The sequence below is a fragment of the Adiantum capillus-veneris genome, chromosome 28 (assembly GCF_014529385.1).
Source record: "Adiantum capillus-veneris isolate H3 chromosome 28, ASM1452938v2, whole genome shotgun sequence".
Taxonomy (NCBI): Eukaryota; Viridiplantae; Streptophyta; class Polypodiopsida; order Polypodiales; family Pteridaceae; genus Adiantum; species Adiantum capillus-veneris.
Window position 1 is genome coordinate 62,998,326 of NC_140958.1, and position 115,475 is coordinate 63,113,800.

The 115,475-nt window shown below is 43.9% G+C and overlaps 2 protein-coding genes across 4 annotated transcripts; one reads left to right on the plus strand and one right to left on the minus strand.

Moving 5' to 3' along the window:
* The first annotated feature begins 28,589 nt into the window (after positions 1-28,589).
* LOC147420560 (putative receptor-like protein kinase At1g49730) lies at positions 28,590-34,031 on the plus strand. Of its 3 annotated transcripts, none has more exons than XM_086504713.1 (8): positions 28,590-28,720; positions 29,426-29,857; positions 31,203-31,470; positions 31,612-31,667; positions 31,762-31,829; positions 32,416-32,505; positions 32,996-33,080; positions 33,279-34,031. In XM_086504713.1, exons 2-8 carry the CDS (start codon positions 29,452-29,454, stop codon positions 33,773-33,775), a joined length of 1,470 nt encoding a protein of 489 aa, XP_086360839.1. In that variant the 5' UTR covers positions 28,590-28,720; positions 29,426-29,451; the 3' UTR covers positions 33,776-34,031. The 3 variants fall into 3 exon arrangements, with proteins under 3 accessions (XP_086360839.1, XP_086360838.1, XP_086360837.1); XM_086504712.1 differs by lacking the exon at positions 28,590-28,720 and adding an exon at positions 28,731-28,875; XM_086504711.1 differs by lacking the exon at positions 28,590-28,720 and adding an exon at positions 28,743-28,875 and having other exon boundaries at positions 29,372-29,857.
* Positions 34,032-34,989: 958 nt separating this feature from the next.
* Positions 34,990-100,867, minus strand: LOC147420561 (postsynaptic protein-like protein). Its single transcript, XM_086504159.1, has 4 exons — positions 100,711-100,867; positions 35,844-35,961; positions 35,639-35,730; positions 34,990-35,444 (listed from the first exon to the last, which is right to left on the minus strand). The coding sequence occupies exons 1-4, from the start codon at positions 100,724-100,726 to the stop codon at positions 35,380-35,382; spliced, it is 291 nt and encodes a 96-aa protein (XP_086360285.1). The 5' UTR covers positions 100,727-100,867; the 3' UTR covers positions 34,990-35,379.
* Positions 100,868-115,475: the final 14,608 nt, after the last annotated feature.

The following is a 115,475-nucleotide window of genomic DNA, read 5'->3' on the forward strand; positions in this document are numbered from 1 at the left end:
ACCTCTTCCTCTAGTAAAGCTGCAAGACTTTGCTCTGTTGAAGCTAGAGGAAGTACTTAGTGTTAAAAAAGATGTGAAAGAGGTTTTGGGGGTGGTTAACGAGTTAGGTCTTTTAAGTGATGGAGAATCCACATCCTCAATACATGGCTTAACTAACACATTAATGATTTTGACTCACTTGTAATTGGCATAAGTAGTGAGGTATGTGTGAGGCTCCTCTGACTTGATTTCCCTAAGAATATCAAGCATTAGCCCCCAAAAGATATTAAAAGCAATTTGAGCAATAATTAGTTGCTTGGCTTGTCCTCGCAACCAGAAGCAAATGAGGGATAAATGAAATTCCACAGGTTTCTCAAGGAAGAGCTGATACGAGTGATTGAGAATATACGAGATAGCATGGTCAAACCACATGATGTTGGACTCATAAGAAGCTTTAGGGTCTAGAAATTTGCAGGCACATTTAAGATAAGGCCTAAACACATTCCAAATAGACTCAGTGTAAAATTCAGGATTGCTTTTTTGCGAACTCCATGTTGCCTTTTGTATGGATATATAGATGAGCACTTAGAATGGTCAACAAAGTTAAGGCTAAAGGGAGCCTTGATTAGTTCCCCTTTATCCAAGAATTGTCCTCCTTCCAAAACTTTTAGTCTGCAATCCTCTATTGTGGAAGCCGGTAGGTTGGCCAAATATACCGCCAAAAGGGCATTGTTGGGGAATACCCAAGGTTGATGTTCCACACCAAAAGACTCGACCTCAATTTGTCTAAGGTAAGAATGAGAAAACCTTAGACACTTTGGGTACCATCTCTAACAGGTTAGAGTCACTTAGGGAACATAGGTTATTTTGAAACTCCTTGACGGCTTCCAAAGTGGCATTATCCCTACAGAAGATACCACTAGATTGAGGATAGCGGGTGTAGTAGGGGTACTAATAAAAGTTGGGTTAAGGCCACATAATTTCTTAAGAAAGATAGATAGTCCAGCCCCTAAAGAAGAGAACTGAGCCACCTCTTGGTTGTAATGTAAAGAGAGTATAGGCTATTGTAAAGAGAGTATAGGCAATTGAGCAATGTATTGGGAAATCATAGATATACCATCCTTGTTGTCCTTGTCTAAAGTTGCCAAGATCTTGACCCAATCATTGAAAGAAAGCATGTGTAAGATAGAAGATCTTTTATCCGAAGCTAGAGCCGATTCATAAATAAGTTTTGAAGCCTTCAAGCTGCTAATACATTTCACGACGAGGGAAGTTGCCACAGAAAGTGGTTCAGAAGTTAATTCTAGGCCTTGAGAAAGAGCAAGGGCCTATACCAAACAAAATGATGTGTTAGAATGAAACTACTTAGGGTAGGAAGTTACAATGCTTTTGGCTTTTTGGGCCAAAAAGGGTCTAGTTCTAGGGGTAAGGGATTTTTCGAGGGATGGTCCTTTAAGTAAAGTCTAATTTTCTCTAAAATTCTTGCATGCTTTTCCAAATCCCGAATGACTCTCATGCGGCCAGTCAATTTATAATGTGTGTGATCATGAAAGGTCATAATAAAATCAGGGTTAGTACTATTGGATAAACCTGCAACCCTTAAACCCGCAACGTCAAAAGACTATGATAGCCGTGAGCATGTTTCCAACATTATTGTCTAAGAAGGACCATCTAACACCGGCCAACCTGAACAAGAATTATAGATAGTGGGTCCAACTTAGACCAATAATTCCAACCAAATCTCTAAAGCCAGCGTCCCAGATTTCCCAGAAGACTAGGAAAGCTTTGTGTGTAGGATGTGTATGTAGCTGTTTTATTCTAGTTTAAACACAAATGAACATATAAGTTCAAAAGACGTCTAGCTTTAGACAAATGACCAAGGTGACCAAGGGTAGCACAAAAACAACTCGGTCTTAGAATTATTTTTGTACATTGCTGTAAGAATGAGGCCTCATTCTAATATACAAGTATAAAGGAAGCTATGTGCAATCTGTTCCATAGAGTGATGAGAGTCTGACATATCAAAGGCGGACAACAGCTAAGCCAAAAAAAGCCCAAGAAAGGATAGAGTCCTCACCTGCATCCATTCAAACAAGACAACAAATATGTTAGCCTTGAATGTGTTTTACAAGTGTCAATGGACTTTATCAGTTGTTATCCATGTCCATCTTACAACCTTTTTAACTCAACACCATTGTCCAATCATTTTCTTTTGCGTTTGAAAAAAGTGTCAAGGTGTGAGTTATTTTTTGTTCTTTTTAAACTTGTAATAAAAAAGGTCATTACTCCTTAAAGATACAAGTGTGTTTAACATAGGTTATAGATAAGGTTATTACATACCCCCTTTTTTTAAGATAACTTATTTAGATATTTAAAATTTCTGATCAAAACCCTAAACCACCCCTTCCGATCCAAGTGTCATAGTGCCTATTTTGCCCCATAAAGTATTTTGTGTCTTTTATACCCAAAGTTTTTTAGTATGTAAAAGTCTTTGTCTGTGACAAACAACACCATTAATCATTTAAAAATGATGATCAATCCAACCCAACCTTATCATCCTCCTTATTAAAACCAGTAAAAAATCACGGCAGAGTGAAGATTGCCCAGGAGCAGAGATGACCCAAGTTAGGCCCCAACCAGCTATAGCATCCATGGTACCGATTGTGTTCGATGAAAAAAATCCCTCAAGTTTCACGGGGCTTAAGAGGAAGGGTTGTCCAAAAAGGCAAAAGAGCTAGGTACAGAGATCACTACCACATTCCTTAAGCTACAACAAATTTTCATATAGTAGATAGAGTTGCAACTCACCGCATCATCAATACCCAATCAAAACATGTGAACATCATTCTTTTTTAGATACAAAAAAAGGCATACCCCATTCTATTAAACCAATCCAACAAGCTCATTGTTAACCCTCGTGGCTCACGGACACCCTATCGCCTACGACGGACGTCGTATTATTTATTTAGTAGAGTCAGGCACCGGGCTTGTCGGTCCAATAGGAAAAGGGTAGAGTGATTGCCGTTGAGAGGCGCACTCTAACTGGAACACGCAAGGGTTAGTTGGCTAAGCATGGGCGCCCAAATGTGAATGGGGCGAGCTCATATAAAAGTCAAATAAACCTAAAATTGACCTATTCTCTCAGTGTGCAATAGAAGAAGTGCTCTTGCCCTATCTCCATCCCCATCTCCATTGTGTGCTCACAGGTGTGTGTGTGTGTGTGTGTGTGTGTGTGTGTGTGTGTGTGTGTGTGTGATCGAGCATTGCGACGGCACCTGCAGCGGCGAGGCGGTTGAGCGCAGTACGGCGGCGGCTCCCTCTTCTTCGCGGCGAGGAATCCTTCATGGCGACAAGCGCAGGGAGGTGAGTGACACACCCCTGCTCTTTGTGAGCTTGCTAGGCCTGCTAGTTGTGTGCTTGCAGCCTTCGTGGCTCGCACATGGTGCTCGGCAAGTCCCTAGCTCCGACACGTGCAGCAAACGCGCATATTTTTGGCATCGTTGCCGAGGAGTTGCCTTGTACCAAGCTCCGGGAATCACTTTGTGCTGCCCTGCGGATTTCGGTTTCTGCACAAAAACAAAGAATATTTGTTCATTTCGTTTTTTGCACAGCTAGTTCATTTCGTTCTCTGCACAGCTAGGCCATTTCGTTTTGTGCACAAAAACAGAGAATATTTTCTCATTACGTTTTCTGCACAGCTAAACCATTTCGATTTCGCAAAAAAACAGAGAATATTTCGTTTTGTGCACAGAAAAATAGAAAATAAAAAACAAAAATGACAGAAAACGTAAAAAATGCAATGGCTAAAAAATAAATTTGATTTATTGGCGGGGGGGATATTTTAAGTTTGTCCAAAAAGGTACATCGAGATCATTTGATGAGCTTGAGCTTGAGCTTGGACTTGGTCTTATGATATAAGGTAAATGCTATTCACTATATATAGGCTAGTGCTCAAGTGAAAGGAGAAAGCATGTAGGGCAAAGCCTTCACATTTCCCTCCACAAGTCACCCTTCAACTTTCTATTTTAAGCCATGTGCCCAAGTAGAAACTAGGAGAAATTGACTGTTTTAGGGACTTTGGGAGCTTCCGATAGTCAAACAGTGTTCTGTAAAGTGCGCCTAGATCTCCTAAGCGATACACTCGTTTTGAGCTATCACACATCCCAATCCGTTTTTCAAACCTCAAAAAACATCAAAAACAAGAAAAAATCAAGTAGAAAACGGGGTGCAAAACACCCACAAAACAAAGCAAGTAACCTTTGAGGGTACTTGCCGACACTTGTAGGGCGCCCAAAGCACATGTATCTACGCTCTGGTCGTGTGCTAGAGTCCGAACAACTAGCTAATGCTTCGATTTACGAGGGTACTCACTATCCTTTCACGCTAAGGTCTACGCCCTCAGCGGGGACCCAAGGTAGTGCAACCCAAGACCCAAATATAGCGGCTAGCAACTCTTCCTCTAACTATGATATTATGGAAGAGCATCTTACACAAAGCCCCGGGGGAACAAATGAAACCGTACCTAGCTGGGCCCAACAACCTGGAACTAGTGTTTTTAGCCGTGTGATGGAAACTTTTAGTAGAGCTACGCACTCTGAACCTACGGCTAGTGAAGTAAACGAAGGGGGTGGGGAAGTAGAATCACCATTCACATCTCCTGTAGACCCCACACTCCCTCAGAGTGTCCACGTGGACATTCTACCTACCTCATTTAATGAGCGCCCTACCGAGCTACCACCTTCCAAAGTCGCCTCTAAGGTGGCAGTGACTAAATGTCAAAACACGAGAAGCAACATTGCATCCACCTCACGGCAACCCTCTAGTACACCAAGTTTGGACGGGGTATTTCTCAATGAAAATTGGGAATATGACCTACACACGGAGACTTTGACCGACCTATACATGGGCTACACATACCATGTGGGTTGGTTAGAAGTTGTACAATCCACATCTAGTGCCACTAGTCTAGAGGAACAACAACACATGATCTGCAATGTCATCCATAGGATTATCCAGTCCGAGAGGCAAAATCGAGGAATGAATATACCTTCGACGGGTCCTATGCAATTTTTAGACACGGGCAAAGGGAAACAACCCACTCTATCACAAATGGAGACTCCCCCAGTGAGTCCTATCGATCCCCCATATGTTGTTTCGCCAGGGGTCTCAATGCAATCTGAGCCCACAAGTGATAGCTTTACTTTTCCAAGTCTAGATCATCTTTCCCTAGATGACACCACGGATACCATGCCTACCCCAATGATGGGCATGCCAAGAAACACACCATGGACCTTGTTTGTTAGTAAAGCACCGCTACATGGAAGCTCAATGCCTGCAATAGTACCTACAAGTGCGTACCAATCGTATGCACCTATGGGTCCACGTACTCGTGTAGTCCCTACCCCTCCCATTGTTTCAACCACCTATGCTCCACAACCACAATACACAAGTTCTTATTTCCATGGGACTATACCGGCTAGCATTAGCATGTCACATCCGACGTCTGCTATGCCTAGGGCCACTCATATGATCTATGGACCACCACACGGCACAACATCATACCCAACGTGGAACCCAAGGGCTTCCTATGCACCAATCCCAATGCCAATACCTACTCCACATGTAGTCTCTGGCGCGCCTTCACCCACGGTGCCTGCTCACTTAGGTGACTTGGCAACATTTGCTCAAGCTATTGGTCGATCTATTGCTGAGAATATGCGTAACACGCCTAATAGAGAGCCTAGAAGTAAGGCAGTACAAATAGCCAAGCTCACACAAAAATTTAGTGGAGATGGGGATGTGAGAAAGCATATAGAAGTGTTTGAACAGATATGCGATTCTCTAGGAGAACACAATGACCTACATAAGAGCAATGCTTTAAGCCTAACCTTAAGTGGAAAGGCTGGGGATTGGTATAGAACCCTAAGGGTGGAAGAAAAAATGATCTACCCTACTCTTAGGAGACTGTTCTTAAAAGAATACATACGAGAGGGAGTGCTTTGGGGTGTAGCCTCTCAGCTCCAGAAAGCCCAACGAGAGGAAGGAGAGTCGGTGAGAGACTTTATAAGTCGCTTGAGGCATTTGAATTCTCATTGTAATCCAAATGAGCGCTTCAACAATAACCAATTTCTTGATAGATTCATTAGGGGATTACGACATGAGGATATCTACAATGGTCTAGTCATTAGAGGTATCACCACTTGGGAAGCAGTCACCACCAATGTGATCCAATTGGAGGATAATTTAATGATTCAAGGAGAAAGAGTGTCTATTGAGACTAAATCTATTAGCTCGCAAGCATCAGGGCATCAGCCGATGACCCTAAAGCCTATTGCTAAGGAGCCAAAGATATATGAGATGACTTTAGCAGATCTCACCAAGGCTATTCAAGAGAGTCTTAGAGACAATCGTGCTCCGCAAAACACTCATATGTATCCAAGAAGGGAGCAACAATGGTGCTCAGTATGCTATGGACCGCATAGTACCAGTGAATGCCCTACTTTTAGAGTAAAATTCAATGGGAACTGCAATGCATGTGGGAGGTATGGTCATCAAGCTAAGGATTGCATAGTATTTAAGCGTGCGATGGCCAATAGACCAACCTTAGCATGGACAGACACACCTCGAGTGCCTGCATTGATACCGGCCCCACCTCTTGAAAAAACATCACAACATATGGTCCCTAGGGCCCAAAATGTTGTTCAAACAATACCCTTACCACCTCCAGTGCTAGGACCACAACCACCACATCCGAGAATCACTTATGCGAATCAAGTGGGTTGTGAGTCATCTATTTCTTGTTTGGAAGGCTATGAGGAAGTTATAGATCCTAATATCGCCTATGGGATGGATGTGCTTGAAGAAAGTCCACAATACTACATGGAGAACTATTGGGGACAAGTCAAACCTGTATATCAAGTAGCTGCTCTTGCGGCAAGAGGCCAAAATATCAACTACACTGCTAAGAGACCACCTCTTGCTCTTGCGGCAAAAGGCAAAAATATCAACTACACTGCTAAGAGACCACCTCTTCAATGCTATGAGTGTGGAGGTCCACATCGTGTAGCCGAGTGTCCTATTAGGCTACAAAAGAACGCCACACTAATGCAAACCAATCAAGCGAGCACGTCTACAATGCCGATACTCATGTGTAATCGATGTGGCATAGATCATTTGATTGCCCAATGTCCAAATAATCCAAATGCACCGAAGATCACGCCATTAAACTTGATTGAAGTTACCGAGGAGCCATCACCAAGTACACTCGTGGTACCAGTAAACGTACTCACACGATCGATGCTCCAAAAACAAAATTATATTCTTGAGGAAAGAGACACGACATCAATTGCCCAATCTCAAAAAAAGAAGAAAACACGAAGAAAGAGATCGCAAAAAGCAGCGAAGTCAGACCCCAGTTCAAAGACCAACATAGGGACTGGTGATGACCCCGTATATATAAACGATGCTGAAGAAGATTCTGATTCAGGTAAAACCATGGAGACCAAAACGACCACTAACAGAGAAACCAACAAGGAAGATCTTCATGAGCCACAATGGCCAGGATCCAAAAAGAAGATAGGAACTTACTCAAACCCTACAGAGGAGATTGAGCGAGTCAAGCAATTAAGGAGTTTGGTAGAAGATACCCAAAGGGATCTAGAACCAGCACCTAGGAAGATCCAGATTACAGACACCGTGTTCCCTACGCAACAACAACCTCACCAAGTCCATAGACCCTTGGACATACCTAGTGTCATCCAAGAAGAAAGTGACTTAAAGTCATGGGAAAGTGGGCGTACTCACTTCTTGATGGAAAGAATGTTTACAGAGGGACTACTTGATCCTATCGAAGAAATGGAGATCCCATCTTCCCCACGTCAAGGGACTCAAGGCCAAAAGGTGCCGTTAAACATTTCCAAATTGATGGATTTCATGTCTTCAGAAGTTAGAACCACCATCATGTCCAAACTATATAAAGACCCCGAGCTAGTCTCAGCTCTTCGAGCCTTCCTCAATGGAGAACTGAAGTTTGGGCTACCACAATTTTCACAGATGGATGGAGCTGGGGAGATGCCAATAGAGGAGGAACACTTAGATCCACAACCCAACCTAGATGAGAACCTTGTTATAGAAATACCTGTTAACAAGTTGGGACAATACTTTGAGGGTGATGAATCCAATGCGACCATACCAATCACTACTAAGGGATTAACTGTGAAGGGAATCCTTGATGGTGGCGCTGGGGTTAGCATTGTGACTAAAAATTGCTGGGAAACTATGGGAAGACCTCACCTTGCGACCACAACCACAGTAGTGAAGATGGCCAATAAGTCTATTGTTAAACCTATTGGGATGCTAGAAGATCTCAAGATCAAGGTCTTTGAACATAAAATAAGGATTACCTTTATTGTTATGGATTTCTCCAAACACACTATGGCATCGGAGATGATCTTAGGACATCCTTTCATGAGGGAAGCAAAAATGGTGCATGACTGGTCTAAAAACCATGTCTACTTGCAGTTCCAAGATTCTGTCATTCGAGTGGATCTTGTGACGGGTCAAGCACATCCTCTAGGAAACAGGTTTATAATTGATCATAGATCTGACATCACAGTTCACTCGGCCCCATTGCAGTATTGTTACACGTGTAAAGCGGACACTGATGTTGGGGAAGATTCTCCTTATATGGATGTACTACCTGGGATGATTGAGTCGGACAATGTGGATTGGGTCCACCTAGCAGCAACCATAGACACTTGGGGAAATAGGGGGACGACCTAGGTAACACCTGAGGGGGATGAAATACCACCACTTGTACCCTTAAACATGCTAGAAGCAAGACATATAGCTTCTGATGATCTACAAGATGAAAGTTTGACTCGCATTGAAACCAGTAGCGCCTCACAAGACTATAGCCCACACGATTTGGGGTCAAGAATCATCAGTTGAAATTGACTCTGAGGACGAAGAATCTGAGTTAAATCTTAGTGCAAATGTGGGGATAAACCATTCAGGGCCCAGTGGTAACCTAGATGATAATCTATCCAAGGGAGCAGAAGACACAAGTAGTGATTCATCTAGTGAGTCTTCACTAGAAATCGACCGTAATCGAGAATTAAACAAGAAGAGTAAGAGATATAAGAGGCGACGATATCGAGCAAATGTGCATGCTAGAATAAATGAAAAGAAATCTATTGCAGAATGGCTTAATTATATAGGGGCATGTGATGCTCATCAAAAGTTGGTAGATAAATGGGGTGAATACCTTCAAAGCGTTATGTGGTGTAGTCCACAACCCATTGACATCGCACAACTAGAGGCTACAGAGAAGCCAAGGTTGAGCCGTACCGTAAGGAGACGACAAAATCGAGAGTTAGCTCAACAACGAAAGGAATCAGAAGTTAAATCACAGTCCACAGAACAACAGGACCCCACAGACTTACACCCTACACCTGAACATTTCAAATCCTATACCACAAAGGAACGTAAGGTTGTGTATACAAAGGCCCAAAGAAAACCTATTGATGGGAGCAATGGAGTCTATGATGGTCCAGCGATAGTTAAGGAAATAGAGTTAGCAGACCCAGGAGAAGAGTCTAAACCTGTCTTCATTGCCCAAGATCTGACAGCGAATGAGGAGTGTGTACTTAAAGAACTTCTCAAGGAATTCAGGGATATATTTGCTTGGACATATCATGATATGAAAGGTGTTCCACCTTCCGTGGTGCAGCACACAATCCCCATGAATAGCATGGCTAAACCAGTTCAGCAACGACCCTACCCAATGAATCCTAAATATGCAAAGATCGTTCAAGAAGAGATTGAAAAGCTTGTGGAATGCGGGTTCATATACCCTATTGAGCACTCAGAATGGGTGTCTCCAATAGTGATTGTGCCAAAAAAGAATGGGAAACTCAGAGTGTGCGTAGATCTCAAGAAGGTCAATTCCGCCACTAGGAGGGACCATTACCCCTTGCCATATTCGGAACATGTGCTTGAAAGAGTTGCAGGGAAGGAAGCTTATAGCTTTTTAGATGGGTACTCTGGCTACAATCAAATCACAATTGCGCTAGAGGACCAAGCTAAAAAAACCTTTATAACCGAATTTGGAGTGTTTGCATTCCGTGTTATGGCCTTTGGCTTAACCAATGCCCCTGCTACCTTTCAAAGATTAATAAACACTGCTTTTAGAGAATATTTGAGGGAGTTTTGCGAAGCTTTCTTAGATGAACTTTGTGTTTATTCCTCTTGAAAAGAACATCTATCATGCTTACGAAAAGTGTTTGAGAAGTGCAGATTGTATCACATCTCCTTAAATCCTTTCAAATGTCAATTTTGGGTTAAACATGGAGTCATTTTAGGGCATATAGTGTCCAAAAATGGGATTTCCACAGATGAGAGCAAAATTAAAGCCATTGCTGAATTGCCACCACCTACAAACTATAAGGGAGTTCAAAGATTCATGGGCATTTCTATTGGGTGTGTTCTAGCTCAACCAGGAGAACATAAATTGGACTACCCCATCAGCTTTGCAAGTCGTTAATTGAATGATGCCGAGAGAAACTACACCACTACAGAGCCAGAAGGTTTAGGTATGATTTATGCAGTGAAGAAATTTCGCTACTACCTTCTGGCCAACAAGTTTGTTTTCTATGTTGATCATCAAGCCTTGTTGTATCTTGTAAATAAACCTTGTTCCACGGGAAGAATTACACGATGGTTGCTAATTCTCCTTGAGTTTGATTTTACCATTGTGGTGAGACCTGGTAAAAGACATGTCATGGCGGATCATTTGTCTCGCATACCCAATGGTGAAGCCCCTCTTGGAGTCGATGATGAATTACCCGATACTTCTCTATTCCTAGTCGAAACCATACCTGAATGGAGTGAGAAGATTGTGAACTTTCTAATTAATGGTTTTCCACCCAAAGAGATTCGTAAGGACATAGCTTGAAAACTGTTAAAAGAATGTGAACCTTACTCTCTCATTGCAGGAACTCTCTACAGGCTAGGGAAGGACGATATTCTGAGACGTTGTGCCCGTGAGGATGAGTATTTGTACATACTGTAAGAAGCCCACACGGGTATAGCCGGAGGACATTTCTCGGGGGGACTAACAGCTAGGAAGGTGTTGCAATCAGGCTATTGGTGGCCAACCTTATTTAAGGATGCATCACTTTTTGCAAAAGGATGTGATGAATGCCAATGTTACAAGATCACTCAACGAAAGGATAGGATGCCCTTACATCCTGTTAAAGTGACTCAACCATTTGAAAAATGGGGTTTGGACTTTGTAGGCCCAATTAGTCCGGCAGCTCGTAGCACTCAATCTCGATATATTATCGTTGCCACCGACTATGTAACAAAGTGGGCGGAAGCCAGGGCAACACGAAGGCTGATGCGAGGTCAACTGCCAAGTTTCTCTTTGAGAACATTATTACAAGATTTGGTTGTCCCTTTGATATTGTGAGTGACAATGGTACTCATTTTATAAATGGAGTAATCAAATAACTCACTACTAACTTCATGATAGCTCACCATAAGTCCACACCTTATTATCCGCAAGCAAATGGCTAAGCTGAGAGCACCAATAAAACCTTAATCTCTATCTTGACCAAAACGGTGGAAGCTCATCGCACAGATTGGGATTTAAACTTAACTTCAGCTTTATGGGCTTATCGTACTGTGTACAAAGTTGCCATTAATTGCACACCGTTTAAGATGGTGTATGGCCAAGAAGCGGTTATGCCATGGGAGTTTGTCGTTCCTAGTCTTCGAGTAGCTTCTCAAGAATGTTGGGATGGTAACCCTTTAGTTGAGTGATTATATATCCTTGAAAGGCTAGATGAAGAAAGGCAATTAGTTGTGCAAAATGCAATTGTGGAGAAAGATAGGAGGAAGAAATGGTTTGACCATCATCTAAAGAACAAAGATATCAATGTTGGTGATAAAGTCCTTATGTATGGAGTGCGTAACGAAAAGAAAAAGTTGAAATATGTAGGAAAAGGACCATATAGAGTATGTGAGATCACCCCACAAGGAACCATTCTTGTGGAGACTCTTGATGGAGTTGAAACCATTGGATTCCTCAATGGGAGCAAATTTAAAAGATACTATGATCCTTTAAGCCAAGAGGAGCTACGTGCCATCCATACAAAAAAGACAGCCAAGGCTCAAACAGAATTGAAAAAGATACAAGCTCAAGCTGAGGCAAAAGAGCGCCAACAACGCATAAGACGCCAGCGAGAGGCTAACCTTGGAGTTACACATGCATTCCACGTTGAAACAAAGGATGATTGGTTGGACTCTGACACGCCTCTATGATACCCTATTGAGTTAAATAGTGCCTATGGAAAAGTGCTATATAACGCCTTATTGGACACGGGTGCTAAATATAATCTGCTATCATATGGGGTGTGGTGTCAGTTAGGGAAGCCACCTCTATCTAAGAGTATTATCCAAGTCAAGGGTGTCAACAAGAAAAAAAACTACGGTTTTTGGAATCTGGCACACTTCTGTCAGTTATGACAATGGAGTTGTAGCTCAAGACTTTTTGGTCATGCCTACTGGAACTATGGAGGGTAATATAAACCTAGGACGCACGTGGATGATAGCCACCAAATGCACTATTGATTGGGGGACTGGGGGTGTCACAACGCAAAAACCAACTCTTATCCCTACCACTCAAGCCATAGTCCCTGAGATATTGCCTAAGGAAATAAAACCCAAGACATTGCATGTCAGGAGGTTGAACCATGCGTCCCCATAGCCCAACTCTCTAAAGCTTCAACTGATGTAGTTGAAAGAAAGCTTGAGACACACAAGAACCATCCTAATATAACAAAGAAAACATACAAGTGGGTCCCTAAAGATTCTTTAGTGACCATGGCTGATGCTAAAAAACGGAAGCCTCGTAAGAAACGTCCCACTCACTCCAAGAAATGTAAAGAAACATTGCGTTGGATTCCTAAACGACTATTGGAAGCCCAAGGATACGATGAAGGAAATGATCAAATCTGGGTGCCCAAACGTAAATTGTACTCTTACCTGTCACCTGGCCCATGTAAACCCAATCCTGTGGCTCCAAAACAAATTGAAAATCGTGGAAAGAAAAAAATCACGGAATGTTACACACCCGCTCTAGAGCTAGTTTGGGTACCAAAGAAAGAACGATTTGTTCCACCTAGCTCAGGAACAGGGAAAAAATCACGGAATGTTACACACCCGCTCTAGAGCTAGTTTGGGTACCAAAGAAAGAACGATTTGTTCCACCTAGCTCAGGAACAGGGAAATCAAATGAAGCTTCTTGCTCTTCATGTAGTTCATATACGCAAATAGAAGCTTTGACACAACCTCCACCTACCATTGTACATATCCATACAAGCAAGAAAGAGTTTGCACCTCCCGTTGTAGGTTCACCACCTACAACAATGTTGCAAATAAAATCATGGGAGAGTACCTTACCACCCTTGCAACTAGATGAAACACATAGGGCGATCGAAAACTATTGGTTAAAGCGTTCACCCATAACAACTTAGAACAATTGGTTTCAAAAGGTGATGACATCATTCCAAAAGGTATGATCTACCCAAGGAAGGGGGGAGTGTTTGCTGACATCGATCATTCACTTGCTTTCCTCTCAACCTTCCTCCCTGACCTCTCAATCTCCAATCCTAGGGAATGTATATATAAAGCCTTATACTAGTTCTAGCAAACAAACAAAAAAAAGATTGAAAAAAAAAGTAAAAGAGCAAGAGCGACTAGCAACGAGAGAGCACCCTATCATATCCTACACATAAGTCTAAATTCACAATGTCACATCAAGCAGCACACAAAAACAACTCATGTTTTAAAGACCTAACCAAATCTATCTGTATTCTCAGAGATGGCTAGTTCACCAGAGGCATGCGCTTCTATTTTTTATGAAAGGTACCCTTTTTCTTTTTCTCAAGTGTTTCACATCTGCTACCCTGTACTTTCTTGCGAATGGAATTTGGTAGAGAGACTTGCGTGTGAGCGAAATTTTAAGGAGTTAGAATGGCTGATACGTCTATTGATAACTAGTGATCCCTACCCAGTAGCGAATGTTTCTTCGGTGGCACATGCTTATTCTTTTGCACAAGATGAGTATCCACGCATCGCGAGGTTCTTGATTAACACGCTTGCGCAAGAGGATGATGAAGAAGAAACAATAGAGACCGAGGAAGACTATGGCCTCACGAAAAATGATTTCGTTTATCTAGATGATGAGGATAGAGGCCTAGCCTTAGGGTGGCCACCCGGTTTATATAATATCCTCTTTCCTTGATTCTAAAAGGGATGACAGATAGGTAGGTTAGGGGTCTGGATTGTGTTTTGAGTTTGTTTTCTAGGAGTTTTAATTTTTTCACACTGACATGCCTCCTAGAGATATAGTGCTTGTTTTTTGGATGTGTTAGGTAGGACTTATATGGATTTCCATCCACATAGCTGAGGATATCTGCTTCGACGAAATGAGCAACTCCATACCTCCAGGTGTACTACTTTCCATGATTCATGTTGGTGGATATGTATAATTGCTAATAATGATTTTTCATGGTTTGTTTGAGTGCAATAGTTATGTTTGTTATCTGCCATTATAAATGTATAAATTTGTCTTTGCTTAAGTTGATGGAACTAGAGTTTAATCTTATGGATGAACCTTGAGATTAGGAGACCGTGACTTTAGGTTAACTCATTTACTTGACCACTAGGCCTAGCTGATAAAATTATCTGAGTATTTGAGACTTTAGGAATGTTTAAAGCATAGAGAAGCTTGCTCACTTAAACAACAAAAACACTAGTGAGAATACAAAGGAAATGGAAGCAAAAAACATAAGTTCCACAAATGAAAAATCTAATGCTGGAAGAGAAATCTTGGCTTGATTTGGTACTTCACTCACATGTATTGTCTATGGTACTAGAGCCCTAGAGGTTCCCAGTGTGGGCGCTTTTCTTTGAGAAGCAAAAAGCCCCGGACATACAAAATAAGCACACACGTCAAATGATTGTGAACCAAAGTAAAAAAGAAAAAAAGAAAAAAATGAATGATATTTAAAAGACTTCCATCGAGCTTATAGTTAACATTTCAAGCTTTTGTTTGCAGTTGTGAGAGCTAGTTGGCTAATCAAAGCTGAAAAACACAATTAGGAAATCTTGCATTTAGATAATCTTCTTAGCTTAGCTAGTACTAGAGTAGTTGTTTTAACCTTAGTCATAGCTAACTAATTGATAGACTCACCCATAAGCCCAAAACTCTTGATTAATTAATTTACTCAAAGTACGATTTATTTGTCCTTAATGGCAGTTTAACATTTCATAAATCTTGCATTTACTCATTTCCACATGTACTTTACATTCCCCTCATGATTTATGGGCATATAATTCCGCTTGCTGAAACAATGACTTTGCCTTGCAGATTCAAATCCAGATGCTCTACAACATGGACATAACAAGCTTCAACTCAATAGCTTCCGAGGACGGAATCTACATCAGGAAGGGGGGCATGTTAACCCTCGTGGCTCACGGACACCCTATCGCCTACGACGGACGCCGTATTATTTATTTAGTAGAGTCAGGCACCGGGCTTGTCGGTCCAATAGAAAAAGGGTAGAGTGATCGCCGATGAGAGGCGCACTCTAATTGGAACACGCAAGGGTTAGTTGGCTAAGCATGGGCGCCCAAATGTGAATGGGGCGAGCTCATATAAAAGTCACCTAAACCTAAAATTGACCTATTCTCTCAGTGTGCAATAGAAGAAGTGCTCTTGCCCTATCTCCATCCCCATCTCCATTGTGTGCTCACAGGTGTGTGTGTGTGTGTGTGTGTGTGCTTGAGGGAGAGAGGAAGAGTGTGTGTGTGTGTGTGTGTGTGTGTGTGTGTGTGTGTGTGTGATCGAGCATTGCGACGGCACCTGCGGCGGCGACGAGGCGATTGAGCGCAGTACGGCGGCGGCTCCCTCTTCTTCGCGGCGAGAAATCCTTCACGGCGACAAGCGCAGGGAGGTGAGTGACACACCCCTGCTCTTTGTGAGCTTGCTAGGCCTGCTAGTTGTTTGCTTGCAGCCTTCGTGGCTCGCACACGATGCTCGGCAAGTCCCTAGCTCCGACACGTGCGGCAGACGCGCACACTCATCTTGGGAATCATAAGCCACGACTGTCCTAACAAAAATAAACCTTAAGACTAACGAACAAAAATGGGTCAATACAACGTTGTTTGTATCCCCTTATTAGGCGCCACCTAATTCTAGGAGGTAAACGCGATGTGAAACCAATGAAATAAAAATTATGATCAGAAAGTGTTCAAGGCAGGATACCTTGCCAGCTTGTGGTGCCTCCCCAAGTCATGTTTAACGAGGCCAGGTGGTAACCTATAAATTGTGAAGACTACTCTAAAGCAAACCAATCAGCAAGGAGTGCAATTATCTACTTACCATATCCATAGTAATGTATATGCCCCATTTTTATGTTGTGGTATGTTTATGCAAAGCTCACATGCCAAAATCAACAATTGATAAAGTAATCAGACCATTAAATCAAGAACCATACACCAAAAAAAATTTAGAACAATAGTATGTCAACCAGATGTATGAGTTAATCAAACAGTGAATACTGACCTGAGAGGGTTGTTCAGACGACTACATAACTGCATAGCAAGCGGCTACGCACTCAGTCCTCCCTTTCACATACGCACTCAGAAAGACATACACCCAAGGTTAAGTGAGGGGCCAAAGCACCCTCACCTTTTATATAGCATTGTTGCAAGGTTTTGTCCTTCAGTCTTTGCCCAAGGTGGTAAAAACACCCAAGATCTCTGTACTCAATAGGTGCAAGTTTCCAAAAAGATAATACGGCCGTCCCTGCGTGTATAGCGCGCGTTTAGAGTGAGAAAAAAGGTAGGATTTAGCAAGGGGTTGCCTTGAGCACGGTGTATGTTGTAGTAGGGACAAGGGGGAGAGGGCGTGAAAGGTCGGGGCGATCTTAAGAGGCATGAATGCCACATTTCTTAAGCATTGTATTACGGGTGGTTCCCATAAGAGGAAGAAAGGACATAAATTTCATTGTTATTAGGTAAGAAATGCCGAGCCAAGGATGGGTAGAGCAAGCCTAGGGAAGATTTTTTTGGGGCATGAGGTGTATTTCTCATGTGAAGGCATGCGTCAACTGATCAAAAGTCGGTGCAATACCACATTCTGTGTGCGCGCACACGTGTGTGTGTGTGTGTGTGTGTGTGTGTGTGTGTGTGTGGACACACTTGCACACAAGCTTCAAAAATTGCCATGCCTACTGTTTGACTTCAAAAATCCACTTCTCTCTCTGCCACTTGATTCTCTAACCTATAGTGCTACTTGCTGCTCACATTGGGCTCCCTTGGTTTTCCCTTGCCTACCTTGTCAAACGGATTCCATCTCTGCTACTCTATCCACTTAGTGCCTAATTCTCGATTGTGGTTCCCAGCCTTGGATTGCCTAAAAGGCTTCGAACTTTGCCCAATTCAAGCATGCTACATGCTGCAATTGCAGTGCTACCTTGCTTGTGTTGCTTCTGAGATCTACTCAATTTCCTTATTGGCTGCCCGATTTGATACAGCTCGTGAGCTCCAATTGCATTGTTCGTGTGTGTGTGTGTGTGTGTGTGTGCGCGCGCACGCGCACCACCACAAAATCAAAAAACTTCTGTTGCTCGAACTTGTTACACCTGAATCTCTACTGAGCTACCGATTCCCAAGCTTGGCTCAATTTGTTGATCTGGCTATAGGATGACGAGTTGCCAAAGCTTTTGCATTCCCTTGCTCGATTTTCACTCCCTACGAGTTCAACAGCTGCTCGAATTTCCACCGATTCCAAGCTTAATATCTTTGCTCTTCAAGTGTGTGTGTGTGTGTGTGTGTGTGTGTACATACCACTTCCTTATGTTTGATTGTTGTCCAAAAGTCTGAAGATCGCCTTTAAGATTTTAAGCTCACCTTCAAGATTTCAAGCTCACAAGCTCTTCCTCATCTAATTAGTCAATTCCACAGCAGATGCTCTGATTCTCCTCAAGATTCCATGCCACTCAAGAGGAGCTACATACGTGATAAGAGATCCACCCCTGGTTGCGTCGGATCTCCTCATGCGATCAATCCGGTTCCGCCATGCCAGATCTACCACCACCAAACTATGTCACTTTCATGTTGATCACTGGGAAGCCGTCGAATGCGTGTCGATCACCAAGCTATAGGTCTGATACCAATCAAAAGAGTGATGTGCGCAGATGCGTGTGTGCACGGTGCGATGTGAGAGAGGGAAGAGGAGAAGCGTGTTGTGTGGGTGGAGCAATCCTCAAGAATGGGGAGCCTCTTATTCATTATGTATATACATGAATAAGGAAAAGATATGGTCAATGGTCAACGGCACACTAGATGTCCACCCCATACAAAGACCAATAAAGTTGGTTATCTTATATCTATATTAAAAAGGCAGACATGCTCATCCACGTGGTAGCATTTCCCTTATTTTCCCCTTAGAATCTCTACTTTAATGTGTAGATGTAACATGCCTGCAGCCAGTGTGGCATGGTCCATAGGAGGCCAGATTGCCACGGAGATTCCATGTGAATGCGCTGGCAAGGCACCCGCACACACACACAGAGAGAGAGAGAGAGAGAGAGATTACTCCCCAAAGATCGAGGGCCAATCCGCACTTTGAGGGCGAGGAACCCAAAGGTCGAGAGTCAAAGCGCGGGTGAGAGAGGGAGAGAAAGCAGTTATGTAGGAAGTGGTCGTGCTATTCCAACTAACACTGCGTAGACGTGCCAGCCATGGTGCATCTAGGCACAGCAACAGCGAGCCTCAGAAGCTGGGCACCACTGGTAGCACGTTACTACAGGAGTGCTTGGAGCGCATATAGCAATGTGGTTGAAGCATAGATAGCGAAGCTAATGTCACTCATCTAGATGCTAAGCTGTGTCCAACGTGCTGCTGCTTAATGGTGCAACGGCCCCCACTGCCGCCAATCGTCTCGACGTTTGCAGCACCCTACCCACAAAGCCTGGTGCTACTGCCTGTGGCCAGAGCTCAACCCCTTCATCTCCTTCTCTACTACCTCTTAGATCTGGGCGAGCACATGCTAAGAAGAAAAGCCTGTATAGCAACTATCACAAAAACACGATATGGTACACTGTCTCACTCTCTCTCGCTCCCTCTCTCCCAATTTCAAAAGGTGGGGTTGTAAGTTGGTTTCCTGTGAGCCCTCATTTGTGCGGACCGAATGGCACAGGCTTCTCTCTCTCTATCTCTCTCTCTCTCTCTCTCTCTCTCTCTCTCTCTCTGTGTGTGTGTGTGTGTGTGTGTGTGTGTGTGTGTGTGTGTGTGTGTGTGAGTGTGCAAAGTTCATCAATAAATTAAATGGAAGTGCAAGAGAGATTTAATGCAGCTACAGTACAACTGCATGACCAAACCACAACTACTTTATTCTTGCTGAGCGGGAGGCCCCTGTCCATTTATGAGGGATGTTGCTTGCCAGCTTGATAGCCCTCTGCATGATTTGCCAATGTTTTGCATGAACAGTTAGAGGCATCTAACTACCCTGCACCTGCTCGAATGCATGCGGTGTTGTGAGAGGCGACCATGGAGGACTTCGAAGGGGAGTTCCCATCCTTACCTCACCATCATCGACGGCAATAGACAAGGCTGCATGAAATGGTGTTGGGACTGCCCACGACGCACATCCTGCTGAAGGGGAGCCCGTTTGCCAAGCCAGAGGTATAGGCATTCATGAAACACCATGCCTGCACTTTGGGAATCCTTGGAGAGACGTGGCTCAACATGCAGATCTCCTGCTTGCCCTCCTTGCCTCTCAGCCCTCTTCCACCCCTCTCTGACAGTTCTTCCTCTACAAGCGCTTTGCAGAGCTACGGTGAAACGACTTTGGGAATGATCTTCCCTGCATCTGTGGATCTTTTGATCTCAAAAGATCAAAAGTGCCCCCGCCTGCTCTTCTATCTTTTGGATTGTTTTTTATGCTTCTAGATCTCGACAACACGTCAACTTACCTGCAGATCCATGATTTTGACCAAAGGGGTCTCTCTCTCTCTCTCTCTCTCTCTCTCTCTCTCTCTCTCTCTCTCTCTTTCTTTGTGCTTAGTAAATTGTTTGGTATATATCAAGATGATGAGATAAAAGGAAAAGATTTTATGAGAGACATCTCTCTCTCTCGCCCTCCCTTCCTGTAGTGCCTTTCGTACTTCCTCTTTCAACGTGCTTGACACCATTTTGGCCTTTTGAAGACGGTGAAGCTCCACCAAGTTTGTATCAATTTGCTCTCATCAGTCATTTTGGCCCTTTGCTTGCTCTGGCCAGTGTGCCCTGTCGCCATGACGACATTGAGCACTGCACGAGAGAGAGAGAGAGAGAGAGAGGCCGTCGGAGGCAGCCGGTCATACTAGTTTATTTAACAATAAATGCTATTGCAATTTGTAAAAACTATTTCTTTTTTTTCGTCAACCAATTTTGTATTACTACCAAAACTTCTCTCGGGAAAAAAAAAAACATGTGAGATTTTTCCTGAAAAGTTGAAGGCAAAAATACATGCAAAACCGAAAATGTCAATTGCTTTTAGGATTACGGCTTGACGAACCAAAATTCTTGAAGAAGAAGCCAGTTTGCTTGGGCAAAGTAAGTAATATTAATTGTGATCTACAAAAGATCCTTGCAGACATATATTGAAATGTTACCCGTGAGCAAAAGGGGCGCTAAAATCAAGTATCAAGCTTAAGTGGAACAGAGGAGGGAAAGTAATTTGCATACTCCAAGAATTCAAAAGTTGGACCATTGGAAACAACATATTGACCATAATCCTCAAGGCCCAAGGGGAAGAGTCATACTCTCCTTGGTATTCTCTATGAAGGGGACACCCACGTGTGGGCTAAAAGATACCCTCATAGGATAGGGGTTACCCTCCATTTTCTTGTTTCTTGTGAGGCTTAGAGAATCATGGATGCTTACGAGTGTATCAGGACTGGAAAAATACTTTTTTTCTAACTGAAAAAAATAAGGGCAAATTTGAAATTCTACCGGTTTTTAGGTCAAAATTTGAAGCTTTTGCCCTGGTATTTACACTTAAACTTGTGTAAATTTGTCGGTTTTCTTCAAGGCAAGCTCAAAATATAACCGGGATTTTATGATTTTAGCCTGTTAAAATACACTATATCCCGGTTTTTTTAAAACACTAGAGTGTATTGCTTAGCCTATGGTTTTTGAGACTGCAATATACATGCACTCAAGGAGTGGCCTTGCCTCGTGACTAAATGGCACGGGGTCTTGAATGAAGACCCGGCCATGGGATCGACGACGGATGACAAACGGCGAGGATCTCGAGGAGATCCGATGGTGAAAAAAAAGCCGATGCTTCTCCCATCGCGACTCGAATCCAGACGGGCGTTGTGGCAATCCAATGTCCATAACCGAATACTAAAACCATAACCAAATTCTGAAACCATAACCATAACCAAATTTTAAAACTATGACTGTAAACGAATTTTGAAGCCATAACCATAACCATCGTATAAATTGCAAAACATACCCTAATTGAATTTTGAAACCATAAGTATAAGCTCAAACCATATTTCTAACCGAATTGTGAAACCATAACCATCATGTAAATCGCAAAACATAACCTTAATTGAATTTCAAAACCATAACCATAACTAAATTCTGAAACCATGACCATAACCAAATTTTAAAACCATAACCATAACCTTCAGCATAACCATAATCAAAACTGACATAGCCATAAACATAATCAAAACTAACCATAACCAAATGTTGAAACCATAATCATAACCTAAACATAATTATAATCAAAACATGCATAACCATAAACATAATAGCTACCATTTAAAAGTATATATGAACCAAAACATAAGTAGCTATACATCAACATATACAAATGAAAATATATACATCGACCAAGACTAATCAAGGTAAGGCCTACCAGTCAACGTCCTCTCCCTCACCTTGAAGTTGCAGATGAAGAGCTGATAGTCCATGCTTGAATCCATATTTCTCCTCTCTACCCATCGGAGGATGCTTTGTGGCAAGCTCCTATAATATAAACACTTAACCATAAGGTAAACAATTAAAAAACATATGTACATACGCTATTTAAATAGTGTATGACACTTACAAACTCATGTCATAGAGTCTCGTAGTCTCCACTCCCAAGATGAGAAGATCCAACAAATCTCCAGGTGTACTCTGGGTACGTCTCGTTTTGTTGTTGGAACCTGTCTGGATGCTCTTGTTGCTCTCGAGCAATCCCTGTCCACTCCTCTGCGTCCAACCATGATGGCTTTGGCTCACCGGCTTTGTATTTGTCTCGTGCTTTAGATCAACGATGTGACATTGTTGCAATAGCCCCCGTGATCCAGTCATTAGAGACTGGATTGTATCCCTCTGCTAGTATGTACTCTCTGTGAATGGCATCAATGATGTAATTCTTCCTCTTCGCATCTTGAGCAACCCATTGCTTCATCCCAGAGTGCCCAAACTGCACTATACAAAGCTGGCAAACCCTCTAACGCATGGCCTTTCCGACCCTACCCATAACCAGTGCCCCATCCCTGGTCTTGTACACCTTGCTAGGATCAAACTCATGTGATCCCCAAGGTGTACGTGGTGTACTCGTCGGTGTACTATCTATTGAATAGAGAGGTGGACGCTCTGTCGGAGGTGTGGATACATCGGTAGCACCACTACCACAACAGTCACCGCCACCACTTGAACGATGATATCTGTGTTGTCTCAAAGAGGAACGAGAAAGCATAATATTTGGTGTAGATTGACCAGTCGATGTAACCGGGACGTTCGTCTGAAGTGTGATTCCACCAGTCGGTGTGATTGGAACGCTGGCCTGAGGGGTTGGAGCAGCTGTAGATGGTCTAGAAGGACCTGCTTCCCAAAATTGTTGTGCATACACATACTGCTCTAGAAAAAACTGTGAGAAGAAAGTCTGCATCTGCTCCGGTGACATGCTGACTAGAGTAATTAGGAAACTGAAAGGCGGCAAGTATGGATTCTCATCTCTGTCATGGCTGGAAAAACTAATTTAAAAACATATATATATTACCTTAGTTCACTTAACCACAAATAAACATCTCAATCAACACAAATAAGCCACAAATCACTAAGAATTCATTGTTGGAAAGTAATTGAAATCCATCAATCAAAAGTAAATATTACAAGAGAGTTCTTAACAAAAATCACTAGTCAATCTCTCATCTTCTATGAGACCGAATACACCAAAGACATGTATCTCTATGTGACTGTTGCATCTTCATCATCAAACTCCACGGCTCCATCCATCTATGCATCTATCTCAGTATCTAATCGCTCATCTTCAAATTTAGGCATTGTTTTGAGAAGAGCACCAGCTTCAAGCTCAAACTCCTCATCCCGATCATCAACAATCCCTACATGAAGCTCAAGTGTCTCTTTGTTCTCAATCTCCAATTCTTCGTAGACTTGTTTACTACATGAAGCAACTTGGACAATAAAGAGCCAATGTAGTTTACTCAAATCTATTCACAAAAGTGTTGGATGCACCTTGTGCATAGAGCCAACGATGTAAAGTGCCTACTGCTCTACGCATATACAACGATCCCCCCCAATCTAATAGCCTCAAGTTTTCTTGAGCAAAGTAGTTGATGTTATAGTGGAAGTGTAAATAATCCAGTGGAATGAATCCCACTGTACTGGCATGCCATGATTGCATATCAAAAAATAGTGTGATAAGACCTTGGTTGTGATGGCGGTCTCAATAGTTTGAGCCGATGCCATACGTGCCTTGTAGGATTGCACTGGCACGGATACAGCACACTGGACCGTGCAAATCTCCACCCAATCTTGCTATATATAGACTCATAGCCTGCTAAAATGTAGCACCCCTTGATCGCATGTCCGTTCTGGCCCTTGGTCTGCCCAATCTTACCCTAGGCATGACAATGTCTCTTATCGAATCAAGGGAATTGGAAAGATTATGCTAGCTGTTGCGAATGGTAATTATTTCACACTTGTTGATGCACTTTATGTACTGAGGATAAAAAAGAACCTTTTGTCTATATCTGCACTTGCAAGACTTGGTCTTGTTGTAAATTTGTGGATGACAGATGTACAATTCATGATCTCAATTTTGGTGATTAAATTGTTGCATCTAGCATTTTGCGTCATGGGATGTATTAGCTCACTTCGTATGACAAATGTTTTTTTTTTTTGCAAATGCAATTGTGGATTCAAAGGCTTTTTGAGATTCTAGTCACTCTTACATTTGGTGTACTAAAGCTCTCTTTTGTGTTTTTAAGCATTAGTGTATGTCAATACACCTAAATGGATTCTCATTCCATTAATTAATTAAGCCTCTAGATTCTCACGAAATCTACCAACTCTAAAGGAAAGTACCTATCACTACTGCCATCATCCAGTCTGCGCACCCCCCCACCATCGCCCTTGCTCAGTTCCGTCCCTACCACACCATTCGGTCTGTGCACCCACCCCCGCCCCCACACCCCCCACACACACTATATCCCCTACTCGCCTCCCTCCCTAGCAATGAACTGTGCATCCCATCTCTTTGTCTCTCTCTTCCCCCTCCTTCTCTGCTGCACGACCTCGTGATTGGTAGTTCTCTCTATGGTTATGCCTTAGCCACACAGAAAACGGCTATTTGTCCGTCTCTCTCTCTTTGGCACCATCCTTGGTACAACAAGGCTCCCATTCCCTATATGCATGATCCCTCGTCACCTTGACATAGACGCATCTCTCCTCTCTCTCTTTCCTACCTCAAGTGCGCCCATGCCCCGCCCTTGTCTACCATGGCCTCGCTGCCATGACGAACCTACAGAGCATCTCTCTCTCTCTCTCTCTCTCTCTCTCTCTCTCTCTCTCTCTCTCTCTCTCTCTCCTGCCTCGAGTGCGCCCAATCCCCGTCCCCTCATTTGTGTGTGCACGCGGACACCTACCCTATTCTTGTTGTCATGAAGAGCTTGCTACTCAACCCACGTTCCCCACATATGCTGCTACCAGCGGCGCCATGGGTCAATGCCCAACCCTCATACGACATTGTCTGGCTACACTCTCATGCATAGCATGTTCGTTCCTCTGTCAAGCTTAGCAGTACGATGCACTCTACCCTGTAGCTATCAAATGAAACCCTCACGAGCTCCAAGTGTTGCTATGCACTCTTAGCTGCATCTCGTTGCTTATCTCCTTCATTGAGACAACATGGCTTGTCCATCTACCTCTCACATGGTTTACGTCGTGGGTCACCGCCTTGCTTCTATTAAAAATATAAGAGAGAGAGAGAGAGAGAGAGAGAGAGAGAGAGAGAGAAAGAATAGACACGTGGTTTTCCTTTCCTCCACGTGTTATTGCTCTTATTTCCCCTCAAAGTCAATGCAACTTCTGCTTAGATGCCATTTAATTCAACCCAAAACCAAAATTAGGTGTACCTACTAGGGTTCTCATTATTCAATATAAGCCTCAAATAATCCCAAAACCATAAGAGAGGACAAAAATCAAGAAGTACCAAAGTCTGACTTTAATTTGATAACCCTTGAAGTACTCATTAGGCAATCCTTGATGGCATTGTGTGAGTACTTATAAAGTTCAAGTGATTTATATGAAAAGGCTTTACGTTTTGTAATATCAAAAATTGACTTTTAATAATATCATACGAGAATTACAAAGATTGTGTTAGAAATATTCATCAAACTCTCTATGTATATATGTATTTGACAAAGTGTGTTATTGATAGACTTATCTAGAGAGAAGGTATGTGTCTCTTCTTTCCATACATGTCTATCTTTTCTCCTTTAGCTTCTTGAATCCCCCTCAAGTGATATGTTTCTCTTCTTTCAATACATAGCTATCTCTTCTCCTTCTCCTTCTCCTTCTCCTTTTCCCTTCCCCCGGAGCGAGATTTATATACTTATCAGTTTAGAAGGAAAATTATTGGGGCTCTACCCTTAACTTATATGCTTATCTAGCTTTATGAAAAACCTCCTCCCTTGCACTTACTTGGTAAGGTAATTTTCTGCAGTTGATCCCTTAGGCATTCATTGGCCATTGATGAATTTTAGAACTTTGAACAAAAAGATCACATCGAGTAGTAGCTAGATCACTTATTTACTTGGGGCATGGTTCACCTTGAGTTTACTTTACATGAAGAATGGGAAGGACAAGAGATAAACATGCACACAACAAGAGAGATATTTAGGTTTTGTGTCTTTTAAAGGCTTTTATGTGTTGTTCACACCTTACTGACCACCCACGTTGGGTTAACCTCAACAATGGCCCCCTTCAAGCAAATTTGGCGTATTCAAAGCTATCATCATGTACTCTCTTGAATTGAAATCACCACTCTCATGATGCATAGAGTTCTAGGTTCACTTTAAATCGTGAGTTTGAGGTTTTCTCACAAAAAGGGCTTTAGGTATACCCATAACCTGGTGCTACCATGTAGAGACAGCCCGCCCCCCCCCCCCGCCCGAACACACACAATGTAAGTCAATGTAGCTACCATCACATGTGGGGTTTTTGGTTTACTTCCAAACCTTGGGTTTATGTTTACCCAATAACAATGTAGCTCAATCTTCACATGTGGAGTTTTTGATCTACTCCCAACCTTGGGTTTAAGTTTATCCAAACTTGGCCTATTCAGAGCTATCATCATGCTCCTCCTCGAATTGAAATCGCCACTCTCATGATACATAGAGTTTTAGGTTCACTCCAAACCATGATTTTAGGTTTTCTCAAACCCAAGGGCTTTAGGTATACCCATAATCTGGTGCTACAACCCTAAACCCCCCCCCTGAACACACAGAGTGTAGATCAATGTAGCTACTATCGCATGTAGGGTTTTTGATTTACTCCCAAACCTTGGGTTTAGGTTTACCCAATTACTTCATAAGATGTGGTATACAAAAGTAAAGCTTTCATTGGGAAGGTCTTACCTTCTATATGCCATCAAAGGTAGTGTCTATTTCTATTTACAACTTGGTGATAGATATAGGCTTTGGTATGCATTGTAATGGAGGATTAGGATTTTTCAGACAAAACTAAAGTTTGGGCGAGCATTTACCCAATAACTTCATAAGATATGGTATACAAAAGTAAAGCTTTCATTGGAAAGGCCTTACCCTCTATATGCCATTAAAGGTAGTGTCTATTTCTATTTACAACTTGGTGATAGATACAGGCTTTGGTATGTGCCATTAAAGGTAGTGTCTATAACTTGGTGATAGATATAGGCTTTGGTATGCATTGTAATGCAGGATTTTTCACACAAAACGAAAGTTTGGGCAAGCACATAGGATACTTCATACATGCCCTTAACTCTTAAAGCTTGAATAAACTTGCTAGCGAAAGACACCGTGACATTTTCTCACTGTTGGAACACTCTTGGTGCAAAACCTGTGTTGTAGCATTATGGGAAGTTCCTCTTTAAACAAAAACTTTAGTGAGATAATCAAAGCACAAAAAAATTGAAATAGATGGCCACTAGAAGCCTCAAGCACATGTTTGCTTGTTGTAGAAGTCCAAACCGCTTGAGCTCAACAACACAACGTACTGAGACATACTTGCCAAGCAGTGGGTGAATGCAATCAGTAGAGCGAGGCAGAAGCAACACGTTATAAGATGCTCGTTAGTGGGTTGTTAGGGCCAGGCGAGGCTCAGAGTTGCATTTTGAGATGCGGTGGGGGTAGCAAAACCAATTGCAGAGGTGCTCTTTAAGACAGTGCTTTGCGAGGAGGTAGTTTGGTAGCGTCTTGGGATGCAGTTGCAAGTCTCCAGGTGCCGAGAGAATAGGAGCAGGTGGGTAGAATGGGATGCTTCATCTTGCTCTCTTTGCTTGAAAAGCAATTCCACAAGGCCCAATCGAACAACTCTAATACCAGTTGTGGAGGTGAAGCCAAGAGCTTCCCTTAGCCACGACATAGAGAATGGAAGGGCAAGAAATAAGGGCATTGCACACAAAAAGAGAGATATCAAATTAGGTTATGTGCCTTGTAAAGGCTCTTACATGTTGTTCATACCTTGTTGAGCTGACCTCAACAAGCTCCACCCATTTCTGAAGGTGGGTGCCACCAAGGACACACGCACCTTTACCGATCTCTGTATCTACTCCGTCTAAACCGACTCTCGAGCCTTTGTCCGGTCACTCCGTGGACCGTCGTACCTTGGGGACAATCTATGACAACGTTTGGCTAGGGCACTGTCTTAGACTGTAGACTCGTTGCTAAAGAAGAGGGACTACTCATCACGTCAACTTTCAAGTTTTCAAATATGGGGGGATGTGGCGGCTGCCTCGAAAACCTCAATCATCAGAGTCCACTCTCTCTCTCTCTCTCTCTCTCTCCCCCCCCCACTACAAACTTCAAAGTACAATTTGAAAATTCAGATATTTATTATATGTTAAAAAAAAGATCCATTTTTTGGCGCTGTCGAATTAAAAAATATTCAAAGTCCGACACAAGTCAGATAAAAAATAATTTCCCGTCTAAAAAGAGAAAATGTAGAATGGGGCGGGGGGGGGGGGGGGGGGGGGGGGGAGAGAGAGAGAGAGGCTCGAGATGCGAGGCTGCGAGGTCATTTAGTGTTCTCGTTGCGAATTAAAATTCAGGGGCTTTCGCTGTTTTGCATTTGCTGCGGACCCATTTTATTGAAATTCGCTAGTGGAACCGCGACCCAGGTAAATGTTTATTCCCAATTATTGTTATCTCTCTTCCTCCCAGTAGTACTAGCACCCACAGCACGAAGCTGCTGGAGCCTGGATATGGCGCTCCTTGCCTGCACGCGCAGCTGATTCTCTCTCTCTCTCTCTCTCTCTCTCTTTGTGCTACGCAGGTAACGTTCTGTTTTCCAGGTGTGGCTCTCTCTCACACCCACACCCACACCCACACGAGCTCTCACCACTCACACGCGCGCGCTCACATGCAAACCAGCAGTAGTGGGCTGGCCGCTGCTCCCATTCTGCATCAGTCGGCGTTACAAACGTAGACAAGTTACATTCCCCTCACTCTACTCTCCCTCTCTCTCACACACACACACATCCGGCATACACATCGTCACATACAAACAATCTACATTCCCTCTCTCTCTCTCTCTCTCTCTCTCTCTCTCTCTCTCTCTCTCTCACACACACACACACACACACACACACACACCCACACCCACACGGCGCACGCACAAAGTTCCATAGCCGGCACACACACACAAGTTCCATTCCCGTCTTTCTCACTCCTCCCACTCTCTCACACACACATCCCACAACTCACCTCACTCTCTCTTCTTCCTGTTCTTCTTGCTCTCTGTCAACACACAATTTGCTTCTCTCTTTCAGCTTCATGATCAATGATCAACTAGTACTGAGCATGTCAACTACATTTCTCTCCAGTACTACACTGTCTTGAAGCTGTAATTATGAACTGGCAAGCGATGGTGCGCCGCATATTAGCCGAAGTGCAGCCAACGCTGCCCACCTCCAACCCGTCGATAACGCTGCCAGCATTTCCACCGGATCCCTCCATAACAATTCCGGCACTGCCACCGACAATCTCTGTCCCAAACCAGGCACGACAAATTGCATCCACCCAAAACGATGCTGGCCCAGGATCCCACCTCACACTCATCGCAATCCTTGCAGTCTTCGTCACTGTCACGGCCCTCAGCCTTGTCTGGCTCCTTGTATACCTCATTCGAAGGCAAAAGCGGCAAATCACTCAGCTTGGAAAGCCTCCTATCAAAGAATATTCCAATGCAGGGTTGCCTCTGTGGAGCAAGGATATCCTTCAAAGCCCCAAAAACCCCTTAAGGAGGTGGTTGAAAGGTTAGTGTGAAGCTAGCCTGAATTATTATGTTGCATTTTTTACCCCCAATATTCTTAAGCAACCAAGTGCATAGAACTTTAAAAGGTCTAGCAACAAGCTGGGTGTAAGTCATGGAGGACTGTAGGGCGTTAAAGGGAAGTATAATTTCAGCTGTTTTTGGTTCTGGCAAGAAACTGGTTGTTAGTCCATAAAGGATTAAATAAGTATGGTGGCAGAACATTCAAGTACATATGTTTCCTTTTAGGCAGAGTCCCCTTCTGCCAAATTTATGTCGGTGGTAAATTGGTGGTAGTCCATAGTCACAACAAAACGGAGTACATTCCACTGCCTATCTGATCGAAACTCTGTTTCCAAAGTCGCCTGTTTCGGGTCTCATTTGTGCTGTTTCTTGATAAATTTATGAAGGTTACATGCAGAATATAACTATAAGAAGCTGTTTGATCTGATGTTCACTGGCTCTCTGCCCTCTCATCATGATGCTTGTTGACTAGCGGTTACTCTCGATGTGACAGTCCTCATGGGGTTGTTTTCATTGCTTCCTATTGCAATTGGATCAAGAAGAAGGGTTCAGGCTTCCTCAATGCAGAACCTAGAATTGGCAATAGTGAGCTGGTCCAGTTTAATTCACAATCTTGTAAAGGTATTTTCAAGATGAGATTGCCGTGAGAAAAGGGGGAATGGCGAGGGGGATGATGTTTGTATTGACACGTTTTAGGGTCAATACATGAAGATCAAATACATGATGAAGAAGACTGTCACGCAGCAACGAACAAGATAATGCAGCGGGTTCAATCATGAATATGTAACTGATATATGTAGCTCTTGGGCTCACTCATATACTCAAAGGAGGCGGTATGCACAAATTGAAAGCTAGTCAGACAAAGGGCACCTCTAAGTTAGATCATCAACCGCTACCGAGACAAAGCCTCAAATGGGAAAGAACCCCTTGCTTGTAAAATGCCATAGCCATCCTAGATTTTAGAGCAGGTGTAAGCATAGCTTCAAAAGCCATGTGGAAGAACTGGGGTAAAGAGGCGTGTACAATTAGCCAAAGGAAAGCCTATGAAACATGATTGATGAGGACGCTTTAGGATAAGCCCCTGCATGATACATGATGGTTTGGCATACCGTACCCCTCGAGAGAAGGACAAATTGATTAAAATGTATGCTTTACTCGATTAAACTATGAATCAGTCTGATTCTTGTCGTCATAAAACACATTTTGATTGGCCTCATTCTAGATTTACTTGATTATTTGATAAACCTGTCCGAATTGTTGTTAACAAGCGTATTTTGCTTGGTCTCATTACCTCTCTTACAGTGTGGTGGTTGATGCTTATGCAGTGTTCTCAGAGTCGTCCACATTCCGGAGGTTTTCGCACTCGGAAATTCAGAAAGCAACTGATGATTTTAGCAGCGTGATTGGAAAGGGAGGATTTGGAACTGTCTACAAGGCACGTTTCGAGGATGGGTTGGTGGCAGCTGTGAAGAGAATGAGCAGGGTGTCGCGTCAAAGAGAGAAAGAGTTTTGTAAAGAGATGGAATTCCTTGGCAGGCTGCACCACCGTCACCTTGTCACGCTCCGGGGCTTTTGCATCACCAAGAGTGAAAGGTCTTTACATACACTTCCTTTGACAAATTGCAAAGCTAAAAATGTTCATGTGCATGTAGCATTGCTTGAAAATACATTCATATATATAAATCTAGCCTTTCTTGTCATACTGACTTACCTTCTATGACAACAATGGTGCAGGTTTTTGGTGTATGACTTTATGGAGAACGGTAGCCTTGATGAGCATTTACGTGCCGGTAATACAATCATTCTTGTTTTTCTGTAATTTCCTTTAAGTCATTTCATCAGAATAAAAATGATGAGCCTTGATTTTGAAACACAAATTTACAGGCCAAAATAAAAACCCCTTGGATTGGCGTACACGAATTCAGATAGCAATTGATGTGGCAGCTGCCTTGGTTAGAAAATTTCTTGATTCCATACTATTTGCTTTGATGTATCGAGGCTAATAATATTTGTGTAGTAAGGGCCTTTACTTTGACAGCTGACCCATTTTATGCCATGTCCATGAATACCTATCTACATTGTTTATGCATAGATTTGTTTGCCACATATCCCCCTAAATATGATACGAAATTGAGTACCTGGTTTGTCATTAGCTTAATAAAGCAATTTGGGTACCGTCACTTTCCCTCCTCACTCATGTTTTCACTCACTAGCAAAAAAGAGTGTACCTTTCGTGGGGATTTGTCAGGGTCAATCTCTGTTGATTGTCAGTCACCAAAAGCTAGTCTTCCAGACACAAGCCCTACATGCGCGTTTTAGTGTGTGGGTTATTCATTTCAAGATGGGCATGTGCACAGTGAATTGGGTTGTTGAGAGAATATCCGCCACATACTAGGGTAAATTGCATGTCTTTTATATCTATACCTCATTGCAAGCATGCCACAAATATGTTACTTCTAAGCTCCAAGAAAAATTAAGGTGGCCATTGATGATTGCAATCCTGTTCCAATAAAGACTGGTTGTTTATGTGAACCTCAGGAATATTTGCATTTTTTCTGTGACCCACCTCTATGCCATCGTGACATCAAATCGAGCAACATACTTCTTGATCAACACTTCATAGCCAAGGTAAAGCTTTCTTTGTGCACCCATGCTACAGAGAAACTTTTTTGTTGTACTAAAATGGAAATCTCTCTCTATTTCCCAACATAAGTAGATTTTGTAGGGAGACTACAAAAGTACCAAGGCATTTTTCACCTTTTTGTCTTCTTAAAGTTCGTACATTTCTTTTAAGAGAAAAGCCATACCCCACACACACATATATATTGCCATTGTATTGAACCTGGGTTTTTCCGCACCCACACATCCACCTTAACCACTAGGTTATGATCCTGCTGACAAGCCATACTATATTGCTGTAAAAAGAAAACTAATCTTCTAGGATTGGCTTGACATGGCTTATAATGATTTCTCTGTTTTCTCTCTTACTAGTCACTGGGCTTGCTGTAAATGATCCTTTAGCTTCCCTTTCTTGAAGGAACCATCTAGGAGATGTCTTCTTCGAAATCCTTTGGTATACTGAAAGCTTTAACTTCTACCCTGTCTTCTTGTCATGTAGGTTGCAGATTTTGGGCTTGCGCATGCTACCCCAACGGCACCATGCACCTATGACCAAGTGAGCACGGATGTACGAGGAACTCCAGGTACCTAACATACAAAAAACCTTCTGTACATATATGTGTGTGCATGTTTGAATGTATGTATGTATGTATATGTTTTATGTTTGTGCATGTGTGTGTGTGTGTGTGTGTATGTTTATTGTGAAAGAGAGAGGAGCAGACTCTCAACATTCAATATATTTATGAGTGTTAATTAATGATAATTTCTTATATGATGTGAAGGATATTTGGACCCGGAGTATGTTGTGACGAGGCAGCTTACCGTGAAGAGTGACATCTACAGCTACGGAGTGCTCCTGTTGGAGCTAATGACAGGACGAGCAGCTGTGCAAGACAACCGCAATCTAGTCGCATGGGCGCAGCCCTACTTATCGACCTCCGATTCCAGCGCTAGGCTGGCTCTCCTTGTTGACCCTGCCCTCCACTCCAATTATGACGCTGAGGAGCTGCGGAGCTTGGCACGCTTAGTGCGAATGTGCACACACAAAGAGGCAAAATCACGCCCCTCAGTTCGACAAGTGCTAGCATTCCTATACGAGCGTCTAGATCGAAGCTCAGATGCGGCTCTGCCACTGTCTAGACATTCAATAGGCACTGGTGTCGCAAATGCGGAGGGCGGCTCCTCTACTAATGACAGTGCTTCCCTATCAGGCTCTATGGTGGCGTCGAAGCCATACAGGTTCAATTATGCGGCCTCACTTGTAAATAGCAGCACTTAGATTCTTCAAACTCTTATATTTACCCACTCCCTATAAGTTGCAAAAGGATGAGGAACCCTTTTACTCTCAGAGCTCTACACCCACATTTGCATGTAGCTTTGACAGGCTTGCCCTCCAAGCCTCATGGATATCATCGCATGTCTTACCTTGTATACTACTTTATACACCAGTTCAACAGTTATCCCATCTCTCAATCTCACTCTGTGTCTCCCAATTCCCTCTTGAATAACAGGTCTCGAGTGACTCATCGGACAAATCTTTCAGGTCTCTTGGGATTTTGTTCCTACAGTGTTAAAACTTCTCGTGTGTGAGAGAAAAAGAGGAAAGTGGAACAACCTTTCTATCACAGGAGTGAACTTCTCGCCTCACCTGTGTGTGATGTGAAAGGGAAAATTGGAATATGCTTTCTATCAGTAGATTGGTTACCCCCATTCCCTCTTGAGTAAAAGGTCTTGGGTTTAAGACTCATCAGATAGATCTTGGATTAATCTTGGGATTCTCTCTCTCTCTCTCTCTCTCTCTCTCTCTCTCTCTCACATCTATCAGTTATGAGCACTATTAATTTGGCAGATATTTGAGGTCTCTTGGCCTATGGTGTAAAAATATTCTCTTCTCCATCCCTCTACCACAGGTTTTTCTATCCTACCTAAACAACGCAATAAGATGGTGAATCCCTAGAAACCTCAAAAAACATGTCAGCCAGAATTGGAAATCCTTGATTGAGAAAAATCTCCACGTCCAAACCACAGCTTGGACCAAAATAATGAGTTCAAATTATGATCAAGTTTCCCACAACAAAACAGGGTGAAAGTCACAGCAGCCTACATAAGTGGATGAGAAAGATCGTGTGACCCACTACACAATGGCCCCTAGAAATAAGCTTTATCAAACAGTCCACAATTATCCAAATGTCCACAATTGATCAAGAATTCCATGCTTTACTAAGGCCTTGTATTGGCCAAAATGTGCTTGCGCAGTGGGCATGTACCTAAAACACCCACATGTGGCTGTCCCAACTGGAAATGGGAGCATGGTTGATCAATCCCTACATGCTTAAGAGTGTAGCTTTTATACACACAAGCTTCTTGTTACTTTGTCTGAGACTCGAGACCTAGTCTATCAATTATAACAAGCACTTAAAAAAACAAAGTGAGCCTTCACTTTGGCATTTTAAACAAAAAGTTGAAAAGAAATGAGGCTTTTGAATGGACCCATTCACAAACTATGAAAATACATTATAACAAAAAGTTGAGAAAGTTATGAGGCCCTTCATGAAGGGGACCCATTTACAAACTGAGAAAAGGCATTCAAAAATTTGTACGCTTTTCTCCTCCTGGGCATGTTCTAACATATGCCAATATCAAGCATGGAAGATTAATAGTGATGAAATTTCTTTTAAGTTGTACTTAACATCTGAAGCCCGAGTTATGAACCACAATTAAAGTATAATCTCCCGTTTTACATTGATTTGACTTCCAAGGAGGCAAGGTGCAAAATAGTCTAATACCTTCTGACAGAAAATTCTAGCTTTTGCAAAGCTATTGGAGATTATGTGAGGTTAACAATCATACAAAGGGGGGTATCCATGCAGAAACCCCACTCTACTATACATTGCTCTGCTTGTATGCAGATGTATCCAGAACTTGCTTGCCACACATTGCACAAACACCTGAAATCATAAGGAAACATGAGACCCAGGTATCTGGCAATTTAACAGACAAATCAACACACGACTAGTCCTCTTGCTAGAGGCCCACACACAACAACTAATCACCAAAAGCGTGCACTACTTTCTTAACTTTTTGATGTTATCGAACCTGGGTCTCTATGCACCCATACAACTACCTTGACCACTACGCATACCTTTCTTATATGCACACGATTGGCAATACTTTGCATCTTGATGCAACTGCTGCTTGCAAATGATACACTTTGTGGTTCCATAAGGTGTCCACCTGTCGCATAAGGAAAAGCCAAGCCTGAGACTGCTAGAGTTTTGCTCCCTCAATGATGTCCACGAGAAGACTTAAATCCTAGTTTTGACCAGTGCAAAGTGCAGATTTTGGACCTGTTCTTTTTTGACAGAAGCTTGTTCTCGTTTATTTTGCGACCGCCGCCCTCTGTTGTATTAGAGGCACCCTCCTTCCATTTGTCAGGAACAATTACTTTGGAAAGCTTTTTTTGACCTGCTAGCATACCAGCAACTTGTCACAACTTGGGTAAATGACTTGCTGCAACAAATGACTGCAATCTTAAAACCTGATAGCATGAAAGTGAAGTAATGGAAAAACAATTCGACGGTGAAGGTTAAATATCTAGGGAACTGCTTGGGAAGGCTAAGTATCTACAAATGTTTGTAAAGATCACAAGAATGTACTGTATTAAATAACCAAAAAGATACAGTGAATATGTCTTTTCAAAACATGCACTGATTTTCCTAACCAACTCCCAACAACAGAAGAAAGGGCAGCTGGCTCAGCCTGGGAAACCCTAGCAGGGGAAGCCCAGCGACCCTTGCATAACCTTTGTGGCGTTACTGCTAGCAGTTATTCGTTCAAGGCATGAAGTGCGTATAAATGGTCTTTTCGTGCTTTGCCATTCATGATACAAGTAGATAAAAGATAAAAAGCTAAACTTTAGACTGCTTTTTTACCTCTCTTTTGATCAAGATTTACCATATTTCAAAGAAAATATCGTTACCCTATGCTGGAGCTTAATGGAGAAAAAAACACTAGTGTCAAATCATTCTTTAAAAACCAACATCCTTTTCTTCTCGGGTGGATGATTCGCTCCATTAAACGGTCTCGCGTGAAAGTCCCTTTCATAATTTAAAAATTCAACTGATTTGAGGTAATCCATCCCTATGCGGCACATCCAAAATGGTCTTTTTGTGCTTTGCCATTCATGATACAAGTAGCTAAAAGATAAAAAGCTAAACTTGAGACTGCTTTTTTACCTCTCTTTTGATCAAGATTTACCATATTTCAAAGAAAATACCGTTACCCTATGCTGGAGCTTAATGGATAAAAAAACACTAGTGTCAAAGCATTCTTTAAAAACCAACGTCCTTTTCTTCTCGGGTGGATGATTCGCTGAAGTCCTCCAAAAACGCTATCCAAAGATCCTCTGCAAAAGCTAGATCTCCAAACTCCTTTCCTCTTCTTAGAGTGCCGCTACTCTCTACTCAGCTCTTGACACCATGCCAAAGTCAAGCTGTGGAAGCGTGGAGCCAAGAGAGAATGCATGAGAGAGAGAGAGAGAGAGAGAGAGAGAGAGAGAGAGAGAGAGAGAGAGAGCTCAGTCATAGGTGTGGTTCTTGGGGATCCCCATAAAACATGGTACAAGTCCTCCTTTAGTCTTTCCCTTTTTAGTTGCTTGCTCCTCTATTGCTTTTGATGTTTCGGGTTTGTCTTTTGGCTTCTCCTCGAGGGAGGATTTTGCCAAATTTTTTCGTTTTGTTTTGTTTCCGGAGTCGGGTAGGGCACGCCCGGCCGCTCCCCTCATACACCAAAAAAGGTATACAAGAAGAAACTGAAGGCAGGCACTTTTGTCACTAGTTTCCTCTGGACTACGAGAGTCCAAAATTATCTACACTCTTAGGGCCATGACTAATCCCTTGAGAGACCCATTTCGCCAACTTGATTTGGGAGTGACAGCGACCAAGTACCTCTGTTCAGAGGCCCAGGTACTACGGGACTTGATTCGGTCTTCCCTTTGGAGTTGCCTCCTCCAGGTAACTTATCGCTCACCTCACTAAACTGCCTTTGAAGCCCTCCGGTTCCGTCCCTCGAGTGCGGATCACGGCGTACCCAAAAGGGCATCCGCTTCCCGGAGCCTCCCCACCAAGGAGGATAACGGTCCTTTCTTCAGGGTCCAACGAAGGGTCGATTACATTGAAGGTGGAGTTGAATCGGTTTAGCCAACGCCCCCTGGCTTCATCAACTGCCGAACAGTTCATCAGCAAATGCGAAAGTGAACGACCCTCTAACTGGGAGCACAACGTGCAAATGCTATGTCGAGCATGTAACTATCAGCCAGTTTGAGCCCACCTACTCTTGCAAGAGCCAGCATTCTCTCCTCCTTCCTATTCACTAAAGTGCTCCTATTGAGCTGCAACAGGTATCCACGTGTTTGTTCAAAGCCGGCCTCCTTAGAGTGCTCCAACGCTAGGCACGAATGCCTCTCCTCCCAGTTGTCCCATGCGTGGTAGCGAACTGAGCTAAAGTCAACCGCTGGGATATACTTATTCATCCAGTTCTGGGTTCTTGTCGTCCAAGTCCACTTATTGAACGGTTGGTTCTTAGGCTTCTTGTTTACCAACGAGCCTATCCAGGTAGATGAAACCGAGCGGTACTTGTCAAAAGCCCTTGCTCGTTGTCCCCCACAAAAGGCAGGTACGGGTGGTATGTTAAACTCGTGATGGAGAGTTGTCGTCCCTACAGAGGTTGACCTTGCTCCCTTTCCGAGTAACATTTGCATCCCGATGGGGACGAGGCGCTGCAGAGAGTGAAGGACACGCTGGTCGTGGGCCCCCATAATTTCCGCGCCATAACAAATCACTGGATATACGCATGCCTTAAAAACAGTCAGTCGAGACCATATAGGGATGGCTCGGTTCGCTAGTAGGTGTTGACATGCGAATAGACTTTCCCTCCCCGTGTCCGCTCGCTCTTTGACGATGCGTTCAATGGAAAAGGTCGAGTCTACGTCGATGCCAAGGTACTTGTACGTTCACCCACTGCAACCATCTCACCACCCAAAATAAAGATCCTCATAGAGAGATCTTGCAGGTCTCAGTGGAACACCGTGACCATGCATTTGTCAATCCCGAAGGTCATGCCCCAGGTCTTTGCCCATTCACTTACCTTGTCAAGGCTCGTTTGTAGGCTTTCAAGAGAGTCATCAAGTAGAACCAAAATATGCCCTCCTACACCACACCCATTGCACTTTCCTTGCTTATAGTATTCTGCCTTTCTATTGGTAGACATCTAAGAGACTGTGGACTTCTTCTTCTTAACTAGCTTCTTACCCTTCCTCTTTCTTTTGGAAGTCTCTTATCTAAAGACTTGAGTACAGTGTATCCATCACACAAATTACTGAACTTTTACAAGCACAAGAACCTGAACACTTTGCACCGTTCTCTATCCCACAGTCAATTTTGATACATAAAAATGCATGTATTTTTTTTCCAAGGAAAAGATCCTCCTTTTAGTTAATAAAATTGCACAGCCCGCTACAAATTGCCCCGACAAGAGGGGGCTACATCAACATGAGGGGAAACTCTCCCAATGACAAAATGAGATATGTACAATGACGACTAAATCAAGATATGGGAGGAGGATACAACCAAACACATGGCCGTAAGAGCCATCTAAGGGCCCCATGGACCATGGTGTAGAAAGGCCCTAGACGCCAAGTCGTAGGAATGCCTCTCGAACTGTCCTCGCATACGGTTGGAGCTGCCTTGAAGCCTCTCAAACTGTCCTCGAAGAGTATGGATCAGCTCCAACCAGATATCTTGTACGTTCTCCACCAATGGAGTGGGGCGGCGTGCCTCGAAGATGCAGAAGGAACGGGCTCTCCAAATAAACCAAAGAGTCAGGGTGCAAATAAGCTCCCAACAAAGCTCTCTACTACTGTTGCACTCCTGAGAGTGTAGGCCGGCCCTCCTGTGTCACAATCATCCAACTAACTGAAGATAGCTCAAAACGAAGTGCTCGGCCCGTGAGGGTGGACCAGGAAGCAGCACCCCGAGTGTATTGCCTAGCTGACGACAAGGCTGGCATCAACCGTAAAATCCGAAGCCAAACCTGTTGCGCCATGGGACAGTCCCATTGACAGCGCCTTTGTGACTCAAGTGGGTGGTCACAAGCGGCACAGCTCGACGGATGGCCACTCAACTCCCAATTACAGTAGCTCGATGGGCGACTAGCCACTGGAACCTGCTACAACAGGGCGGGCCTCTCTTTGAGCAGCCAATATGTGACGCCCCAGTCGTGCTGTGTATTGGAAGAAAGAGATATAAAAATGCATAGATTCATGAGCTTATTGGCTGAAATTTGTCATACTTGTAGCCGGAAACGGCTATATCTGTTTCGATGTAGAGTCTTCTTAGCGGGAAGCGAGCTCTGATGTTAACTGCTCGCTTATGGGTTGTCCAAGCGAGAACGCCTTGGCTGAAAATTGCTTTTGAAATTCGTCAGAGTGCTAAAATTTCTATGGACAACCAAAATTGCGCATGTCTAAGTGGATAGGACGCAGCCAAGCTCCTATGGTTGCCCTTCACCTTCACTGCGGGCTTTGAAGTCTCTGCACGGCCTACGAGAGAGCCAAAGCATGAAAACGCTGAGGAGAGAGAGAGAAATGAAATGTTATATTAACGTCTTCAAAAGGCCAAAATGACCTATGAGACCAAACTGTTACAAAATTGTGAATCTGATACCATGTCTGGGTACAAAAAGACTAGAACAAAAATACTACTACTACTACTAGAATCCATCCTCATCTGCACTCTGGATGTCGAGAGAGTATGGCTCCAATCCTCTGTTGTAGTCTCCCTCGATGCTGTGTAGCCCCTCTCCTCAATCGTGGTTGTCTGGATCTCCGTAGTTCCAGTGCTCAGTGGATGAGAGTGCTGGTAGTGGTCGAATGAGTGTGGGCCAAGCTCTACAGTGAAGGCTACTCCTCTGGCTGTCCCATATCTAGTGAAAAGAAATCTGTAATCTGTCTCTGGGACTCTCTCTCTAGCTCTCCCCAGTAAAGTGTCTCTATATTTGTGTAACTCAAGTAGATATAGCCCAAGACATCTCTGATCCTCATAACTCATGACCCTAGAGAAAGGACCGAAATCCTCTCTGAATAAGCAATGGAAACGGCCCCGAATCTCATAGTGCACTATGCAATGACATATGTGATGTAGCTCTGTCTCTGGCTCTAGCTGGCATAAGCAGCATATCCTGTTGTCTGTTGGGATCCCTCTGAATCTACTAGTCTCAATCTCCAGTTGATGCGAGGATGTGCATATCTGACCAATGGCACACCGCAAACCATGAGACATATGTGTATCCATGTAGCTGGGTCGAATCACAAACCCATCTCCTATGAGGTGGAGAAGATGCTCTCTATAGAAAGCCATCTTTGTGCCCAACTCCTGTGGCGGCTCTATCCATGTCCTCTTGGTGTCTAGCTGGATCAAGTCTTGACGAATGAGTCTAGTAATCTCCACCCGTGTAAGAGACATCGAGGGTGTCTGAAGAGAGTACCGGAAAGGGGTCAGCCTCTCCATGGTGAAGCCATAACTTTGTCTGAGGTTCCTGGAACTGAACTTGCGAACACATCCTCTCCAAGCCTCCCAAGGCCGCATAAGCTCTAGTCAGTCTAGTCTCTGCTGCTCTCCCCAAGAAAACCTCGGAAAAATGAAGACAACCCCAAGGTAAGTGTATGCATCTGTATACTCTACAATCTCCTAACCATATGTGAAAGTCGGTGATGATCTCCTGATTCACTATGGTGTGGTGTTAAACACCATAACCTTGGTCTTACCACGGTTTACAAACAATCCATTGTCCTCTGCAAAACTGTGTAATGCATCCAACTGTCATTGCATACCCTCTGGTGAGTCAGTGATCAACACAATATCGTCAGCATATAACAACAATGGGATCCACGTCCTTGCCAGCTGGGCACCTCTATCACCCTCTCTGTCAATGTAATCAGACACCTCATCAACATACATACCAAATAGAGTAGGAGACAATGGGCAACCCTGTTTCACCCCAATGTCCCCTCTGGGGTGCGTACATGTCCCATCACTGATCTATATAGAGCCATAATCCCCCAAATCAACACTATGGGCACCCCCATCTCCTGCAATCTGCCCATCAATCGAGCTCTCGGTACCATGTCAAATGCTTTGCGGAAATTCACAAAGCTACAATGAATCCGTCTCCCATGTGACCTGCCCTCCTCAATGATGGTTCTGAGTGTCAAAATATGATCAAGAGTGGAGAAACCCTTCCTAAAACCGGCCTAGCCCTTTGCTCGTACACCCTCACCCTCCGCCCAATTACTCAACCGTTGCTCAAGAATGGATGCATACAACCGTGCCAATGTGTGCCCAGCCATAATAGTGCGGTAATTCCCAGGCTCTATAGGATCACCTGCCTTGAAGATAGGCACATAATAGACAACCTCCAAGTCTCAGGTTGTAACAAACTTGGACACTCCAAGTCAAGAATCTTCTGCGACACGACAGGAATTCACTTCAAAACAATTCACAATTAGGTTCAACACCGGCCCGGCGGAGTTCCGTGCCAAGAGGTATTTGCCCCAAAGACTGGCGCCCCTTTCGGTATTTCTTTTTGTATTAAATCTGTGTTCAAAGTACAAGGGAGTGGGAGGGTCTCACTCTTAGACTCTGCGTCCAGATGCTCTGAGAAGTGGGAGCCCGAGCCACTTATAAAGGTTTACAAGGGATGCCAAAAGCATAGCCCCAAAAGCTGCCCATTAAAAGCATACAAAAATAAAGCATATCCTCTCACAAGCCATCTTGGAAATTAAAGCAACTTCCAAAAAAGCTATTGCGTAGAAAATTTCCAACCCCTTGCGTAGAGAAAACCAGCCCACATTGCGTACGAAAAAGCTGATTTCCGTACGCCGCTGCCATGTCATCTGTCCGTACGAGCGCCACGTCAGCATTTTTCGGAACTGTTCCATGCCAAGGGGAGTGGGGTCTTATGCATGAACTACCTCTTAGTTAAAATGACATTGTAATATATTTTTTTAATTATAGGTTTTTGATTTAACCTTTGATAGTGGATCCGGTGATACTTGATTTCTTTGACGATCTGAACGTGAGTGAGTTTACTATCTTTCTCTCCCATTTCTGATGCGCTCTTTTTGGGGAGGATGGTAGCCTGGATGCCGCGCGATGCTTGAGTCGGTGGCGAGTTAAAGCCTCTCTATCGCCGCATGATATTCTTCTGAATATAGGTCTAAGCCACAGGCTCACTTAGTTTTCATTCTGCAAGAAAGTGTGTGTGTGTCCTCTCATTGTGTGCATAACCCTTCACTAAATACATTCTTTAAGCAACACCTGAGGGCTTCGAAGCATGGCCCCCAGCAGGAAATCCGTGGTGGATTCTACTGAGGTTAGAAAAAGCTTTTCTGATGCAAAAATGTTATAATGGTTTTTTTGTGCTCTCCCAAATGGAGGATGTCTGGTTTGAATTTAACATCTTTAACTATGGGCATTGGTTAAATGAACACATAAACTTTCAAATAGATTGAAGGGAATTTATTAAGCGCTTATGGTTGGGAATTGAGGCAGGTTGTTGTATTGCTGCTCACTGATTTTCCTTATGAAGGTTTGAGTTGCATAAACTCATAGGGTTGAAATTGAATTTGCCAGCTATTGGCTAATGTTTTGACCTCGTACTACTGGTCTTGGAAATTCTGTTCAGATTGAGTTGTTATTGCATGAAGTTGTTTTAATGGGGTTAGATGGGCCAACTAAGCTGGCACCGATTACGGTTTGCACAACTTATTAGCTACTGCTGTATACATGCCGATTGTAAGGGATTTTTTTTTTGGATCTTGTGTCGTATTATGATGTACTATCTGCTAGCATGGATAATTTGAATACTGGGAACTCTTTTGGGGATGGTTCTGGGTGGTTTTGGACAGCCAGTGCCGTAGGTATTGATGACATAAGGGTTGGTATGACCAGCTAAAGCTGCTCTTACTGCTACTATTTGGGTAGATCTAGTTAAGGCTTGGCTTAGCTTGACTTTGGGAAATGACGGTGTAAAATCTTGCCGATGCTCTTCTGGTATGAGTCTCCTCAGCAATCTGAGGATTGATTTGCTAGCTGGTCTTTATGGGTAGCTAGCTTGCATGGTTATAAACATTTTTTTGCCTTTATCTTTGTGGGTTTGTCTCTCCCTCTTTGCTGAGATGAGTAGAACTTGGTACTGATAGAATGCTATGGCTGGGAATTGAAATTGTAAGTAGGTTGCATAAAGCATCATATGGTTGAAGCTTGTTTTGATGGTTAATCTATGGATCTCTCACTAATGATTCTACTGGTTCTGTTCTCTACGGATTAGTATTGGTCATAAAGTATCTAGTGAACATAAGCATTAAGAATTGCTGAGAAATGTTCTCTTATTGCTGCTTCTGGCTTTCTTCTAAGAATTTGAGGCATATGATTGGGCTGGTTACGGTTGGACATGCCGATCGATTGATTACCGGTTACTGGTATTGGGATGCACGGCCTTATGGAGGGGAATGATAACTCCTTTTCTCGTTTCTGATGATGTTAGGAGAAAAGACCAGCTTATTTGCATATTCTTTTACTGGCTCGGAAATTGCCTAATTATATGCTATTGCATGCAATGATGGGCTCGAATTACGGTTCAAAATTTAACACACCTAGCTAATTAAAAGGAATTTTGCATATACATTGGATAGGTTTGCTGTCTATACCGGCTGACTAGCCGATCTTGTCGCATTATCCCACCTGGTTTTTACAGGTACTTGAGAAGGTATGGTCTTTCACTGATTGGTTTTGGGAAAAAGAATGCGGTGACATGAATGTACATAGGTAAAACTGGATTTGGCGATTAAATTCATTGACAAATGCAGATTTTATCTCTCATTAATGGTATTCTGATATTGTTCCTATTGGAATGATACTGGTCTTCGACTTAGATAGATAATCTTGCTGGTACGGGACTTCTACAGTATTGGTACCGGTTCTCTCTTTTTTCGTGTACAGAATATGTTAAGAAAACTGTAGGGATAGTGTGGCTTATGAGAGCAGGTTTTTATTTCAAAACTACATCTCAATTGAGAATACCCATCACTTACCCTAATCATAGTTGGCTTTCGGTCTCTTTGTCGGGCAGTAGATACGGGATACTGGTTGCTTTTTTGTATAGGATTGTACAAATTGCTGCTTAGGATACTAATAACAAACACTTTGTTTTGGTTTTGACTACATTTGGCTGCACTCAGGGCTGATATGCAGTAATCGGCCTTGATTTTGTGGACCTAGTATCCAGCTAATTCGGTGGACTTGGCACAATAATAGGCTGTCGTTGTTTCTTTTTTTTTTCTGCTCTATGGTGTACAGGAACGTTATATACCATATATACATTAGGATTCACCTCTTCTCTATGTAAATATACCGTTGGAGTACTTCTATTTGGTATATACCGCCTGTATATATCAAAGACTTCTTGATTTGGGCTATATGGGCTCGTAATCAACCACGGTTTGGTTTCAGACCTTTGTTAAGTTGTTGGGCTTTGCTTTGGTGCATCTAACTTGGGAGTATGCTAATGGTTGGTGTGTTGCAGATTTGTTGGTTTTATTGACTCACACTATTGATGGAAAAATGCATCTATTGTCTTGGTCTTTTGAGAGATTCTCTGAAGGGCTGCTTTTGGGGGATTACGGTTTACTGTTTTTTGGCCTGTAGTAATGTATCATCTGGTTCGGGCGCTGTCGACCCCAGGATACGATTGCCAGATACTAAAACTTGACTGATACAATTCTAAAAATTGATAAATTGTTGAACAATTGCTGATCTGAGGAAGATTTTGACTTCAAAAACTGCATTAAACTTACTATTTTTGAAAATCTTTTAACCTTATTTAGATAATGATAAGGAACAATTGGAAAAACCTTTTTCATACTTTATTTTACACTTCAAATTAATAGAGGGATGGACAATGCAAAAGAGTTGACCTAACACTTTGATAATCTTGTTTTTTTGCATTATGGAAACTGCTACACATCACTTATATCTAAACAACATGGCTTTCTTCTTAGGCTAGTACCAGGGTGACATGGATGACAACTAGGTCACCCCAGTTACCTGTTATGCGGTCTGAAAACTAACGAATAGTTTGTTTTCTTACTTCGGATGCAGGCAAGGGTGTCCTTTCCTTGGCTGCTATTTGAGAGGATGAAATGATGTACACTTATATTGTAACATTAATCAGGACCTTCTTTTCCTAATATGGATTGATACTGAGATGTATTTTTTTGGATATTCAGTTGAAAGGAATACATGATTTTGTACTATGGACTGTAGACATTGGGCTTTGTAGTTTGTCTCATGTGTTATGTATATTGTAAATAGATTAAACTCTCTCTCCTTAAGCACGTGGGTGCTTTGGGTTTTAGACCTATGGCACCAGTACCTAGTCTACAGGATCCTTAGGAGATGCGGCATGAAACTGGATTTTCTAGGGTAGGGGGTATCCTACACAACCATTATGACCTATGTCTTGGTTGGTTTTAGGATGGAATACCTACCAGCTCCTCTATTTGGATGTTACTGATATTGATGTTTTTTACTTCAGATTATCCCTGTCTCTGTTGCTCTTGACCTTTCCACCCTTCCCTTCTCCCCGGCATCCCTACTTGTGGTTCAACTTATCCAGGACCCTTTGGCGGTTTCTCTATTGAACCAATTCTCAAAGGTTACAGAAACCCATGACTCTATCATGAATCTGTTAACCTTTAATGATTGGGTTCTTATCCTCGCCAATATGGTGGCCGAGACGAAAGAAGGAATACTTCACCTTCAAAAGTTGGCTTCTAACCTTGCTGCAATTGAAATGAATCATAAATCCGACCTTCTTCAGTTCTCGGCTAAAGGAGTCGACCTGTCTAACTTTATCAGGAAACTTTGTGGCCTTTGTTCTTGTTTTGCGACCACTAAATCTTTTGATCCTGCTAAGGCTCCAAAAGGCCTCTTTTGTAGGGATGCTGCTGCTATTGAAGCAGTAAAAAGCTTTCAGCAAGGACTCAGCTCGTTTAGTGAAACTTCTTTACTAGACATGGTTCCAAAAGTCTCGAAGTGTTTTCTCTTCTTACCTCCGAGACAGATTGCTATCGAAGGAATAGAGCTTGACCATCAGATTTGGGAGCTTTAAAACAAAGCTTTTGTGGCACCCATCTCGATTGAGACTTGGGTTTTTATTGCAGCCCTACTTGCCTCCACTAGTGAAGACTGTCGACTGGAGACCCTCAAGGGAGTTCAGTTCTTGGATAAAGGTGATGTCATCAAAGCACCCTTTAGTATGCATTTCTTAGATTCTAGAAAATGCCCTATCTTATCTGGCTTTTATGTTAGAACCAAGGGAACAATGACCTTTTCTAAACAAAGCAGTGAATTCTATTCTGAATCAATCTGGAACATCTACAGTCCCTACATCAAATGTGCTTGCAAAGCTTTGGATGCAAAAGCTTATTGTGAGAGTAACATCCTTTGGTTTGATCATGCAATTTGGTTCCTCCTCAACCATTTGGAGGACCTCTTCCCATCACACACAGAGGAGCATTTTCTCCCTATTATTTGTTCTTGGCTTGGGGATCAGGCTAAGGAAGCTGTGCAAGCCCAGATCGCTTACCTTTCTAAAGGCATCAAACATATCCTATCCCTTCTCAAACCTTCACTAGATGCAGAGGAGTCCCCTAACCTCAAAAGGCCTTTGTTAATGAGTTCTGCTTCACACTCAATCACATCTTTTTTATCCCTTTCTTCTACACCAGGGTCCTCTGAAGGACGTAATAAAGCTAGAAGCTATGTCAAAGGCAGGGGGAAGAATCTCCCTATCAAGAAAATGTTTAACTCTTAATTGTATTGCTCTTTCAGATCAATTGGACTGCTTCTGGAAAGCTGTTTTTATGCAAGGAAGAGAATCAAAAGAAGTGAATTGTTCATTGCCATTTTGCGAATCGTATTCTAGACTTGTTTACTCCAAAAAGTTTGATACAATATGCTTTTTTACATGTGTTTAACAACACCGACAAGGTGGATGAACTAACCTTTGGTTGGACCTTTGATCCTCCCTTGAAAAACTTTATATATTCCACTGAATTTCTCACTTCAGGCAAACAATCATCTTGTATGTGCTCTATCTTTGGAATTTTTTGTTCTGACTTCCAGGATTTTGGACAACATGTATGCACTACGGATCTATCTCTTATTAGTTCAAGGGAAATCAAGGACCTATTGTGTAAAGGTCTGAATCATATCCCACTCCAACCTCTAAATCCACACTTGGCATTTGCCGCATTACTTACTTGCTTGACTAACATAGTCAAGATACTGAATTTCGACAATCTACAACATACTAGATTTGCTGATTCTCTATCTGCTCGCTTTCAAATGTGTATTGAGTCAATCCCACCTGTATGGATTAGTCAGGAAACAACATGGCTTTCTCCCTCACTATCCTCTCTGATACATAAACTCAAAAAGGATTGGTTTGTGGTAGGACTTGACAAAGCCCCTCATATACCCACTATTGTCTGTAAACACTTAGCCAGGATTATGGCTTAATCAAGGCTTAAAGGACCGGAATATTTGCTTTTTGAAATGGGTCCTGAAGAAGCCATTCGTTATCTAGATTCCTCCCTGAGGTACTTTAAATTAGATACTCAAAGTTCGAAACTACCTATACTTTTTCCCACTTACAAAAGTCACAAGCATAAGTTCAAATGGATTTCAGATGCCTCCGATTGTATCATGTTACATGCCACTAATGTGATCACTGCTTGCCTCAATCTTATTCTTACCGACTTTAATAACATTTGTGAAGAAAAATTTATAACGGTGAAGGCCTTCACTGGACTTATGATTAATGATTAATAACTTCTGGCTTGTGAAGAACTCTTCTGAGGTATTCATTAATCTGCCGCATAACATTGTTTCAATGTTTTCAGCTGATCACACAATGTTATGAAAACATATCCCTCTTTGGGCCTTCTTGGCTTTTCTTTGTTCTACAGCAGATCGGCAAAATGGTTTTTGCAAGGAGGAATGAGATGGGACACTGTAACAGACTTGGACACTCCAAGTCAAGAATCAACCGCGACAGCACCAAATAACCACTTCAAAACAATTCACAGATCACAATAGATTTGCACTGGCCTGGCGGAGTTCCGTGCCTAGAGATATTGGCCCCAAAGACTGGCGCCCCTTTCGGTATTTCTTTTTGTATTAATCAATCATCAAAGTACAAGAGAGCGGTTAGGGTTTCACTCTCAGACTCTGCATCCAGATGCTCTGAGAAGTGAGGCCCTCACCACTAATTTAAAGGTTACAAGGGATGCCCAAAAGCAAAGCCCCAAAAGCTTCAAATCAAAAGCAATTGCTCTCTCTCTCTCTCTCACAGAGAGTCAAAACATGAAAGCAAAAGCATTCTCTCTCTCTTTCTCATTTAAGTAGAGAAAAAGCGAAATTTGCGTCGCTCATCATTTTCCAAAAAAAAATAAAAAAAATCCGCCTTCGCGATTTCCGGAAATCAGGGTTTCTGGCAAAAATTAGGGTTTGCAGGATTTTTAGGGTTTTTGGCAAAAATTAGGGTTTCTGCTGTCCGCCACGTCATCACTTTGTGACATACCCCCTCTTGAAAGCATTGTAATCGACCGCGATTACGCCTGCAAAACCGACAAAAGCCATAAACCGTCTTAGCAGACACTGACTTTTAGTACCTACGTACTAGGAACACACATCTAGCACATGTACAAAATCGACAGTCACATCACAGGACATCACCAGACATCACAGGACATCACATGACATTCAACATTCATTCGGATCTTAGACCATGATTTATCGGCAATGTAGTTAGCAATCACATCTAGGTCCAATCGGGACATCAACGATGTCCGATTGACTAACCCCTATTGCAACCATGTCTATTCGAGATCAATCAAACCAAAATGCTGTAGTCATTTCGGCTATCAGTTCCTACACTCACAAGAAGTCAAGAACAAATCAATATCATAATCAGGAATTCCATTTCATAAAGTCATCCAGCAGAATACTGTCAGCTCTCAGTATCCCTGAAGCTCAAAGAGACATCAGTGACTTTAGTATCAAAATCGAGGCATCTGTTGACAAAGGAGTGGAGTGACTCCCCTCTTGTGCATCCCACTGCACCAGATCTCCGGCCAAGCTGAATTCTGGGTTCCGTTTGGAGTAGACTATGCTAAACCAAAACATCGAGGTAAAGTTTCACAATCCGAGGAGTATCTGCTAGGTCCTCCTCCTCCATCCACTTCGCATCAAATGTAGGAAAGTTCTTGAACTTAACCAAGAACCGCCTTCGGACTTTACCTTTCTTCGTATCATTATGTGCCAAAATCTGTTCAGGAACAAGGATCTCCTCGTTTTCTTCCACTTTGGGTTGCTCATCAGGCTCCCCATCATCAGGCACATCACCCTTAACAGGTTTCAAGAGACTCACATGCAATGCATTGTGAATCCTCCAAGTATCTGGCAGTTTCAATCGCAAGGAGACATCATTTATCTTGTCAGTAATCTGGAAAGGTCCGTAGTATCACATACTAAGCTTTGGAAAAAGCCTCTCCTTTCCCTTTTTCTTTCTTAGGCGTGCCTTCTCAAAAGTAAGAGCACCCAATCATCCTCCTTCAGTTTCCAGTCGCGACGATGGCGATCCGCTGCCTTTTTCTGTCGTTCTTGAGACTTCTGCAAAGTCTCGCGAACCTTGGCAAAAGCCGTATCCAAGTCTCGCGAATATTCATCCGCTTCAAATTTCTAGTCTTTCGTGCTCAGGAAGGATGGAACCTTCGCAGCAGTTTCAACAATCTCACATGGCGTCTTCCCCGTCGAAGAGTGTATCGTGTTATTGTAGGCAAATTCCACCAAAGGTAAGTTCTTTTCCCATTGAGTCTTCTGATGCGAGATACAAGACTACAATAAATCTAAAATCACTGAATTGGCAATCTCAGATTGCCCGTCAGTCTGCAAGTGGAACGATGACGAGAACTGCAACCGCGAGCCAATGTTCTCCCAAATTGCCTTCCAAAACAAACTCATAAATCTGGGGTCTCTGTCGGAGACAATCGTCTCAGGCGTGCCATGTAATCGGAAAATCATCGTGATCATTCTGTATTCTCGGGAGATAAAAAAAAATGAAATCCATTTCAATATTTTCCCAGGGGCGGGTGGGTATGGGTAAAGGCTGTAACAATCCCTGTGCCTTATGCCTGTCAAACTTGACCTTTTGGCATACCAAGCAACTGCGCACAAACTCTTCCACATCCTTCTTCAGTCTCCGCCAAAAGAAATCTCTCTCTACCCCTTTCATGGTGGTAGCAATGCCGCGGTGACCCGTAAAAGGTGGACAGTGGCAATCAGTCATAACCTTTTCCCTCAACGGCTGTGTAACGCACAACATAGTCTTTTTCATCAAGTACCCTTCCCGAAGGGAGTATCCAGCTACTGTCTCCCCATCCCGTATCCGTGTGAAAATATCTGCAAAATCTGTATCTGTGGCACACTGATCGACCATATCCTCGAAGCTCCTATGATGTATCGCGGAAATAGCCAGAACCAACGGTTTTCGAGACAAAGCATCTGCCACCACGTTCTTCTGTCCCTGCACATGGACAATCTGGAAGTGGAACTGTGACAAGATGTTCACCCACCGCATTTGCTTTTCCGAAAGCTGCTTCTGTGACAAGAAGTAGCGCAAACTCTGATGGTCTGTAAAGACAGTAAAATCCGTTCCGAGTAGGTAATGCCGCCACTGAGTAAGAGCGTGGATAACCGCCAAAAGCTCTTTCCCATAGATCTGTGCTGTCATCTCCGGCCTAGAGAACAAACGGCTCTCGTAAGCTATGACATGGCCTTCTTGCATCAAGACCGTACCCAGACTACGACCACAAGCATCACAAAATACTTCAAATGACTTCTACAAGTCCGGCAAAGTCAAATCTGGTCCTGTAGTGAATTTCTCTTTCAATGTCTGAAAGGCAGTCACCTCTGTGGGTCCCCACGAAAAAGGTACTCCTTTCTGTGTCAAGGTATGCAAAGGGGAAGCAACCTCTGCAAACTTTCGTATGAACCGCCTGTAGTACGAACACAGTCCCAAGAAGCTTCTAACTTCATGGACATTCCTCAAATCGGGCCAATCACGGATAGTCTCTATCTTGGCCGGGTTCATTTGCACTCCTGTTGTTGACACAATGTGTCCCAAAAAGTGTATCTCTGGTACGAAAATTTCGCTTTTCTTTGCATTAATCACTAACTTGTGATCTCGTAATGCCTGAAAGACCTGAAGCAGATGATCTCTGTGTTCTGCCTCATTCTTGGAGAAAACAATGATGTCGTCAAAGAAAGTGCCAACAAATAGCCTGTACTCTCGAAAAATCCCATCCATCATCCGGTTAAATGTCGCAGGAGCATTGGTTAAGCCAAAAGGCATCACCAAAAACTCAAATAACCCAAAAGTCGTCCGAAAAGCTGTCTTGTAGACATCTCCTGGCGCTATCCTGATCTGATGATATCCACTCTTCAAGTCAATCCTGCTAAAGCACGAGGATCCCTGTAACCTGTCGAGTATATCATCGATCCTAGGAATCGGAAATCTGTTCTTGATGGTGATTTCGTTGAGAGTGCTATAATCGATGCACATTCTCCAAGATCTTTCTTTCTTCAAAACCAACAACACTGGAGAGCAATACGTGAAGTACTAGGTTGGACAAGACCCTTTTCCAAGAGGTCTTTCACTGAGTTCATAATCTTTTCATTCTGTACTCGGCTCACACGATAAGGTGGCCGATTCGGTGGCGTGCTTCCAGATATCAGATCAATGGTATGATCTTCAGGCCCTCTCAAAAGCAATCGGCATGAGCGTGGAGAAAAAAAATCTTGGCGTTCTTTTCTTCAGGTCAAAACATATTTAACCTTTATCCATCGTTCAGTTCTCCCAAAAGAATGAGTAAGAAAACTGAAGTATATCAAGTACAATCTCTAAGCCCTTCATTTATCAAAGTCGCTTTCTCGGCCCGGTAGTCAACCACGGCGTAGTTCTTGCGATACCAAGGGATCCCGAGTAGAACGTCACTCGCGTGCCCTGAACACCCCTGTCATTGCAAACGAAGTTTGCCAATGCTCGGTGTAATGGCAACATCCCATCCGGGTGCCAGTCGAACTACCTCCGCCTGTGGCGTCAGTCTGTCGAGCATAGTTCCAAATCGAGCCGCCAATTCCAAGTGAAAAGAAGTTGGCCTTGGCTCCTTCAAAAGAGCTTCCTGATCCTTCACTTTGCCCCAAAAAAAACGGCAAAGTTTATACTTTCATTCATTAGATTCGGTGCAGGTCCCACGCCATGTGGTACCAGTTCTGCTTTTCTATCTGCCTTTTCTGCCACATTCCTCAGCTGCTCTCGAACTCTCAGACTTGTCGTCGTCTTTATCATTCTGTTCTTTCTGTGCCTTATCAGGGCACTTCGCGGAAATATGTCCATTTTCCCCGCATCCAAAGCACTTCCCCTCTCTGATGAAGCGAGCTCTCTCCTCAGGAGTAAGCTTGGGTCGTGCATCCTTTTTGTTCTCTGGGTTGCTCTTTTTCATTCTACTTTCATTCCCAGAAGTCTGTTCGGCTCGTTGTGTCATGGCCTCATCTGTGGGGTAGGTCAGACTGCCAGAGTGAATGGCAAAGCCCCGCTTCGCATGACTCATCAACTCCTGAACAGAAGCTGACTTCTGTTCCAAGCAGTGATTTCGGATTTCTGTAGATAGACCCAAGGTAAACCGCTCAATCTGTTCTCTGAACGAGATCTTCTTGAATGAAGAGGCGGGTAGAAAAGAGCTCCAGAATCTTTCACAATAAGAATTCACTGTATCGCTCTTGGTCATCCGGAGATGGTTCCAAGCAGCTCGTATATCTCGCTCAAACTCTTGAGTCAACCAAGAAGAAATAAAAAGCCTCTTGAATTTCAGCCATGTAACTGGCACAGTCTTGCTTAATAGAAGCGTGGACCACCAAGTACGAGCATTCCCCTTAAAGTAAGAGGCAGCTCTCCGAATCTTGGAGTGCTCTGAATAGCGTCCTCCAACGAAAGCGATGTCAAACTGCTGTATAAAAGACAAAGCCTTCGAAGCATCTGAGTATCCTGAAAAGTATCAAACTTGATCGAGTGGCCACCTTCCTTAAACTCTCGGACTTTCTTGCTTTTATCTTCGAGAAAGTCATACTGGTTGGCTTTGTAAAAATTCTTCTTGTTCGCATAAAACTTTCCGTCATAGGAATCTGAGCTGTCTGTAGACGAGTCCTCAGTAGAACTGTCAGTCTCTGGGCGAGATGTAGCCTTCTTTGCCATTTTCTTGCCCTTTCCGAAGCTTTGTTTCTTGCTTCGCTTTTTGCCTTTTCTGTCTTCTTCGCTCTAATCCGAGGAGCTAGAAGAATTGTCACAAGAAGAAGAAGAAGTACTGGGTAGGTCTTCAAACTTGACGCGCTTCTTCAATTTCTTTGCCTTGTCAAATGTCGACCGACGACCCAAATATGCCGGGAAGTCAGTGCCTTTCTTCTGCTTTTTGCCGTGCTTTTTGGCTTTCTTTTGCGTGTCAAAAAGCTGAGCAATCCGTGCATCAACCACGTTCTCCAGTTCCTTCTCCGTATATTTCTTGGAGGCAGAAGGTTTCTTGAGAGCGGGTTTCGGAAGTGGTGTTGTGGTTCTCTGCCACTCCGTCTGTACCTCTTCCAAAGAGGTCTGGTTCATATATTTTGCCATCTTCGGATCCTTGGCAAAATTGAGCATCATCTTTGTTGCATCGCCGATCAACTGGCGACACTCCATCTCTCGCCGCTCCGCCTAAGTAGGCCAAGGCGGGCTGTACTCTCTGTCTGAATCTTCGTTGTGATCCCAGCCCGCATCTCCAGATGCAGAGGGAGTCGACTGATCATTGCTTGAAGCCATAGGTGCTGCGGAAAAAAAAATTCGGGGATCGGATTTCCCGTAGAAGAGAAATCGGCCGTGCTCTGATACCACTGTAACAGACTTGGACACTCCAAGTCAAGAATCAACCGCGACAGCACCAAATAACCACTTCAAAACAATTCACAGATCACAATAGATTTGCACTGGCCCGGCGGAGTTCCGTGCCTAGAGATATTGGCCCCAAAGACTGGCGCCCCTTTCGGTATTTCTTTTTGTATTAATCAATCATCAAAGTACAAGAGAGCGGTTAGGGTTTCACTCTCAGACTCTACGTCCAGATGCTCTGAGAAGTGAGGCCCTCACCACTAATTTAAAGGTTACAAGGGATGCCCAAAAGCAGAGCCCCAAAAGCTTCAAATCAAAAGCAATTGCTCTCTCTCTCTCTCTCTCACAGAGAGTCAAAACATGAAAGCAAAAGCATTCTCTCTCTCTTTCTCATTTAAGAAGAGAAAAAGCGAAATTTGCGTCGCTCATCATTTTCCAAAAAAAAATCCGCCTTCGCGATTTCCGAAAATTAGGGTTTTTGGCAAAAATTAGGGTTTGCAGGAATTTTAGGGTTTTTGGCAGAAATTAGGGTTTCTGCTGTCCGCCACGTCATCACTTTGTGACAGACACCAAACTATTTCACTAGCTAGAAGCCCAAGATGGGTAAAAAACATACAAAAAGGACCACCCACCCATTATAATCTCTATAATCTAATGGAGATTATTGAATAGCTCTTTCGGAATTGCTTTGTTATGCTAGGTGAACAATGCTTTCAACAAATCCATGGTATCCCGATGGGCTTCTCATGTTCACTGGTCATGTGCAATTTGTACTTGGCTTTTTTTGAGTATAAATGGATACTTAAACAGCTGGAGACAACTGACACTAACATTGATCTTACACAATTTCAACACACTTATAGTTATATGGATGATCTACTAAGCTTAAACAATCCCAGCTTTGCACAATGCTTACCGTTAATCTATCCTGATACTCTTAAGATTGAACCAACCTTTATGGAGTACCTTAATATTGACAACAAAATTGTTGTTACTAAAACAGTTTTCTTAAATCTGGAGTTGACACTCTGTTCTCCGTTTACTGGGAGTTATATCACTGAATTCTCCTAGAAGAGAGACAAGCTACACCTAGGCCTGATTGAATTTGTCAGAAGAAAGAGTAATCGTCCACGAAAGATAGCAATAAAAACTTGTATGGGCATAAAATATCTCATTATGTATTCATCCTCAGACTCTTTCATTGCGTTTCAGGCAGTGTGTCATCTTATGAAGAAGTATGTAGCGAATGGGTTTGCTATGAAAGAATTGCTTGGCATTGTTAGGCAACATAAGAGCACCCAATCGTTCTCCTTTAATTTTAAATCACGACGATGGCGATCTGTTGCCTTTTTCTGTCTTTCTTGAGATTTTTGCAAAGCCGTGTCCAAGTCACGCGTGCACTCGTCAGCTTCAAAAATCTTATCTTTCGTACTTAGGAAGGGTGGAACCTTCGTAATACCTTCAATAATCTCAAATGGCGCCTTCCCTGTCAAAGAGTGTATCGTGTTATTGTAGGCAAATTCCACCAAAGGTAAATACTTTTCCCATTGAGTCTTTTGATCCGAGATGTAAGACTTCAATAAATCTAGTACCACTGAATTAGCAATCTCAGATTGCCCGTCAGTCTGCGGGTGGAACGATGATGAGAACTGCAACCGCGTGCCAATGTTCTCCCAAATAGCCTTCCAAAACAAACTCGTGAATCTGGGATCCTTGTCGGAGACAATCGTCTTAGGCATGCCATGTAATCTGAAGATCTAGGCCACAAACAGTCTCGCTAAGTGATCCGGCTTGACTGTCTTCTTCACTGAAATGAAATGAGCTTGCTTGCTAAATCTGTCGATAACAGTCCACATACCATCGTGACCACTCTATGTTCTCGAAAGATAAAAAATGAAATCCATTGCAATACTTTCCCAAGGGCGGGTGGGTATGGGTAAAGGCTGTAACAATCCCTGTGCTTTATGCCTGTCAAACTTGACCTTCTGGCATCCTTATTGAGTCTCGGCCAAAAGAAGTATCTCTCTACACCTTTCAAGGTGGTAGCTATGCCGCGGTGACCCGTAAAAGGTGGACAGTGGCATTCTGTTAAAACCTTTTCCCTCAACGGTTGTGTAACGCACAACATCGTTTTCCTTATCAAGTAGCCATCCCGAATGGAATATCCCGCTACTACCTTCCCATTCTGTATACGAGTTGAAATATCTGCAAAATCTGTATCTGTGGCGTACTGATCGACCATATCCTCGAAGCTCCTATGGTGCATCACGGAAATAGCCAGAACCAACGGCTTCCGAGACAAAGCATCTACACCAAGTTCTTTTGCCCCTGCACATGGACAATCTGGAAGTGAAATTGTGACAAGATGTTCACCCACCGCATCTGCTTTTTCGATAGCTACTTCTGTGACAAGTAGCGTAAACTCTGATGGTCTGTGTAGGCAGTAAAATCCGCTCCGAGTAGGTAATGTCGCCACCGAGTAAGAGCATGGATAATCGCCAAAAGCTCTTTCTCATAAATCTGCGCTGTCAATTCTGGCCTTAAAAACAATCGCCTTTCGTAGGCAATGACACGGCCTTCTTGCATTAAGACCGCACCCAAACTACGACCACAAGCATCACAATATACTTCAAATGACTTCTGCAAGTCTCCGGCAAAGTCAAAACTGGTCCTGTAGTCAATTTCTCTTTCAGTGTCTGAAAGGCAGTCACCTTTGTGGATCTCCACGATAAAGGAACTCCTTTCTACGTCAACAAGTCTCTATCTTGACCAGGTCCATCTGTACTCCTGCTGTTGAGACAATGTGTCCCAAAAAGTGTATCTTGGATAGGAAAAATTCACTTTTCTTCGCATTAATCACCAACTTGTGATCTCGTAATGCCTGAAAGACCTGTAGCACATGTTCTCTATGTTCTGCCTCATCCTTGGAGAAAACAATGATGTCGTCAAAGAAAGTGCCAACAAATAGTCTGTACTCTCGAAAAATCTTGTCCATCATCCAATTAAATGTCGCTAGAGCATTGGTTAGGCCAAAAGGCATCACATCTCCCGACGCGATTCGAATCTGATGATATCCGCTCTTCAAATCGATTGTTGCTAAATTGGCTTTATTTGACAGAAAAATAATTCTAAATGAATTATTGGATTTATAAGTGAGAGGGTTTTCTCGCTTGGAACACCAAGGAAAAATAATTCTAAATGAATTATTGGAATTTTAAGTGAGAGGGTTTTTCTCACTGGAGACATCCGAGTACAGAATATTCCTAGTGCGTCATTCAGAGTAATGACGGGAGCACTGTGAAAGGGAATATCTGTAAGGCCACCAGGAACGGGTACTTCTAATGCGTCACATCGGATGGGTGACAGGGAGCATCGGGAAGAAGTATCCAACCATCCGGGAACGGACATTTCTGATGCGTCATAGGATGGGTGAAATAGAGCATCGTGAAGGAGATTGTACCGTAAGTTCGGTAGGAAGTGACTAGGTGATTCAAAGTAATGACGGGAGCACTGTGAAAGGGAATATCTGTAAGGCCACCAGGAACGGGTACTTCTGATGCGTCACATCGGATGGGTGACAGGGAGCATCGGGAAGAAGTATCCGACCATCCGGGAACGGACATCTCTGATGCGTCATAGGATGGGTGACATAGAGCATCGTGAAGGAGATTGTACCGTAAGTTCGGTAGGAAGTGACTAGGTGATGGGTATTCCTGATGCGTCACAAGGTGGGTGACGGGTGCATCGGAAAGGGAATATCCATAGTCGAGAGGAAATTCCGAACTGTGTTAGAATTGTGCACAAGGAAAAGCAAGCACTTGAATGAAGATGGTTCAGAGGAAACTTTGAGGAAAAACAGATGCTTTCTGAGAAAGCAGGATTGCTTTTCAGGAAAGCAGATGCTTTCCCGCGAGGAAGTTTATGTTTGCATTGCAATTGTGCGTGTGATTGCATCCAGGGACGCCTGGGAAGTGTTGTGAAAGCATTGTTTTTAACTTATAAGGTTTTATTGAGTTTTTGGGCAGGTTCAGACTATTTTTTTAAAATACGCCGGCCGCCCATTTAATAAGTGGGCAGCCATCTGATAAATAAGGCAACAGATCAGCCAACGTTTTCTCTCTCTCTTTTTCTGGAAAAACGAAAAAAAAAAAACGGACGCGATCTCTACGCGAGCAGCTATTCGTGCCCGTGGCTAGGAGCTATAAAAGCATCACATGCCCTCACTCAGAGGGGAGGACCAATCTTTGCAAGGAGGAGATGCTACTACAGATTTCAGCCGTAAAGAAGACGTTGCCGGTGATGCCCATGGCTGGCCCAAGTGTACTAGATGTCGACAAGACCCAGTGTGCGAGTTCCCTCGCGAAGAAGTGCCTACGAAGCGTGTTTCCATCGCGACAAGTTGCTGTTTTTCTCTGTTCTCAGCCCATAAACGTTGTAGACGGGGCTGATTTACGAGAAGGAACCCGAGAACACACCTCTTTTGTGTGTAGGATTGGAAGAGAGGATTTCCTATGGAGAGATCTCTTCCGAGGAATTGCTTTTCGAGAATCGAGTTGCGTTTTGAGCGTCGAGACTTTGAAGGTAATGATTTTCATGTTCTGATCTTTGAGTATTTGATTGCAGGTGTACTTTCTCTTCGTGAGGGAGTAGGAGCAGAGGAAGGCATGAGCCTCTGCAGGAGAAAAGCGCTCTGAGGAACTAGAGCCAGATCAGCCCAGGGGTTTCGTACCTGAGTTTGGGAAGTAGATCCACGGATCGGAGAGAGGTAGTCTCTCAAGTTGTGATCCGGAAGTTGGGATTCCCAAGTAAGGACTTTGTGTCCGGGAAAGCACAGTTGTTCTACGGGAAGAGGACTCTGGAAAGAGAGTTGGAAAAGAGTTGCAGGGATGCCATGCCCTGAGTCTGGAAGGTGAGATCCAGAGGCGAGAACCTTGATTCTCGAGGAATTGGAATAAGGAACGGAAGTTCCTTGGAATAGGGTTTTGCCCTAGGAATCGGAAGCTGAGGCTTCTAGGAACCATCAAGTCTTATTCTAGAACGAACGTGGTAATACGTTCGGTTCAAGTGCTTGTATAGACTTCTCCTCAGTAATAAAGATACTATTACGGGGGGGGGGGACCAGCCCATCTTCTGGTCCCCAGTACTGTGTCGATCTTCTCACTCTCTATCTCTCTCTCTATTTATTTTTCTCTATATCCTCTGGCTTCAGTAATAAGTGATAAATCCTATTTATCCGAATGTATTTTATATTGTTATGCGCTCCCGTTTGTGACAGTGGGATCAGAGCATGGTCTCCTCTCTTTCTCTGTAAAGGAGGACGACTCTGGGAAGATACGGGAAGAAGCCATGACAAGCCAAGAGAGAAGTAAGCAGGCGGAACCCTAAGTCCTGCAAGGAAAAGCTCGCAGAGTTGGATTTTTTTTTTTTTCTCTCTGCAAGAAGTCGACACAAGGCTTGGGATTCTCTGAGAAGGCGACAAGAGCATGATGCTCAAGAACCTAGAGAATCCAAGGAGCGGAATGCTCGAGATCCTCCAGAATCCAGAAAATATCCATGAACGTCAATCCAGAACTATAGCCATGAAATCCCGTCATTTCGGGAAGGATATGAAGAAGGTCTCTAGACCTAGGAACACTCCAGTGACCAGTCAAGTTTGATACTTTTGACGGAAGGAAAGATGTCCTGAAAGCTACTGCTTTTATTTGACAGTTTGAAGTTGCCTTTGCAAACGGCAATTTCTGAGAAGCGTCGAAGGTGAAGCATGTGACCAAACACCTCAAGGGGATTGCAAGTACTTGGTGGTATACCAAAGCTCTGCAAGGAACTTACAACAAGACTTGGATTCAATTCAAGGCTGAATTTTCAGAAAAAATAAAATTCCTCTACACTTTGAGGAAGGCATCTAAGAAGATTGGGATCTGTTTGCCCAATAGGAACACGAGCAAGTCAAAGCAAGCAGTGGTTCACTCTTGCTAAGGTAGCTCCATTCTTGATCCTCTCTAAGGAAGGAAAGATAAACAAATTTAACGAAACTTTTGCCCAAATTTTGTAAACCCATCTGCAAAATACTTTGCATGCTGTCAAAATTTTGATTGCTTGTCAGTATTTCTTTACACTGTCGGTCTAAGAATATATATAGTTTTATATATAATATTTATATTATATATATATAATATCTTTTTATTTATTTATTTATATGTGTGTGTTTATGTACGTAAGCAGTTCTTCAACTCGGTAAAGTGTTTTTAAGTACTTGTTTTTAAGCCATAAAAGCAGTATGGGAATCATGGGGACAACCAGCCATTAGACAAACTCGAATGAAATTGCAATTGGCTGATGGACACATCGAACAACCCTTAGGACTGCTTGAAAAAGTGATAGTTAATTTTTTTGGGATTGAATATCAACATACTTTTGCAATAGTGGACTTTGGAAAGAAACTCAATTCTGAAATCATATTGGGAAGACCACAGAAACAATGAATTTTTGTTACCTCTCCTCGAAGGATACGTTGCTATCCGGAGAAAGTTTGGAGTAAGGGAATTCAATCTAACTCCTGAGTTTTTTGAATAGAAGACCCTCAAACTTCAAGTGAGAGGGCAGGTCTGATCAAAGTTACGTCTTTGAGGAAGTTACAAAGCGCGTTTTCTTTTTTGCACGAGGATTGCATAAGTCTAGCCAAGACTGATCACTCTTGAGTGCTTATGAGAGTAGGGTTGAGTCAGAACATTGTTTTATACGATGAACTACTTTGCTTAACCATCCGGAAGGTCCATAATTGATCTGGTATCCGATAATTCTCGAACAGATTACCTACTACTGCGGGTAGGAAATTATGAAGGAACCATTCTGAGATTTCCAACAAAGAAAAGCTTTCATTAAGCTTGAGTACCTTATGAACCAACACCCCTACCCGGTAAGGGAAGATATGGTAGTGCGTTTCGCACAAGTGAATGAACACTCTCTTTAGGAGGGAAGGAACAAGCGACGACTACGGCCTGTGCTTGAGGAATCCAAGGATTAAAATCCTAGATTATTTGATGAGCGGGTTTTGCTCTAAGATCGAGCCAAGTGATCATCAAGTTGAGCGTCTTCGCTCTAAGGATTTTACGAAGGGAAGGTAATTTCCCAGGTTCACCGAAACTTTAACACACCTTAAGAATTATGTACACTTTTGAGTACATGGATAACACACGAAGATGCAGACCTATGCCAAGGAACTGGACGAGAGTTTGTTTTACTCTCTTGGGCGCCTTTTTGCGCGCAAGGATATTCTGACACGAGAATCTCTATTTGAGATGTGTTCGGTAGAAGGAATTTGAGTTTCTCTACGGAGAAGAGGTTTGTTGATGGTCGATGATCATTGAGTACGTGAAACCGGCCTGTTCAATCCAAAAAGGGCGGTAGACTTTACTTTAAACCTTGATTTAGCTTTCACCCATTATTAGTCGTCTATTTTACCTGTACTTTCAAGACACAACAAAGGGGAGAGGGATACAGGCTGCTAGATTGCACCTGTATGAGTAGACGGACACCAGATTGGCCCCTAACTTAGGCGCCCCTTTCGGTATTTCTTTATTGTTCAAAAGAGGGAATAAACGCTGTGGTTCCTACAAGCTGCCCCGCACAAACTCGGCTGAATTTCCACTGTTCCAGCCTGATTTCGGCAGCATAACTGTACTAGAACCCTTCACGGTCAGTATTCCCACGCATTGACCGACTTTCCCGACGCATACGGGCACTTTGCAAAACCTGGCGAGAATCTGCAGCACGCTGAATTCTCTGTTTTCAGCCCTGAAAATGCGCCAGATCGCCTGTACAGCGGTCCCCTTGCGTCCCCGAACCTCCTGGGGGTATTAGGGTCCGTTTAGGGCCAAAACCCTAAACCTGCAAAAATACACAGCAGGCTGTAATTCACTGTTTCGGGCTCCGTTTCGCGTGCCGGTCGCATCCCTAGCAAGTCCTCGAGCTCCCGCACCTGTAGGGCTACTTGCCCTTTTAAATCGGACGAGATTTCTGGCGTGAAACCTCTCCGAATTCACCTGTACCTGCGGGGGGATTAGCCGCTAGCTAATCCAGTACCTGTGCAAGAGGCTCTTGCCTCGGCAATCGCGCATGAACCCACACAACTGTACATTGGTCAAATGAAAAGCCCACTAGAGGGGCATAACATACTGCCAAAGGGGAGAGAGAGGGCAGTGCGTAGCGTGCAGGGCATCACTCCTGGCACCGCACTGTGCATAAGAGGGAAAGCAAGCACTCCATAGCTCTTAACCTGTGACAGAGACTTGCAAAATGAGCCTCCCAACTATAAATCACGTTTTTGCCTTCTCTATAAGTAGTAAACTGGCCTCAAAGTGCCAAGTGTCACTCATTTGTGCATTTTCCCGCTTTAGACCCTCGGGTCTAAAAATATCTCACCTGCAGCCTCTGTTGACTTGGCCACAGAGTAACAAAATGATCCCCATGTCAAACTGCACGTAATGACGCGAAGACATTTTCAGGTCCCAAAATAGCAGTTCCCTAAATTTTAGGAGATGCTGCCATTGTATCTTTCTAGGTCATCCGACCCTCTTTGTACACTGCGGCCACATCCAAAACTGAAATGTAGCCTCTGTAGCAAAGGATTCCACTTTGGCTAGTCAATGACCCCACTTGGCTAACCATAGTCCTTGTCCAACCTTAGTGCTCTCTTGCCCTCAGGCCCGGACTCCCTCTGGACAGTTCCACACTAGCTATGCAATGCAGGGCAGTTAGATTTCCCGAGGGGTGTTTCCAAAAAGTGAAAGTAAATAGATAATAAGAAAGAAATCAACAAAAAGGATAGATAGTAGTCACACGCTGGTGACATACCCCCCTCTTGAAATCTCAAACGTCCTCGTTTGCATCTATATCGTACATGCTTACTGTCAACACTGATGTATTCAACACCTGTCAACACATATACGACACATACATGCTCATTGTCAACCCTGGTGTATTCAACACCTCGTCGACTCATGTATTGCCTCCGTGTGAACCCTGTCCCAATGACATAGTGGTAGCTTCGCACTCTGCCATTGCTTTGAGTCACTAACTTTCCAATGACAAAATGGTAGCTGCACATTTTGCCACTGTCTTATAGTACACGTTGGATCCCGTAACACTTTCGAGCATACCCAAACCGACAGTTTAAGAATGCAGTTACACATGTACTCTTCAATAGAAGCAATCACTGTATCCTTGACAAACTGACAAGAAATACTCACTTCTATAGCACTAATCAAACTTTTGGACATTCCATAAGAGCAATTGCCAAACTGACAATCTGTACAGCTCTAACATTCATGTAACAGTTATTTGATTTGAGCTCACTTTAAATACCATGTACATCATTTGTTTCAGAAGCCATTGTCACACTGACAATCCATGTAGCTTTGAAACTCAAGGGGTCAAGGTAGGTTGCAAATGGAAGGCTTCCAGGTAAAGTGATAACACAGTTGGTGACTCTGCAAGTTCACCTTCTTCCATCCACTTAGCATCCATTGGTGGATAGTTTCTGAACTTTACCAAGTAACGCCTAGCAACCTTGCCTTTCACTTTCCTTTCTTTGTGTGCCAAAATCTGTTCAGGGACCAAGATTTCGTCAAGTTCCTCGACTTCCGGCTGATCTTCAGCTGGCATATCTTCTGGCACATCACCCACATAGGGTCTGAGAAGACTCACATGAAACGCATTGTGAATCTTCCAACTGTCAGGCAATTTCAGCCTATATGCAACATCACTGATTATGTCGCACACTTGAAAAGGCCCATAGTAACGCATGCTGAGCTTTGGAAACAGTCTTTCCTTGCCCTTCATCTTCTTTAACCTTGCCTTTTCAAAGCGTAAAAGCACCCAATCACCAAGTGAATATACCACTTCACGACGGTGACGATCAGCTGCTTTCTTTTGCTTTGCCTGAGTCCTTTCTAAGGCCACTTTGACCTTCTTGTACATTTCATCCATGTCCTGAACATACTTATCTGCTTCAAATATCTTGTCCTTTGTATGCAGTATGGGAGGAACTTTCTTGCCACCTTCAACTATCTCAAAAGGTGCCTTGCCAGTTGATGAATGCACTGTATTATTGTATGCATACTCCACCAATGGCAAATACTGCTCCCACTTTCCTTTATGCTCTGACACATAGCACTTGAGCAGATCTAGGACAGTAGAATTTGCCTCTTCTGACTGCCCATCTGTTTGAGGATGAAATGACGAAGAGAATTTGAGCGTGGTGCCCATATTCTCAAACAAGCCTTTCCAGAACAAACTTGTCATGCGTGGATCACGGTCGCTAATAATCGACTGTGGCATGCCATGATACTTGAAAATATTGCTCATAAACAAGCGTGCCATCTGATCTGGCTTTATCTTCTTCCTGACAGGAATAAAATGAGCCTGTTTGCTGAATCTGCAAATAATGGTCCAAATACCATCGTTTCCTGTCTGCGTTCTCGGAAGATCAAAGATAAAATCCATAGCAATACTTTCCCATGGTTTATCTGGAATAGGTAGTGGTTGCAATAACCCTGGTGCCTTTTGCCTGTCAAACTTGACCTTTTGGCATATTAGGCATTCTCGCACAAAGGCATCCACATCCCTTCTCAATGTAGGCCAATAGAAGAATGTCTCTACCGCTTTAACTGTAGCATCGATACCACGATGCCCTGCATACGGTGGGACATGACTCTCTTCCATAACTTTGCGTCGCAATGGCTTTGTGACACACAATCTGCCATGCATCATCATGAACCCGTCTTTAAGAAGATAGTGTTCATGACGTTGTCCATCCATTAGTTGCTCGAAGACCCTTGCAAAATCTTCATCATTTGCATACTGTTCTCTCATATCATCAAGTTCATGATGATAAGGAATCGACACAGCTGAAATTTGTGGCTTCCTTGACAAGGCATCAGCCACAACGTTCTTCTTGCCTTCCACATGCACAATCTGAAAATGGAACATGGACAAGATATTTGCCCATCGCATATGCTTCTCAGATAACTTTGTCTGTGTCAAGAAGTATCGCAAGGTCTGATGGTCCGTTTGGACAACAAAGTCTGCACCTAGCAGGTAGTGTTTCCAACTTAAGAGCGCATGAATCACAGCCAGTAACTCTTTCTCATAGACCTGCATGGTCATCTCTGGCCCTTGCAAAATTCTGCTCTCATAGGCTACTACCCTGCCATCTTGCATTAGCACAGCACCAATGCTACTACCGCAGGCATCACACTGGACCACAAATGACTTCCTAAGATCTGGCAACACAATGACTGGATCCGAAGTCATCTTTTCCTTTAAGAGATTAAAAGCTGAAATCTCTTTTTGTGTCCATCTAAAGGTGACTGCCTTCTTTTGAAGAGCATGTAAAGGTGAAGCAATCTCAGCGAAATTTCGGATAAACCTTCTGTAATAGGAGCATAGTCCCAAGAAGCTTCGGACATCATGCACCGTCTTCAAATTTGGCCATGACTTGATCGCTTCAACTTTTGCAGGATCCATTCTGACACCATCCTTTGAGACAATGTGTCCCAGAAAGTGAATCTCTTCCAGAAAAAACTCACTTTTCTTTGCATTGATGAGCAACCTATGACTGCGTAGCTCTTTGAACACAATGGCCAAGTGATGCCTATGCTCCTCTTCATTCTTTGAGTAGACTATCATGTCATCAAAGAATGTACCAACAAACTGCTGGTGTGGACGGAAAATTCTGTCCATCATCCTATTGAACGTAGCAGGAGCATTTGTGAGACCAAAGGGCATCACTAAAAATTCGTAAAGGCCAAACGTCGTTCTAAAAGCAGTCTTGTGCACATCCTCTGATCTAATGCGGATCTGATGATACCCACTCTTTAGATCTATCCTGCTAAACATGGCTGCTCCTTCTAATTTGTCCATAATATCATCAATTCTAGGTATAGGAAACCTATTCTTGATGGTATTCTTGTTCAGTGCACGGTAGTCGATGCACATACGCCATGAGCCATCCTTTTTCTGCACCAACAACACTGGAGAACAGAATGGAGATGAACTGGGCTGAATCAGCCCCTTTTCTAACAGCTCCTGTACTTGGCCCATTATCTCTTTCTGCTGAGCCGCACTAACCCTGTACGGAGGCTTATTTGGTGGGCTACTGCCTGGCACCAAATCTATCGCATGGTCCTCGGGTCTCTCTGGCGGTAATTGAGACGGTAATGAATCGGAAAAACAGTCACTATACTGTTGTAAAAACATTGACCTTTCTTTATCTAGCACAGATAAATTTGATTCATCACAATCTGACACTTCACGTGCAAAAACCAAGTACGCAGAAAGATGCTTTTTCATTACAGAAGTAATAGCAGAAGCTGATACAGTAGGAATAGACTCCCCTTTAAGCTTTACATCCAGAATGTGAGTCTTTCCCCTGCTCTGTACAGTGATCTTTTTGTTGTAGGCATCCATGATTCCCTGTACACGAAATAACCAAGGAATACCTAACAACACATCACATCCATCCAGTGGCATGATGTAAAATTCTTCAGCATCTACATAGGACTGGATATGTAGACGCAACTTTCCAATGATGGGTGTCACAGCCTCTGTATGGCCAGGACATGCCAAACCTGCCTCTGCTGTATACCCCATCTCTTCAGGTCTGATTCCCAACTTTGAAGCCAATTCTGGGGAAATAAAGTTGGCTTTGGCACCTGGATCAAAGAAGATAAGCACTGTTTGATCCCTAACCTTTCCCCATGCTCTGCAAAGCTCACTTGCATCTGAATTTGGCTTGTCGCCCACCATATCTGGCACTAGACCAGCCATGGGCTTCTTTCCCTTCCTGTCCTCCTTGTCTTCAGAATCAGCTGGCCTTTTCTTTGTAGGACAGTTATAAGCAATGTGGCCAGGCTGCTCACATATAAAGCATTTGTTCTCTGTCCTCAGGACCTTCTTTTGCTCTTCTGACTTGCGAGGAAAACGTCTTTTCCATTTCTTTGCTGGTCCTTTTTCTGATTCAGCCGTAGCTTTGTCTTTCCCTGCGTTGGCCGACTCCTGAGTCCCTTTAGGAGCCTCATTGGGAACGTGCTTCTTGGCTGAATTTTTCTTGCCTGATCCTGCCTTGACGCCAGTGTTAAATTCACAATCTTCTCCCTTGAGCAAACCATTGCCAGTGTTTGCTACCTCGATGAGCTGCGTCAAAGTAGTGACTTTTGTCTTCGTACAGTACTTTCTCAATCCTTTGGGTAGGCCACAACAGTATTTTTCTATCTGTTCTGTCAATGGCACAAACCTATAGGAAGTTACTGGAAGTAGAGCTTTCCAAAACTTCCGATTATAATCATCCAGATTTCTACAAGTGGCAGCATTAAGCTGGTGCCATTCTGTCATGACATCTGCTTCGAAATCATCAGATAACCATGCTGCTGCAAAAATCTGCTTAAAGTAAATCCATGTGGACGGAGCTTGCCCTTGAAGCAATAAAGTTGTCCACCATTGTCCCGCATTCCCTGTCAAGAAAGTGGCTGCCTTGCGGACCTTTGAAGCCTCTGTAAAGTTTCCCCCTGCATAGGCCTTGTCAAACTGCTGGAGGAATGAGAGAGCCTTCTTCCTGTCATCAAACCCTGTAAAGGTCGTGAATGACACTCCTTTGCCACCTTCTTTGTACGGAGTTGGCCTCTCCAGCGGCGTTAAATTGTCATATGGAAGTGACTGAAACATGGGAACACTAATAAGGTTCATCTGTGTTCCTTGGCCGCTATTAACTTGACCTGGAAATGCCATATTTGGCTGCTGATTTGTAATTCCAGCCATACCAAAATTTGCTTGTGGCATCCCAAATTGTCCCTGAGTGCTTTGAAACCCTGGTTGCATACCCATGACACTGTACATGGGGTTAGGCATCATCGTTTGAGCACCCGCAAACACTGTTCCTGGCGTATAAAACTGATTTCCAGGTGCATGACCAGCCATGCTTTGGAATACGGATCCACCTCCAAAATAGCCAGGGTGTACTGAAGGTGGTGGGAAGACCTGTTGCATAGCCTGTAAGTTGCTTCCCTGCCCATTAGAACCAGCTATAGGCTGCTGAAAGGTGGCGGGCTGAATTGGTACAGCTTGAAAAACTGGCATCTCAGCCACCTGTTCTTGCACCTTAGGCATACGTTGTGGAGACTGCATGTTCTCCGTCAAGTGTACAGGTGTTTCCATTGACTGTGCGGTATGAATCACCTGTGCTCGAGCCTTAACAGGCTTTTGAATATGATCCAGTGACCCAACTTGCTGAGACGGAACAGGAGGTTGCAGAAAGGCTAAAAACCTCGGATTCTGCATTACTTGTGTAAACATAGCCACAGCAGTAACCAACTGGGTCCTGAATATATCATCATCAGTCTGTGGTGGTCTTGAGGACTCACCCACTTCATGTGTCTGTTGACCCTGTGAAGAGGAAACCTCTTCAGTCACATCATCTGGTCTGTCAGCCATAATTACAATTCCCTGTGTCTCGCCTATGATCCCCTGTGTCTTCAAGCCCAAAAACTGCCCAAGGCTCACTTCTATGGGAAAAAGTGATTTAATCCCGTCGATGGAACCATGAAACCGGCCTGTTCAATCCAAAAAGGGCGGTAGACTTTACTTTAAACCTTGATTTAGCTTTCACCCATTATTAGTCGTCTATTTTACCTGTACTTTCAAGACACAACAAAGGGGAGAGGGATACAGGCTGCTAGATTGCACCTGTATGAGTAGACGGACACCAGATTGGCCCCTAACTTAGGCGCCCCTTTCGGTATTTCTTTATTGTTCAAAAGAGGGAATAAACGCTGTGGTTCCTACAAGCTGCCCCGCACAAACTCGGCTGAATTTCCACTGTTCCAGCCTGATTTCGGCAGCATAACTGTACTAGAACCCTTCACGGTCAGTATTCCCACGCATTGACCGACTTTCCCGACGCATACGGGCACTTTGCAAAACCTGGCGAGAATCTGCAGCACGCTGAATTCTCTGTTTTCAGCCCTGAAAATGCGCCAGATCGCCTGTACAGCGGTCCCCTTGCGTCCCCGAACCTCCTGGGGGTATTAGGGTCCGTTTAGGGCCAAAACCCTAAACCTGCAAAAATACACAGCAGGCTGTAATTCACTGTTTCGGGCTCCGTTTCGCGTGCCGGTCGCATCCCTAGCAAGTCCTCGAGCTCCCGCACCTGTAGGGCTACTTGCCCTTTTAAATCGGACGAGATTTCTGGCGTGAAACCTCTCCGAATTCACCTGTACCTGCGGGGGGATTAGCCGCTAGCTAATCCAGTACCTGTGCAAGAGGCTCTTGCCTCGGCAATCGCGCATGAACCCACACAACTGTACATTGGTCAAATGAAAAGCCCACTAGAGGGGCATAACATACTGCCAAAGGGGAGAGAGAGGGCAGTGCGTAGCGTGCAGGGCATCACTCCTGGCACCGCACTGTGCATAAGAGGGAAAGCAAGCACTCCATAGCTCTTAACCTGTGACAGAGACTTGCAAAATGAGCCTCCCAACTATAAATCACGTTTTTGCCTTCTCTATAAGTAGTAAACTGGCCTCAAAGTGCCAAGTGTCACTCATTTGTGCATTTTCCCGCTTTAGACCCTCGGGTCTAAAAATATCTCACCTGCAGCCTCTGTTGACTTGGCCACAGAGTAACAAAATGATCCCCATGTCAAACTGCACGTAATGACGCGAAGACATTTTCAGGTCCCAAAATAGCAGTTCCCTAAATTTTAGGAGATGCTGCCATTGTATCTTTCTAGGTCATCCGACCCTCTTTGTACACTGCGGCCACATCCAAAACTGAAATGTAGCCTCTGTAGCAAAGGATTCCACTTTGGCTAGTCAATGACCCCACTTGGCTAACCATAGTCCTTGTCCAACCTTAGTGCTCTCTTGCCCTCAGGCCCGGACTCCCTCTGGACAGTTCCACACTAGCTATGCAATGCAGGGCAGTTAGATTTCCCGAGGGGTGTTTCCAAAAAGTGAAAGTAAATAGATAATAAGAAAGAAATCAACAAAAAGGATAGATAGTAGTCACACGCTGGTGACAGTACGCTATGTGCTTTTACCATTACAGTAGCAACTTTTGGTTGCGGTATATGTTTCTCCATGAGCAGGTCAAGTAGCATTTACACGCTACTGGAATAAATTCGAACTATTTTGTTCGTAAGAATATAATTCGCCAACCGTTTTAAAAATGGTAAGAATTACCTTAACCACATATGGGAGAACATCATTGAGATCTAAAGCGTGTTCGCCCTTAAGTAGGCCGAGTTTGAACTTATGTTCACAGAATGATATGGCTAGAATTTTATCTGCCTAAGATTTTGCGAGGAGTCCTAGATGCTTGCAAGGATGGCCTCTGCAAGGAAGAGACGCTAATGGGTGTCGGGAAATCACTGCTGGTGGTAATAACTCGCAGGAGGAAAAGATTGGAAGGAAGTGCCGCCGTGCACAAAGAATCTTCGGATTGGAACCGTCCGCCTACGTTGAGTGACGGCCTGAAACAAGAACCTTCTTTAAGGTGATCGCAAACTTTGTTTGTGAAAGAAAGACATCGAGCTTAATGCTCTATGACTTTAGCATTCCCTATGTGGGAGGACACAAGGGGTTTAATACCCTCTAGACTAACAGCGCAGGATTATGCGCAAGGACAGATACCTAGATTGATTTCTAGGAGGATTATTCTTCTCGGATTGAGAAGGTGGATTTGAGTTAACAGACTCTCGAATGAGGACGTTCGATCTGTTGGAAAGACGCAAATGACAAGTTCTTCCACGGCTCGTAAGTTTGATGATTGGTGAAGGATATCCTCAAGGTACTAGAGGAAGGACATGAATCGGTAAGCTAAGTATTGAAATATTAAATTTTTGAATTTTTGTTTAATTTAATTTTTAAGTTCTCTTTTGAGAAGGACTAGCTCAACTCACCATTGAGCAAGATTTGAAATTTTTCCGGTTTCTCTCCGGCAGTTCAGTTGGACCTCTACAGTTGAGGACAACTGTTTATAAGTGAGAGGGATGTTGCTAAATTGGCTTTATCTGACAGCAAAATAATTCTAAATGAATTATTGGATTTATAAGTGAGAGGGTTTTCTCGCTTGGAACACCAAGGAAAAATATTCTAAATGAATTATTGGAATTTTAAGTGAGAGGGTTTTTCTCACTGGAGACGTCCGAGTACAGAATATTCCTAGTGCGTCATTCAGAGTAATGACGGGAGCACTGTGAAAGGGAATATCTGTAAGGCCACCAGGAACGGGTACTTCTGATACGTCACATCGGATGGGTGACAGGGAGCATCGGGAAGAAGTATCCGACCATCCGAGAACGGACATCTCTGATGCGTCATAGGATGGGTGACATAGAGCATCGTGAAGGAGATTATACCGTAAGTTTGGTAGGAAGTGACTAGGTGATGGGTATTCCTGATGCGTCACAAGGTGGGTGACAGGTGCATTGGAAAGGGAATATCCATAGTCGAGAGGAAATTCCAAACTGTGTTAGAATTGTGCACAAGGAAAAGCAAGCACTTGAATGAAGATGGGTTCAGAGGAAACTTTGAGGAAAAACAGATGCTTTCTGAGAAAGCGGGATTGCTTTTCAGGAAAGCAGATGCTTTCCCGCGAGGAAGTTTATGTTTGCATTGCAATTGTGCGTGTGATTGCATCCAGGGACGCCTGGGAAGTGCTGTGAAAGCATTGTTTTTAACTTATAAGGTTTTATTGAGTTTTTGGGCAGGTTCAAACTATTTTTTAAAAATACGCCAGCCACCCATTTAATAAGTGGGCAGCCATCTGATAAATAAGGCAACAGATCAGCCAGCGTTTTCTCTCTCTCTTTTTCTGGCAGAACGGAAAAAAAAATTGAAAAAAAAAATTGAAAAGAAAAGAAAAAGAAAAAGAAAAAAAAAAACGGATCTCTACGCGAGCAGCTATTCGTGCCCGTGGCTAGGAGCTATAAAAGCATCAGATGCCCTAGGGGGGAGGACCAATCTTTGCAAGGAGGAGATGCTGCTGCAGATTTCAGCCGTAAAGAAGACGTTGCCGGTGATGCCCATGGCTGCCCCAAGTGTACCAGATGTCGCCAAGACCCGGTGCGCGAGTTCCCTCACGAAGAAGTGCCTACGAAGCGTGTTTCCATCGCGACAAGTTGCTGTTTTTCTCTATTCTCAGCCCATAAACATCGTAGATGGGGCTGATTTACGAGAAGGAACCCGAGAACACACCTCTTTTGTGTGTAGGATTGGAAGAGAGGATTTCCTATGGAGAGATCTCTTCCGAGTAATTGCTTTTCGAGAATCGAGTTGCGTTTCGAGCGTCGAGACTTTGAAGGTAACGATTTTCATGTTCTGATCTTTGAGTATTTGATTCCAGGTGTACTTCCTCTTCGTGAGGGAGTAGGAGCAGAGGAAGGCATGAGCCTCTGCAGGAGAAAAGCGCTCTGAGGAACTAGAGCCAGATCAGCCCAGGGGTTTCGTACCCGAGTTTGGGAAGTAGATCCACAGATCGGAGAGAGGTAGTCTCTCAAGTTGTGATCCGGAAGTTGGGATTCCCAAGTAAGGACTTCGTGTCCGGGAAAGCACAGTTGTTCTACGGGAAGAGGACTCTGGAAAGAGAGTTGGAAAAGAGTTGCAGGGATGCCATGCCCTGAGTCTGGAAGGTGAGATCCAGAGGCGAGAACCTTGATTCTCGAGGAATAGGAATAAGGAACGGAAGTTCCTTGGAATAGGGTTTTGCCCTAGGAATCGGAAGCTGAGGCTTCCAGGAACCATCAAGTCTTATTCTAGAACGAACGTGGTAATACGTTCGGTTCAAGTGCTTGTATAGACTTCTCCTCAGTAATAAAGATACTATTACGGGGGGGGGACCAGCCCATCTTCTGGTCCCCACTACTGTGTCGATCTTCTCACTCTCTATCTCTCTCTCTATTTATTTCTCTCTATATCCTCTGGCTTCAGTAATAAGTGATAAATCCTATTTATCCGAATGTATTTGATATTGTTATGCGCTCCCATTTGTGACATCGATCCTGCTAAAACACGAGGATTCCCATAGTCGGTCAAGAATATCATCGATACTAGGAATCGGAAATCTGTTCTTGATGGTGATTTTATTGAGAGCTCTATAATCGATGCACACTAGAGAGCAATACGGTGAAGTACTAGGTTCGACAAGACCCTTTTCTAAGAGGTCTTTCACTTGGTTCATAATTTCTTCATTCTGGGCTTGGCTCACACGGTAAGGTGGCCGGTTCGGTGGTGTGCTTCCAGGTATCAAATCAATGGTATGATCCTTAGGACGAGCGGGTGGTAACTCGCCTGGGAGGCCCTCTGAAAAGCAATCGGCATGAGTGTGGACAAAATCTTGGCGTTCTTTATCAAGTTCAGACATATTTGTCCTACGAGTACGGCCGGCTGCCGAAGGCAGCCTCTCTTTCTCTCTTTCGCTCCCCCTCTTTATCCCGTGCACGTGAGCTTCTCTCACTTTTGGCATTTAGCCTTTAGCTCGCAGACGTTGACACGTGTAAAGGGTACTCGGACTGCTGTTATAGGATACATATAGATTCTCATCATTCAACTCTTTCAAAAAGATCGAGTAAACAAACAGACTGGATGTCACGTGACACACACATCCAACCCTATGTGTCCGTGGACAAGCTACAGCATGATCAGGGTTCAGTTCAGTCAAGTCAGTCTAGATTAGAAGTGATCTGGCACTTTTGTGAGTCTATTCGTAGACCGTGCATGTCCAGACACTTAGTGTAGATACATATCCTCTGGTTGTACACAGCATGATCATAAACATTCCCATCAAAATCCATTAGAAAGTTAGGGGATTTTTCCAGTGCATTTAGCCTATTTTCCCTATTTTTGACATTTTTCACTTATTAATTTAAGTGACTTCCCAACAAAAGTAGGTAAGGCAATTTGGGTAAGAAAATATATAAGCAAACCAAAGCTAGCATTCTTTGGCAGATGAGCAAGGAGCACAACAAGCCCCAGGCAGCAGGTACTCCCCTCTCTCAGCAAGAACCCCTCAAGCACTTGGCGTTTTGGTTCCACCCTCATCGCCGCATTTCAGCCCTAGCCTTTGTAGCATTGCCATTGTCACAAAGTGATGACGTGGCGAACAGTAGAAACCCTAATTTCTGCCAAAAACCCTAATTTCCGAAAATCGCGGAGGCTTTTTTTTTTATAAATAATGATGAGTGACGTGAATCTTGCTTTTTACTTTACGCAAGAGAAAGGAAGAGAATGCTTTTTTTTTAATAAAAAAAAGAGAAGAGCTTGAGAGAGAAGAGCTTTTGAGCTCTTATGCTTTTAACTAGAAAGCTTTTGGGGCTCTGCTTTTGGGCATCCCTTGTAACCTTTAAATAAGTGGTCAGGGTCTCACTTCTCAGAGCATCTGGACGCAGAGTCTGAGAGTGAAACCCTAGCCACTCTCTTGTACTTTGATCTGATTAATATAAAAAGAAATACAGAAAGGGGCGCCAGTCTTTGGGGCCAATATCTCTAGGCACGGAACTCCGCCGGGCCAGTGTACATCTATTGTGATCTGTGACTTGTTTTGAAGTGGTTATTTGGTGCTGTCGCGGTTGATTGTTGACTTGGAGTGTCCAAGTCTGTTACAGTGGTATCAGAGAACGGCCGATTTCTCTTCTACAGAAAATCCGATCTTCGAAATTTTTTTCCGCGGCACCTATGGCTTCAGACAATGATCAGTCGACTCCCTCTGCATCTGGAGATGCGGGCTGGGATCACAATGAAGATTCAGACAGAGAGTATGGCCCGCCTCGGCCTACTCAGGCGGAGCAAAGAGAGATGGAGCGTCGTCAATTGATTGGCGATGCAACAAAGATGATGCTCAATTTTGCCAAGGACCCGAAGATGGCAAAATATATGAACCAGACCTCTTTGGAAGAGGTACAGATGGAGTGGCAAAGAACCACAACACCACTCCCGAAACCCGCTCTCAAGAAACCTTCCGACTCCAAGAAATATACGGAGAAGGAACTAGAGAACGTGGTTGATGCACGGATTGCTCAGCTTTTCGATGTGCAAAAGAAAGGCAAAAAGCACGGCAAAAAGCAGAAGAAAGGCACTGACTTCCCGGGATATTTGGGTCGTCGGTCGACATTTGACAAGGCAAAGAAACAGAAGAAGCGTGTTCGATTTGAAGGAGTACCCAGTTCTTCTTCTTCTTCTTCTTCTTCTTCTTCTGACAGTTCTTCTAGCTCTTCAGATTCGAGCGAAGAAGACAGAAAAGGTAAAAAGCGAAGCAAGAAACAAAGCTTCGGAAAGGGCAAGAAGAAGACTACATCTCGCCCAGAGACTGACAGTTCTATTGTGTACTTGTCTACAGACAGCTCAGATTCTGATCATGGAAACTTTTATGCGAACAAGAAGAATTTTTACAAAGCCAACCAGTATGACTTTCTCGAAGATGAAAGCAAGAAAGTCCGAGAGTTTAAGGAAGGTGGCCACTCGATCAAGTTTGATACTTTCTCAGGATACTCAGATGCTTCGAGGGCTTTGTCTTTTATACAACAGTTTGACATTGCTTTCGCGGGAGGACGCTATTCAGAGCACTCCAAGATTCAGAGAGCTACCTCTTACCTTAAGGGGAATGCTCGTACTTGGTGGTCCACGCTTCTTTTAAACAAGAGTGCGCCAGTTAAATGGCTGAAATTTGAAAAGCTTTTTATTTCTTCTTGGTTGACTCAAGAATATGAACGAGATATACGAGCTGCTTGGAACCATCTTCGGATGACCAAGAAAGACACAATCAATGCTTATTGTGAATTGTTTGAAGTGGTTATTTGGTGCTGTCGTGATTGATTCTTGACTTGGAGTGTCCAAGCCTGTTACAGTGGTATCAGAGCAGACAGAGCTATTGGAATTGAATTATATTTGAGATCCCTTGCAAGAGAAGGATCCAGATTTGTTTCAAGTCACTGTTTTTCTCAGAAGCAGTGCCATGCAGATGTTGATGTCTACAGCTACCAAGCAGCATACTCCAAGTACTTGGCAAGCTTTCAAGAAAATTTTTGCCCGAAGTTATATGGTTTCTAACATCTTCCTTCGGAGTGCAACTTCTGGCAGAGTGGGGTATCCTGAAATGCTTGACATGGAAACCCTAGTAGATTATAACTTGCAGTTTCTCGACATCTCCCAGTAGATGTCTCTTGACGAGCAGATGACCTTGGAGGTTTAGTGTGATTGCTATCTCTTGGGACTACCATCGCCGCCAAAGAAACACTGTCTGTCCAAGAGCTGATGGACCATGCCGTGCTCGGCTACGACCTCATGGAAGGAACCTAACCCTAATTTTTGGTGCAGGTTTCAAGATGGAAAGTCAGTCGACTTTTCGAGCTCGACTAATGTTGAGATTGCTTTTTCAGTTTGAGTTTTATTTGATCTTGTTTGGTGATCCTGTTTGGAATTTGTTTGAAATGGATGGTATCTGTTTTGAACCTGTTTTGGTGCCGATTTGAATTGTTTGACTCTGGTTTGATACTGGTTTCAATAATTTGTGATTTCACTCCCGGGTGGAGAAGTGAGAAATACTGTTTTGGTATTGTTTGAACCTCAGAACGACGTAGGCCGATGCCTGGGGAGCGTTTCGTTGTATGTTTGAAAACCTCCGAACGACGCAGGCCAATGCTTGGGGAGCGTTTGGTTGTATGCTTGTAAAATAATTGTTGTTGTGACTCCCGGCCCGAACCTGGATGGTTATGCGGGAGGAGTATTAAGAAGTCTGAGCAGTGGTTACTCTCATCACCTCCAAACGACGCAGGCTACGGTCTGGGGGGTGTTTGGTTGTAAAAGGCCTCTATATCTCCCGGCCCGGATCTTTTTAGGCTATGCGGGAGGAGTGATGAGGGAGTCGTTGAATATCTCCCGGCCCGGACCTTGTTAGGTTATGCGGGAGGAGTGTTCATCGGCCGCTTTATGTTTCTATGTCTTGTAACATGCATATGTGAGCATTTGTGTTGCATTGTGATGTGCCAACCACTGAATATTCCTAATTGGATGAGATTGCCTGGGTATGTAATTTTAGTGCATCAAGACACCCGAGGAAGATCAGTACGGTCTGGGTGTGATGGCTAATTTTACTACGCCGGAATATCAAGAGTTCCGATCTGGACGAAAGGAGAAGCTAACTCCTTGATCAAAACAGCCGATAGGAGCAGCTAACTCCTTGATCAAAAGAGCAGAAAGGAGAAGCTAACTTCTTAATAAAAAGAGCAAACTAATTGTCCCTCGGAATGTCCCTCAGAATGTCCCTCGGAATGACCCTCGGAAATTTTTGAGCTAACTTGAGTTGTTTTGCATATATGCTATAATCACGGACGATTACTCTCTTTCAAGAAGGGGAGATGTAACAAACTGCTGACATGTCAAAGCCTAAAGAATGGAGTCAACTTACAGATGATGTGGCTGCCCGAGAGCAAAAACCCTAACCCTAATTTCTGCCCAAAACCCTAATTGCTGAAACCCTAATTCTGAAAACCCTAACCCTAAAACCTGCAAACCCTAATTCTGGAAACCCTAACCCTAAAACTTGCAAACCCTAATTCTAGAAACCCTAAGAAGAACAAGCAATTGAAGAAGAAGTCCTACCAACTTATGGGGACCCCGTCCGATGGGGCCCCAAGTGACATAAAGGCATTAAAAATAAAGCAGAACACACTCAAAAGACTTTGCACATCAAAATATGATGATGTGGCACCTGTACTGACGTCCCGGAATTCGCAGCAGATTTTTAGGGAAATCCCGAAATTTTAGGAAAGTGATTTTTTGGGGTCAGCTTTTCATATTTGATGCTTTTAGGCTTTGGGCCTTTAAATATGAGCCTTGGGGGCCCACAATTGATTTGCACTGGCCCGGCGGGGTTCCGTGCCTAGAGATATTGGCCCGCCCCAAAGACTCGTGCCCCTTTCGGTACTCTGCCGGGCCAATGTACATCTATTGTGATCTGTGACTTGTTTTGAAGTGGTTATTTGGTGCTGTCGCGGTTGATTCTTGACTTGGAGTGTCCAAGTCTGTTACAGCCATCCTCCCCTGCAAGCTGGCGTTTTCAGCATTCCCCTCATCGCCAACATCCCCCTAGCCTTAGCGTTTTCACTAACGCCAGCAAGGCTGCAAGCACTTGCGTTTTCAGCTCTCTTTGCAGCAGATGTACTAGCGTTTTCAGCATTAAGGACAGCAGCAGATTCAGCCCTAGACACTTGCAGAAGAACACCATTTTCAGCCTCCCAAAACGCAGCCAAAGCAGCGTTTTCAGCAGCCTCGAATCAGCCCCAGATTTTCAGCCATATCGTTTTTATGGACAACAGATAGAAGATCGTAGATTTCAGCCCTTAAGTCATCGTCATCGTCCCCGTCGTCGTCACCGACAGAGTCCCAAGTTGCATCAGTTTTCCATGCATCGTCATTGTACCACTTTGTGGAATCAATAGTAGACTACTCTCGCCGACGAGAGTGGGGCCTTCGGAGGAGGGTTTTACAATGTCTCTGGTGTCATATCTCTCTTCTCTCTTTCTCTCAGTCTCATACACTTGCACGCACAATATCCATTCACTTCGTTCGTGATCACAGCACTCTCCATAAAGAACGGAAGGCTCTCCCTTCCATAAGAATTAAAAGGAACCTTGAGCAAATATGGATCACTCATCTTGAGAAAATACAACATTCATTCCGCTACACCAAACATTGGTATTAGAGCTTTGGCAGTGTTCTGTATCACTCAAGGAAAGAACCACAAGAATCACAAGAATTTTTTCTTTTGCTTGTTGCGCTCGCACGAACCCAAGTTCGCTTGGGCGTGTCGATTCCTCATCGTGTTTTTGAAGAGTGACAGGAATCCCAGGAAAGAAGGGCTTATCCAGCCTCCCCTTGTGTCTCTTTTCACTCAATAAGAGCGGACCGTGCACTTAGCGGCCGGCCAATCGACGTGAGGTGGGAAAAAGCAACCTTGGTGTGAGCGCAAGGCCGCCAAGGGGTGCGCCCGTAGAAAGGAGTAGCACTCGGGTGAAGAGAAGATCCTTCTCAAACATGGTTTGCAAGCGAAAGAAAACCTCCAGAACCTCAAGAACCCAAGAACCCAAGAACCTCAAGAACCCAAGTTCCTCGTGAACTTAAGAACCAAAGACCATAGTGCATGGTCGTCACCCGAAGCGGAATGGATACTTCGCATACAGGTTATGAGCATAAGAGAGGCGACGAAGAATTTTCCCCACCAGGAGATTTTTTCGACCTCCCCCTTCGCCATCTACGCCACCAAGTGTCCCAACCCCTATGGAGGCTACGGTCAAGCAGATATTGGACATGATGGCACAACAACAAGCAACGAATCGAGTTGCGTAGGCACAATTAGCAAGCAAAGCAGGACAACAGGAAGCTAAGGACCGCAAGCAAGAACAAAATCACATTGCTTTAGAACGCGAGCGCGACGCACGAAAAGAACGAAAAGAACCAAGAAAGGAGGAAGCGACAGCACGAAGCGAGGCCTTGGAGATCGAGCGTGAGGCTCAATGAGAACTACGCACTCAAGAATTGATTTGACAAGTACTAGCCTCGAAGTCTCAACCACCCAAAGATCGTGGGATTTCCTCAAGTGGTGTAAGCCACGATGCGGATTCCAACCATCCAGTCACAGAGAAGTTGACTTTCAGTAAGTATGATGGTAAGATGGATGCTATGGTTATTCATTCTTGGTTGCATCAATTTAATGCTTATTTTGCGACAACTAAGAAGACAGGAAATAGCAAGGTTTTGACGACAGCTATGTACCTTGTCGGTGATGCCATCAATTGGTACCACGCATGGCAAGAGGCATTCATCTACACTGCATACACAGTCTTTAGCAAAGACAAGATTTTTTCCACTCACTTTACATGGAATGGGTATGTTCATGGTTTTGTGTCAGAAATGGTTTCAGGAATTTTCAGCCATGGAGATTCCTGAAAAAGAAAGAAGTAGGACTCTAGACGAAGTTGACGCATCGAAGGAGCCACAAAAGACTTTGTGTCGCTTTAGGCGCAACCCAAAGAAGCAAGCGTTGCAGATCTTTATGAAGTTTAAGTACCGCACGACCCACACATCAGAGTGGGCCGGCGAAGAGTCCCTTCCAGGATTCCGGATGCTATTGGTGATCTCCCTCAACACCATACAGTTCGGTACCAGTACATCACTTTGAAAAGGAGGGGAGGTCACGTGACACATCCAATCCTATGTGTCCGTGGACAAGCTACAGCATGATCAGGGTTCAGTTCAGTCAAGTCAGTCTAGATTAGAAGTGATCTCGCACTTTGTGAGTCTATTCGTAGACTGTGCATGTCCAGACACTTAGTGTAGATGCATATCCTCTGGTTGCACACAACATGATCATAAGCATTCCCATCAGAATCCATTAGAATCAGTTAGGGGATTTTCCAGTGCATTTAGCCTATTTTCCCTATTTTTGACATTTTTCACTTATTAATTTAAGTGACTTCCCAACAAAAGTAGGTAAGGCAATTTGGGTAAGAAAATATATAAGCAAATCAAAGCTAGCATTCTTTGGCAGATGAGCAAGGAGCACAATAGGCCCCAGGCAGCAGGTACTCCCCTCTCTCAGCAAGAACCCCTCAAGCACTTGGCGTTTTGGTTCCACCCTCATCGCCGCATTTCAGCCCTAGCGTTTGTAGCATCTGTCACCAAGAGGTGTATTTTTCCTGTTGCCTTCCGTAAATAAGTACTAGATATTTTTATTTATTTTATTTTTACTTGTATTTCCGGAACCCTTGAAAAGGTACAAGTGGACATTGCATGGCCAGAGTGAAACGGCTGCGGCCGAATAGGTTTCTCACAGCGGGAGTCTGGGTTGGTCAGTCTGGGACTGGTCGGGCCAGTTAGCACTGAATTCTGATGAGTATGGAAGCCTGTGTGCGCCAAATGAAGTCTGGGCCACTCGGAAAGTCACTTATAACTTTATAAGTCAGTGGGAACTAGAGAATTAACTCAAAAGGGGCAAACTGGACACATGGCGGCTCCAGGCAGTTTTGCCACTTCCAGCATGAAGAGGGGGCGCCCAATTTGAGAGAGGAGGCTGATTTGACTCATAAGTGAGCTACAGAGTGTGTGTGAGTAGTGGGTGCAGGTCTACAGCTTTAATGGAAAGCTTGCCTTCTCCTCTGTCTCATGTAGCGCGATGATTTGCTCTCGTGCATCTCTCCCCCCCCTTTGGCACATATGGTAATGTCCCACTAGTTGGGCTACTAAGTTGAACATGTACAGTTCTAGGGGTTTATGCGCGTTTGCCAAGGCAAGAGCCTTCTGAACAGGAACCGGATTAGCTAATTGCTAATCCCCCACAGGTACGCACGGTTCCATCGCAAAAGATTGCGAGTTTGGAGAGTTTTCTCGCGTGAAAACTCGTCCGATTCACAGGGGAACTGTCCCATTGCGTGCGGGAGCCCTTGGGACACGCATAGGCGTGTTCGCTCCGCTAAAAACGGTCCGAAACAGCGAATTACAGCCTGCTGTGTTTTTCTGCAGGTTTAGGGTTTCGCACCTAAACTGCAAGGGAACACCCGGGGAGCCTCGTGAGAGCCTTGGGATGCGTGTACAGGCTTTTGCGCACCCGGCAGTGAAAAACAGGGAATTACAGCCCGCTGAATTTCTGTGACAGCTCACCAGAAAGCTTCCAGATAGCGAGGGAATCCGTCCTAGGCAGGTGCTTTTGACCTACAGGGGTTTTTGCGCCGTTATGCTGCCAAAATCAGGTCGAAAACCTGCGTTTTCAGCCCTCGCCAGGTTTGGACAGCTTTGTGAAAGCTTGTGCGAAGGGGTTGGATCGTCTACCTTAATTTGAATAAAGAAATACCGAAAGGGGCGCCAGTCTTTGGGGCCTACAGGGTGTCGGTCTCGTGTGCGCAGTGACATTCTAGTCGCTGGACGCAACTGTGTTCTCTTCCCTTCTCAGTGCTCTGTGTAAAGTTAACAGGTAATTGAAATAGTACCGCCCTCTACGTTGTACAGGCCGGTTAAAGCATCGCCATCCTCCCCTGCAAGCTGGCGTTTTCAGCATTCCCCTCATCGCCAACATCCCCCTAGCCTTAGCGTTTTTACTAACGCCAGCAAGGCTGCAAGCACTTGCGTTTTCAGCCCTCTTTGCAGCAGATGTACTAGCGTTTTCAGCTTAAGGACAGCAGCAGATTCAGCCCTAGACACTTGCAGAAGAACACCATTTTCAGCCTCCCAAAACGCAGCCAAATCAGCGTTTCAGCAGCCCCCAATCAGCCCCAGATTTTCAGCCATAGCATTTTTATGGACGACAGATAGAAGATCACAGATTTCAGCCCTTAAGTCATCATCGTCGTCACCGACAAAGTCCCAAATTGCATCAGTTTTCCATGCATCATCATTGTACCACTTTGTGCAATCAATAGTAGACCACTCTCGCCGACGAGAGTGGGGCCTTCGGAGGAGGGTTTTACAACGTCTCTGGTGTCGTATCTCTCTTCTCTCTTTCTCTCAGTCTCATACACTTGCACGCACAATATCCATTCACTTTGTTCGTGATCACAACACTCTCCATAAAGAACGGAAGGCTCTCCCTTCCATAAGAATTAAAAGGAACCTTGAGCAAATATGGATCACTCATCTTGAGAAAATACAACATTCATTCCGCTGCACCTAACACTGGATTTCATTAATTTCGAAACGGCCAAAGCCAATACAATAGGGATAGACTCGCCCTTAAGTTTCACATCAGGTACAATGGTTCGGCCCTTCTCTGTAGTCAAAGTCCCACGACGTTGTTCTTATGGTACCAGGGAATTCCCAGGAGGACATCACAACCTTCCAAGGGCATTATGTAGAAGTCCTTAAGCCCCAAATACCCTAACAATGCAACCGAAGTTTGCCAATGACAGGTGTAATGGCTACGTCCCTACCGGTGCCGCTAGAACTGCCTCTGCTAGTGGTCCCATCCAATCGGGTGTGATCTCGAGCCATGCCGCCAATTCAGGTGAAATGGAGTTGGCCTTGGCTCCTCCATCAAAGAAAATCAGAGCTTCTTGGTCTTTCACTTTGCCCCAAGCTCGACAAAGTTTTGTACTCTCGTCAATCGTGCTTGGGTCAGTACCCATGCAATCTGGAACTAGTCCTGCTTTCATCTTGCCTTTTCGTCCATGTTCCTCAGCTGCTTTCGAACTCTGAGGCCTTTCTTCATCTTTGTCGTTTTGTTCTTTCGGTGCCTTTTTAGGGCACTTCGCGGAGATGTGCCCAGTTTCCTCGCATCCAAGGCACTTCCCCTCTTTGATGTAATTAGCCCTCTCTCGAAGAGTGAGCTTGGGTCGTGCATCCTTTTCTTTCTTTTCAGGGTTACTCTTCTTCTTTCTACTTTCATTGTTCGAAGTCTGTTCGGTCCTTTGCGTCATGATTTCATTTGTGGGGTAGGTCAAACTGCCTGAATGAATGGCAAAACCTCATTTCGCATGACTCATCAGTTTCTGAATGGAATTTGACTTTTGCTCTAAGCAATGATCTCAGATCTCTATAGGAAGTCCCAAGGTAAACTACTCAATCTGTTCTTTGAACGAGATCTTCTTAAATGAAGGAGCTGGTAGAAAAGAGCTCCAGAATCTCTCGCAATAATAAAAAGCCTTTTAAATTTCAACCATGTAACTGGCACTTTCTTGTTCAATAGAAGCGTGGACCACCAAGTTCGAGCATTTTCCTTGAGTAAGAGCTAGCCCTCCGAATCTTAGAGTGCTCTGAGTAATGTCCTCCAGAGAAAGCTATGTCAAACTGCTGTACGAAGGCCAAAGCCTTCGAAGCATCTCGAAATCCAAAAAACGTGTCAAATTTAATTGACTGCCCACCTTCTTTAAACTCTCGGACTTTCTTGCTTTTATCTTCCAGAAAGTCATACTGGTTGGCTTTATAAAAAATTTTCTTCCTTGCATAAAAACTGCTGTCATCGGAGTCCGGACTATCCGAAGACGAGTCCTCTGTAGAAATGTCAACAACTGAGCGAGATTTAGACTTCTTTGCCTTTTTCTTGCCCTTTCCAAAGCGTTGCTTTTTGCTTCGCTTTTTCCCTTTTCTGTCTTCTTCGCTCGAGTCAGAGGAGCTAGAAGAACTGTCAGAAGAGGAAGAAGAAGAAGAAGAAGAAGAAGAACTAGGTACTCCTTCAAATCGCACACGCTTCTTCTGCTTTCTTGCCGAGGCAAAAGTAGATTGACGACCCAAATAACCCAGGAAGTCAACTCCTTTCTTCTGTTTTTTGTCGTGCTTTTTGACTTTGTTCTGCGCGTCAAAAAGCAGGCTAATCCGTGCATCAACCACCTCTTCCAATTCTTGCTCTGTAAATGTCACGAGGACGTGGCAGTTATTAACCATGTCACAGAGATGTGGCAATTGCTAACCTTGGTTGTTGGTTTCTTTCCAATGGGGTTTATTTTATTTGTTTTGAGACCCTCTTTTTGAAGTAGCAAACGGTCGGACATTGTATGGCCAATGTGAACGGTAGATTCACCCGCAGACGGGAAGTGGTCGGCACTGGAATTCGTATGGTAAGAGGATGTCTAGGCTCAGAGCAATATCATATAGGTCCGCCCGTCGCACTTAGCAAGTTGGTGGATACTAGGAAGTGAACTCAATTAAGGCGTAAAGTCAAGGTGGGACTACCAACAAAAAGTATCCGACAGTTGGGCCACATTGCACTTTTGGATGCGGTCCCAATGAGGATAGATGGTCAGAAGACCAGTGGGAGCCCAACGGAAGCATCTCCTAAAATTTAGGGAACAGCTATTTTGGGCCATGAAATGTGTTCGCGTCATTACCTCCGGTATGACTAGGGGAACATTTTACAACTCTACCGCGAAGTCAACTGACGCGTCGGTTGGGATATTTTTCAGCGGCGAACCCGAAACGGGAAAATGCTTGTAAATGCGCCAAGTGTCACATTTTCATGCACTTGCCTCTTCCAAAAAAATGGGCACTGAATTTTTAAGCCAGGAAGGCCTCATTATGCAATCTGTCACAGGTTAAGAGCTATGGAGTGCTTCCTTTCCCTCCTATGTACAGTGTGGTGCTAGGAGTGATGCCCTGCACCCTACACACTGCTCTCTCTCCCCCCTACGTGCAGTTATGTGATGCCCCACAAGAGGGCTATTCATTTGACTGATGTACAGTTGTGTGGGTTCATGCTTTTGTGCTGAGGCAAGAGCCTCCTTGAGCAAGAACAGGGGTAGCTAGCTGCTGCTCCAAAGCAGGCACTGGTGAGGGTCATAACCTCACCGTACAGGTGCAAAATCAGCGCTGTGTATGTGCTGTAATTTGACTGTTTTTCAGCCATACGGACGCCAGGACACTTGAGAATCGTGCCCCACTGGCAGAGGACAGTTAGGGGACTGTTTGAGGCTGAAAACATGGCAAAAACCAGTAAATACAGCGTGCTGAATTTACTGTTTTTGGGCAGGAATCAGAGGGTATACGCCAATGCAAGTGAGTTCTAGCAGGGGAATTGGTTTCGTGCAAGTTTTGGGGCTGTTGTGATGCCGAAATTTGGCCAAATCAAATGGTATCTAGGTGGATACACGTGAAGGATTCCCAGGACCTTACCTTGTAATTTACCCTCCTAAAGAATAAAGAAATACCGAAAGGGGTGCCAATTTTGGGGCCTACAGGTTGTCGGTGTCTGCTCGGAGCATTCTAGCTTTCGAGCTGTGTGTATTCAAGTGTTAATTCCCGTCGCAGGTTCTCTTTGCGAAGTGCTCTGTGTGGGTGTCTAAAGTAAAGAATATCGGGTGAAAGCCAACGCCTACCGCCCTACGGGCCGGTTACATGGTTCCATTGCCGGGATATCAATCGCTTTTTCCTCAAAGAGTGAGCCTGGATTGTTTAGGGTAAAGACACAGAGTGCAGGAACGCGGGGATTACACTATGGCCGACAAGGGCAAGGGAATCATGGAAGAGGGTTCCTCTTCAAAGGACAGGCAAGAGATTCCTATGGTTTTTGAGATTGGCGAGAGCTCACGGCCACGTCAGTCTGTACCTCCTGTCAACGTGAATGTCCCTCCAGTAGTACAGGGCTTTATGACAGGGCAACTTGAGGATGATGCGTTCAAGACTCAGTTAGTTGCCGCGGTGAATGTCTTTTCACAACTGGTGCAGAATCCGAGGTTCATGGAATTCTTGCAAGCGCCACCAGTGCAACAGCAAAATAGGCAACCTACGCCGCGTACGGAGCTTGTTGATGCTCAAGCCCAGGTACTTCATGTGGCGCAGGAGGAAAGGGAACACTCGCATGTTGCGGAGTCGAGGGCTCCAAAGCAGGTTCTTCCCGTGCTTGAACAGGTGGCTAGAACGCCTATTCCACAGGTTATGCCAGTTCAACCCGCCACCTTTCAAAGCCAGCATGCTGTCTTGAATGGACAGGGAGCTGGATACCAGGCTATGCACTCAGTTTTTCCACCACCCACGGTACATCCTGGGTATTTCGGAGGTGGATCAGTGTTCCAAAGTATGGTTGGTTATGCGCCTGGAAGTCAGCCGTACATGCCAGGAACAGTGTTCGGGGGTATGCAAGGCATCATGCCAAACCCCATGTATGGTAGTATCGGCATGCAGCAGGGTTTTCAGAGCAACCACAGCCAGTTTGGGTGCCACAGGGTCATTTTGGCATGGCTGGTTTTTCTGGACAGCAGCCAGATATCGCACCTCTGACGCAAAATGTGAATGGCCAACACGTGCCGATCATGCCTACTACAGTGCCCATGTTGCAGACCATTCCGTATGACAATTTGGGGGCACTAGAGAAGCCGAAGGCTTACAAAGAAGGTGGTGCAGCAGTAAAGTTCAGTACCTTCAGTGGTTTCGAGGATAAGACAAAGGCACTCACTTTCCTCCAGCAGTTTGATACAACTTATGTGGGAGGGAATTTTACAGAGGCCTCGAAGGTCAGGAAAGCTGCCACTTTCTTAAAGGACAATGCGCTTACATGGTGGACGACATTGTTAATGCAAGGACAGGCACCCGCCACTTGGGTTTACTTCAAGCAAATGTTTGCATCTGCTTGGCTGTCAAATGAATTTGAAGCCGACGTCCTGACAGATTGGCACCAGCTTACTGCAGCTTCGTGTAAGAGCTTGCTGGAGTACAATAGGAGGTTTTGTAAAGCATTACTCTCAGTGACCTCCTACAAATTTGTGCCATTGACAGAGCAGATAGAGAAGTATTGTTGTGGGCTGCCTAAAGGGCTTCGCGATTACTGTACAAAGAACAGAGTGGCTACCCTTACTCAGCTTATGGAAGTTGCGAACACTGGTCTTGCCTTGTTGAAAAGAGAGGAAAGTGGATTTCCGAGCAGTGACAAAGGAGGGCAGCAAAAGAAAAATTCAGCGAAGAAGCTCTTTGTAAAAACGGCTCCTGATGCGTCACAGGGGTCAGAAAAGGCCACCAAAGACAAGGATTCAGCCGGGACTTCTGGAGCGCAGGCAAAGAAACAAAAAAGGAAGCCTTTTGTGCGCAAGTCGCTCGAGGAAAAGAAGGTCCTAATGGCTGAGAACAAATGCTTTATATGCGAGCAGCCTGGTCACTTTTCTATCAATTGTCCACAAAGGAAAAGACCAGCTGACTCAGAGGATAAAGAAGACCAGAAAGGCAAGAAGCCTAAACCCACGGCAGGTTTAGTGCCAGACATGGTGGGTGACAGGCCCAGCACAGATGCCAGTGAGTTATGAAGGGCATGGGGTAAAGTTAGGGATCAGACGGCACTCATCTTTTTTGATCCAGGTGCCAAAGCCAACTTTATCTCACCAGAATTAGCTATGAAGCTGGGCATCCGAGCTGAAGAGATGGGGTACACAGCAGAGGCAGGGTTGGCATGTCCTGGCCACTCAGAGTGTGTTACTCCCATCATTGGAAAACTGCATCTGCATATTCAGTCGTATGTGGACACTGAAGAGTTATTGTCCACAAAGGAAAAGACCAGCTGACTCAGAGGATAAAGAAGACCAGAAAGGCAAGAAGCCTAAACCCACGGCAGGTTTAGTGCCAAACATGGTGGGTGACAGACCCAGTACAGATGCCGGTGAGTTATGCAGGACATGGGGTAAAGTTAGGGATCAGACGACACTCATCTTCTTTGATCCAGGTGCCAAAGCCAACTTTATCTCACCAGAATTAGCTATGAAGCTGGGCATCCGAGCTGAAGAGATGGGGTACACAGCAAAGGCAGGGTTGGCATGTCCTGGCCACTCAGAGTGTGTTACTCCCATCATTGGAAAACTGCATCTGCATATTCAGTCGTATGTGGACACTGAAGAGTTTTACATCATGCCGCTGGAAGGTTGTGACGCCTTGTTGGGGATCCCGTGGATGTTTTGAGTGCATGGAGTCTTGGATGCCTACAACAAAAAGATCACTGTACAGCATAGGGGCAAAACTCACATCTTGGATGTAAAGCTTAAAGGAGAGTCAGTCCCTATTGTATCTGCTTCTGCTATCACTTCTGTAATAAAGAATCATCTTTCTGTGTACTTGATTTTTGCACGTGATGTCTCAGATAGTGATCAGTCAAATTTATCTGTGTTAGATAAAGAAAGGTCAGCATTTTTGCAAAAGTTTAGTGACTGTTTTTCTGATTCATTACCGTCGCAATTGCCGCCAGAGAGACCTGAGGACCATCGGATAGATTTGGTGCCAGGGTGTAGCCCACCAAATAGACCTCCCTACAGGGTTAGTGCGGCGCAGCAGAAAGAGATTATGGGCCAGGTTAAGGAGTTATTAGAGAAGGGGCTGATTCAGCCTAGTTCTTCACCCTTTTGCTCCCAAGTGCTCCTAGTGCAGAAGAAGGATGGCTCATGGCGCATGTGTATTGATTACCGTGCGTTGAATAAGAATACCATCAAGAATAGGTTCCCTATTCCTCGCATTGATGATATTCTCGATCGTTTAGAGGGTGCTTCAATTTTCAGCAGGATAGACCTTACGAGTGGGTACCATCAGATTCGTATAAGGCCAGAGGATGTGCACAAGACTGCATTTAGAATGACATTTGGTCTTTATGAGTTTCTAGTGATGCCGTTTGGGCTAACAAATGCTCCTGCCACGTTCAACAGAATGATGGACCGGATTTTCCGCTCGCATCAACAGTTTGTTGGAACGTTCTTTGATGACATGATAGTGTATTCGAAGAATGAAGAGGAGCATAGGCATCACTTGACCATTGTGTTCGAAGAGCTGCGCAGTCACAGGTTACTTGTCAATCCTAAGAAAAGTGAATTCTTCCTCGAAGAGATCCACTTTCTGGGCCACATAGTTTCAAAGGATGGTGTTAGAATGGATCCCGCAAAGGTCGAAGCTATCAAGACATGGCCAGACTTAAAGACTGTGCACGATGTCAAAAGCTTCTTGGGATTGTGTTCCTACTATAGAAGGTTTATCAGAAATTTTGCAGAGATAGCATCGCCTCTTCACGCATTGCAAAAGAAAGAGGTCACTTTCAGATGGACCCAAAAAGAGATTTCAGCTTTTAGTCTCTTAAAGGAAAAGTTGACTTCATATCCAGTTATTGTTTTGCCAGATCTCAGGAAGTCATTTGTGGTCCAATGTGACGCGTGTGGCAGTAGCATCGGAGCAGTGCTAATGCAAGATGGACGGGTAGTAGCTTATGAAAGCCGAATTTTGCAAGGGCCAGAGAGGACTATGCAAGTCTATGAGAAAGAGCTCTTGGCCGTGATTCATACACTTTCTAGCTGGAAGCACTACCTCTTAGGTGCTGATTTTGTTGTCCAAACAAATCATCAGACCTTGCGATACTTCTTGACACAGTCAAAGTTATCCGAAAAGCATATGCGATGGGCAAACATTCTTTCCATGTTCCACTTTCAGATTAAGCATGTGGAAGGCAAGAAGAATGTTGTGGCTGATGCGTTATCAAGAAAGCCACAAATTTCAGTTGTGTCAATTCCTTATCATCATGAGTTAGATGACATGAAGGAACAGTATACTGCTGATGAAGATTTTGCAAGGATCTTTGAACAGTTACAAGAGGGGCAACATCACGAGCACTACCTCCTCAGAGATGGTTTTATGATGATGCATGGCAGACTTTGTGTCACTAGGCCACTGCGACATAAGGTCATGGAAGAGAGTCATGTCCCACCGTATGCAGGGCATCGTGGCATTGATGCAACAGTTAAAGCGGTAGAGACGTTCTTCTATTGGCCTACCTTGAGGAGAGATGTGGATGCCTTTAAGCGAGCATGCATAGTTTGTCAAAAGGTCAAGTTTGACAGGCAAAAGGCACCAGGGTTGTTACAACCACTGCCGATTCCGGATAAGCCATGGGAAAGCATTGCTATGGACTTTATCTTTGATCTTCCAAGGACGCCAACAGGGAATGATGGTATATGGACCATTATCTGCAGATTCAGCAAGCACACCCATTTTATCCCTGTTAGGAAGAAGATAAAATCTGATCAGATGGCATGCTTGTTCATGTACAATGTGTTTAAGTACCATGGTATGCCACAATCGATTATCAGTGATCGTGATCCTTGCATGATCAGTTTATTCTGGAGAGGATTGTTTGAGAACATGGGCACTACGCTCAAGTTTTCGTCTTCGTTTCATCCACAAACTAATGGACAGTCAGAAGAGGCTAATTCTACAGTCTTAGATCTGCTGAAATGTTATGTGTCAGATAATAAGGGCAAGTGGGAACAGTATTTGCCTATGCTTGAATATGCGTACAATAATACGGTGCATTCGTCTACTGGCAAAGCACCTTTTGAGATTGTTGAAGGCGGCAAAAAGGTTCCTCCCATTTTGCATACAAAGGACAAGATCTTTGAGGCAGATCGATATGTTGAGAACATGGATGAGATGTATAAGAAGATTAAAGTTGCCTTGGAGAAGACTCAGGCAAAGCAGAAAAAGGCTGCTGATCGTCACCGTCGTGAATTGCTGTTATCACCTGGTGATTGGGTACTCTTAAGGTTCGAAAAGGCAAGGTTAAAGAAGATGAAGGGCAAGGAACAGTTGTTTCCTAAGCTCAGCATGCGTTACTATGGGCCTTTTCAAGTGCTTGACAAGATCAGCGATGTGGCTTACAGGTTGAAATTGCCTGATGCATGGAAGATTCATAATGCCTTTCACGTGAGTCTTCTAAGACCCTTCGTGGGTGATGTGCCAGAAGATATGCCAGTTGAGGATCAGCCAGAAGTTGAGGAACTTGATGAGATCCTGGTACCTGAGCAAGTTTTGGCACATAAGGACAGAAAAGTTAAAGGACAAGTTGCAAGACGCTATTTGGTGAAGTTCAAGAACTATCCGCCTATGGATGCAAAGTGGATGGAAGAGTATGAATTGTCAGAGTCACCAAATGTATTGCAGCTTTACCTTGAAGCCTTTGGGTTACAGCCTACTTATGCCCCAACCCAACGTGTGCAAAGGAGGGGTAATGATAGAGCTAGTACATCAAATGTACATATGAATTCAGTGCCATAGATGGAAATGGCAAAAGTATGAAGGCCTCATTAAGTCATTTGTATCTATGTATGTTACGACCTTTCTTGCGGATACATGCGATGCTAAGAGAGTGTTGATAGCACAAGATCATCAGTGGCATGTATTTATGGTATGCAATCGAGGACGTTTGCGATTTCAAGAGGGGGGTATGTCATGAGGACGTGGCAGTTATTAACCATGTCACAGAGATGTGGCAACTGCTAACCTTGGTTGTTGGTTTCTTTCCAATGGGGTTTATTTTATTTGTTTTGAGACCCTCTTTTTGAAGTAGCAAATGGTCGGACATTGTATGGCCAATGTGAACGGTAGATTCACCCGCAGACGGGAAGTGGTCGGCACTGGAATTCGTATGGTAAGAGGATGTCTAGGCTCAGAGCAAGATCATATAGGTCCCCCCGTCGCACTTAGCAAGTTGGTGGATACTAGGAAGTGAACTCAATTAAGGCGTAAAGTCAAGGTGGGACTACCAACAAAAAGTATCCGACAGTTGGGCCACATTGCACTTTTGGATGCGGTCCCAATGAGGATAGATGGTCAGAAGACCAGTGGGAGCCCAACGAACACATTTCGCGTCATTACCTCCGGTATGACTAAGGGAACATTTTACAACTCTGCAGCGAAGTCAACTGACGCGTCGGTTGGGATATTTTTAAGCGGCGAACCTGAAACGGGAAAATGCTTGTAAATGCGCCAAGTGTCACATTTTCATGCACTTGCCTCTTCCAGAAAAATGGGCACTGAATTTTTAAGCCGGGAAGGCCTCATTATGCAATCTGTCACAGGTTAAGAGCTATGGAGTGCTTCCTTTCCCTCTCATGTACAGTGTGGTGCTAGGAGTGATGCCCTGCACCCTACACACTGCTCTCTCTCTCCCCTACGTGCAGTTATGTGATGCCCCACAAGAGGGCTATTCATTTGACTGATGTACAGTTGTGTGGGTTCATGCTTTTGTGCTGAGGCAAGAGCCTCCTTGAGCAGGAACAGGGGTAGCTAGCTGCTGCTCCAAAGCAGACACTGGTGAGGGTCATAACCTCACCGTACAGGTGCAAAATCAGCGCTGTGTATGCGCTGTAATTTGACTGTTTTTCAGCCATACGGACGCCAGGACACTTGGGAATCGTGCCCCACTGGCAGAGGACAGTTAGGGGACTGTTTGGGGCTGAAAACAGGGCAAAAACCAGTAAATACCGCGTGCTGAATGTTTTTGGGCAGGAATCAGAGGGTATACGCCAGTGCAAGTGAGTTCTAGCAGGGGAATTGGTTTTGCGCAAGTTTTGGGGCTGTTATGCTGCCGAAATTTGGCCAAATCAAATGGTATCTAGGTGGATACACGTGAAGGATTCCCAGGACCTTACCTTGTAATTTACCCTCCTAAAGAATAAAGAAATACCGAAAGGGGCGCCAATTTTGGGGCCTACAGGTTGTCGATGTCTGCTCGGAGCATTCTAGCTTTCGAGCTGTGTGTATTCAAGTGTTAATTCCCGTCGCAGGTTCTCTTTGCGAAGTGCTCTGTGTGGGTGTCTAAAGTAAAGAATATCGGGTGAAAGCCAACGCCTACCGCCCTACGGGCCGGTTACAGTAAACATCCTCGGAGTAGGAGGTTGTTTGAGCGCTGGTTTGAGGGGTGGCTCCGTGGTTTGCCGCTGCTGTGAGTGCACCTCTTCGAAGGCGGTCTGGGTCAAAAATTTGCAAGTTTAGGGTCCTTCGCAAAATTTATCATTAACTTTGTCACATCATAAACCAATCTCCGATGTTCCATCTCTTCAAGCTCCGCTTGAGTAAGCCGAGGCGTGCCGTACTCGCATGAATCTTCAGATGAGAACAATCTATTAACCGGACCCTATTGCGAGGTGCTTTGTTGTGCAATCGAAGAGCTGATCACCACATCAATGCATTCCTCTTAAGGTGGGAGGCTACTTTCCGACCTTGGAAGCCTTTGTGAAATTGCCTCTCTTGAAAGCAGTGTCAAATTGTTGGATAAAAGGCAATGCTTAGTTTGGAAAAAAAATAGAGCTTAACACTTTGTCCGCCATCCTTGAATGCTTTCTTGCCCTTTCATGGCTCAAATCATCATACTTGGTCAACCCAAAGTATGTGGCTCCGCTTTCATCTAAAGGTAGAGCCAAAGTTAGAAGATCCAACACCGAAGTCTTCTTCCTCTTCTAAATTGTCATAGCGCCTTCTACACCTCTAGGACTCTCTTCTTTGATGCTTTCTTTTCTGAGGCCGCCTCTCTTCTTCGTCACTAGAACTAGAATTAAGTCCTCATCCTCGAAAATAACACATTGACAGTGTTTCCTTCTTGAGTTATGTCCCTTGCGAGTCATTGAACGTCCCAAAATCTTCATGAGGTTTGCTCACTTGCCACTCCATCTTCCTTTGATTGTTCTCTGGTAAGAAGGGAGTGTGAGAATGCTTTTCAGCTTTCAGCCTTGTTGTAACCTTCATTGTGGACTTTAGTCTAGGGTTGGTGACACTCAACCATTCAAAAAATAAAGAAAGTCAATTTGTATAGGCTTGGACTTCTACTGCCGATTGAAATCTACACTAGCCAAGTTGGGATCAAGATTCTCTGTTAGACACCTTCTTCTGCAGGTTTTCTATGTGGACCCTCTTAACTTATCATCTTCATCCTGCGTTTCTTCATCTTGTACTTCATCTTGATCAGCATGGTTATCTTTGGCTTCTCGGTCAATTTCCTCTACTTTATCGTCACATTCTTGTCCGGACTCTTGCTCTTCTCATTGAGTCTCACTATCATGTTCCCTATAAGAGATTCCTTGCCCGTGCAAATAGGATATGAGAGGGGGTGTCACATGAGTGTTAAGGGTCATCTCCCAAGTTTGTGACTAGATCTAAGGAGATATAGCTTCTTTGGAGTTGTACTGTCACAAACTGCTGACGTGTCAAAGCCCTGAAGAATGAAGCCAACTTGCAGATCCTGGCCAAGGAGCCTAAACCCTAAGAAGAACAAGTAACAGAAGAAGAAGTCCTACCAACTTATGGGGACCCTGTCCGATGGGGCCCCAGTGACATAAAGAAAGTAAAATAAAGCATGACCACACACACCCACACACACACACAAAAATTGATGACATGGCAACTGTACGGACGCTCCGTGTTTTGCGCTGGTTGCTGACGTGGTAGTTGTACGGAATTTCACAAAACGTGTTAGCGGCTTTTTGGCATTGCTTTTGGACCATAAGCTTTTGAGTTTTAAAGGGTTTTCATTGTAACTGTTTTTCAAGCCAAGGGCCTTTAAATATGAGGTTAGGGCTCATTCTCTGGCATGCTTCCTGGAGAAGGTGCAAAGTCTGGAGTACCGGCTTGTACTGTGTCGATGCAATATAATGAAATACCGAAAGGGGTGCTAAGGTTTGGGGCCAATACTCTCTGGGGTGGAATTCCGCCACTCTCTCTCTCTCTCTCTCTCTCTCTCTCTCTCTCTCTCTCTCTCTCTCTCTCTCTCCAGTTGTTATTGAAGTGCTAAAAGTCTATTCAGTCTGTTCTTTTCTATTGGCACATGGTGCCCGTCTTGTGACAATGGTATCAGAGCATCAGGCGTGCGCTTTTTTGAAAGCATACCGGTCCTACAAAAGAGCAGACAACGCTATTGGAGTTTTACTTGAAGTATCTTCCGGTCCTGACCCCGGATTTATTAGCCACTCCCACCCTTACGTCATCGCGCATCGAGCGCGCTTCCATCTTCATCGCTCTCTCTTACAGGGCATAAGTCATAAAGAACCCAAGACAAGGAATTCATGGATTTAGCAGATTATTTGCAATTTCTGCTCAATGAGCTTCACGACATTCTTTCGCGGCATCCTCATCAAAATCTTTCGATGCTGCAAAGTTTTCAACAATTTTTGAACTACATGTTACCCCCTCTGATGCCCCAAGTGGTACCTCCTCCTCCGGCATCAGAAAGTACGAGAGCTTCCAACCGACAACCTTCTCAGCCGTCTGTTCCAATCACGGGAGTTTTCAGGAATATGGTGCAGCCATATGACCTTGATCTAGTGCAACCGCCTTTGCCACCGCCATTGCCCCCACCTCCACCACCACCACCACCACCGCCATCGCCACCAGACTACAATGGTTGGAGCCCATATGGATACCCTTATTATCCATACTCGGGATATGCGCCTAACCAACCCAAAGATTTCAAAGATAGCGGCACGACAATCAAATTTTTCACTTTTTCCGAGGTGAAAGATCGCAAAAAAGCATTGCAGTTCCTACAGCATTCCACAACATCTATGCTTTCGGGAACTATACAGAAGAATCCAAGATTTCTCGAGCAGTGGGATTTCTTAAAGATAATGCTATGCAATGGTGGAGTTCAATTGCGACACAACCACATGCTCCAAGGACCCGGCAAGCTTCAAGACTGTTTTTGCACCGTAGTTACATGACTTCGATGTTTGAAGTCCGGATTTTGGCAAAGTGGGGCAACTTAAAAATGCTTGCCACCATTGACGAGTATATCCAAAGGTTTCTCGACGTGTACCTTCCGGTGTCCTTCTTTAAGTTCATTTCCTTGGAGAACTAGTGTGAGCACTACACCATTGGACTACCATCACCATTGCAAGAATATTGTCTCTCCAAGCAAGTCTCTACCATGCAAGAGCTTATGGACCATGCCGCGGTCGGCTACAAGCTCATGAAGGGAAAGTTGGAGTTTACCACAGAAGAACCTCCAGCCACTAACCAGAACTCCCGGCAACAACGAACAAATTCTCGAGAATCTCGTACGGCCTTGTCTGACACACCGTCAACGAGATGCCTTGTTACGAGAAGGCCGATGCTTCGAATGTTTCCAAACAGGGCATACGTCCAATACATGTCCTGAGCGAGCCTCGACGTCCTCAGTGCAACCTTCTGCTCTCACGTCAGACAGATCCCCGGGGCCACCTCCGGCCAAAAGGGCTAGACCTGCTATTGGACTAGTATCCGATATTTATGGTATATACCGCGAGAGTTTTTAATGAATTATACAGAGTTTATGGAAAAGTCAACAGCTTGAAAGCCCTTAATTTCTTTGACCCCGGAGCTATGGAGAACTTCATCCATCCAAAATTCTTGAAACAAATGCACTTTGATTGTGATGCAGAGGGTGGAGAAAATTTGAGCTAGCCACGGGGCAAACTCAGAAAGTGGTACCGCTCATTGGTGCTCTTCCAGTGACTATACACGGTTATCATGGAAAAGCCGATTTCCACATTATGAAGTTGGGCAATTGCGACGTTCTCTTCGGCATGCCCTGGCACGACAAGAATGATGCAACTCTCCATGTTCAAAACCGAACCATCACCATGATGCAGAAGGGCAAGCCAGTTATCCTCAAAGTTCGGTTGTCCGAACAAAGCCCTAAATGACCTCTCTAGTTGTTTTCTAGTTAGATACTTTTGAACATTGTTTGAGAAAGTATTGTTTCAAGTTTGTTTGAAATGAATGCTATCTGTTTTAAACCTTTCTTGGTGCCAATTTGAATTGTTTGACTCTGGTTTTAATATTGGTCTCAATGATTGGTGATTTTACTCCCGGGTGGAGAAGTGAGAAATACTGTTTTGGTATTGTTTGAACCTCGGAACGACGCAGGCCGATGCTCGCGGAGCATTTCATTGTATGTTTTGAAAACCTCAGAACAACGCAGGCCGATGTCTGGGGAACGTTCCGTTGTATGCTAGAAAACTTCCGAACGACGCAGGCCGATGCCTGGGGAGCGTTTGGTTTTATGCTTAAACCTCCAAGCGACGCAGACTGCGGTCTGGGGAGCGTTTGCTTGTACAGACCTCTGAGCTCATGGCCCGGACCTTTTTAAGTTATTTGCGGGGGGAGTGACAAGGTAGTCGTTGAGTAGCTTCATACTGTAGACCGTTTATCTCGGGGGAGTGCTCAGCGGCATTGTTTGTTGTGTCTTGTAACATACATATGTGAGCATTTGTGTTGCATTGTGATGTGCAAACCACTGAATATTCCTAATTGGATGAGATTGCCTGGAAGATCTATGGAAGATCTATGCGGTCTGGGTGTGCCAACCACTGAATATTCCTAATTGGATGAGATTGCCTGGAAGACACCCGTGGAAGATCTATGCGGTCTGGGAGTGATGGCTAATTTTACTACGTCAGAATATCAAGAGTTTCGATCTGGACGAAAGGTAAAGTCAACTCCTTGATCAAAAGAGCCGAAAGGAGAAGCCAACTACTTAACAAAAAAAAGAGCAAACAGATTGTCCCTCGGATTGTCCCTCGGAAAATTTTTGAGCTAACTTGAGTTGTTCTGCAGATATGTTGTAATCGCGGACGATTACTTTCTTTCAAGAAGGTGGGATGTCATAAACTGCTTACGTGTCAAAGCCCTAAAGAATGGAGCCAACTTGCAGATCCTGGCCGAGGGGCCTAAACCCTAAGAAGAATAAGTAACAAAGAAGAAGTCCTACAAACTTATGGGGACCCCGTCCGACGGGGCCCCAGTGACATAAAGGAAGTAAAATAAAGCAGGACCCCACACACACACACGCATAAAAACTGATGACGTGGCAGTTGTACGGACGCTCCACATTTTGCACTGGCTGCTGACGTGGCAATTGTATGGAATTCCGCAAAACGCACTAGCAGCTTTTTGGCATTGCTTTTGGACCAGAAGCTTTTGAGTTTTGAAGGCTTTTCACTGTAACTGCTTTTCAGGCCAAGGGCCTTTAAATATGAGGTTAGGGCTCATTGTCGGGCATTTTCTGGAGAAGGTGCAAAGTCTAGAGTATCGGCTTGTACTATGTCGATGCAATATAAAGAAATATCGAAAGGGGAGCCAAGGTTTATGGCCAATACTCTCTGAGGTGGAATTCCGCCACTCCGTGTCGCGTGTCGTCTCTCTCTCTCTCTCTCAGTTCAGTTGTTATTAAAGTGCTAAAAGTCAGCTCAATCTGTTCTTTTCTATTGGCACGTGGTGCCCATCTTGTGACACTACCCAGCCTTGTGAGTTGCGTACCGACTTGAGTGGTGTCCATTTTTTGTCCGTTATTTGCATTGTGGGCCAATTTTATGAGGGCACCCTATTGTAGGTTTGCCGCTATCCTATTCCCCATTTTACAGGTTCGTGGGAGGACGTGTGTTGGGCAGCCTTGAGTGTGAAGGCCGAGGCACCCTCTCATTGGCATCTTGTATTGAAGAGCAAGTTGCACCTCTTGTGTAGAGCTTGCTCGTGGGACTTGCCTTGTCTCTCTCTCTCTCTCTCTCTCTCTCTCTCTCTCTCTCTCTCTCTCTCTCTCTCTCTCTCTCTATGCCCCTGTTTTTGTGTCACCGTCCTCTCTGAATGCCTTAATCAAACTTAAAACCTGCTCCTCAAGAACATTATGAACTAGCCCAACTTCGATATACCTAGATGAATCCAGGATAAGCTCAGATTCACCCTTGAAGGAAAGTGCAAGGTATAGACCCATGGTAGTCACCCACAAGACAATATAACAATCAGCTCCATCATGCGTAGTATTGACTAAATACCACGACATCCCCACTAGCCCAACTTCGATATCTTGCTCCTAATCTCATGTATGAAAGTTTACAATAATCCTCATGTATGAGAGCTTACACTATCTTTAGTGTAGGATGAAGCTGCTTGCTAGGTCAATTACATTACAATTTAGTCCAGCTTCATTATCATGCTCCTAATCTCATGTACGACATTTGGTGTTGTCTTTAGCATAGGATGCATGTAGGTCTCTTCGAGTATCTTAAATGAGCTAGAAGGAGACTTGTGTACTCCTAGAGTCCTAATAGCATGTGAGTACACATCCATATCTGTCATTGTATGATCTAGAGAAACGTTCTTGATAATACTATCCATCCTGCCTCATATCCTGCTTTTTACTCTGATGTAACATAGATTGCCTCCTACCTTCTAAATTTTTTGAATAATTGATGTTCGCTTCATACTTTGAAAGATTCTCTCTCTCTCTCTCTCTCTCTCTCTCTCTCTCTCTCTCTCTCTCTCTCTCTCTCTTCCTTTTTAGTCCCTTTGCACTCTCTTTTGTACTCAGACATTGTATCAGATTCACCACTTGTAACCTTTTGGTCTCATAGGTCACTTTGGCTTTTTTTAGACGTTAATATCATCTCTCTCTCTCTCTCTCTCTCTCTCTCTCTCTCTCTCTCTATATATATATATATATATGTGTGTGTGTGTGTGTGTGTGTGTGTGTGTGTGTGTGTGGGTGGGGGGGGGGGGGGGGGGGGGGGGGGGGGGGGGGGGGGGGCACGCACAGGCGTGCGTGTACACATACACCCTCAAATCACATAAAGTTTGATGTCACCCTGGCCACAGGCAACTTTTCTTCCTTTAAGTGGGATGATCATCTGGAAGACACTTTCTCAGTCTGCAGCACTCGACTTAGCTCATGACTGTGTCTTGACCATCACACCCATAATGTTTTGTAGTTGGTTTTCATGGACGGGGAGGATTTCTTTGAGGAAGACAGTCTTTGAGTCCTTTTCTCTCTCTCTCTCTCTCTCTCTCTCTCTCTCTCAAAATACTAGCACACACAGCAGGAATTTGACAAACTTGCATTTCTCGCAGACCATCGTAGTAGGTTTGTTGTTAACCAAACGCCAGAAACGCCTTTGTTAGGCTGCTTACAGACCGCCTGTCCAAAGATGGGCAGGAGTTGAGCCACGGACCCACGCGTGAAAAGTAGTAGTCGAACAATCAGCTAACAAGAGCTCGTTGAAATGGAGCCTTGAATGTAATACATAAAATAAAAATAGCCCGCCCATCCCATTGTGAGATGGGCATGTGCATTTTTGGTGTGTATCCAGCCTTAGAAAAGGAATGTTCTACCAGATGTGGCAATGAGCAACGAGCACTGTGGCAGTTCAATACTATACGTAGGGAGGAACAGTCAGAGCTCGAGAGGCAATGCCTATAAATAGGGGTCACTAATCTCAATTGAGGGGATTGTGTGTCATTTGTACCATTTGAGCTAGATCTTGATCCTGAGTTGTCAATCAATCCCATTTAGAGTCTCCTATCCATTGTATCATTGATTACTACTTGAGAGAGAGCCTAGTAAGAGTCTGAGTCTTTGAGTCTAAGTCAGTTTGTATTCTGATATTATCATCATTGTAATCCGAATCATGTTTTGAGTTGTGTTCTATTTAGTGACTTTAAAATCTGAATTCATCCAGTTATTGTGCTCATACAGTTAGTCTATTCTGGTATTCCATGCTTTTTGTCATGTGAGTTTCACTCGTCCAATGTCTGATGGTTGACTCATCTAAATATGTTTACTCTGAAGGTGAATCATTGCCTTATCTGATAATCTGTCCATATAATAGTTGAGACTCTTGATCACTCTCAGATCTTACCAGTTCAAATGGTATTCAAATTTCCTGTTAACGAACACTAACTCTATATCTAGAAGAGTCGTGAAGCTCTAGCAAGAGGTCAGAGAACAACCAAGGCATTTGCTAAAGAGGAAAATTAGTTAAGTACCGTTGTAGAAGGGTCAAAGCTGATAGGTGAAGCCTATGGCGGATGGTGATCTGCAGAACTCATGGCGTGCAGTAGATGAAACGAGAGAGAGAGAGAGAGAGAGAGAGAGAGAGAGAGTCGATATTCAGTAGCAAAACAAAAGGACATGCTATATTAGATTAACTTCTTATTACATATATGTTGAATTGGAGCTTTCCCATGCAAACTAAACTTGCAAACTCAATTGAAGTGTAAGTGCATGGATTTCAAAGACTGTTCCCACGGGTTACACCACGTGGACAAAGGGCTTGAACCGAACAATCCCCCCCTCGAGCCTAAACTAGACAAGCAACTCATGATACCTCGAGTTTTTTGGTGTACTCGTCAACCGTGAGTTTTAGGTTCTCTCACAACCAAGGATTTCTGGTGTATCCATAACCTGGTGCTATGTAAGTAAACCCCCCTTGAACAGATAGGGTGTAGGCCAAATATTTAGCTACCAAAAATGGAGTTTTTGGTTCACTTCTAAACCTTGGGTTTCAGGAGTACCCAATAACCTCATGAGAAGCAGGAACAAAAATAGGACTTGAGAACAAAAACTGATAATTTGGGAGGTCTTACCACTCATGTGTGGCAGTGTCTAGAGCCCGTCCAATTTATTTTGACTAAAAACTAAAGAACGTCATTGTCAACAGAATATATTGCAGGTTCAGTGTCTCCCTCAATCATATGAATTTGATTTTTACCTTTTTGAAAGCATCTATTTGACGAATGATTTGTTTTACCACAGTGAACACAAGGATTCTTCTTGAAATAGTCTTTTGTCTGATGATTGTTACGCCCACAAATGGCACAAGATCTGGTTCCACTGAATGGTCGAGATGAAGTTGAGGTAGCAACACAATTTGTGACTGCATAGGCACTCGAAGTATTATAAGAATTAATGGGGGATACTGCATTGGAGACTGTGTATGCACTGGGAAAAATTGTAGAGTTGGTACTAGGTACCCTGCGTTCTTCTTCCTGCAAAGAATTGATGATACCATCCAAGGAGGGCAGCAGATCTTTCTCCTTTAAAACAGTAACAATCTGATGAAATCTGTCATGCAAACTTTTTAACAAAACGGCTATGAGATCTTCTTATGGTATTGGGGCTTCGATCCGGGGGATTCACTCTATATACAAAACGGGACGCCACCTGCCATCGGACAACTTTGATAAAACCCCTATATATGACTCATATTAGGGAATATGACCCCCCTTTCTACGCTTATACGATAATAAATGCATAAAACTATCATACCCCTATCTTACATATAAAATTTAGGTCTCACATGATCTAACTAAGTAAAACTAGTCAAAGAGCGTGTAGCATAGTGATTGGCAACATACTATGGAACCACTTTTGTTGATAACTAGATGTACCCTCAATGTGTCTTAGTTGCACTTTCAAATTATGTGCTCGTCAGTCAGCACTCTAGCTACTCTTCCAATTTTGACCCATCTAAATTACTCAAAAAACATGGTTATAAAGTTGTGTTAGGTTCTCCGTGTAAATTTGTATCTATACAAACTCTTTATAGCTTTCATCCCTCAAAAAATGAACTATAATCACAAAACAAGCAATTGATACAAAGCAATTTATTAGTTCTTGCATGTATCTTTGTAGCTATTGACTCACACATTCATGGGCAGACTCTTTTGGGAAGCCATGATTTTGAAACACAAAAACTTCCTCTCATTTTCTCCTTATCTCACTCCCCCACCCCCCGCCCGTCCCCCCCCCAAATATGATACCCCCTCCCTTATTTTTAAGCTTGGGAGATAAAGTATTGAGGGCCTACCCCTAATTTATACGCTTATGTAACTTGTAAAGGAACCCCCCTCCCCTGCACTTACGTGGTGCGATAATTTTTCCATGGTGAATCCCCCGGGGGCTTCGACATAAACAAGTCGAGTTTTAATACTCTTCAACCTGTTAACTTAAGATGTAATATTTTCATCGGCACGCATAGCAAGAGAGTACAATTCTATCTTTAGACTCATCACTGAATATTTAGCTTTAGCACCAAAAACCTTCTCTAATTGTATCCAGGCAACGCTGGCAGATTGCATGTCATCCAGATAATGAATAAAATCATATTCGAGAGATGTCAGAATTATACCTAATGCTTGCTCGTCCTTGCGTTGTTGCTCGGCAGATAATGCTCTGGTAACTGCAAACGGATGTGCCAGATTTGTCGGTTGATAGCGGCTTGATGACATTCCACAAATTTTTCCGCATCAGATATCCCTTCACTTTATTTTCCAGGTGTGGAAGTTGGATCCACCTTTGAGGCCATATTCGATATGTCAAGGATATCTTGGTCCTGTTTGCTATGCTTGAGGGCGAATAACGATCGTCGACCTTGGTTAATAGAATGTTGAATTGCCTTTTAACATATCACTGGATCCATACCAAACCTTCAAGAATGCTTGGAAGGGTCAGCAGAAACTCAATTGCATTCCATAGCTGAAACGGAATTGCATTTGCACTGAGCATCAAGCATCTAGCATCGAGCACATAACTCGTAGGGTGTGAATCCCTCTGGTTTAAGGGGTTTCTTAAAAATTGGCCACTTTAATAAGGTGTGAACACAAAGCAAAAACAATCTTTTTGTGTAGTAGCAGAGACAAGAGATGGCAGGCTTGATTGATGCACTTGCAGCGGGTAGAGGAGGCAGAAGTTGAAGACGCTTTAGAGTCGAAAGATGGTCAGAAAGCGAAGGCGACTCCGATTGCAGTTGTGTTTGCTCTGTTTCATGCAGGTTGACAGCGCTGCTTTCGTTCTCTGTAAGGGACTGCTCCCACGTGATTCTACGAGCATCGAGGGCCTGCTCTGATACCAGTTGATAGGTGAAGCCTATGGTGGATGGTGATCTGCATAACTCATGGCGTGCAGTAGATGAAGAGAGAGAGAGAGAGAGAGAGAGAGAGAGAGAGAGAGAGAGAGAGAGAGAGAGAGAGAGAGAGAGAGAGAATCGATATTCAGTAGCAAAACAAAAACACATGCTATATTAGATTAACTTCTTATTACATATATATTGAATTGGAGCTTTCCCATGCAAACTAAACTTGCAAACTCCAAACAACTGCATTGTAAGTGCATGAATTTCAAAGAATGTTCCCACAGGTTACACCACGTGGACAAAGGGCTTGAACCGAACCAAAGCAAGAATCTGATGAAATCCAACATGGGTCTCAGGGTGAAGATACTAAACTGGACCAAGGCAACAAGGAAGCTAAACCACAAAGAGCTTTTGAAAATTCCGAGTATTCCAAAAAAACACATTCGGTAAGATTTGAGTGACATTCTCATTCACATAACACGAAACATACTCCCAGGAAAGGCAAGTCAAAGGCATCAACTAAGACAATGGATTTGTAAGGCATAAATCAAAGCATTCTGAATCAATGACGAAGCCTCGACGAGGAAAGGAACTAGAGTCGCCTTCAGAAACAAACACTAACTATTTCGTCAAACTAAGAAGAAGAGAGAAGGCTACTGATGTGAAAATTGCTTTTCCAACATTCAAAGGAAGCAAAAAGGATGATCACGATGTACACATCCAAGCCTTTGAGCAGTACGTTGCACTCAAGAATATAGAAGAAGAAGAATGGGGACATAATATTTTCTCCAAAGTTGAAGGATGCAACCAAGAAATGGTATTACCACTACCCAACAAGAAAATTGGAAACTTATTCTAAATTAAAGAAAGCCTTTATTTTAGAATACAATGAGAATAGAGGAGATCAAACATTCTATGGGAACTGGACAAAATACAACAAGGGAAATTATCAATGAGAAGAACTAATCAAGCACCTACATGAACCACCTTAAAAGAAGAGAATGAGAGCATGGTTTGTAAGCAGTGAAGAGCCAAATCCAGTTGTAGTTTTCGTGGAAGTTCTTGAGAAAAAAGATCATCAACTTCTAGTTCATCAGAAAATTAAGAGCTTTGAAGATGAAGGACAAATCAGAACAAAGAAGAACCACTACAAGAGGTTATGTGCTCTTGTGACGCTCTTAGCGACGGAAATACACTGGGTTTTTATAACCCCCGGCGTCGCTATAACCGTCGCTAAAAGCGTCGCTACGAGAGCGTCGCTATCTGCGTCGCTATAGGCGTCGCTATGAGCGTCGCTATATAGCGACGCTCATAGCGACGCCTATAGCGACGCTCTCACAGAAGAGTATAGCGACGCATATAGCGACGCTACAGAGCCATAAATAGCGACGCTTATAGCGACGCCTGAGAGAATATTTTTTTGGTGGCAGGGCATTGAATGCCCTGCCACCCATCAACCATATTGTACTTGATTCACTTTTTTAAAAAAGTGCAAAGGTAAATAATAGACCCAAAATAGTCACCCACAAGACGCATTGTTTGCAAAATTGACAATTGTACACATCATAGACAAACTGAATTGATTGGCAAATGTAATAATGACAATTGTACAACATCATAGGCATAAAGAATTGATTGGCAAAAGGAATTGCGGTGACAAATGTAATAATATACATGGTTCAAAAAGACGTATAAAATCCGTCTCATGATACATAAGCTATGAGAAACCCTAAACTAATGCTATCTAGCTACGGCTAAACTGACGTCGTCTAATCAGACGTCTCATCGCGTCCAAGCGGCGTATCTGTCGGATTCTGCAAAAAAAGACAATAAGACAGTTTTCAGTAAATATAAACATATAACGACATTTATAAAACAATACAAAAAATAAAAAAGAGTAAACCTTAATACTAACCATGCCGCCGCGAGAACTGAGAATGTCCATCAGGGCGTTTAAGCCCTTCCTGCCTGCGTACTCGCGCTCGTACGGTGTGGGATCACGTCCTGTCATCGACCACTGTCAAAACATACAACGATTTCATTATGTTAGAACTAAAAAACTCATAAACCCTAAACTATCGAACATGCATAAAGAGCAATGTGAAAAGACTTACAAAATCGGCCTCAAATGATGCCCATCCACCGCTCCCCAAGTGGTGCGAGCTCCCTGCCTCTACTCGCGCTCTGGCTGCATCCTTTTGTTGCTTCCACTTGTCGGGATTCTCGCGCGCTGCTTTCTTCGCATTCTTCCAATCTTCTTTGGCCAGCCAATCTGGCCTATTCCACCCATTCTTGATTGCGTTTTGCACTTCGGAACGCTTGTGTTTGCAGTATTCGCGCATTCGAATCTTCATCAGGTCTTCATTGAAGCGCTGATCCCGTGTTGGAACGGGAAACTCATCATGAAGTATGCTGATGACTCTGTTTTTTAAATCACTTGGTACTTCACTCCATTTGTTTAGTATATAGTGTCTAAACAGCTGAGAGCAAAGACCACGCATGCGCGAGATCACCTTCTTGCCGTCATCATCCATGATGATGCCGCCGCTGATGTCGACGGAGTAAGGCAAGCCCTCTGGCCGGTGACGCGTGAACCTGGGTGTCCCGGCAGGGGTCTCTAGCGGCGTGTCGATGGGGGTACGGACGTCAGGTGTCTCCATCGGCGTCTGGGCGCCGAAGCGAGGAGTGTCGAGTGGGGTGGCTCCTGGCGGAGTAGGTAGAGGTGTGTAGCTTCTAGGAACAGTCAGCCGTGCAAAACCTGGCGTAGACGGCGATGCTGTGGCTGGTGTGGGGGCGGGCAAAGAAGGGGAGGGTAAAGAGCCTCGTCGAACACGAGGCGGTGTGGAGGCATCGGTGGCGGAATCCCCACAACAACCGCCACCGCCACCACTAGAGCGCCGGTGTCTAGACGAGTGTGACGCTCGTCTCGTCGACGCCGAAGCTTCGGAGCGCGCCGAATGCTCCGAAAGAGAGGGAGATGCGGATGGTGTAGGAACGCGCGATGATGCGCCAGAGCGATGACGCTCCACGTACCACTGTCTCTGCTGCGGTGACAAAGAAGAAAGAAACTCCTCATCATCCATCAGACGCTCATCATCCATCATCTATGGTTCGCCATAGCGTGTCCCGGGATTTATCAAATCCGTCTAGCCACTCTCCAATGTACACTAGGGACTCTGATACCAACCAACCTTCTGCCATGCTACCCTCCGGACGTGCCTTTTGACGCACATATCCCTTAAGCGTTTTCATGAAACGCTCTAAGAAGAACATCCATCTGGAATGAACTGTGCCAGCTATTTCCACCTCATCAACTATGTGAATAAGAAGATGCACCTGAATGGTTAGTATTGTAGTAGGAAAATGTTTCTCAAACATGCACACAAGCTCCGCAGCATTTAGTTTGGCGAATGGTATGGAGTCTACGTCGATCTCCTTTTGTGAGATCCATTGCACCAGCTTTGCAAGTTTGTAGATTGTGTTACGGATGTCGAGAGACAAACATCCCTCAATGGCAACCGGTAAAATAAACTGTAAAGTATGTGCAGCAATGATATTAAAGTCCACATTTTATGCAATGATATTAAAGTCCACTATGAACGTACCTGACACATTTTATGCCAATCGTGTGACTTCAAACCGGTAAGCTTTCCTTCTTTAGTAAAACACGTTCGGAGCGAGTGCATTACGCCAGTGGGGGTCCGCAAAGATCGAATGGCCTCTTTTACTTTGCGTTCTTGGGCTCCTGTGAAAATCCATGGTGCTTTAGGAAGTTTTATCGATCCATCAGACGCTGTTTGCGGCCAATATTGCTCCATACGATCCACATTTCTAAGGTCAACTCTGGCTCCCAAAGTATCTTTCTTGCCGGTCAAATGGTCCCATAGTAGATTACCCACATTCTTGAATATGTGCATTGGATCGAGCAAGTGATTGATCACGAGTTGGGGCCAGTATGGTAACTCGTACCATAGAGATAGTCTCTTCATCCCTGGAGGCAATCCGTCATCGCACATCTCCTTCTGCTCTAACCATGCTTGTGCAGACATCCTTGGTGGCTCTCTTCCCAAAAAGCCGTCGCGTAACACATGATTCTCCGGAAGATACGCTTGATGACCTTCGTAGATTTGCTTCTTCAGTGAGGGTGCCCTACGTGCATTCAGTCTAGGTCCACATGTGACACATGCTCTGTATCCGCTTGTTTGAAGCCCTGCATGTATACACATGATAATAGATCAACTATGGGGAAAAACAAGATTTACAGTGTCTGAGAGAGGAGTGTCAATAGATCACCTGAGCATTCTGTTAGCCCGGGATAGTCATGCATGGTCCACATTAGAATACCTCTGATCAAAGCATTCCGTCGTCCTGTGTGTCGGCTCATATCCACCACCTCTATGCCAATCCACAATTGTTGTAGCTCTTCCAATAGTGGACGAAGATACACATCCATATTCCCCACTTTATATCGCCCTGGCACAATCAAGCTTAGCCATAGGTGCCCCTTCTTCGTAGTCAACCACGGGGGAATGTTGTAGTTGACGATGACAACGGGCCATACACTGTAAGATGTTGATCTTTGACCAAATGGATTTACGCCATCCATAGCCAGGCCTAAGCGCAAATTTCGAGCTTCCCTGGCAAAATCCGACCATGTTCCATCTATATGTTTCCAGGCTGCGCAATCTGCAGGAATTCGTAGCACACCATCCGAAGATTTATTCTCCTCATGCCATGATGCTAGGGCGGCCATGGACTTACATTCGAAGAAATGCTTGATGCGAGGAAGCAAAGGAAAATGTCGCAAAACCTTTTGTGGAATTTTTGTCCCGTGGAGATCTACTCGATATCTTTCGGAATCACATTTCGGACACTTCTCCATGTCTGTGTATTCCCCTCTGAAAAGAATGCAGTCATTAGGACAAGCGTGGATAGAATTGTAATCCATCCCCAAGTTTCGCAAAATCTTTCTTGCTTCATCTCGGGAATCTGGCATCACATTGTCAGCTGGTAGAATGTGCTCTTTCAGCAATCTACACAACATAAAAATATGATACAGTCGTGTAAAAATCTATCAGATCATTATACATTTAGAGTTCTATTAAAGTAAACTAATTGTAATAGATCACCTGAAAAGCGCTGTGACGCTAGTGTCACTCCATCCAAACTTTGCCTGCATGTTGAGAAGAACCAGGAGTGCTTTCAATCTACACATACGTGCTCCATTATACAATGATGTATCGGCTTCACTTTTCATATCATCATAGATAAGCCTTTCTGAATCCATGATCGTCTCGATCATTTCATCAATCTCGGGCTCAAACATTGCCTCGTTGGGAATGTGCTCTGCATGATCATCCCCCGAGCTGTCAGAGGCTACATCTTGTGGCCTCACATATGCTGCTTGACCAAAGCGCCTGCGAATACGTCTATTGGGTTGCAAGATTGCTGCTTGTTGGCCAGCGTCAGAGTCCGACGAGTTATAATTGGCAACAACTCGATCTATAATAGATGGATCGAACTCGCCAAATTCGCGAACGTGCTGCAAAGAAACACGTCTTGTCCGTCGCACAGCATGCTTGCATTGATTACAAGGACATAAGACCCTCGTTGAGAGATAGGTGTTTCGGTTGGACGGTCCCACATCCTCGTCGCTACTCATAATGAGGATAAAAAACTTATAACCTGGACAACAAATTTAATATTCTATTGGCATTCTTCGTTTTATCTCTCTCTCTCTCTCTCTCTCTCTCTCTCTCTCTCTCTCTCTCTCTCTCTCTCTCTCTCTCTCTCTTTACCTCACATTCTCTAGTCATGTCCAATCCCCGCACACCTCGGTCTAGAGGTGCACGGAGATCAGAACCACCGGGTTATAATCTCGTCTTTATTGGTCAATACCTATATTTGTGGGTACAAGAAATTTAGACACCCACGTCTACATGATACTGCATGTAGTGGACAAAATCCCTTTGCCTCTTCTCTAGCTGTAGCACTTCACTTCATCTTAACATCTTTTCACAGTAGATCTTTTCACTGTTCGTCTAACTCTAAACCCTAAACCGTAAGTAATTCTTGCGTGGACTCGATCTAACGTAAATAAGCGTAAATCTAAATAAACGTAAATCTAACTAAAAATAAAGCTAAATCTAATTTAACGTAAGTCTAATGACTAGAGGTTGTCTAGATGGTCATTGTGTCGGGGATGTAGTGACTCTTGCCGCCCTGAAGATCCACCTTCTTCCCTATCTTCTGAAGACATTTCACCAGTACTTTTGGATCGACGGAGCCCACCATGAGTGAAGGCAGCAATACCCTATATTCCATTGAGGGCTTTCTTCACCCGCTTCATGCAGGCATCGCAGTCTATGGAGACCCGCATCTAATCTAATATAACGTAAATCTAAATCTAGCTTAAATAAACGTAAATCTAGTTAAAAATAAACCTAAATCTAATTTAATGTAAGTCTACATATAACCTAATCTTTAACGTCTTTTAAGATAGTTTCCTACGACGTTATAACTCTCTTCTTCCTGTGTGTGTGCGCGTGTGTGGATGTGTGTGCCAATAAAAAGAGATAAATGGTATAACCTTTCTATCACCCATGCCAAGTATGATAGATTGATTATGCCATTTCTCTCTTGAATAATAGGTCTTCAGTTCAACTCCTCGTCGGCTAGATCTTTAGGTCTTTTAATTTTAATTAGTTTCCTACGACGCTCCCTTAGTTTCTCTTTCTTTCTCTCTCAATGTGTGTGCGTTTTTTTGGATCGTATGCATGTTTTCTTTCTCTTTTCCTCTCTCAATGTGTGCGTTTTTTGTTTATGCATGTTCTCTCTCTCTTTTCCTCTCTCAATGCGTGCGTTTTTTGTTTATGCATGCTCTCTCTCTCTTTTTCTCTCTCAATGTGTGTGTGCATTCTTTGTTTATGTATGTGTGTGCGTTTTTGCACTCTCTCTCGCTCTCTCTCTCTCTCTCTCTCTCTCTCTCTCAAAAACACTATGTGTGTGTGTGTATGTGTGTGTGTGAGAGAGAGAGAGAGGGAGAGAGAGAGGGGAAGGGAACATGAGAATGAGGAGAGGGAAGGAGCATACCTGGCTCTCCTTCCTCTCCTCGTGTGTGTGTGTGTGTGTGTGTGTGTGTGTGTAAAAGAAAAAGAGAGAGAGAGAGAGAGAGAGAGAGAGAGAGAGAGTGAGGGAGAGCGTTACCTGCTCTTTGCTTGAGGGCGCCGAAAAACTCAGATCTGAGATCTGAGTTTTTGGGCGCGCTCGGTTATTTTTTTTACCCCAGCTGGCGTCGCTATGAGCGTCGCTATAAGCGTCGCTATGAGCGTCGCAAATTTACAAAGAAATTTGCGACGCTCATAGCGACGCTTATAGCGACGCCGGTAATTTTTTTTTTTGAGCGTCGCTGTGTGAGCGTCACTAATGTGAAGAGCCTCTTGTAGTGAACGGGGCATGGATTAGGAAGATTGAGGAATTGTCCAAGCAGATATTTGCATTCCCAAGTAAGACCATCATTAGGGAAAGTGGAGACCTTGTGTGCCAGTTGTAAATCTATTTAGCATTGCACTGATGAATGTGTCCAATGTACTTACAATGTAGCCTATGATCACATCTGGAACAATTGCAAAATCTAAAACATCATTTTAAACAAGAAAAAGATGTAAATCTATTTAGCATTGCACTATTGAATGTGTCCAATGTACTTACTATGTAGCCTATGATTACATCTGGAACAATTGCAAAATCTGATAACATCATTTTAAACAAGAATTACTTTGTGAGCATAGCGGGTGAACTTAATTGATGGTAGAAACATAAGCACGACATTTAGTTAACTTGGCATGAACAATACTTTTGCAAGAGAGAGGTTCAGAGAACATGACAACAGTTGAGGACCAGATTTATGTGGAGCCAGTCTCGCCTCCAAAGAGGAATTTGTATTATACTAGTTTCTCCCATCAAGAGAGACTTATTACAATACAATCTTTGTGTTCCTTGTGACCTAGGTGATGCAATGAAGATGGAAAGCTTCATGCATCACGAGCATAACATAAACTTCATGGAAAGCATTAACTATCCCAAAACTCAGTCCCAAGACCTCAAACACCTTCAAAGGTGGAGAGAGCTAGCAAGGAATGAGGGTAGGGAAGAGGAAGAAGAAACATTTCATAGGAGAAAGGATTAGTTCCTCACTTATCATCACTCTTCTTGCTAGCATACATAATAGCATAGTAATGAATATGGAGAAGATGGTAAGTGTAAGCATTGAAGCATGGATCTTGGTTGTATTTGCATTCCATAGCCAAGAGTGTTGGTGTAGGCTCTCAACCTTTCTACTTGCTTGGAGAAGGAGAGGGAGCTCTTGCACTTTCCACAATGCACAACCAGAGTGTGTGTGTGTGTGTGTGTGTGTGTGTGTGTGGGGGGGGGGGGGGGGGGGGGGGGGGGAGCATTCCCCTCAAGCATGCCCCTAGCTTCCTTGGTCGACCCCCCCTTGTCGCTCATGCTTGAAGCTCATTGGACCCCTCCAGGCCTAGCCAATCACAAGCAGGTGACATTACAAGCAACAAGGGTAGTCCTGGGACAAGTGTCCCCCTTTCCCCTTTGAGAGAGAGGACTTGATAAATGCAAAAGCAATTAATTAAATCTTCTAATTTATCATTGGACCCCTTGGGTGGCCAACCAATAGGCTTTAGGTACACCATGAGGGAAACATGAGGAGGAACTTGACAAGTGTCCCTTTTGTTTTCTTTGTACCAAGCTTGCCTGGTGTGAGGGTGTGTGTGTTCTCTCTCATCCCCCCTCTTGTAAGGATCGCCCCCTCCTTGTAGGCATCATTGTTGACTTTTACACAGCTTATCCCCAAGCACCTTAGTCAGCAAGCACAACAAAGCACCTCAAGCTTGGGTGGTGTTCCCACAAGCACCTTAAGCTCCCTAGTCAACAAGCACGACAAGCACCTCAAGCACGTTAGTCAGCAAGCACGACAAGCACCTTTAGTCATCAAGCACGACAAGCACTTCAAGCACTTTAAGCTTGGTCCGGGTTCCCACCTCAAGCACAGCCCTAGCTTACCTAAGGTCAAAGGAATTTTAACACTAACTATTGGAGGTCTTCAGTGAAGCAACCCTAAGGTCTTTGAGTGCCATTGGTTAGCCTTGCTCTTTGACATACCATCTCTCATTTGGGCCCCTTTACCATTGGCCCCGTGTTGAGATAGATCTATAAGCACATGTCTATATCCTAACCCTTGTTCCCGTTTATTCTCCCACATTAAATGACCAGGTTAATATGAGAAAATCAATTGGGTTGGTTAGATATTAGATTTTATGACATTACCTCTCTCTTGAAATCATAATCGTCCTCGACTATGATGTAGAAGAGATAAAGCCTTAGTCATTATTCACTCTTACTTAGCGGGTAGAGGATCCCTTTTTACCCTACGACATCTTTCAAAGATGGATGACCAATCCATTTGGTGCTTGGGAGACATAGCTGCCGCAAGCATGCTTGCTCTTTAGTCCATTTCATTCTCCCAAGTAGAGTGACAAATTCTACTTGGTGTTTGAGAGACGTCGTCATGACAAACATGATTCTAAGCATGCATACTATTTAAATTTGTGCACAATGAAAAGAGAACTAGTCTTATAAGACAAAAACATTGGTCATTTAAAAGAAATTTGTACATTTGCTTACTCTAATGTAGCATTGTAAGCATTGATAAGGTTCATACTATCCTTAAGTTGTATTCCTTGCATCCATCTAGCATCTTCAAAAGGATAATTTTTGAACTTAATAAGATACCGTCGGATAATCTTACCATGTTGTAGTACCTTGTCTTCATGCCGAAGGCACCTCTTCTTGGTCTTCAGCTTTGAGAGGATCTTCAATAATTGGTTCATTTGGTGCTCTCCTTTATAGGGCTTAAGTAGGCTCACATGAAAAGCATTATGTATGAGCCAATGGTTGGGCAACTTGAGTTGGTAAGCCACCTAATTGATGGGCTCCAAGATTTGGAAAGGACCATAGTATCTTTTTGCTAGCTTATCATAATACTTTAATGGCCCGTAGGATTTTTGCTTGTTGTTTGCCTCAATCAAGCCTTAGGAAACTTAAGAAAGACCCAATCATTTTCTTTGACTGTTAAGGCCCTTTTGTGCTTGTCAGCAGCAGCTTTTTGCCTTTGTTGAGAGGAGGAATCCCAAATCCCGAGCAAGTTTTTTCGAGCAATTACTAAACCGAGCAAAAATTATCAATATACGATTTTGAAAATCCCAAACTAATCAAGATACTTCTACTTAATTTAATAATCATTCACACATGTGTTTTTATTTAGTTCTTACACTCTAGTCAAGCCAAGATAGAGGTGTTGGCTATTAGAGGACATTAAGTTGAGAATGGATGTGCAAAGGATAAATACTAGGCTCCACATTCTCTATCTGCAACCTTCATGTATGCATCGTAGGGAACCATGATGCGCATACTCTCTCTCTCTCTCTCAAACATAAACAAATGTCTTTGTCTGATTATAGGGTTGAAAATCACGGAGCCATTTGCGGAGTTGCTTGTAGCGCCAGGTGTTGATACATGATGCTATTAGAAGATTCATACGAACTAATTTAAGCACTTTATTGAGTTGCTTGTAGCATCACGGGTCGACACTGTAGCACCACATGTGAGCACCTAGTGCTAAAGGAAGTTACAAAGAGGCTAATTTAAGTGCTTTGTGGAGTTGCCTATAGCACACGTGGCGACTCGTGGTGCTAAAGGAGGTTTCAAAGAGGCTAATTTAACATCTTTGTGGAGCTTTCTATATCACCACGTGTCCGTACATAGTGCTATATGAGTTTTCATAAGGGCTAATTTAAGTTCTTTATGGAGCTGCGTGGAGCACCACCATATGTGGTGCTATAGGAAGCTTCAAAGAGATTAACTTAAGAGCTTCGTGGAGACCCTTGCAACACCATGT

Bases quoted from the DNA above. Each gene is read 5' to 3' on its own strand.
- LOC147420561 (XM_086504159.1), bottom strand. The intron at 35,731-35,843 runs GTCCAAAATCTG...CTTATGCGACAG, and splicing joins CTTCTGTCAAAAAAGAACAG to GTGGACACCTTATGGAACCA. The intron at 35,445-35,638 runs GTATGCGTAGTG...TTATGATTTCAG, and splicing joins ATCGTGTGCATATAAGAAAG to GTGTTTGTGCAATGTGTGGC.
- LOC147420560 (XM_086504713.1), top strand. From the start codon at position 29,452: ATGAACTGGCAAGCGATGGTGCGCCGCATATTAGCCGAAGTGCAGCCA. The intron at 31,471-31,611 runs GTCTTTACATAC...ACAATGGTGCAG, and splicing joins TGCATCACCAAGAGTGAAAG to GTTTTTGGTGTATGACTTTA. The intron at 33,081-33,278 runs GTACCTAACATA...TATGATGTGAAG, and splicing joins GGATGTACGAGGAACTCCAG to GATATTTGGACCCGGAGTAT.